The sequence below is a fragment of the Nesoenas mayeri genome, assembly GCF_963082525.1.
Source record: "Nesoenas mayeri genome assembly, chromosome: 1".
NCBI lineage: Eukaryota > Metazoa > Chordata > Aves > Columbiformes > Columbidae > Nesoenas > Nesoenas mayeri.
The window spans coordinates 40472297-40612638 of NC_137541.1; the positions used below are offsets into that span (position 1 = coordinate 40472297).

Below are 140342 nucleotides of genomic sequence, written 5' to 3' on the forward strand. Positions count from 1 at the left end.
GGAGGAGCCTGTTTTTTTTAATAAAAATCCCCTTTGCCTTTAAGGGGCGGAGCCAGGGCAGTTTGCGGAAGAGCCTGGCGAGAGACAGCCGCTGATTGGGCAAACGTGGTCTCGTGACGACGGCCGGGCGGGTCCACTCTGCTCGCCCCCCCCGCAGCACGCCAGCCCCCCGCGTTCCATTGTGTGCGCCAACGCCGCCGGGCCCCGCCCCCAGGCCTGGCCCCGCCCCCTTTTTTCTCTTGGCTCATTTCCGGCCGCCGCCGCCGCCGCTCGCTTCCCTCCGAGGACTCGGGAGAGTGAAGAAACAACAGCCGCCATTTTGTTTGTGTGTGAGCGACTGAGGGAGAGAGCGAGAGGCCGAGCCGGACGGGGCGAGCCAGGGGGAGGGCAGCGCAGAGAGACCCAGGGGCCCGGCCAGGGGACGGGGAGAGAAGCGAGGAGCCCAGGAGCAACCCCCCACCCCCCCACCCCGCGCCAGCCTGCCCGACCTCTCTCTCTCTTCTCTCTCTCCCCCTTTTTTCTCTTCTCTTTCTCCCCGACTTCTTTCTCTCCCCCGCTCCCCTCAGCCCCCGCTCCGCCACACACGCCCCAGGAGCAGCCGCAGCCGGGCCGGCGCTGAGCGCCAGGCAGGGGCAGTAGGGAGCCTGCGCTCGGGCCCCGCGCTGCCTGCGCTGTCCCGCCCCACCCCCCCGCCGGGGAGCGCCGGGACCCCCTCCCCCTCCCGGCCATTTAACCCACCGCGAGGCGAGTCCCCCGCCTTCCCCGCGGCGTAATTTTTTCTTCTATTTTGTTATTTTTAATTTTACCCTCCTTCTCCTCTCGGAGGGGTCGCTGAGCGGCCTCCTCCTCCTTCTCTCCCCCTCAACTACCAACCTCTTCGCTTCCTTCCCCACCCTCGCAGAGGCGAAGAGCGAGTCCCCGCCGCGCCCGAACAGCGCCCGAGGTTTTTCTCCCTCGCTTTCTGCGCCCAGCGTAGCGGAGCCGGGGAGCCCCCTCCCTGCCCGGCGCCAGCGCCCGCAACCATCCTCGGCCGCCCGGGAGAGGGGAAGGTAGGCAGAGAGGGGGGGAGGGGCCGGCTTCTTCCTCCTCCTCCTCCTCGCTCCTGCCCCTCTGCCTGCGCCGGAGGGGGGGGCAGCCTGCAACTGAGAGCGAGAGAAAGAGGAAGGGGAAAGAAGAAGGGGGTGGGGGGGCAGAGAGGGTGTTGAAACCCGCCCCCCACCTTCCCATCCCGCGATCCGTGCTGCCTCCATCAGGACAACAACCCCTCCTCCTTCCCTGCACAACAAGATGTGAAGCGGAGACTCCTGGGACTTATCCTCACCCTCCTCATCCTTACAGCTCCCCTTTCTGCAGCCATTAGCGACGGGCGAGGAAGAAGCGAGTGGAGCTGGGGACCCCGCGCACGCCTGGCCGCTCCCCCCGCCGCCTCCCCCCCAGCCCTGTCGCTGGCGGTGGGTGTTTTTTTGCAGGGTGGTGTTGGAGGGGGAAGGAGCCGCTGCTAGAGGACGGTGATCTTTTTTTCTTTTTTCCTCCTCCTCTCCCCTCCTTCGCCCGCCTCCTTGTGGCGATGAGGAGGAGGAGGACGGCGCCGAGGAGGAAGAGGCTGATGGCGGCAGTGAGGAGGCAGCAGGAGGAGGAGACCCCCCGAAGGATGAAGATGATGGTGGCAGTGGCGAGGAAGCACCAGCAGCACAACAGCCGGGATTAATTTTACTGAAAAAAAACCCAAAACAAAACAAAAAACAACCAAACAACACAAACCACCAGCTTTTTTTTTTTTTTTAATTTTTTTTTTTTTTTGGCGGGGGCTCTACCTGCTCTTCTCATCTTCGATCAGCCCTTTCGCTTGGGGGAAGAGACCGCTTCGCTCCCCCCACCTCAGCTCCTACCTTCTCTCCGCTGCTCCGCTGCCGCCCTCCCGGAGCCCGAGGGGCAGAAAAAGGGGAACTTGGCCCCCTCCTCCGCCGGATCCTCCTTGCTCGCTCTCGGCCTTATTGTTGTTCTTCAGCCGACTGGGGGCCCGAGAAGAAGGTGAAGATTTCGGGGTTCACCCCCCCACCGCCTCTCTGCTCTGAGTGATTGTCTAAAAAAGAATTAAAAATGGCCGAGAATGTGGTGGAGCCGGGCCCGCCTTCAGCCAAGCGGCCTAAACTCTCCTCACCGGCGCTCTCCGTGTCTGCCAGCGACGGCACAGGTCAGTCTCGGGGTCCGGGCCCTCCCCACCTCTCCGTGCTGTAATTATTGCCCCCTTTCTCCCCTCTTGTGCCTAAATCTCCTTCTCGCTGCTGTAACTCGTGCCTGCCTTCGTCCTTTCTGTCTGTTTCTCCCGTTTTCGCTCTGTTTGAACCTATTGGCGTTAATGGCATAGGGAGGGTGTTCGGGTGTTTTTGCCCTTCTGGTATTTTGGAAGTGATTGAAAGCAAAGCCTTTCAGTTTATATTGTGCTTTTGAGCAACTGCAGATAAGACTTAAAAATTTGGCATTTTCATGTCACAATAGGAGCTATTACTGAGCTCCTTGCTAAGCATATGCCTTTAACGCCAGTTGCAGAAATACGAAATAGTGCTGAAGATGATGCTTTTGTACACTTTATTGTTGAATTGCGTGTGTACATTTGTACACACAAATGTGTCTTGTGTCTTAATTATTTTGCATATACAAGGGTTTTTACAGCTCGTTTAGAAATGAGATTTCTCTATTTTCCCTTTTTCTTCTTACATGCAGTCTGCTTATTTGATTTATTTTTTACAATCCTTCTTACTCTTCCTTGCAGAAGGGTATCTAAAAACTGCTGTTCTGATTCAAATAGACCATCGACTTTAGGCAAAAACAGTTAAAACAAAAATCCAGATCCCAAGCTTGGAGCTTAAGGTTTATCAAGATTCTTCTTAGAAATGAAATGTTGTTTCACCTTATTTGCATTAAGAATCAATATGGAGTGCAGTTCATCTTGCGTCTCCCATTTCTTTGCTGCGAGACCAAAATGTCTGAAATTTCCCTGTAGACTTAAGGGCTGTGAAGATAAAGGGGCTTCTCTGCAGTCCTGCAGAAGTCTTTGGTGATGCTGTGAAGGCAGATGGGAGGCTGGAAATCTTAGGTGTCCGGATCCCTAGTAAATAGTCACTAGTTGTACTGGGAGGGGAGAGGGAATAACAAAGGGCTGTTTAGCTTTTCAGTGCTTCTTGCAAAGCAGATGAGTATTTGGTGTTATGTAGCTATGAGAGTGCTTGATTACCTGTCCCACAGGAGTTTCTTTGAACTCACTTTTCATCTTTTTAGCTTCTGCTTTGGGAAACATAGGGAAAAGAAACTTCTGTAGCACTATGAGATGCAGAGGAGGCCTCCTGCCAGTCTGGTGAGTGGTGACATTTCTGATGCCACCGGTGGTCTTGTTCAGTGTGGTTACAGCTGGCAAGGAGGAGTTGTTGGAGTTAAAAACAAAACAAAACAAACCTCGTTTGACAGTAAACATAAGGTTTTAGTAGGTGGTGTTTGGTCAATCAGTGGATGTGATTCTACTTGGAATCATCTTCACAATTTTGGTTTTTTGCTTTCTCTAGGTGAATGAACAGTTTTGAACAGTTCGTTTGTACCTTGTAGAGATATTAGATAGAGGCAATATTATGTTGTAACTGGAAGACATGACTGTTCCTAATATCAACAGGTCTTTATTAGAGAGTAGAAGAGGGTTGGAAAAGCTGCTCTTTAGCTACAGCTAGTTGTTGGGTTTATTTGCTGGACTTAGAAACCAGTACTCTATTCAGTAGTAACTGTTTTTATGTTGTCTTGATGGTGGTTATCTTGCTCTGTTTAGCGAGGTAAAATAAAAATGTATTTTGTGAGAGAAGTCCTAATACTTCAAAATATGGAAGTTAAAGGTATATTTTGATTCAGATGAACATGTATCTAAGTTAAGATGTTTGTGATCAAATAAGGTTCGGATCATTTGTGAATGCATTTCAGCTTAACAGGTGTAGATTTTAACAGAATAGTCTATTTTAATTGTTACTTTACTGAGCCATTTAATAAATGAACTTTTTAAAGTTATGGTGGAACACTAGGGATTGTTGGACAGTTTCAGGAGTACACAACGGAGATAATTTTTCTGAAAGTGATTGAGGTTGTCATCACTTGGTAACTATGCAGAGGTTACTAGTGGTGCGAACAGTTTATGCTGCATAAAAACTATTAAAGAATTCTTACTCCTCTGGGGTTTTTTTTGTTGACAACTTATGTGGATCTGGGACAGTTCAATTTTCTGTGTTTTTTGACATCATATCATTTCTATTACTTTATTTAAAGAAAATCAAACCTTTTAACTAATAAGCGTGTTTTCAGAGTTATATTTTTTCATTTGCTGTTTGAGAGACTGCAGCTTTTCTTGTCCCACTTTTGCTGTTGTGGGAAGCCGCTTTGAAGTTTACTTTTTTTTTTTTAACCTATCTGCTCCTTAAATTTGCTTTGGAATAGTGCAAGCAACTTTCATTAAGTAAATTCCACTTATAGAATCTGTTGTATTGCTCCCCACTCCTTAGTTAATTATAGAAAATAAATAACATGGTGCTTATGTACTTACTCAAGCACTCTTTTTAAAACTGTCAGATTCACAGCATCATTAGAGGGAAGGAAGAAAGTAAGAAATTCGCACCGTTGATGAAACTTTTTCCAGCACATGTGCATAGTGGATCTTTCAGTGTGTTTTGCTGTTAACTTTTGGACTCATTTCTTAATCTGAAATACTGCTTTAGCTTGTTAGATACCTAGAAACAATGAATGTCTCTAGTTAACTTATTCCCAAACTTGCAGAAGTGTTTTTATATTGAAGATGAAGTAGAATCTCTTAATTCACTCATGTTTTTGCTGTAGACCTGGATGATACTGATGTCCTGGGCTTGGAATATGCTAAACTCAAATGCTGGTGGTTTTCTTCTATAAAAGTAGTAGGTAAAGATTGTCCTAATACACTTGATTTATTGGCAGCAGTCAAATACAGCTGCATTTCTCACTGTTGTTGCAGTGCCGCATCTTCTTCTGTCTTAAATGGTTTGTGTGTTCCCTGCTCAGAATTTGCATTGCCATAGAACGTACTGTATTAGTGTAGTTTTGAGTTGCTTTATTAATGCCAATTGCTTCTTTCGGAGGAAAGAATAAAATAGACTTAAAAGGAGACTGAAATGTTTGTAGCACATTTTGTAATAAAGTTTATTTTGAAGTAATTTAGAAAGTCTTGGTATTGTCAGTGTTGTGTAGTATATTAGTAATGAATTTTTGAATGGTGGCATCTTAAATGTTGTGTAGTTGCAGAATAAGCTTCCGGAGCAGGAAGGACATTGTGGATTCTCTTAAACTGCCAGAGATTTTCTACAACTTTTTTTTTTTCTATTTAAATCTTAAATTTGTTGCAAAGAAGAATGGTAATTATAGATATGTCTTTGCCCAGATGTTAAGTTTTCTAAAGCTATTACAGCTCTATGGTGGGGTCACCTCTTGTTGGTACAGTATCCTTAGTGTGGGATGCAAGTTTGTGGCACTGGGTACTGGCACAGCTCTTCTGTCCCAGCGTGGTTACATTGATGTAAGTACATTACATTGATACATTGATTTGCCAGTGTAGCTCATTTTGCTTACCTTTCCTTATTGGTAGAAACACTGTTTTGATATGTTGCACCTAGACTGACAAGACTTCCTTAAACATTGTATTAGCAAAGTGGGGTACACCAGTCTATTTTTCCCCCAGTAACTCTAACAGAATAATTTTACTACAACCTGAAGAGTTATGTTCTTGAGTAAATTAGTGGAAGTCTTTCATAAAGATACATTTTAGCTGGATGCCTTAAACCAGTGATTTTTTAATGTATATTTTTTATTTGTGAACCCCTTGATTTTTTTTTTTCCTGCAGTAATGCAGGTGCACTGAAATTGCCATGTACAGATTTCCGTGTGGTATATTCAGGAAGGGAGAGTTTAATCATCTTTTACAGCCCCCCTTTAGAAAAAACATGTTTACTGCAAACTGGGAAAGTTTTTTGGGCTCCGAGTTCAGAACTGCTGTGTTTCATCAAGGAATAAAAATGGAGTATACCCTCTGCGGCAGCATGGCTGTACGGCATCATGTCTTTGGGTTGTTAGATCTGAAAACAGGATTTTTAAGTGCTTAGTGTTTCTGGCTTGCTGTAATATTGGAAGCCAGTTTTCTTCGATTAGTTGTCATGTGTCATATCAGAGATTGAGTTACGTATTTGTGGTATGTGTCTTAACATCCTTCAGTTTACTGTATCCAGAAGTCGAGTTTTTCTGAGTAATAGCATATCTTCAATCTCCCTTTCAGTACCCGTCTTTTTGTAAAGTCTATATGTCCCGTCCCCCTCCTTTTTTTTTTTTTCAGGAACTGCTTCTGACCTTTAAAACTTTACTCTCCCTTACATCAAAGGTGTAAGACTTTTAACGAAACTTCTCACCTGGACTACTGCAATTTTGACTGATACTCATCTTTTGTTTGTTCCAAATGTATCAGGATGTTTCTTTGCTCAAAATGAATCATATTATATTAATCTTATCTCGCTGTGTTTTCCAGAGGCATATGCAGGGTTTTCATTTGGTTTTGGACAGCTATGCTGTTTTCCCTACTGTTTGTTTGTACTACTTTTAAAATTAAACACTTTTCACAAATCTGCTTTCTGGCTAATGTTGAAGACAAAGTTATTAGCTGCATTTAACTTAGAACCATCACTTAAAATATTTTTATCCCTATTGAAAACCACATTTTTTCCCCCCAAGTATTAGTAATGAGAGATGCATTAAAACATGGTTAAATGGATGGCATATACTGTAAATTGAGTATTGCAGTGGTGAATGCTTGTGTGGCAAAAATGGGCATCTTTGCCTTGTAGCTGAATAGGTACTAGAATAACTGCATTAGGAGTAAATGTAAGTTAAGATTGTTTAAGTCTACAAGATTTCCTTTTTTAAAAGTAAACCAATCATTCATATGGTGCTTAGTAACTTTTAAAAAGTAGGTCTTGCAGACTTTTGAACCTCATAGATTTTCAAGCTGCTGTATCTCTGCTTTTTTCCTCTACCCTTTCACCAAGTGGATAGTGTGTGTATGTACTTTTTTCTGAGCAGTGTTATGAACCTTTTTTTTTAAAGGAAATATCCACCATAACACAAACCCCCATACATATTGTGATTGTAAAACTGAATCTTGAGCACTTAGGAATAAAAAACCTTTGAGACTTGAAAACGAGTTTACAGCTGCAACTTAAAAATACAGATTCAAAAATTTGATATTGCAGGGAGAAACTTTGTTGCTGAACTTGGGAATTTAAATCCTAGATTAAAAAACCCTACTAACCTATGTGTCTTGTCCCTCATGGTCCTAAAGCAGGGTTTGGATTTAGTCTAGAGAGTCCCTAGTTCAGGTTATTGGTCAGTTGTTTATTTGTAGAAAACCGAAGTATATCTGGGAATGGTGTAGTGGACTCTAAGGTTTAGTGTATATTTTTAGGGGATGTAGGTTTTATAAAGTACTACAGATAAAGGCTGAACTCCTACTGTAGGAAGTCTGGTTTCTTGTACTATTACAACTTAGAGAATATGACCTTATTAGATTTTAATTTTGTACGATTTATTGAGTATTTCTTGCAAAATCTCTGTAGACTGTTCTGTTATCTCCAGTGTGTCACCTCAGCGTCTTGTGTACCTGCTTTAGCAGGAGCAGCCTTTCAGTGCCTGTTCTAACCATGTGATGATACTAATTTAACCTTTCTCATCACCCGAACTAGTGCCCCTTCTGAGAGGGCTTGGAGAAAAGTCATTTAGATTTATTATTTGACAAATGGGATAATTTTGCTGTGTAGATTTCACTGACAGATAAACAACGCGCACCTGTCTCCAAGGATTTGGCTTTTCTGTCTTTAAGTAAAGTGTAGCAGCAGGCTGAAGTAAAATACATCTGTCTCTGTGTATGGATGTATGCACTGACAAAACATCTGCGGTTACATAGAACTTCAAGTAGAACTTGAACTAGGGCAATTCACAGAAATCCTTTCACTGAGCAGTACTGACGTATCTGAAAACATGACTTTGTTCTCTTCCTAAATAGCAACAAGTTTCTTTAAAACGGATTGGCATTTGAATGTAGTGAAAGTTATCTTAAAAACTTGACATGCTATATTCTTCTTCAAACATGCATTTCTTCCAACACTTCTTGAAGAAAATGAGAAAAAGGGGTGTTGAATTCTGATTATTTCAAAGCATAGTGGTTTGGTTGACAACATCGTTGTGTTTGTAGGAATAGCAAAGAGATGAAATAGTGGTCCAAACTAGGATTTGTACCAAAAAAGTGCAAGTCAGGTACAAGACCTTTCTATTATTGGTGGCTGTGAGAAGGGGCAGAGAAAGATTTTGCTTTTTTCTATTTGATGTGCGAAGCACCTCTACTGCACTTTTTGTTGCATCTCTGTAAGAGATGTAGGTAGAGTTTTGAATTGTATGTTTTTGCTTGCAGAATCACAATTTATTTTTTTATTTTTTTAATTTTTTTCTGATTTTGTAGAAGTGAATAGGTAATTTCTCTTACAACATACTCTTACTGTGTTAATGAACTAAAATAATCTAATTCTCAGGTTTTTTTAGAATAGTAATAAAAAAAAATTCTGGGAAAATGCTGGCATATGTCTTGCTCAGTACTAATTCTGCTGAAGCTCAACTGCCTTTTACGTATTCATAATTTCAAGAGCTATAGGCAATCAGGATCTGCTGAGTTCTGTTTTTTGTTTACTTTTATATATATTTTTGTGCATAAATTCAGCATTTTTTATTTTACTTGGGAATAATGTCGGCTGGACTCAAGTCAGTAATACTTGGAAAATGGACTTGACTTTTTGGTAATTGTATATACAGATTGCATCATTTCAAACTTGTTGTTAACTTGACAGTAAGGTGAACTTTACTTTTTTGTTGAAACTGACTTGCAATCACTTCTAAAATGAAACTGATTCAGAGTGTGCACATGAGTGCGCTTTTCCTAGCTGTGTGTACCCATTTTGTGCCGACCAGCATAGCAGACCAGCAAGGCATCTCTAACTTCCCAGCACTGTGTGCACAGTGATCCAGAATTTATCAGATTCCCGACTGAAATATCATTCTCACTGTTTAATGATACCACAGACCAACAGTAGTTAACCTAAGGTGGTCTTATGGAAATTTTGGTGGCATACATGGGGTACTCTTGGGAATAAGAATACCAATTTACAGACTTTTCGATAAAGATGAACGTAGCCCAATGAAGTTTATGCAAATAGCAACATGTTCACAAGGGAATTATTAAATGTGTGACTTGAGCATTTTGGAATTAAAACTTCTAAACTTTTTTATTTTATTTGAGTCACCAGTGACGCCGAAACTAGTATCTTTGCATTGTGTTAGTTGAAAGTGTGAATAGGCGGGTACACAAACAACAGTGTCTCTGAAACTCCCCCTTAAGTTAAAATATTAAATGTACTCTGTGTTGATTCTTGTACCTAGTCTTTTCCATATGATTACACCACTTCTGTTTCTCTATAACAGCTACAATTCCATATTCCATTTAATTTTCGCTATTATTTTCAGTGGTAAACACCTGCTATCATCTGTACCTCTAAACAGTGTTTTTTAAAGAACTTTGAATATAATTATGAAAATGAAAACAGTTTGTTATGAATACAATTTTCTTCTGAAGAAACAAAAAACAGAGATCAACCCAAGTCAACTAAAATTGGAATTTCTCTTTATCTTAGTTTGGGACAAGTAGGACTTAAACTTGCAGATTATTGAGACTTTGCAAAATTAAGAGCTGATGGTTTTGACACCAGTGTTTGAATAGGTGTTAGGATATCTTAAAATATTAAATGTGATGGGTCCTAAAATAGTCTTCGATAGAACACTTATGTTTATATTCGGTTGTTACAATTAATGATGAAACCATGTGCATTCTAGGTGGTGAATTTGAACCTTTTCGACCAACAAACCCTTGCTTGTTTTTAAAAATCGGTGCCTGAACTCAGTGCGCTACAATGATGTGCTAACATGTTTTGTGCCTCTGTGCTTGCTGTCTTCCAGGGGTTTTGAGTGTGTCCTTTTTAGACGTGTTTTCTGCTTGTATCATTTGCAGTCTGTCTTCAAATTACCAAGTTTCTTGATGTGGTGAGCAAATTCAGGTCTTTTCTGGATCAGCGGGGAAACAGCCAGTGCCTCTGCAGTTTCTTGCAGGGAATAGAATTAATATGAAATTCCAGTGCTGAAGACTTTGTTACCCAAATAGCACACTACAAAATAAGAATTCCCAGTTGCTGTTGTGTAAGTAATAGTGAAGACCTCTGCATCACACCTCCACTTTGGGAGTGGGTGATGCTTAGGGTTATACAGGGACTGCTGTCCTGGGGTTTTGGAAGCAGTAGTTGCAATGGTGAATCTTGACTTCAGTATTTTAAGCTGATGTTGAATTTTTGCCCCTTTGTCTTGCATCAAGTTACTAGATTAATTTAAATTAACTCTACATTTTAAGGTAGAAAAAAACGGTTTGGCAGAGTTTTTGCTACCATTGGGTAATTGTGGCTTCACAGAGGAGCTACATGAAAAGTCTTCTCCTGTAATGGGCTTTAATGGTAAGAAGACATCTGATCTCCAAAATGCTGTGTAGCAAAATTCTCTCACACCCACCTGGTAGGAATCTTAGAGTTTTTGCCTCTTTCTCAGACATGTTTTTTTCCCCTGATAAAATTGCCTAAACATGTCTAGCTTAATTTTCTGCCATTGCAGAGGCCTTGGGAACTGATGACTTTCTTTATTAGCACTTTGTTTCATGTCTGTGCTTCACCTTTGCTTTTGCATTTTCATGGATACCTGAAAATTGTCTTGTGAGAATGTGTCTCCTTGTGCTGCCTTTTTTATTTTTATGTTTTGAGTTCTGGCTTTTTTTTTTTTTTTTAGGGGATTTCAGGCAATACATTTTAGGGCCTGTGATGCTGGTGCTTGACTGCTTTAATGGCTGGTTTCTCTGGGATGTAGGTTGTATCTTCTAGGCACTTTCTCTGTTACATTCAGGCCCTGTTCAATTCCTGGGTAGCTTTCCTGTCACCATGCAGGGAAGATACTGACCTCAGCAGCTTTTTGTTATTCTTTATCTGAAAGCACAGCAAAGGTACCATGTTTTCTGTGAAGTCCAACATCATCTGTGGCTCCTGTCAACCCTGTCACATGCATGCTTTGTATTCAGTGTCCTGTATTAAGCCTTGTCCACTTGTTTCATTGTGAATCTAATGACTGTGATATAATTTGATCCACTGATGTATTTCTGGAGCCCAGAAACATTTGTGCAGAAAGGTGACTGTTCAGCAGCTTTCTAATTTGATATGTCTGTGTTCAGAACATAATATAAATAGGGTGCAGGGACAGGACCTGTAAAGCCTACTACCTCTGTAAGATCAGTAATGAGGTAACCACTGGAGTAAGTTGTTGTCTTACATGTCTGCCATGCAGAGTTCTTCAGGTGTCACTGTTCACATGACGCTGTTTCTTCAGATACACCAACTCTTCCTGGTGATTGAATGCTTGAATATATTGAGTCTGAGGGTACAGTACACGAGAGTAAAAGTGTTCTTGGTATTTTGTAGCATGTGGGCAAGTTCTTAGAAAACTAGTATTATTCACTGCTGTGTATTTACTAGAACCAGATAATCTCCATATTGATAGAAATGCTTGTGTTATTCTGAAAGGTGAATAGAGGTCTGTTGTCACAATCCAGAAATGAGAAAACAACTGAATCATGGCTATAGGTTAGAAAGCACGCAGAGGAAACTAGCATGTGCCACTTGAACCCACATGTGGCTTTCTTTGCAGAGTAGTTAGTGTGGGTATATTTTCCTTGCATTGTCAGAAATCTCTGCCTTGCATGCTTTGAGGGCTGTTACATCACCGGTGCTGCCAGGTGATCTCGCAGTAAAACAAGCTTGAAATAACTACGTAGTAATTTCTTTGAAAATTGGCTGCTCATAAGGCACCGATGTCTTACTGACTTAAGGATCTTGATTGCACACTTGGACTTCAAACTAGTACAGATTCAATTTTGGTGCCAGGTGGGTTTCCAACCCAGGCTCTCAGTTTCTGTGCATCTTGCAGATCAGACACTGTCAAAGGCAGACTTCTTGGAAGTCAGTTCTTTGTAGGGTCCAAAGCTAAGAAAATAATCCATAGGATGCAATACACGTTAGGATACTGATTTTTGAAGTCACTTTCTCACAGTTCAGGGTGCAGTTCATATTACTTAATCCAGTCTAACTGGACTGCCACTGAAAGAAACGGACCTGCTCCATCTACTGTCTTTTCTGACCCACTTTCTCACTACAGATCTAACGTAGTAAGGGCAAGTCAGGCCAGTTTCTTGACTCTATAAAAAAGACTTGCTTAAGTGTTCAGTAGTGGTGCATTTCCTCAATGGAATTATTATATGCCTCTGCATGTTGAGACTACCTCAGGTAAAGACTTTCTAATTACCTGCTTAGATGTTGTTTTGTAGAGCAACTTTCCTTCTCTTTGCTTTGAATCGTAGGTGGCAGTAGCAATCTACTCTGTATCTTCTTGTTACCTATGGGAAGCAATACACTAATAATACTGTGAATAACATAATGTGGAATCACTCTGTGCTACTCTATTGAGATCAGGATATAGCTCTGCCTCTTACTGCCTGCATGTTACTGGATGGTTTGGGGCTCTTAAGCTAGATGCTGTCTGTTCTGTTACATCCTGATTTTTCTGTGTCTGATTATAGTCTAAGATCTTGAGGGATTATGAATTGGGTAGACAAACCATTGCAGGACTAATCTGCCTCCTTCACCTTCCCACAAGCTTTTTTTAGTAAGAATTTTTGGTGGGTATCCTTAATGAAACAGGCTGCAAGGCTTGCAGTGGACTCTGTACTTCCCATACTACTGGGAAGTCAATCAGTTCTATGAATGTTTATCACCATTGTCTTAAACTATGCCTTCAGCTCTTGCTTGAGTGTATGTGCCATTATTTTCACGTGGCCTGAGCTGTCTGGACCAGCCTTGTCAGATTTTGGCCACAGGTTGAACTCTCTACAGTGCTCATTAGGATATGTATTACATGTAAAAGACTGTGAAATGGATTACAACTCTTGCCAGATACACACAAAGTCTCATTGATCTTTATGGTCTTTTGAGACTGTTCCTGTTTCAGTCCTGTGTCTGAAAACTTCTGCCCCCTGGCAGCTGACTAAAAATGTAATTTTCATAGTTGACCAAACAACTCTCAGTTTTTGTTTTTTTCTGATTTTGTTGTTTATCAACTGGCTGAAGAAGACTTCAAAGTTTTGGTTTTGGAAAAGACTTACAAGAAGACCAAACTTGCACCAGAATATTGCATTGTTGATATTTACTACTCATGATTTTTACTTGTAGCTGATAGTATTTTGTGATGAATCTTGTATTGTATATTCTCTAGGATTAAAAATCTGAACAAATTAGTTTTATATGGAAAGAACAATTTATGTTTTTTGATGTAAAGAACTAATCTGATTGGGATTATCTCACAAATATTTAGTTTTGCATTGGTGGTGTGTTTTTTTTAATGTAGCTGTTGATTTTTTGTGGTTTGAGATGTTAATGAAAATAATTAAAAACACTTTGAGTTTTTATGATATTTTTCTTCCTGTTCACGGGTCTCACAGAATGACCAGGCCAAGGAGCTCAGGTAGCTTGTACCTGAATACTCCAGTTGGATGTGAACGGGTAAGCCTTAAAGCTGGTATTATCTTCTCATTTATGAGGAGGTAGAATTTCAAAAAGAATGAGATCTTCAGAGAAGCAGATTAATATTTTCTTGTGAAGAAAGATGAACAAATCTTTGTCTCTCAAAAACAAGCATTGCTCTGCCCTCTTGCAGTGCTATACCTGAAATAATCTCAGTGGGTCTTTCTGAGAAAATGCTCTTTGATGGTGTGGAAAGAAAAAAAAAAAAATAGTTCTTCCTATTTAGACATTTACTGAACACTTGCCAGGTGGTTTTGTGAAAGGCTTGGTATACAATGGTCTGATCTCAAGAAAGGCAAAGTGGGGATTTTTGTTTTGGGACTCAACCTGTCTTGGGGACCCTGTCTGTTCAAGAGCACAAGCTTTTTCCCCAGGTACAATCACCAGACTGGCCTTTGAGCTTCATGGGCATCTTTGCCCATACAGCTGTTTCCTGGTGTGCAGGTGGGAGGTTGCTGTGTGTGCCATTATGGTTATGTTGTACTTACAGGGTTTGTGCTGGTTCCTGTTCTTTCCAGACACTTAACTTTCAATTTCAGAACTTTTTTTTTTTTTTTTTTTCTGGACAGCAGACTAACTTGTGAATTACTGATTGTATGTTTTACTCCTTTCTCACTCATGGGCTGTTTGTCAGGGTATTAGCCAGAGTGTTTTATGGATGTAGTGCTTCAACATTTGCCTGTTAAAATCATCCTAAGAGGCATCTTAAGGTGCTGTTGAAGCTGTTGTAAACTGTCATGTATTTTTTGGCTGCTTGCTCCATTTCCTTGATCTCCCCTCTAATTTGAGGATCTCTTCCACTCTAGCTCTTCCCATGATCATCCATATTTAATTCTTCAGCTAACCACTGAGCATTGTAAGTTGTTTTGGGGGAGTGTGTGTTTTGAGAAGTCTACTGACACAAAACTCTAAACTCATAATTTTAAATGAAGGAAAACTTGGACAAAGCTTTATTCTTCTGATTCTTCCTTTGCTTCTGAATCTTCAAAAGTGACAGTCATGCTGAAGAATACCAGTGATGCAAATGAAAGATTAGTCCTTAGTATGTGTAGCAAAGCATAACTTTTAGCATGAGACTTACGTTAATGAGGAATGGGCTAACCGATTTTAACAGTTTAAAATATAGGTCTTGAGTGGAAATTTTCTATCTGTCTCTGGTGCTTTGCAGTAATGAAGAATATATAAATGGAGTTATAAAATACCCTCTGTTGTGGTATGCCTGCATTCTTGCCAACCTCATACCATATTTTCAGAATTCTTAAGTCATGATCTTATCTGTGATAACAGTTGCAAAGTTGTAGAAACTCTGTTAGTACTGGAGTTTGTCAGTTTGGGTGAAAAATGTAGAGATATGTAATGCTGATGAGCTTTTGTGACTTAAGTGCTGTTTAGCAGTAGTCTTTTTCCATTTATGTTTAGACAAAGTCCACCTGCCAGCCTCTCTAGAATTCAGTGTAATTGACTTTTCCTTTTAAATGCAGTTGCTGAGATAATGAGTAGTATTTTAGGTAACTGTCTAGATCTAAGTTTTTGAAAATACAGTGCAATACCTCCTACAGAGCATCTACAAAATGACCTTTCTGGGAGAAGTGGTGCTGAAATGTTCTAATAATTAAAAAACCCTTTACTAGGTATTCTTGGGTTCCAAATATTAAGCTTTACAGCCTAGTTGTACATAGGTACATCACACAGGGCCTCAGCTTTTAGCCATGAACTTTCTAGGTTATTTTTGTGTTATCTACCATAGACTAAACACCCAGGTCAAGGTGTGTGCTGCTTTTGAAAACATAAGAACTTACTGTTTTCTTGAGCAAATGGTTTCTAGGTGGGTGCTGTGTAATATTCTTGTGTCTATATATCCCAAATAGTAATTTTTCTCCACTTAGCTACCTTGTGGATTACTTTGAATGGGCTCTTGAGATGTGAATTTGATTTTTTTCATCCTAGGGTTTTTTCACAGCTTTGTGGCCAGGAGGGTTACTTCGATTGTTTTCTGACAGTGTTGTGGGAAGATATTGGTTGTCCAGTGAAGTTCAATGGAATTTTGCAGTTTTGTACTGGGAATGACTGGATGTGGAAACTTGAAAAAAAAAAAAAATAAAAAAAATATCAAACAAATAAACCCCAAAACCCCAACTCTATTTTATAAATAATAAACTTTTTAAAAACTATATTACTTATATTAATTGTGTCTGTACCAAAAGTGACAGAGTTTGTTGAAAGTTAAAAATGAAGACAGTGCTTTCCCATCAGCCTTTTAATTCTTTGTAGTAATTGCTGTCTAATTCCATTGGCTAACTGTGGTGGGATTTTTTTAATGCAATTTTTTTTTTTTTCCTTCCTTGTCAATCTTAAATTGCAAGATTATAGTCTGAGATATGCGGTGATCTTTCAGCACAAACTGTTGTGGAAGAGTGAAGTAAAATGGTCTTCTCTAGTTTAGACTCTGTAAAGTTTAGAAATCATTTTTATCATGGCAAATTGGATAATTTTCAGTAACGACTGATATGGGAATTTTGCTGGAACACAAAGTGAAGTCTTGCTAGTTACTTGAAATTAAAAAATTAGCAACTAATGAACAAGATTTTTCTTCAAGATGCTACTGATTGCTCTGACCTCTCATAAAATTTTTGTTTTTCAGATTTTGGATCACTCTTTGATCTGGAACATGACTTGCCAGATGAACTGATCAGCTCCACAGAACTGGGACTCACCAATGGTGGTGACATTAATCAGCTGCAAACCAGCCTTGGCTTGGCACAAGATGCTGCCTCTAAACACAAGCAGCTGTCTGAACTTTTACGGGCTGGTAGCTCCCCAAATCTCAATATGGGAGTTGGTGGCCCTGGCCAGGGCATGGCAAATCAAACCCAACAAAATAGTCCTGGAATGGGAATGTTAAACAGCATGGTGAAAAGCCCCATGGCACAGGCCGGGTTGACTTCTCCCAGTATGGGAATGGGTGCAAGTGGACCAAACCAGGGTCCTTCAGCCCAATCTGCAGCAGGAATGATGCCAACAGTAAACAGCCCAGTTAATCAGCCTGGCATGGGCATGAACACGGGGATGAATGCTGGCATGAATCCTGGGATGTTGGCAGCAGGCAATGGACAGGGGATGATGCAGGGGCAAGTCATGAACGGTTCAATTGGAGCAGGCAGAGGACGACCTAATATGCCATACCCAAATCCAGGAATGGGTAGTGCTGGTAACTTGTTGGCTGAGACACTGCAACAAGGCTCTCCGCAGATGGGGGGACAAGCTGGACTGAGAGGGCCACAGCCTGGAGCCATGAACAAGGTAAGGCAAGCTCAACTTGACTTTATTACCTTCCTTCTTTTTGGCTTTGTTTTGTAAGATGTATTCCTCTGCAGTATGCATTCAATAGAATAGGATTTTTTTTTCTTTTAAGAATCCTGGATAATGTAGTACATAGTTTATATGCTGCTTAAATGGAATTTGTGGCAGTCATGGGAGGCAAAAACTGAGTCTTGCACAACAAGCGAGACGACTGCTGAATTAAAAATCCTATTGTAGATTGTATTTTATTCTGTTTTACGTTTGTCCACAAATGTATTTTTCCATCTAATGTGATGCAGGTATTGTGAGTATGATGGGAATCCATCAGGACCCTTCAGGTGTTGTGGTGCTTTTTTCCAGTGTGACACTTAATGAAAGTGTTTGTTGTCTGAGATCAGCTGAGTGTTCATGCTGTAGCAGATGCCAAGAGGCATATATAGAGGTTTGAATGGATTGATACACTGCATGTGCTATGTTACAAAATAGGTATTTGAGTTAATGGTGGAGAACGAATGCTTGCATAAACACCTGAAGACAAATGTTGGGTTCTTAAAAGACTGTTAATCCAACTCAGTTCTAGCTGTAAAATTTACAAAGGCTTTGTCTATAAGAGAGTAAACTAGAAAGCAGAAAAAACCCTCTTGTGCTGGAGGGTGAAATAGTAACTCATGACAACTTTTTTCAAATATCTAAAAAGATGAGAGAAGACCTAGCGGTTCAAGTGACAAAAGGAGATGTCTACATTTAATTTTTGCTTGTACAATTAGCTTTTTTTTTAGAGTAGGGAGCCACTTGAGTATTTCTTAAGTTTTTAGTGTTTGATCAACAGCCTAGAAAATAAATGTTTCAGTTCACTTTAGGTGTGTATTTTATGTTTTTTGGGTGATGAGGGGAAAGTTTTTTCCAAGGTGCTTTGTGATACTTGAATAGATCTATCTGGGAATGCCTAAATTCAATCCGCTTGGAGGGCTTGGAATGATAAGTAACATAGTCCATAAATGTATTTGAAACGTAAATGGACATTATGCTGTGTATTCATGGTTTTGCTGTGCTTTAATGTATTAAGTAAAATTTCTTTAGTGTCTTGTGAATGTTATTAATTATGAAGTTTTTTGATCTTAGCTATTTGCTTAAACACAGTGCTGCTAACAATAGTTCTGAGATATATACATATATATATGTGTGTATATATATATATGTCTAGTAATCAGTTAATTTTGCAGTCTGGTCATTTCAGATATTTTTGCCTGTTGAAGTTGTTGCAAACCTTCATTTCTACAGTAGAAAATTTGTATGCAGTTTACAGTGGAAAGAAATATGGAACTACTTTTAAAGTATTCTTGTATTGGAATTATATAATACCTCATTCATTATTCCTTGGCGAAAATAATAATAATAATAAATTGATCTTTAGAAAGCTGTAATCACAAGTCAAAAATAGATTTATTGGGTATTTGGGTAAAATGCAACTTCTTAATCCTTACTTACCAGAGCTGAAATAGGGTTATGCACTATAATAAACTCATTTATCTAGGAGAAGTAGGGAAAAGACAGAGAAACTTTTTGCTGATGTAGTCCAAAATTAAATTGTCTTCCTCACTTGCTTAAATTTTGAAAGATGCTGTACATCTAAAGAAAGAACATTTTATGCTTTTGGGAATATTCAGGCCAAATACATATTATTTTTTTTATTTTTTAGTTCATAGTCCCAGACTGGTTAAAAATACCCAGAGTTCTTTAATTGCTGATAAAAAGCCTTGAGACTTTTAGTGTAAGTATAGCGGGTATTGCCGTCATAGAGGACTTGAAACTGCCGGATGAGAAAGAACAGTCTGAAATGGAGGCTGAAATTCCAGAATGTCTTCAGTTGGTTTGGTTGTTGGCAGGGAGCCTGTGTTTCACTTCATGCAGTGGAGTTCGCAAAATCTGACAACAGTAATGCCTGACTGTTTTATCTCTCCACCCATCTGCTTTTGTTTTTCCCACCTACAAATCTTCAAAAGTAGATGAAAACAGAGGACACTAAGCAGTTGTTTTTAAAAGCTATCTTTTTAATTGGGAAATGTAATACTGTGTTGCTGTTAATGTGGGAGTTTGTGTAATAACTTCTGTAGGTTTCCTTTATCACTGCAAAAAAATGTGCCTTATCCAGGAGCTGTCCTTCAATAGGAGGAAAAACAGATCAAACACTTTGGTTGTGTTCGACTTGGTTGTGTTGGCTGGCCAGAGTCAGGCCCTTTAGGTGATGGGAGGGCTGTGTCTGGGAGTTCTCTCTCAGTAAAACAGAGGCATGTTGTCTGCAATGATTTGAATGGAGGAATAGCTTCAGTTTCCTATGATGTTAGTTAATTTATGGAGAGGATGTTATGTTCTTCTAATGGTAAAGATGAGCTCCAAGTGTCTCGTCAATTTGGAAACTAAAATTGGTTATGTTTCTGCTTTGGTTTGTTGTTGCATGGAGTTCCTGAAGTGTTTTCTTCTCCTTGCAAAACGTTGGCTTACGGAGTGGAGCACTTGCTTTAGACATTAGCCATGTACTTCTCAACTTTTTTTTTAGTTGTGCACGTTGCTTTTCAGGACTCAAAATCTCAGATGTAAATGATTTATTTGGGTTCACCTGATATTCATAAACTTATATTGTTAGAATCTGCCGTGTACATCCTGTGATCTAATGCTGTAGTTTTATGTATAGTATGTAGTTCTAAGTAAGCAGTCACTGACACACAAAGAAGCAGTTATGTCCGCACACCATCTCTTTGCCAGTTGCATGACAGGCTGTGTTGAGGAACTAAATAATGCTCGAAACTCATGTGGTCATTTAAAAAAACCTTTTAATTTGAATTGTTTTTCTAGTTCAATTTATACTCATCAGATGGAAAGCCAGTGCTGATATTAGGGAGGGGACATATTAAAGGAGTTGATACTGCCAGTTGGAGAAGGGTGTGGACCCTGCTTTGGTGACAGTACCAGCTTAAAAATGCTTGTGAAAGTCTAGCCTGAAAGGAACTGTTACAAGTTTGGAGGGGAAGGGAATTGTAACAAGTTTTGCTTTCTTGAATAGCTTTTTGTTTTCTATGTGCTTGGTTGTGTGCAAGTTAGGAGGATGACAGATGTGCCTATTATTCTTAAAATAGAGTTTTGGAAATTGTTTGTAATGCTTTGATTCTTTCAGTGTTTAAGCATTTTTGGGGCTTTTTGTTTCACTAGGTAGTTTTACAGCTTTGATTAATTTAAAAGTAAATGGATAGCAAAGCAAAGCTCTATAATAAGAACAAATTCATGTTTCATGGTTTGAGCCATTTTTCATTTGGAATTATATCCAGTTAAAATGTTCAGTTTGTTCCACTGGGATCTGTCAAGAGTGCCCAGTTATGGTCTTACTGTCCAGCCTATTATTAGGAGAGGAGGGTATTTTGTGGGTAAGTTGGTGTGTGCATTTCTGGGATAGTGGTGCTCATCACAAAGTGGTGAAGTTCACCTGGCCTTCAGGTCATTTAGATTTCATGTCTTACTGATTCAAGAAGTGTTTTGTTACTCAAGTAATAAAGTGGATGTGAAGGCAGTTCAGATTAGTAAGGACATTACTGCTACCTCTGCTATGTAAGTATTTATCTTGCATGTGAAATCACTTGAAACGTTTAGAGTTCCAATAGCAATTCTGTGTCGTTTGTGTTACTGTTTGAGTATATACAGGGTTCTCTAATAATAAATATACTTGGTTTTGTCAGTTTGACCTCCTTTAAGAAGAACCAATGGCAGTATTTTACAAAGACAAATGTAATTCTTCAAAAGTTTCTAATGTCCTTTAAGTAAAACAATAAGAAATTTCGTTCTGTTCAAAGTTGCAGAGAGATTGAAGATGATGTTACTTTCAAACTGTAAAATTAGATAAAGAAAACAAAAGCACCTTATGTTCCTTAGTGTTCACATATTCAGCGTTGCATTTTAAGTAGAAGGTCAGTGTTCTTGGGTGCCTTATTATTTTCATTAGCCGTTTGATTCAACGGTTAAATTTGTCCCCATTCCTTAGACTCTGTGACTAAGCATACCATACAGTGAAGTACCATTAAAATCCATTAAAAGTGTAGTTGTGTGTTCTGATCCTTTGCTGCTGCTTTTTTGGTGAATGAAGGTGAAAAAATGGATGATATCTTACTTTATCCCAGTGCAAGGAGGGAATGTTTGTTTATGAGAGAGAAATGGAACAGTAAAGGCTCACCTTTGAGTCAGAATTTCTTGCATAATTGGCAGTGAAATAATACTAGTGTCTTGCAATAGGTGTCTTAAAATATTACGCAGTCAAGTGCAAAGAATAGCAATCAATAACAGTCCTTGGCAAGGAATGGGAATGCAGCGGATACCACTGGCAAAATTGTGTTGTTAAGTTACGCTTGGGTTCAGTAATGCTCTACCAGTTGATGGAGTAGCATGAGAAAGTCATGTACAATAAATTATTGTTTTTAAAGAGCCAGCTGGAATTTACCAAAACTAACTCTCCGGTTTTAGGGAAGTTAATCACCTTCTACTTGTGAACATGTGCATATGGAAAGGTACTAGATACCCATCAGTATGGACTTAAACTAGTACATGCACTGCAGTTACCCTGATAGAAGTAGATAGTTCATATTGCAAACGTTGAATTATTTGGAAGAATGCTATTAAAACTTAATTCTCTTTCTTCTGCATGCTTACATTTATCTTTGCAAATCTTAAAACTGGTCATTGTTCAATACTATTGCTGACATCTACTTGTCTTTCAAATATTGGACTGTCAGTGAAGCAGGTTTTTGGTTGGGTTTTTTTGTTTGTTTTTGTTTTATTTTTTTACAGAGAAACAATATTTTTAATGTCTATGTACATAGTTGCAACAGCTATTCCTCCTTAATTTGCACTCTGTGGTATCAACAGTAAAACTAGAAGCAGAGTTAATTAATTTACCTTCTTCTGAACTGAAGATGCATGTGTTTCATGACATTAAATCAAAATTTCGGGGAATTTCCTCCACTTTCATAGTTGCTTTTCTCAGATGAGTGTGGAGTGTCTAAACAGCCCTGTCTGATGGTGCTGATGCTTGTGAACTGGGATGTTTCTTGGGCTCATGTCATCCATGCTGTTTACATGATGAGGTGCACATCTTCCTCCATTCTGGTGACAGCCCCTGCTGTTGGAGGCACGAAAGTAATTTTCCACTGTGTGTGTAAAAGGTAGAACCGTATGAGATTACCTTTTGCTATGAGCCATACATCATCTTTTGCTGTTTTCCTTGTTTCCTCCTCTTCTCCTTTATTGTGAGGTAGATTTTTGTCTGCTCTTCCTTGTGTGTAAGTCCTTGCATGTGTGATGAAAGTAAGTTGTGAGGCAAGGAGAGGAAGAAAAACAACAGATTACATGGATAAGAGAAATGGGAAGAGCAGCTGAAGGAGGTGGTGGCCAGGAAGGAGTGAGTAGTTGTTGCACTCGCTGACTTGCAGCTATGACTCGGCCATGCATGTTTTTGCATGGTATTGCAGATGAAGCCTTGTACTTGTCTCGTGCCATGGTACTTGCCACGCATTTCTTTGACTGGTTCTTCTGCACTCAAATGTTTTATTGACCCCTCACTCCCAATAGACCATTAATATGATGATGAGCTATATGTCAGTCTTTCTGGTTGTTTCCTACTGATAAAATTATACAGGATTATTTTTTATTGTTCTTCTATAGTCATTAGGTCATCAATTTCTTCCTGTTTGTTTTCTACTTTCATGTTTCTCAACATGTCACAGCAAATTACTTGAGCATGCTCCTAGTTGTTGTGCCAGGGTCATAAGGCCACCTTGTGCTAGGTGAAGGATCTCCTGAATTATCCTTTTCTTGAGTCAGTCCAGAATTGCCTGCAGGTTGTTGGTGTCAGGTTAGTTGAGCCTGTGATGGCAGGGCTGGGGGGCATTGCTGTGAGCTTCACCTGTGGATCTGGCAGGTGTCAGTCTCACCTGGGCCAGGTGATGGCTGCTGATTCATTCCAGGAGACCTTGTTTTTTAGCATGCTTCTTAGGTGTTTCTTGACTGTGGCTTTTGGAGCCCATTTGGCATACTTGCTCTTCAGCCTGGCCTCTTCTCTGGTCGTTGCTTTCCCTGCAGGCTGAGGCAGGGAACTGAGGATAACCCCTGTCAGGAGCAGCTGGGCTAAGATGGGCATGTTGTTATCTGCTGCCAGGTCCCTGGGTACTGTGGGTGAACAAAGTCCCCTTGGTGGGGTGGATGGTGGTTCTCAGCCCTAGAGAGAGTGGATCTTGCGTTTCTGTCATGGAGACAGCCTTGTTTGAGGGTGCTGGTTTTGCATCCTGAAGAGTGCCAGTGGCTCATGTTTGAAAAACATTGGAGATCTTTGTGCTGGGCCAACTTGATTAGTACATTTTAAAAAGCCATATGCTTCACATGAAGTTTGTGTCCAGATGTGGTTCAGATACAAAGGCTGACATGGTCAAACCTCACTCCTGAGTTCTATCAGAAAGCTTCTATTCTGGGTGACATAGTAAAGGTGCTTTTTTAACTCTAGGTTTGGGTTTTTCCCCCTGCAGTCAGGACAAAGTTGGCTTACCTGGCCACTGTTACTTTGAATCCTTTGGTATCAATGTGTGGAGTCCTTCGTTGTCTGAGTTGGGAATATTGATTTTCTCCCTGTGACACCAGGGTATGAAAATGTGCCTTCAGCTTACAATTCTGAATTGTTTGGTTAGGGTTTAGTTAACACTGATAGCATAAGTTGCAGAAGTTGTATGGGGGCAGTGTTAGTGATGGCCACTGTAGTCTGGGTATACTCTCAGGTGTCAGCTAAATTTGGGGGCTATGATTGTTAATGAACTTGAAAACTTTGTGTAGAAGTTTCTGGTTTGGGGGGATGTACCTGCTTTCAAAAGCCTTTCTGGAGCCAAAGGGATCAGGCTATCTTGCAGGAAAACATTTTGTTTTCTCAAGGAAATAATTCCCACTGTCAGTCCTTCACTGAGCCTTGAATATGTTGGTCAATTTGAAGCAGCAATGATGATGGAGGAGAGTCCTGAAAGTGTTTGCTGATCCCTTAAGTTTTTTCTTCTCCCTTTCCCTTCTGCCTAGCTTGCATATAGGATATTATTTAGTCTTCTGAGGTAGAGGCAGAAAGGGTTTGAGTCTTACCTGTTCTGTTTTTGGCAGCAGCTGCCTCATCAATCACCATGTGTATGTTCATCACAGTTGAGACACAGCAGGGGTGGTACCAAAGGAGACAGAGGAAAAAGGGTTTTTTTTTTAGCTCTGCCTGATCATTGCAGTTTGTTGGTCTCATATGTGTAGAGATTCTTTTCGTTGCTCTCTAATGAATTACTGCTGTGTGATTATGGTTATTGCTTGTGTGTGGAGGAGGGGAGCTGTCCTCAAGGGAACTCACTTGCACATATCAGATGTCTAAAGTAGCAGGTTCTTTAGTGAATTTTGTGTAGCTTGGGTTTGATCCTGCTTTATTTTGTAAATGCAAACTGAAGGCTATTATAAGGGAATGGCAGATGATACAACCTGAAAAAGGAGAGTGTTTGACTAATTGCAGGTAGTCTCTGGGCACATAGGTTACTTCTCTCTGCAGACTGGAGAAGCTTGGGAAGAGGCAGAAACGAGGTGTTTCTACTAGGGGAGGTTGCTTTGAGAAAAAAATGTAGGAATGATTGGAAACAGACCTGCCATAGGAGCTTGAATGCATTTTTTTTGGATGCAGAAAAATGCCCAGACTTGAACCAAAAAGCATCAAGGAGATTGTACATTGTCTAGTCAAATGCTAATGTGAGTTGAAACAGTACAGCTCTTTAAAGTATTTTTGTGCCTTTGTTCTGATTTATGGCTCCTTGAGGATCTTGCCTGTGTCATGGTGAGAACTTGGTAATCTGAAAGATCTCCAGTTTTCCTGGTCCACTATGGCTAGTTGTTGTCCTAGCAGGGCAGATTTCCCATGAAAAATATATGGGAATGCAAGGAATGGAAAAATAAAAAGAGGACAAACAACTTTATTGGCAAGATTGCTTCTAACTGTTCTTTAGGTTCTGGGGCATTCCAAGCCAACAAATGGTATTTTCTGGTATGCTAAAACTGTTGAATATACATATAGCTTCTATGAAAGACGAATCTGCTTCTGCTATGCATGAATGCTTCAACAGATTTGTTTTGCTTGCAGAGTTCCTTCATAGCTTCTCCTTTGACCTCTAGTACTGCTCACTGCAAACAAGTTACTATGCCTGTGTGTGGTGTTACCTATGCTTATGGTATATTCCTAAATTGAAAATGCTTGTGTACTGAAATTGCAGACATGCATTGTTATGGCTGCCTAGAGGGGAGCTGTGAGAGTGCTGACAGTTCGGTAGGTGGTTTTGGGGATAAACCCTGCTGATATGAATGAAGGTGATATTTGTCTCCATTTGGAGTCTGCACAGATGCACGGTGCAGAAAAACTCTTCCAGGCTTCTGAGTTCTATAGTCAGTGGCACAAATTTGTGATTGGGAAAGCTGAAATGAGAAATCTATTGAACAAAATGCTTTATAAATGAATAATCAGGCCAGTTCTGACCAGACTGACTTCAAAGGCTGGTAAGTTGGCTTCACTGTGTTTATAGGAACTGTCTGGTTGAGGAGTTAGTGTTGTGTGATGGGTAGATACATGTATGTAAAGGAGCAAGAAAAGAATGTGGATCATTATTGACATTGCAGCTGGTTTATGGCTGTAATCAAACCTGCTTCTCTGAAGTATTAATTTGCCTTTTACGTTGTGAACTTAAGATATCTTACTTGAACACCTTACTATTTTAATTCCTAGATGGGAATGATGAGCAATCCCAACCCTTATGGCCAGCCATATAGTCAGAACACCGGGCAGCAAATTGGAGCCAGTGGACTTGGGCCTCAGATGCAGAATAAAGCTGGACTGCAGAATAGCTTACCACAGTTTCCAATGGACAAGAAGCCAGTTCCTGGGGCAGGAATGCCTAACATGGTAAGTAAAATGAAAGGTATCTCCAGAAGATGTCATAGCAGACCAAAGTGGAGCAACATGCTCTGGTGTTGCCATGTTATAAGTTTTTGCAGCTGTCATACCCAGTGCGAGTGCATGCTCTGAATCCATACAAAATGTACTTGTTTCAATTCCTAAAAGGGCTGATATGGAAGAGAGGACTGCGTTGTGCTTTCTCTGTTCATAAGCTGCATTTCCAGTCTTCGTCCTTCAAACCCTGTTAGCGGAGAAAATTAAATTAAGCTCTTTAACCAAAGTGAGCTTTGCCACCTTTTGGTCACCTCTGCTCTCCTCTCCCATCCCTTTTCTTGTGGTTGCTGTATTTGGCCCCTTCTCCTCAGTGTAGCTTTGTCTTGAGTATTATATCCCTGCTTGTACTCACTGATGTTTTTGGGGGAAAGAAGTATCCCTTCTCAAACAGGAGTTACCTGTCATAGGGCTTAGAAGCCCCAGTGGGTTCATTCCTGTTCTGAATTACATGAGCACACACAACAGTCCTGATGCTAGAGGTTGTTGCTTGTAGTAGCCCTGATGCCCCTGATTTTTTTCCCCCACACTGTTACTGCAGCAGGACTGAAGGAAAGGGGAATTCAGAGTGGTGAGAAAAGTGGATGGCCCAAGCTTATAAATGACAGGTTATGACATTAGGTTTCCTAGCTTGAGCTTAACACTGGTGGCTGAATGTGTTTGCCTCAGTATTTTAGAAGCTTAAACTGGTTAGGTGTATGGCATGCAATATGTCTTGCCTTTTTTCCCTATACATATATTTTTTAATTTGGGAATCAACTTCACATTTCTGAATATAGCTTGTTTTTCTCACTGCTTCATATTCCATCTCTCCACTCTGTGGGAGAGTCAGTCTCTTGATCTTAGTAACTGTTGTTGAAACACCATTTTCAGATAAGTTTTGTACCTTTGAATTAAAAAGAGCCCAATCCTTTCAGTTATATTTAATGCTTTTTAAGTTGAGCATGAAACACTGGAAGTCTAGCAAACCAGTTGGTTGTATGAACCAAAACAGAAGCAGCCAAAACTTGGCTCTTCAGAACCGCAGCTCTCAAACTTGTGTTCAGTGCAGAGTATAAAACTTTTGAAGTTGAACTGCTACCCAGCTGAACCTGGGAATGAAAAATTGCTGCTCTCTCAGTTGTGATTTAGAATGATAGGCTACAAACAAGGCAGTGATGGTCATATTGGAACATACAAACTGTGAAGGGTCTGAGTAATTGGTGAAGTCTCCTTGTAAAATGAAAGGTTAGTACTAGCATTGAAGAGCTACTGAAGAAGTGGAATTTAGAAATGCAGGTAGCTGAGCTCTAAAAATCTGGAGATCTCCAGAAACATCCTCTAAAAGCCTCTGTGAAGAGTCTACTAGAAACTGGAAGCTGTTGAATGGAAGTGATACAAGCAACACAGAGTCCCTGAGCTTCTCTTTGCTGAGTACTCCTCAAGTGTCACCTGGGAAGAAATATGAAAAAGTCTGAAGAAATAAACAGAAGTACTAGATGTTGCCATACTTGAAATTATTTCTGTGGCATCTGTTGTCCTGAAGTTGTCCTTAATCTCTAGCAGAGACTAGGAGATGATTGTTTTGAATGTCTACATGTGAGTTTCCTGGTTGGAAAAAGATCCCCGGAGAATTCCCCTCATTCTCCTTTTCTAGGAAGAGTCAAACTGAGGCACCTTATACGGAAACAGCAGGAAAAATCTTCACTCTGAAAGGTGTTTTCTTCTGTTAATGCGAGTATTGTGGATGCAACTTTCTAGCCTCCAAAATGAGGAGGAGATTTGAGGTCTAAGTTTTTATTCTGGTTGGTCTAGCATGCAAATTAACCTGTGAGCATGTGCAAAGTTCTGCTGGTCTTTGATAAGGCAAGAGCTAGGACTGGGAGAGTGATATGGGGATGAATTGTGTCTGGCAAGCTAGTTATTGCCTGGACTGTTGCTAAGGAGTATATTTAATGAGTCATCCAGAACTACAGATAGGTGGGCTATTCCATAATCACAGAACGTAGTAGTTGTTTCTCGTTTGATTTTTCTGTTGTTGTTGTTTACTAGCTAAATGGATTGTTTTCAAAATCAGATTTATTCATGGGAATTTCCTTTCCACCTTCTGCAGGGCCAGCAACAGGCTCCCCAGGTTCAGCAAGCTGGGATGGGGCCAGCAGCTTCGCAGGGAATGGGGTCTGGAGCACCAACAGCCGATCCAGAGAAACGCAAACTCATTCAGCAGCAACTAGTTCTCCTCTTACATGCTCACAAGTGTCAGCGGCGAGAACAGGCCAATGGGGAGGTGCGACAATGCAACCTCCCTCATTGCCGAACCATGAAGAATGTCCTGAACCACATGACACATTGTCAGGCTGGCAAATCTTGCCAAGGTAAGTGGAGGAGTGGTTATATAGATGCGGTTAACACTTGCAGAACAAGAAGCGCTCCTAGAAAGAGATGGAGAACTAATGGGTGGCTTGGGAAGTAGAGTTTTTTTGTAACCCGTCTGTGCCCTTAAGAATGGAAATTAGAAATTTTCGAGCCTTTAAAGTTTAGGCAAGTTAGAGAGGACAAGGTGGCACAAAGAGATGAGTAAAGATCTTTTGCTGAACTTTGTTAGCTCACTGTGAGATCTTTAGGATGCTGCCTTCTGGTGAAGGTTGACACAAAGTAGGAATCTGCAAGTAGGAGCCTACCTGTCTCCCTTAAATGGAAGAGACAAATCTCAAGCAATAGGTAGCCAGGAATTCAGCTGCTACTGGCACTGGTGAACTCTTAGTCTATCCTAGTAGCCAAGCAAAATGTATGCTGCCTTTTTGGTAGTCCAGGCTTGTCTGGGTTTTAACAACTGCTGGCATCTCAATTGCTTGATAGTCTGCCTGATGTATGTGGTGTTATCCTTAGAGTCAGGGAGACAAAGGCTTGCATATCTTAACATAGAACTTTCAAGTAAGCTTTAGTTGAGCCCATAGTACTTGAAGAAATCTAGCTACATTTTCAGGGCTAGGTAGTGCTGAACTACTGCAAATAATACTTTACTGACCTGTGTTGATATAAGTGTGTGCCATGAGAGAAATAGTTTCTCCCTACCCAGTTTGTGTTGACTATGTGCAAATGCTGACGCTAGTTTGTAAAAGTTTTTCATTGCGCTCCCTTCTTCAGTGGCACATTGTGCGTCTTCCCGACAAATCATCTCGCACTGGAAGAACTGTACGAGACATGACTGTCCTGTATGTTTGCCTCTCAAAAATGCTGGGGACAAAAGAAATCAACAATGTAAGTCTTCTGGGGAAATGTGCATGTTGGATAAATCATGAAATGCATGTTGGGAGTTAAGCTTTCCTCTACCCAAGTGACGGTAGTGGTGCTCTTGAACCTGGGAACACGTAATATGATTTTCCCCTTGCTTTAGAGTCCCGGAATGTGTTTCTGTCTCTGATAGATAGTCCTTATGGAAGCTTTCTAACTTTACTGAATTTTCCTAGCAAGAGAGTGGTAAAGGGTTGAACGCTTTAGTGCTCTCAACCAAATGATTGGCTTTTCACTAGCACCTCTTCCAGCTGGCCAGGTTCTGGAGACAGAACACACACATAGAGGGTTGTGTCAGTTCAGCCCTGATAATATTTGGTTCTTTCTTCATCGTTTGTTTGCATCAGGTGTCTCTTCCCCCTTTTCTTTGTGTCCCCTTGGTCTTCTTGCCAAAATCTTTGGCAAGATACTTGTCATTGTGTTACCTCTCTGAGTTTTTTTTCCTCCTTTCTTGATGTTAGTTTGGGTTCTTCTCATGACTAATGTGAGCTATTTCTTGTTTTAATAATTTTTTTTTAAAGGCAGTACAATATCTTTTTAGAGCTGTATGTACCCTTCTATATTTGGCCTCTGTGACAAGGTGTGCCTCTGTTTTCAGTTTGAAGCAAACAGATGTGTCCTAAATACTTGGAATGGGATTTCCCCTCAGCAGCTTAAAGGGAAAACAACACCACATTGTTGGAGTGGCTGGTTGGGTCAAAACTTGTCTCCCTGTTTCATGACAGGTTTTCCAGACCTGGCATCTTCTCTGCACACTCTTAGAAAGAGATATTTTAGTTCCAAACAGCCAGTGCACTCTTATGTTCTTTCCCTGTTTTCATGGACCTCTTTGGCTACCCCCTGCTGGCCTTACTAACTTACTATGTCTCTTGCAGCGCTCCTGGGTGGAGCTGCAGTAGGACTTGCAAATACTGGCTCTGTGGGCGTGGGGCAGCAGACAACGCCCAGCATAAACACTACCAGTCAAATAGACCCCAGCTCCATCGAGAGAGCCTATGCAGCCCTTGGACTCACCTATCAAGGGAACCAGATGCAGACTCAGCCCCAGGCTCAAGTGAAGAATCAGCAACAGGGACAGTCACCCCAGGGTCTGCGCCCTATGAATCCTATGAGTAAGTTTATCTGTTTCTGTTAAAATACAAACTACAGGCAACTTTCCTGTGCTATATCTAATGCAGATTTTCTTAACCTACTAGCTTAATAGTGTTAGTTAATTTGCAAAAGCTGTATGGTATTGCAGTTATCCTGCCTGTATGCTCTGTGACAAGCATGTTTATGGGATGAGCCCTGGGAATGCAGAGGAATTCCATGGGGAAGGACTTGGGAGATTGTGGAGCAGAGTAGCAGTTGTTTGCAGGCTGCAGTTTGGTGGGCTGTTTCTGCACCAGAGGACATGCTATTCCTGAGATACTCAAGAAAGGGCTGTTGGATAGAATACACTTGTTAATGAGGTGACTGGTCCTCAAAGGTTGCATGTAACTTCTACACTGCTAAAAGTTTGCCTTCCACTGTGTAAAGCATTTTTTTAAAAAAGAGTGTGAGGGAGCGGTCCTGAGAACTTAGTCTTTAAACAATTAGATTAAGATAATATGGTTTTCTACTGTGTAGTAAGAGTGTATTGCAAATAGATTAATTTTCAGAAACTAGAAAATGTTATAGTGAGGGCCTTGAAAGGTCAAAAGGAATGTGTCACCATTTTACTGAAGCAAAATGGTTCTTTTTTATTTATAGACATGGGATTTAGGCTGTGCATTCTTACTGGGCACTTCTTGTAGTACTGATAAGAAAATCAAAGTGAAGAACTTAAGGTTAATGCAGAAAGGACAAGCATGGAAGGTGTAGATTTTGACTGTTGTTTCATTATTAGAAGCAAGTGGCCAAGGAGGGAATTACAACACACAAGATAGGAATTATCAGGTCATGGCCTACATTACAACACGGCTAGTTTAGGAGAAACAGCAGGATTTGGTGAGGACTGCGATGTGAAAAGATTTAGTCCTAAGTAGATCAAACAAATGGTCATTTTTGGCAGTTGAAAAGGGAGAGTTAAGGTAAAGGTTGACAGTTGTCTTCTACACCAGCTTGTTCTCAGATGACAAAGTGAATTTGGGAAGGAGAAGAAAGTGACTAAGGGAAGGGAGGCTGGAGGCAGCTTTATGAAAAGACTGCTAAGCACTTGGTTGTGATATTAGAGGTATGTATTAGGCTTGATATACTTAATTTCAGTGGATTTCTCTTGTGTGCAGTGTCTGATTTTTCTTGAAATACAGATTCTGTAGGATTCAGATGTCCTAAATACGTGTGAAGCTTGGTAATGGTTTTCATGCTACCCTCAACTTCACAAAGTGATCCATTTTGAAGCTTCAAACAGAAATGTACTGCATTTTTTTCACTATTTGAATCTTAACTGTAGTGTGTGAAGAAAGTACAGGTGATTTTTCTGGTGATTGAGATCTGCTGTGATTCAGAAAAGCAGATTTTGGTAGAAATTACTAGGGATTCTTCCTTCAAAGGGTTGTCAGATTTTCCTTTTTAGTATGAAATTGGAGTTAATTATAGAATCCTTAAATATGGAATGGGTGAGAGGGGAGTACCTCATCAGATGTAGGTGGTAGCTGATGTTTCAAGTTTTTCAAGCCTTTGTGAATATATATCCTGAGCCCCTGCATGACAAAAAGCTCCAAACACTTACAAAGAAAAAAACAAAACAAAACAGAAGTGGTTGGTAATGCTGAATCCTTAGTTAGGGAGTCACAGAAAAGTGCTCTGGTACATAATATTTGCAGTAAATTGAAAGTGCTTGTTCCTTAAGAAGTTTGAGAAGATATGGAGAGGAGTAATGTGGCATGATCCTTCACTTGGAGGTTACAAGTGTTAAGCCTCAGACTTCTAAGTTTGTAAAAGGAGGAGCTCCCTTTACAAAAATCAAAATACTTGAAAGTCCGGACCCTTGTTATTACTGAGCAATTACTGATTTTTGTACAGTAAATGGGCTGTTTACTTAAGAATACTTATTCCTCTGTTTTATAGGTGCAAATCCAATGGGAGTGAATGGAGGAGTAGGGGTTCAAACCCCTAATCTGCTGCCTGACTCAATGTTACATTCAACCATGAATTCTCAAAAGTAAGTTGACGTATTCTTTGCACCTCAGTGATTTTGTTTTGATCTCATGGCACTTCTTGCATAAACAGTGGGGTAAATGCCATTGATGGCTATCTCTCCCTTTGGATTTTGTAGCTTTTGTTGCAGTTTTCCAAATCCTTGGGTAGGACAGCATGTACTCTTTCACGGTATTGTTTTGGTGTCTGTGCAGCTGTTTCTGTAGAGTTTGTCCATTGATTAGGGAATGGCTGAACTAGCACTTTGTCCTAACATTATTCTAAAAGAGGCTATGACTGTAAGATGACTAAGCTTGGGCTAGACTTTTGCCCTCAATTCTTTCTCTGTTTTTGAAGCCCCATGATGAGTGAAAGCACCAATGTTGCCAGTTTGGGAGCCATGCCAACAGCTCAACCATCCAATACTGGAATTCGAAAGCAGTGGCATGAAGACATTACTCAGGATCTCCGAAACCACCTTGTTCATAAATTGTGAGTAGCTAATAGCAAAACAATCTCCTGTTAGGTGAGTCGCTGCTTCTGAAGTGTACATGTGGGGCAGGAGGAAGCCTGTCTTCCAAAACCAAGGGACCAGGGAGTGAGTGTTTTCAGGGTACATGAGGAAGCAGGAGCCTGACAGATGGAGCTGCATCTACTGTTTTGGGGCTCTTGTATTGACATGTCCCACTCTGTACTCAAGCCGTCTGCATGGAAGCACTGGGGCAGTAGCAGTGCCACAGTCTATCAGAAGATTTGCTTGCTGCTTTGTGTTCAGAGCACTGGGGTTAGTGCTGATGTCCCCTGCTCTGGGGACATCCTAATCACTTGCATGCTTTTTTTACCCCCTCCTGCAGAGTCCAAGCCATATTTCCTACTCCTGACCCTGCGGCACTGAAGGATCGGCGTATGGAGAATCTGGTGGCTTATGCTCGGAAAGTGGAAGGGGATATGTATGAATCGGCAAACAGCAGGGTGAGACGCCATCCTCTGTCATCCAGTCATGTATCTCTGCCTTGATCCTGTAGTGCTGGGGAGGGAGAGGGGTGCAAGCACAGACGAGGCTCCCAGGCTGAGGAAGCGCGTGTTCGGGGCTGCCGGATGGGGTCTGGGAACCGGCCAGCTGCCGGCTTCTGCCCGGGTGTGCCGGGAGTCAGGGTGGTGCCTGGCGGGCTGTGCTGTGCCTCAGACTCCTCGGAGTTCCCTAAAGGCAGCGTGAAGCTGTTCAGTGTGATTCTCCCAAAGCAGCTTTGGATGTGAGAAGAGGAATGTCTGCTGTTGGCCTAATGGTTGCCAGCAATGCCCTGAACATTATTTGTCCTCCTGTCTGCCTAGCATCTCCTGCCAAGGGAAAGCCACCCCCACCCAAGCCAAAATGTGTGTGTGAGTGGCTGTTTTACGAGGTTGGATCACTGGGACCTGTTGCCTTTACTTATCGTGTGTGTGTGTCATCTCCTTTCCTGACTTGTATTCCTCCCAACAGGCAGAGTACTATCACTTGCTAGCGGAGAAGATCTATAAGATTCAGAAGGAGCTGGAGGAGAAACGAAGAACCCGGCTGCAGAAGCAAAACATGATCCCAAATGCTCCGGGCATGCCACAGGCTCCCATGAATCAAGGGCCCAACATGGGACAGCCCCAGCCAGGGATGTCTGCAAGTAAGAACAGTTGGGTACTGACTGGGTGCAGGCGAATCTTGTAGTGTCATTTTGGTAGGCTGGTGACCATTTTGCACTTTTTGTTTCACAGGTACCCAGCTTGCTCAAAGTTAAACAGAACTTTCTCCTCTTTGTTTTGAAGTACTTGCAAAATCTTTGCTTTCCTTTTGTGTTAATTAATGCCCATAGATTAGATAAAAGCATTTAGTCTTCTGAATAAACAGAATATTGTGGATGGTTACACCTAGTTTGAGGGTGGAGGAAATGGAGATTTTTGCATCCTTTAAGTTGTAGAGCTTCAGTCTCATTAGATTCACCTCTAGAATGGATAGCTTCAGTTACTGTAAGAGAAATATATTTTTATAGTATTTGGTTGTGTGCTCTCTAAAATGATATCACTATTACTGTTGCTAAGCAGAGAGTATGATGATTGGAGTGCTTGAGTATTTATGCCTTTGAAAGTTTAGAAAGTGCTTGTTCTGTGCCATATTTGTTTTTTTGGACAAATGGCCTTTCCAGCATGCAGTGAAAACCACATTTCACTTTTTTTTTTTTACTATGCAGCTGTCTTCAACTTCACAATAGTTCTGTTACTTGAATTGACCTTCCTAATGCTAAACAGATGATGATGATTACTATTATTAATAATAATAATGATTCCCTGCTAAGTATGCTTTAGTATATTGGAATAAAATTGACTTTGAATTGGAGTTAATTATTAAAACTATCATGCTGCTCAAGAGTGTAACGTCTCTTACAACATTAGGAAGGGACAAGGTGCTGTAGGTTGTCTGGTATCTGGTATATTTTTATTTGGATAACAGATAAAAACAGGTAACACAAATTACTGTGGCTGAGATTTCTAGTTAGAAGGTGGGGAGAGGCATATGCTGACATTGTAATCTTGTATTTCCAGTTAAATCCTGTAAATAATTGAAATGCAGACTTTTAAATGTACATTTGTAAATAAAATCTGCTTTAAGATAAGGTTTTTTTCTATTTGTGATTCTGGACTGACAGCTCCAGAGACTGAAGTAGCCTTTCTTAAAACTGAGTGCAACAGTTCTGCAAACATGCTTTCTAGAGGGCTGCCCTTCCACCCACGTGACTCTCCCAATAGCTTCCTTTTCAGAATGAAAGGATTTTTCTCCTTGATTGTTTCAGTCATGCATGTTCTTAGACACTTTACAGTTAAGAATGGAGTTCTTAAGACACCTCATGGAAAGACATGTATAGCTATTAGTGGCACTGTAATAAGTTGTCTAAGAAGATGGGGTCAAAATTTGAATTAGTCAGCTAGGAGACAAAAAATGTTCCTGTGTTTTTTTCCTAATGCTGCAGAAAAGTCCAGTAGATCCAGGCATATGCTACAAGAATCTTTGTCTGCGTTCTTTTTTTTTTTCCTGCTTAAATTTGAATGCATCTTGGTAAATCCAGTTCTGGGTCTTTTTGTGTTTGAAGTCAGAACAGGATTTACTGAGATGCATTACCAAGATCAAGAAAGATTATTAAAGGTTGGTGCTGTGACTTTGTTTGCTGCAACTTCTGTAGGAAGTGATCTTTAGCAGTAGATGTGACACTTTTGGTTATTTATTGTGTATTCCAGTAGTTCTCAGACTTCAGAGTTATGATGAATACTCTGAACCATATAGTTTTCATAGTGTTTAAATGTAGAAGTGCAATAACAGTTTAGAGTGATCTGTAGAAGTTCTTGTGGTCTGGAATGTTTATAAGCAAATGAGTTTGTCTGTGTACTTTGATAACATGCTTCAAATTTGTCCACATCTTCTGAAAGGTGACCTCAGTCAGAGGATATTCCTGTCAATGGGACATGCTTGTATTTTCAAGGAAGTTTTTGTTTTTGCTTCGCATGTTGAGGACTCTTGAAGTGTTTAGAGTTACTGAGCTATGTCATTAATTCCTTGGTTTTTTACACATGGGTTTTAGTGTGTAATTCTCACTAAAATACTTGGTGGATAAAACCTGGTGATCTTCTAAATGTCATGACTTATTCCAATGTCTTTTTTCCAGATGGTCCTCTTCCTGACCCAACCCTGATACGTGCCAATGTGCCAAACCAGATGATGAACCGCATGCAGGCACAGCCAGGTAAATATTTGAAGAAAAATTGCTACTGTGATTTTGAAGGAATCTTGGAATTGGGCAGCTTATGCTGAAGTGTCATAGCCCTGGTTTCATCTGCAGTTTTCCCATTTGATTAAGAAAATAGCAATCTCTTTTGTATAATACTTAGATAACTATATATATAATGCATGTATAAAACTGTATTTCTCTCTCCAATAGCATTTCACGATCTTGTGAATTTGAGAGCTGCATGTTAGCTGCTTGCTTTATTAAATAAGGAACTTGATGGCTTTGCAACTTCTGATTGCGTGAACATAGGATGGTGGGGTCAGTCAAACATGGTAGGCCTAGCCAGCTTAGATGAGGACATGGTGGTGGTAGAGGGAAGATGGTGAGAGTTATTGCTCAAAAGAAAGAGGCAGAACCTTTGTTACATATTCAAGTATTGTAGCCAACACACAAAGGACTTAAGGAATTGAAGATACAGTTTGGGATTCAGCAAGTAAATTTCTAATATATAATTAGGATAATGCAAGTTTCTGTAGAAATTTGATCTTTAGCAGTGGATGTGACACTTCTGGTTACTGATCATGGATTCTAGTAGCTCTCAAACTTCAGAGCTTTGATAACAGTGAGAAGAAGTCTTTGGGAGGAGAAAAATCTAGTATATATCGTGAAGGGGTTGGTAGCTTGGACACTTCATTTTTAAAATTATTCCATGTAACTGGTTGATAAAGGGAAATATTTCCTATATAGCATTGCATACTTCAAAACCGGTTGCTAGAAAGTGAGATTAGGAAGAATCTGACAGTGTTTCTTCTGCAAATGTTGAATGGTGGCTGAAGGAGAATTTAGGTATTTGCTTATATGTGGTTTTTTGGCACAAACACACAGGAATGAATCAGTTTGGCCAGATGAACATGCAGCTGTCACCGATGGGACCCCGGCAAACCCCTCCTCTTCAGCACCCTGGACAGCTAAGCCAGGCTGGGGCCATGAACCAGGTCAGCTGTGCTTCGGCCAGTATCAAGCTGGCGGGTTTGCTTCTGTTGGCTGGGGTTTCCTTAGAATAAATCAAAAAATCAAGCATTATTTCTTCATTTTCTTCATCCTGTGGTTTCTCCTTTTGCATCTCTGCTGAAAGACTTGTCTGATCTAAGCTTTTAGATCTTGGTGGTAAAAATTGCCTAAAATTTAAGTTTAGGTGGCTTTTTGTGTTGTTGCATCCCTAAAACAAAAAAGAAAAATAAGTCTTAAGTCACAGTCCCCATCTGAAATCTGTATCCTTTTCCTTAGCTTACAAGGGAAATCATCATAATTTCTGTCTTTTGAGAGGAGCTATTACATAAGCAGGCTTTCCATATTGTATCCTGCAGATAAACAGCAAACATCAGTTTTTGCAACAAAATAAGTGTGTTCTATTGTAAAATCTTATGGAATCCTATACACATTGTGTGAAATGAGTTTCTTTTCCAACAGATGGGATTTCCTCCACGTATGCAGCAACCAGGAGTTGGCCAGCCTTCTGGTCAGAATCAGTTTCTACAACAGACCCAGTTCCCTGCTTCTTCCCCGGGAATGAACACAGCAAGCATGCCTATGACTCAGCCTGGCAATCAGACACCAGTTTCTCAAGTAGGTTTCTGATTTCTGGAAGTGACGTCAGTGGGCTCTGTCATATACTGTTTTCATTGTTCAGTCTGTAGTAATGGCAGACAGCTTGTTTTCTCAAGATGCTTTTGGAATTACAGTCAACTGAATTCCTTTATTGAGACTCTGCATTTTCCTGACGTAGCACTGGGAATGGTAAGGGTGGTACATTGTTGGCTTGTTCTCAGGCTTTAAGTGTGACAGGATTTTTTTAAAGTTTGTTTTTATGGAGCAAAGAAGAAATCATTACTCAGCATGCAGTGGTTAAGAATTTCTTGCTGAACAGCCAAGTATCAGAGCCTGAGAAATTAAGAGATGGTGGAATAAGTCAAAAAGGCATGTCTATCCAGGACCAATGTGTGTTGCTGGCTTTGGGGGATAGGAGGATTGTCACTACTGAAAATCTGAACTTACAGTCTAGCAGTTTCCTTTCTGTCCTTTCCCTCTCCCTTTTCAGCAAGAACCTTTCAGGCCAGGAAGAAGTAGGGAACGTCAGTTTGCTTCTCGTTGATGCTTCTTCCTAGTTTGCAGGCAAGATTATTGTGAAGTGACAGCTTTTTTCCTTGACCAATACATTTTTTTCTTTTGTAATCTTGTAATGGTACAGATAGAGTGGTACTTACTTCTGATGATAAATTCCATTTCTAGTCTTGGGGGTGGGGTCATGGGCACACTATGAGTGTATTTGAATGCAATTTCTCACTGTAGTGCTTTGTCCCATATTCTGAATGTACAAATCTGCAGTTTTAGAAGGAAATGTTTTGCCAGCTGGCAGTGTAGGTGTGCCATTCTTTGAATATATCAACAAGTAGAAGTTACTCTATTGAAACTTCTATCTCAAAGCTGAATAAATTAAAAACAAGCTTTATGTTCATGTGGAGCAAAATAAATCAAATAGATGATTTCTCCTCTTGAAATAGAGTTTTTAAAAACGAGACAGATAGTTTGTCACATTTTTAAAAGTATGCCAGTAACCGTGGGAAAGCAGCCGTTTGACAGTGAGTTCTGTCGCTTTTCTATTTCAAGTTATTGCAAATGTGTACTTGTTTTCCCACAGGCACAAATGACCAGTGCTTCCTGTCCTGTGAATTCTCCTGCTATGGCTCCAGGTTCTCAAGGGAGCCATATTCACTGCCCACCTCTTCCGCAGCCTCCCATGCACCGAAATTCTCCTTCTCCAGTACCTAGCCGAACCCCAACACCTCACCACACACCCCCAGGCTTGGGATCACAGCAACAGCAGGCAGCAGCTGCTGCTGCCCCCACACCTACTCCTCAGGCAATGCCACCTGGACCACAGTCGCAAACTATGCACCCCCCTCAAAGGCAGACTCCAACGCCTCCACAGGCACAGCTGCCTCCACAGGTCCAGCCTCCAGTGCCAGTTACCCCTTCTGCGGAACAGCAGCAGCAACCCTTGTCCCAGCAAAGCACGACTGCATCTGTTCCCACCCCAACAGCACCGCTGCAGCCTCAGCACCCCACAACACCTGTAAGGAAATGCTTTAATTGTGCCTTCCCTGCAAATGTTTTAAGTGTAAAGTTTAATTTTCGGTTGGTCTTTATTTCTGTGTGAGTCTCTGATGGAGGCAGCTTCTGGCATATTTCGTATGAAAATAGGTTTTACTGCATTTGGGAAGTAATCTTTTTACATCAAGACAAGTCTATAGATCATCTGGTGTTTCCAGAGAGGGAATATTTTTCAGTATTCTAGTGCATGTTTTGAAACTTACTGTGAAATATGGATGAGGTCTGTAGTTACATCTACATACGCGTAGTACTGTACGATAGGGAAACAATATGTAATTTTCTGTGTACTAGGCCTTCCAGTGCATGTTTTGTTGCGTGTTTTTCTATAATTGGAGTTGTGTAGCAGTATGTTCTTCATGTGAAGCAACTAGAAGGACTCGAATGCTTTTGAACTTAGTCGAAATGCAGTATAGGTAAAAGGTAGATTAGAGAAAGGAAAATAAATTAGTTAGAAGCCAGTTTGTAATGTGTGTTTTGTTCCCTCAGCTTTCACAGCCAGCTGTAAGCATTGACGGGCAGGTGTCCAACCCGCCGTCCACCAGCAGCACAGAGGTGAACTCCCAACAGACTGTTCCAGAGCAGCAGCAGCCACCCTTGCAGGAAGTGAAAATGGATATTAAAACAGATGAAGGAGAACCAGAACAAGCAGAGCTGCAAATGGAGGAAAAACCTGAGGTGAGATTATCAGTCAGTTGTTGGATAGAAGATCTAGTGCTGCTAGATACTGTCTCCATGCAAAACATTCCTTCCAGAGTTCAATGAGACCTGTAGGTGCTACCTGCTGCTGCTACTATTTTGGCTGTTATCTTTCTCTACTTCTTCCTAAAGGAGGGTGCCTGTTTTGTGGTGAAAATGTTGGTAAAAGCCAATGGCCACAGGAATAACTGTGATATGTGGTTGCAGTGTTGAGTCTTTTCGGTAAATGTCAATATTAGGGGACACTCAGGTCAGTCCTTTGGATGTTAATGGCAGCTGTTAAATGTTAGAACAGTGGATATGTATATGATGGGCTGCTTTACTGGGCTCTGACAGCTTGTCACTGAGGACAACTGAGAGTGTGGCTGCCAGCAGCATCATCCTGGAAGCCCCAGTGTAGGAGAGACTGTCAGACCTGCCTGAAGAGCTGTGTGTTGTCTTTCAACTCAGAACTGGTTAGCAGCTTGTTGGTACTACTGCAATGTTAAAAGATGTGTTCTAGCACATCTGCTCAAGTTGTAGGCAAGTTTTGACTACAAAGTAGATACCCTTAATCCTTGGGAAGAGTGGTGGGTGGGATGGCAGACATGTTTAAAGGGCAGAAATGTGGATGGGTGACTGCACAGGAGACTGACAGGCTCCAAACTACTTTTCAGGTGAAAGTAGAACCAGTCATGGAGGAATGTAAACCAGACCCAATGGAACAAGAAGAGAAGAAATCTGAAGTCAAGACTGAAATACCAGAGGGGGAAGAAAGACCTACTACTCCAGCTACTCAATCTTCTCCAGCAGCTGGGCAATCTAAGAAAAAAAGTAAGTAGGAACACTATTTTGACTGAAATTCACTGCATCTCCCTAGAGAAATCTTCTGAGAAAAGAAAAAACAAAACAAAACATGAGCTTTCTTCATTGGTACTCAGTAGGCTTATATGCATTGTTCTTTGTGGCTTTTCAACAAAAATTAATAGTAACACATGTGCTTGTAATTGGCTTTGGGCAAGTTCTTTAAGGCTTTAGTATTAGAGATTAAGCCTTAGTAAAATTGTTGCTACGATAGAGATCTGAAATACTCCTCAGTTACAGATTTTCTAGATGAGTTTTTTCTTGGGACTTCAGAGAGGGGCTGTATTTGGAATGTAAACCAGCTCTATTAAATTTATCAGTGTCTTCCTGTGATAAAAACAAGATTCTCCTTATTTTGGCCGTTTCCTTGTGTCCAGGTGATCATTTTGGTATCCTCCTCAAAACTGTGTGTTTCAAAGGATAAACAAGCTTTGTTAAGTAACTTAAACCCATTGTCTGTGGTCTTTTTCCACAGGCCACATTTTTCCAGTAGGTTTCTTTCTCACAGCTGTTTTTGCTATCTTTGTAATGTTGATTGTTTTTCAAAAGTTTTCAAGCCAGAAGAGTTGCGGCAGGCACTTATGCCAACACTGGAGGCACTTTACCGTCAGGATCCAGAGTCTCTTCCATTTCGACAGCCTGTGGATCCTCAACTACTAGGAATTCCTGTGAGTGTCTTTTTTGAAAGTTTGTTTGGTTCTGTGTTCCTTTTGAAAAATAAGCAGTTGTACTGTACATTGAAGGGATTACCAATAGATCCCTGGTGCTGTGTCTGCTTTTTATTGATGTTGTTTCACATTGTGATGCTTCTATTGCTGAATTCCATAGGTGCTTCTGATATACAAAACTTGGCTGAATATGTGGGAAACAGAGCAGATCAAGACCACTTAAATCTATCAATAGTTATTAATCTGTTAAAAGCAAGGAGAACACTATTCAACTTCTAGGTTTGTTTAGATCAAATTTCTGCTTGTTTTAGAATTGTCTTCAGAAGATATTACTATAATTCAAGCGTCTCTGTGTTAAACTCTCTGGATTGACCGCATGAGTTTACTATTTGCACACAAATATGTGTACATAGAAGTCCTACATAGGTGCTTTGGGCTACATTTTTTGCCTGAAAGGGGTTTTTTTTGTTTGGTTTAGGTGTGGATGTTTTTTCTTTAGGATAGATAGATACTGCAAAAATTACAAGCCTGCTGTACTGTAAGCAGGCATAAATGTTAATAAGAATGCTTAACAAGCTCTCAGTTGGCTGTCATATTCTGAGAACTTTTGTACAAGTCCTATAACTGATGGGGGATTGGAAAAAAGCATTCTTTAGGCAAGACATATCTTTTATTGTCTAAGAGTTATTTCTTTTAATAGGTTGTCTAGTCTACTAAAGACAGTCACTTTCTATGCATGCTCTTGTGCATATCCTCAGATCACAGGGGCTGCAAAAACATTGCTTTTTCTTTTTGTAATACTTGTTTTGCTAACTAAAGTTAGAGTGGGTTTATTTCATCAGGAGTGGAAGAGCAATAGAGTCTGAGAATCAGAATCGTACAATGGTTTGTGTTGGAAGGGACTTTAAGTATGTGCAGGGACACCTTCTACTAGACCAGGTTGCTCAAAGCCCCATCCAACTTGAACTCTTCCAGGGATGGGGCATCCACAGCTTCTCTGGGCAGCCTGTTCCAGTGCATCACCATCTGCATGGTGAAGAATTTCTTCCTTATATAACTCACCTATATCTACCCTCTTTCAGTTTAAAGTCATTACCCCATGTCCTATCACTACATGCCATTGTAAAAAGTCTCTCTCTACCTATCTTGTAGGTCCCTTTTAGGTACTGGAAGGCAGAAAGAAATAATGAAAAAGAAGCACTGGGGAGTGATGCTTGTAGGTCACAAGCAGTTCAACAGTTAAGCCAGGGAGGAAGCTGCTTTTCTTGATGTACTGCAGAAGAGTGTATATGCTGAGAATGCACATGGTGTCACGTCACAACGTAGTTCAGTAGTAGTGTTTTGATACGCTGTGTATTCTTGCAGGATTATTTTGACATAGTGAAGAACCCCATGGACCTTTCTACCATCAAGAGGAAGCTGGACACAGGACAGTATCAGGAACCATGGCAATATGTAGATGACATCTGGCTCATGTTCAATAATGCCTGGCTCTACAACCGCAAAACATCACGGGTATATAAGTACTGTTCCAAACTGGCAGAGGTGTTTGAGCAAGAAATTGACCCGGTTATGCAGAGCCTTGGTTATTGCTGTGGAAGAAAGGTAAGAAAATTATTATTTTTAGTCTGCTGCTTGCTTCCTGGTGTTGAAGGGGGAAAAGCACAGCAATTGCAGTTGTTAGCGGTTGTGGTGTTTCAAAAATTTGGGAAATGTATCAGGATTTAGCAATCTTGAGTAATCTGATTTTGAGGGCTTTATGGGTCTTCTGATTTTATCTAGTGTTTAATTTCTTTGTACGTAAGCCTTTGGGGGTAAAAGACCCATAACCGAAGGCTTATTTTGATTAGAGCAAACCCGTTTGCTATTGCTAATTAAATGGCTGTGGTTTTGTTGCTGCAGAAGTAGTGCTGTCTATTTTGCTGTAGTTTGAGACTGTATTTCCATTGTCTTGTTTTGATACGCTTTCCATCTTTGAAGAAGAGCTAAATTGAGAATAACAGCCCACTGAACATTTTTCGTGACACTAGCACTTCATACACTTGCCGTACTGTGAGATCGGTGCACAGAATAAAACAGAAGTGGTCGTTGTTTGGGTCAGACTTGCTTCTCGTGGAGAGCAAGTGAAAATGCATATGAGTACTAAGGCGACCCATTCCTCTTTGCAGCTGGAATTCTCACCGCAGACTTTGTGTTGCTATGGCAAACAGCTATGCACAATCCCTCGAGATGCCACTTACTACAGTTACCAGAACAGGTAAGGAAAATTCACTTGGTGTGGTTTTGTGCATGCTGCGATCGATCTGTTAAAGGCATGCGCGTATTTGCACATATACCCTCTTCATATGTGTACATCTTTGTGTTTTAAGGTATAAATATGCTGGAAGTGCCCTTGAGTAGTTTTACATTGTGTGTCAATGATTTCTTTTTGCACAAGTTCACTGCAGCCTTTGCTCTTCCTCTTTCATTTGCAGAAACATGTTTCACTAACTTTTTATCATGTGGTTAATTAAATCTTCAGTTATCTAGATGTCATGTATACAAGTCTTTGCTTCTTACCATGCAGCACTTTTTTAGTGCAGAACACTGACTAAACTATATGGCAAATATATTAGTGCCTGTAATATATATTATATGTATTATACTTGGCAAGTCTTTGTTTTTCTTTGTGATGTTAACACTGAAGAGCAAGCTTGCTTTTGTGGTGCAAATCTTCATTGGAAGATTTGTGTATTCAGATTTGAGTAGATTGATGCTTGCTCTTTCTCCCTAAGTTTCCTTAGGGGATTTGTCTTGAAGTAGCTGTCAGCAGCAGCTCTGTAAAGTGCTGTCACTTCTACAGCTCTTTTGATTTTTTTTTTTTTAAACTTTTTTTTTTTTTTTTACTTGGGGTTTATTAAAGGATTTAAGTTGATTTCATTTCTGAAAGGTTTCTTGCTTAGGCATCTCTTTGCCAGTTGGGAAAGTGAGGCAGGAAGAAGCAGGGAAATAGATGCTACAACACTCCTACATCTCCTGGCCTGTCCTCTGAATGCATCTGTTAGAGCAGAGGGCTGGTTACCTGCAAATTATGTCATCTCCCTCAATTTAGTTGCTGGACTCCATTCTTTCCAACACCTGAAAACAAACCAAAAAACCCCAGACCTCAAAACAAGGACACAGATGTGAACATACATGCAAAACTAACAAAACCACTCAGGCTTTTACCTGAAAGCTAAGATAATTTTGAAAGAATTATGGTTTTCTTAAGCACCTTCTCAGGTGAAAGAGCTACAGGAGTTATATCTTAACTTTATGCTTCATAAAGGTTTACAGCAGTGAATGGAGGTTTTAATGAGTGGAGAAGTAGAAAATAAGCTTTAGTATCCCACAATAATTATTGTACCTTTAGACTTGCATAGTGTAGAGCTTTTTGTATAGTAAGTCAGTATCTTCTACTCCTGTTTATCTCTAGGCAAGCACTAGATGGACCAAAAGACTATTATTCAAAAATCTGACCTGATTTACACGTTTTCATACATTAGAGGATGTTTGGTGCCTACATGTGACTTGTAAATTATGTTCTCTGCACACATGCATATATGTCTATAGACTGAAATGTACAATTCCAGAAGTACTATTCTCTGCAGTATCTCAGATGAAAACTGGGAAAAAGGGTTGAGAGATCTATTTTTTCAACTTAACAGCTGCTATAATTGTAGTTTTGACGTCTTGTGCTCTCAATTAACATGCCTTAGAAATAGAGAGGCCACAGTTTTACAACATATTGGAGGGCTCAGGTAGAGTCTTGAATTAATCACTATTGTATTCAAGTGCAAATGGAATGTTTCTCTGTAATACTTGCTGTATTGATATCTGCACTGGCCTACACTCAAACTGGGTGAGAATTTTATCAATTTAGAGTATTATGTGTGTTGTTAACGTCAGGTATTTAGTTAACGTACAGTTTGGTGGTTCTAAAATTATTGTAAGATTTTGAGGACAGATATTCATGTTCTTTAAGCTTCTGATGTTTAGCTTTCCCTTTCAACTGGGGGAGAATCCTGTGGCCTTTCAGCATGTATACATTTAAGATTGAGGACTGTCCCTCTTCCATTGATCTGCCAACAGAAGTGCTGTGTTGATGTACAAGTCAGAGTAGCAGTTCTTGCTTCCTTCTGCTCTTTCCCCTTTCTCATTTTAATTCTTTGCTGTATGTGGCATGGATTATTAAAATGAAGAGGGTATAGACATGCTAGAGTGGAATACTCTTGTTTAATTTGCTTTAATCATTTGCTGCTTGTGAACCTGTTTGAGAGATTTAATGCTAATCTGTGCTTTGCCTTGGCTTTCTGCTGTGTGTTGTCTTGTCTTGCTTCTGTGTTTTTGTTTTTGTCCTGCGATCCCTGTTTCTTTTTTCGTGTGTTATTTTTTATTTCTCCTTCATGCTTGTCATTGTCTGCACTTGGCTTTGATTGCGAAAAAAAAAAAATCAAACAAAAAAAAAACCCAAACCAACCAAACACAATGTTGGGGGCCCATAAATCTGCATCACTGAATATACTTGTCGCCGTTGATGACCTGCTCTCTGCTCCTATCCCTTCCTTGACCTGCTGTGATTGGTGGCTCCGTTGCTTGACTTGGGCTGTGTTGTGTGGACGGAGCAGTTCACCCAAATATGGCCTTCTTGCTGACAGGTATCATTTCTGTGAGAAGTGCTTCAACGAAATCCAAGGGGAGAGCGTTTCTCTGGGAGATGACCCATCACAGCCTCAAACGTGAGTTATTTGTGTTTGCATTCATAAGCTGTATCGTGGTCTGCAGTGCTTTCTCAGAGGGAAGGAGTCTGGTGTCAGGTAGCCCTTGCTGTATGCAGTCTAGTAGAAGGTAGACCAGATATTATTTGTGAGAGCCTGGACTTGTGCTGTAGATTTGTTTTTTTTCTTCAAAATCTGGACTGACTGCACTATAGCGGAAAATCAGCTCATAGTGCTTAAAATTGCTACTATACCAATGGAGGGGAAAGAGGAGAATCACTTTTTTCTGAAGAAAATGTGCAAGTATTCTACTGCAGAAAAATAACTGTGCCTGCAGGCAGGTAGGTGACAGACGTAGTTTGAAATGTGCCATTCTGTTTATAGACTGGCTATGCTATTAAACCTGTATTCAACTTCAGATTGTTTTTATCCAAATCAGAACCAGGCAACCTCCTTTTGCCATACAAATATCCTACTGTTGGAGTTGCCATCTGCTTATGAGAAATGCTGTATAGTTGTTAAGGAGATCACAGTAAAAGGCTGTGCATGGATTTATTTGCTTTCTCCATGCTGGTGGCAAACTGTTGGGACGGTCTTTCATTCTGCTGTGTACCTTCCTCACACCTCCAAAAAAAGTCCTGAAACAGAATTTTGGGAGAACAGGGAAGCCTTTGGGGGACAAATGAGTGCCAAGCTGTTACTCTTTGAGCTGTTGAAGGAAGCTCTTTGGGGGATGGCATTGCAGGAACACTGCACAGAGAAGCAAGTGGGGAACTTGGGAAAGTCTGAAGCCAGGGGGAGAGTTGTCAAAGGTACTTAGACAATGAGTTAACTTTCACTGGAAGCAGAAATTGTCTTTAGCAGTGTGTTACCACATCCTGATTGCACTGATGGATATATCTAGAACAGTAGTGAAAGAATGCCTTTGGGCTTGGGAAGATGTAAGAGTACCTCTGCCTTCCTGGAAGGAAGAAGGAAGAAATCATGTTTGTATGATGGTCAGTACAATGGGCCATGTCCCTGTGGATAGTGTGGATTACTACTGCAGTAGAAGCAAAGGCCCAGAGTTTTAATCAATATTGTCCAGTTCTGTTAGTATGAGATGTGGGATATGAAGTGTTTACATATGAGAAGTATCTATATAAATATAAATCTGTGTATAAATAAACTGCAAATATATTCAGGACTATGTATTTTTATTTAGCTGCTAAGTGTACAGTCTGTCTTGTACACCAAGTTGGAATGGTTTGCTGCAAACCTTTGAGTTGGGGTAGAAAGTATTATAGAGTGCTTTTGATTTTTATGCTAGATCCGGAAACACATATGCTGGATGAGTTTTACATTTTTTAATACTTTTTTTTTTTTCAAAACGATCAAAAGCTCCTTGAACACAAGCAATGATAAGAAGATACTTCCAGCTCCTGATGTCCTTTTTCAGAGCTGGTTTAAATGCTTGGTAGTGAAAATGAATGCTATAGGCTGCACATGAAAAGCAATTACTCTTCTGAATGTTCTCTCACCTGCTTACAGGTTTTCTCTTAGGAAATTATTTTACTGGGGCATAGAGATCCTGTTCCTTTCCTCTCTTGCTACAACCTGTAGGTAAAATGAACAAAGACAAAAAAAGATTAGGAACACATATGTCACGTCCTGCTTACAGTTCTACTCACCATATTGTAGTAATAGCCTGAGGTAACTGAGAGATTGAACTATCCTCATTTATCTGATAAGGAGCTTGAAGTATTCTGCAGGTGGCAATATTTAGAATAAACACTGAAATAAAAGGATAGGGAGGTTAATGCACCTCATGCAAGTTGGATTGAGTCTTTGTCATTGCTTCCCAGAGCCATGTACTTGATCTTCTCAGATTATACAGCACCCTCTTCAGGGTGAATTCTCAGAGATTTGGGTTCTTGTATGATTGTTCTGGACTATTTTGAACCAGGTTGGTGTAAATATACTTGGGACCTCACTGTCAAAAAGATGTGATTTCTAGCCTTAAAAATGCTATAGGTAATATAGTGTAGAGTAGTTGCTGGGCTGGGGTTACAGGGTTTGGAAGCTGAAATTCAACCTTTGAAGTTAATCTAGGAGGGAAGGTTAGGGGAATCTGAAATAAGACAGTCTTACCTTTTTTGGTAATCAAAGATAATGGGAATTTTCTGCCTTCAGAATATCAGAGAGGTATATCAAATAGTTCTTTCACTATGAAATACTGATCAGGCTGGTCCAAAACTTGAATGTCAGCAAGTTTTACCACTTATCTTGTAGTAAAACTGAATAAGGAAAGCAATGTGGTTCTCTACAAGCTATTGTCCCATGGAAAATGCTGTTTTCTGTGGATGGAGTCAAGGGTGGCATATACTTCAGTTGTCTGTCACTTTGGGAAATACAACTCTTTTCTTTGTAGTACCCAGTGAGTGTTTAAAAGATCTGCTTGCAAGTTTTGTCATGGCGTGTGGATATGTGTGGTATGGCATGAATGTATGTTGTCTTGTGTTAAAACTGAGTTTTATTGCCTGTTTCTCCATAGCACAATAAACAAAGAACAGTTTTCAAAAAGGAAGAATGATACACTGGACCCTGAACTGTAAGTAATGCTGCCACACTTCGAATGATCCCCATTTCATTATAATTATTTTGTAAAAGCCATAATTCATTCACCATCAGCTTTGTTTTTCAGTGTTTTCTGAATTTCACGTAGCTCTGTTAGCTGGCAGGGGCTGCTCTCTAAGCAGCATATCTGGCATTCTGTGCTGAGAACCCAAACCACCACAGCTGTACTTGAGAAATATGTAACACTCTATGCATGGGCTAAAATTGTTGCATTTAGTTGTCTTGAATGTGGATTTGACAGCAGGATAAGGGTAGATAACTCTGCTTTGAAACCCTGCTGTGGCAAATGCTCAGAACTGATTTGAATCATTTGGCAGTAGTTCTTTGGGTGCTGTTCACTCTTCTAGTTGTCCTATTTTACAGGCGACTGTAGTAGAAAACGTTGTTAAATTTGAATCAGCTGGTTCTTCTACACTTCTCTGGAAGCAGAACTGTAGACATTCAGTAAGGTTAAGATGATGGTGACTCAGTTCCTTTTGTAGATATTCCTGAGGGGTTTTTTTGAAGCCACTTTACGTGGTCCTGCAATATACACCTGTGCTGCTATCCTGCAAACATTGCCTTTGTTCTTAGATGAATAAGCAAAAAGGATATGTATTCCTCCCACACCAGCCTTCTAAAGCCATGAGGGGTCAGCCAGTTGTACAAGCGCTGTGGGAAGGAGAGAAGAGTACCTTGATTCATAACTTTTCTTTCCCTTTTTTATAGTGAAGATACAGCCTAACACTAGAATGCAGCATAACTCACAGTATGATACCATATGCCCCACATTAAATGACAGCTATTCATTCAAAGTCTGAGACTCCAACAGACACTTGCAAAAGGAGTGAGATTGTCCTGATACATGGAACAACTGTTTTTGTTATTTTGCCAAATTATATTCACCAACATCTGTGAAGCAGACCATAGCACTTACCTCAGTTGTCCCTAAATCTCTACTAGTCTTCTGAAAGTGGCTTTGTTGCTTCTGTTTTCTTCCTTCCCACCTTTCTGCAGTTATTCGCAGTGTACCCCAGGCTTCGAGCCAGCTATTTTTCTGGGTTCTTCACTTCTGACATCTGTGAATCCATTTTCCTCTCTTCATTATAGCAACACGCAGTGTACAGATTTTATCCTTAGAAGGGCTTCACTTGAAAAAACAAAGTGGTTGGCAGTGAGGAAACCAAATTGTAATAGTAATATGTCCCTGCATAGTCAACCTGACTTTAGCTGACATTCTTAATTCGTTCTGGAGGGTGTTTTCAGCATAGATGTGCCCTCTATGTTAAATAAGCTCAAAAGCCTAAATTCTAGAACTCCTCTGGTAGAATATTACAAAACATATGAGCAAGTAATGATACTATTAACCTTGCTTCCTTTCCCCTTTTTTTGCCTTCTACAGGTTTGTTGAATGTATAGAGTGTGGAAGAAAAATGCACCAGATCTGTGTTCTTCATAATGAGATAATTTGGCCTTCTGGGTGAGGAATTTCTACTTCTTAATTAGTATGTGATAGATTTAGTTAGTGCATAGATTTTGTTATATTTCCTTATATATTGGTAACATTTAAAACTGTCTAATGGAAGAAGTTGCATTCCCACCTGAAAATATTGCAGAATCTATAAGAGAACATCAAGTTTAGATGTAATATCATACTGTGTGTTTGAAGTTGTTCCTAATCTTGAATGTTTCTAACATTTTTTTTTGTGGAAGAGGACCCTTCAGCCTTATGTTTCAGCCTTTTATGTTTAAGGATACCAGTCTTTCATGAAAATGTTTTTAGTTCTGGTAACTATGTCATAGTGATCTATTTTTTGTATAAATTATATTGCTTTGTCATCATAAAAAAAAAAAACAAAAAAACCCAAAAAACAATAACTGAAGAATTTAACAGGTGGATTCAGTTTTTTACCTCAGTGATCAGATTAAATCTGAAAAACAATCTAGTCATCTTTAGATACTCCATAGTTTTTGATCACCATACTGGGGTTTCTTCTGATTGCTTTAAAAGCTTTTTTAAAAAGCTTATAAATTACATGTATATAAAGCTCTGTAAGAGCTTAAATGTTCCCTTTCTTGACAAGAAAGCCATGACTTTTACCATACTCTTGTCTCATCCATTGCTGCCGGCAAGGGTAGACATCCTGTAACTGAGGAAGAATCTGCCCATCATTTCATGCCACAGTGTACTTGGGCGTTTAGAACGCAATCAGCCTTTTGCTTTATGTGTTGCAGTATCTCATAGTGATCAGAGACAGCATTTTGAGACTATTGGTTCAAGAATGCTTTAAGCAAATACTGTTAGACCTGCCAGCAGAGACCCCGTTTCCTGGGCTTGCAGGTGGTGACATGGGTGACTGACAGGAGATGCACCCCCTGGAGCTCAGATCCTCCTCTGCAGCTCTGAAACAGTTGGGGCATTTCTGCTGGCACTGTTCTTTGTGCCATCTTTTATTTCAAATTTTGGTTAAAGGTATTTTCCGTACCAGATAAAGTCTGGTGAAATATTTTGCTTCTAATGGTAAGATGCTAAGGAACTTTATGGTCTGACTTGAGGTGGGTTTTCACTTTATCCTGTTTTTGCTTCAGCTTTGTCTGTGATGGCTGCCTAAAGAAAACAGGACGAACCAGGAAAGAGAACAAATTCTCTGCCAAAAGTAAGATTCTGATGCTTGCTCCAATGGATCTTAAATAGTTTAAGAATGGGGAAGAGGTGGCTTTTATGCTCGTTTTACATTTATTTCTGTTTTTTTTCAAAATGAAGGAGGATACTTGGGTCAGTTCTGAACATGAGTTGTGTGATGTTGAGAATGTTTGCCTTCACAGGTGTCGTCGTGGGTAATAGTCTGTTGTAGAGGGTTAACGTACTGTTTTAGAGCACCGCTAACACAAGATACTGCATTTGAGACAAAAGGATGTGTATTAATAGCATTGGGAAGTAGTTGCTGTGTGACTGCAGTCTAACTTAAATTTGTGATAACATGTTTCAGCCACCGTGACTATTGCTGCTTTTAAAAGCTTTGATGGAGGTAAAGATTGTGTCACCTGGTGCCAAAACACTCTTATAAACATTTCCTCTTGATCAAGGCAGCTGATTTGAAGGCAGTGTAGGAGGAAATTTGTGCAGTTGTTATCCATCTGTTCTATAGACAAAACAAGTCTTTCAGAAGCTTCTTTGGTTGGTGTACTTCATACAAATAGTGTTTACATTTCTGCTAAAAAAAAAAAAAAAAAATCCCCAGCCAACCAATAGGAACAAGACTCGGCAAACCATTCAATGTGTGGTTTCAGCATCTAAGTTTTTATCCAAAATCCCCAAAATCAAAACTCCCTAGATTCACCAAGAATACAAGAAGAATACAAGGGTTCTTTTACAGTTTTTATTGGGTTTTGTTTCTAGCAATCTTTATGTGTTGCATACTTTACTTAGAATAGTGTTGCTTTACTGAAAGGTGTCAAACTGGAAAAATGAAAAGCTGATTGGCAGATACGTAACTCTACCAGAAGTAATGGACAGCAATGAGACAGGCCCTGTTGCACCAGAAGGCTTAAATCCATTTAAGTTTTAGGTGTTTGTCCACTCATGTTATGCTTGTACTTCTTTTGCATGAAGATTGTTTGAAAATGAGAGACTTCTAAACTAACTACATTATTTGGAGATACAGTTGTATTCAGTTGTTCTGTTTTTTTTGAATGTATTCTTTTGTTTAAGTGGAGAGACTAACTGAGCTAGTGTGACTTTATAGACAGAAAATACTTCCAAATGCAACATCTGCTCCTGAAGATACGTCTGCAAGCAGTGTTTTGTAATCCAGTTTAAGTAATTTAATAGCTTCTATTCAGGAGAAGACTTAATTGTGATTGACTTTTAAGACAGAAATTGGGTTGAAATACTGATTCTTTCTTCATTTAAATAATGTATAAACCATAAATGTGCCTGCAGGTGAAAAGCAGCTCACCCTGTCTAGAAGTGTTAAAGATAAAGCTTTAATTTATGATAACATGCTGCATGCATTAAGAGTCAATTTTAATTTAACATCTGAATAGAGAAATCACATTTGAACAATTTGGTTTTGTAGATACGTATAGAGAGTGAGCTGTATTTTTCTTCTGCAGGGTTACCAGCTACAAGACTTGGTACCTTCTTGGAGAACAGAGTCAATGATTTCCTAAGACGACAGAATCACCCGGAGGCAGGAGAGGTTACAGTCAGGGTGGTACATGCATCTGACAAAACTGTTGAAGTAAAGCCAGGAATGAAAGCAAGGTATGTTCTTTCCATTTCTAATTTTGCTTTCTTGAATTTAAGCCTCAAAAACCTCATCAATGCCCATTTCTTGACAAACAGGTGTTACAGAAGCATCTTAACTTGTTGTGATGAGTGTTATCCTTTTCATGGTAAAAAGTGAATTACTTATGTGTGTTTAGTTGTCTGTAAGCATTTAACTTTAACAATGATGAGGGCTGCTGTAAGTGTAATTTTGTCTTTACCTGGTGACATATATTCTCTAGCATGTGAATATCTTTGTTATTCCCCTTTACCCTCTGTAATCTGCAGGTTTGTAGACAGCGGTGAGATGGCTGAGTCTTTCCCTTATCGAACAAAAGCGCTTTTTGCCTTTGAGGAGATTGATGGTGTAGACTTGTGCTTCTTTGGGATGCATGTACAGGAGTATGGCTCTGACTGTCCTCCGCCCAATCAAAGGTGAGGAGCTGCATTAAAGCTTGTTTTGATACTGTCGTGGTTGGGTGAACCTTCTGAAGTTCTGTTGTCAGTGTTGCATATGTGAGGACTCTTAGTACTGTCAGTTTCTAGAAACGAAGTAGCTTCCGTAGGGCAGGTGTGGGTTGGTCTGGCTTTTTACTGGGGATGCTGGCTGGCAGACGGTGATGCCCTAAGGATCAGTTGTCAGTATTCCACAGGAAGGGGTTGGATAGTTTTAGAGATAAGGCTGGGATATCAAAAGTTGAATTTCTAGAGGTAAATTAGGGTCAGAGGCTTTGAAGGCTGCTACTGTAATGTATAAAATAACATGAGTAAACTTGTAGAACTACTTTGAAATCTCTGCTTCTCACAATTTTTTTCTTTTTTAGGCGAGTGTATATATCTTACCTTGACAGTGTTCATTTCTTCCGCCCTAAATGTTTGAGGACTGCTGTCTATCATGAAATACTAATTGGATATCTAGAATATGTCAAGAAGCTAGGGTAAGTCTTTTTAAATGTCTTCTTCTGTGCAGTATTTGTGCTAGGTAGTACTTACGGCAAATGAAATTACTGCATCCTATTGTGCAGAATATAGTGCCTAAATATCAACTGGCGATAGAATAAATTTGTAACAATGTGCATAGTTGAGAAGGAGAAAAGATAAAAAGATTGCAGGCTTTTCAGGCCAGACTTATGCTTCGGATATATTAGGTTTCCAAACTTATGTAAAACTTCCGTAAGTCTAAGTAGAAAAAGTGAAGCTTTTTAGCTGCACGGTAAAATTTTGCTGACGTTGTTGATAGTGCTTTCCTTGTGTAATGCCACTGCTTTAATCAAGTCATTCCTTTTGGCTGGTAAGTTAGTTCTTAGCCATGTTTATGAGGAGAAAGGTGTGTTCTGTCTGTACTGATTAACACTGTAACAGCTGTGTAGGGCCACTAAGAAATTTCTAATAGAAAAAGTAGTTTAAATTGTGAAAAACTGGAAAGTTAGACTAGAAAAAGGAGAATATACTTGGGACAGCACAAAAGAGAATACAGAACAACTGAAGAAAGGTAGAAATTAAATGACCGTGATTACTTAAATAGAAAAGGCAGTAAGCATCTATTGTCAAAGGTATCTGGTGCAGCTTGGCAGAGAGTTAATAGTCCAAAAATTAAGCACTATGTTTAGAGTAGGTGCATGAGAAAAATTAGGGGACTCAAGAATGGAGGTGGGTGGTACTGTCTTCAGTACCTCAGTGAGATGATATATATTCTGTAGTACTTCAAAGGCATATGTTTGACTTCTCTCTGCTTTTTTTATTGTGTATTTTCTAGCCTGTGAGTCTGTAGAATTGGTGCAGAGGCCTCAAGCCTCAGTTGTACTTAATGCTGTTTTTTGTGTTAATGGCTGACATCAGGTTCTCATTTTGGGAAAACAATATTGGTCACGCAGTATCATCTCTCGCTTCTCAGGCAGAAGGAGTGACAACTGGCTGCAGTTCCCAGGGTTTGGGGAGGGTTCTGCAGAGCTGTTTCTCAACATGGCAAGGATGGTTATTTTTCTCTAACTTGAGATCTGATTATTCCTCCTACTGGAGTTCTTTTCAAAAACTAATAGAGAACTAAGGATGGAGAAGTGATATTGTGATATTATATTCTCTGCAACTGCTACTATTTGGATGTCATCTGTCTTCATAGTGCTTAGATTGTGCACCCAGTAGCATAGGTTGACAGTGACTTTATTCTCAGATATAATAGTGAAACTTTTTAAACTGATCCTCAGAGTTAAAAAAACAGGATTTACAGTAGGATAGTGAATTGTGTGTTTAAGTAAATCTGGTTTTAAAGTGTTGCTAGATAATGAATGACTGCACTATCTCAAGGAAGAACAATTCTGGCTTTTACTACTGAAACACCTACTCTCCATCTTTCTCTTTTAAGTTAATTGGGAGGTGGCATTTGCAGGTCTATATCAGGCTTTGATTTTTATCTAGACTGGAAAACATGCACAGTTTATATAAACTACTCTGCATATAGTACTAAATTTAAAAAAATAGTGAACGATGATAATGCTATTGCATGAATGAAGATGGAATGAACACTAGAATTCAAACCTTGGAGAGCTATAATTATTGTCCGTCTGCAACATCAGCCAACTTTGTGGTGGCTCCATCTTGTGGCAGAGAGAAGAGCAAGCTTGAGTATGAATCATCAGAATCCACATGTACTTTTTTTGTCTAATGGTGCTAGGTATACTACTGGACATATCTGGGCATGCCCACCTAGTGAAGGAGACGACTACATCTTCCATTGCCATCCTCCTGACCAAAAGATACCCAAACCCAAACGACTGCAAGAGTGGTACAAAAAGATGCTGGACAAATCTGTGTCAGAGCGCATCGTCCACGACTACAAGGTTGGTTAAGCATATATTTGTGTTGGAGTAAGGTGTATTCACCGGTCTGGTCTTGCTTTCTTCCTTGCCTTACGCATTGTGCCCGATTCTTGGAGTTTACTCCGTTAGTTTTAAGTGAAATGAATAATAAAAGTTTAGAGTGTTAATGTATCCTTTTCAAAGCATGTAGCTTCTGAATCATTCTACCAAGAGATTTGAAATGATTCCTTAGAACAAACTAAATTCTTGAGGAATACTGTAAAAGACAGCAAGTCACATTTCATTATACAAAGAAAATATGTGGAATCCCAAATCTTCTGGTGTCAAATTAGGCTGCTGACACAGTTAGAGGTATGTAGAATCTTAGGAATTATCAGGGCTTCAGCTAGTGTTGACAATATAGTGATGATATTGTCCCACTTGGTAAGTACGCATATTGAAGTCTAGCACATGGTAATGATTTATGTCTTCAGAGTGGGAATATTTGAAATTTTGATGAACTGTCTGTAGCTGATGTGTTAAATATGTGCTTAGAATATGCCCTTATAAAATGAATTGAAATACTAAGCTCTCCTTTGTTTGATCTGCTGGTGCCTTTTTTTATCACTCCCTGAAAAGGTTGACTTATGTGACTTGTAATAGTGGTAACCAAGTGTGTTGCTCTTTTTCAGGATATATTTAAGCAGGCAACAGAAGATCGTCTAACAAGTGCGAAAGAGCTACCTTACTTTGAAGGGGATTTCTGGCCAAATGTTCTAGAGGAGAGCATTAAGGAACTGGAGCAAGAGGAAGAAGAACGGAAGAGAGAAGAAAACACTAGTAATGAAAGCACGGATGTAAGAATGCTTCTGTTGTTTCACAACCTAATGTAAAATTTGTGATTATCTGTGGCTAATTTTAAAAAAGGAGAGGAAGCCTAGGCACTTCGGTTAACTGGCTTTTTCACTTTTCTACCTTCATTCTAATATACATTTGCATTTTATATTTTATAAATTAGAGCTGTTAAAATGCAACTATGCTGCATGTGTGTGAGCTGGGGTTGTTCATATCGCTATAAACCTAGTTACCAAAGTCAGTGAGGTTGAAACAGCTGGTCGTTAAATATTTTGCTGCTGAAGTCCAATTATTATCAGTGTTCATGCTGCAACCCCAGCCTGACTTGTAAGCTTTTTCCTTAAGCTTTCACTTTCAGACAGTGGCTCTCTTCTTTCTACCTTAGATGTTGTAGTACGTTAGCAGAACGTTCTGAGGAAGTAACAGAGTGCTGTGATTTAGTAGTTTACTCAGTATACATTTTTTAGTAGAAGGCTTCAAGATATTTAAGATCTGAAGCACAAAATACTACTGAGTTGTTGTGGGGCTACTTAAACTAGAGAAATTTGCTGGTATTGTGCAGTTTTTTTGAGACTGTGCAGCTACTGTGCTTTCGCATTCCACAAAGAACAAAAAAGGTATGCCTCTTAATTCAATGATAAATTTGAAAATGAACAGATGTGGAATTTATGCATCCGCCCATCCTTTGATCTTATGAGCTTCTATGGAAGAGGTGGTGAATCCATGATGAAGTTAGTAGTTCTGCTCGCACAGTGGTACTTGTTAGTTAACTCTGTTTAAACACTGCTGCTTCGTCACTTTATCAGATACTAGGTTTTTGTTGGGGTTAAGAATTAATCTTTGGATCAAAAAAGTTAGGTTTAACATTAAAACTAGAATTTGTGGTTCTCCTGTTCTGTTCTTAGCAATACCTCCTTTCAAAGATTTTGAATAAACTAAGTGCAAGTGTGATCTGGGAATTGGGCAATTTGATATCAAACTTGCATTAACTAACATCTTACTTACAGTATTATTTAAAGGTTTGGTTTACACTTGGCATAGCTGCAAGTTCTCATCTCTCTAATAAACCAGAAGCCAGTCATGAGGAATCATGTAGCTCTGTGTGTGAGGTCGGTCAGCACCGAGTTGTTCCTTCACAGCAGTGTAGCCCCAAAATCCAGCAGTGGGGGAAGCTTGCAACATATTACTATTTAACCTTTATTATTAAAAATACTTTTTACTGACGTCATGTTTCACTTCTTGAAAATGGGGCAATAACAAACTACTATCAAATCAAGTGATAGTCAGTCATGTTTGCTGGACATTTCCATCCTGACAAAGTTAAGCTTAGGAAATGTTAAGCTTAGGAAAAATGCTTATTTGGATAAGAATTCCTTTGATCTTCGACCGTCATATTCTGTAGTGGTTTGAGGGTCCCTCTGAGAAGCACAGAGAGAAATAAACTGTTCATTGCTAATTTATTTTGATTGAAATTAAGCTGCCCCATTTTGTTTGACTGTTGCAGGATATATGACAGGAGGAAGGTGCATACTAGCAATTGCACTGCTAATGCCTTTTGGACTCAGAACAACAGCTTCATATGTAGTCCATTAAAAAATAAAAATAAATCTGTCACATCTGTAACAAATTAAATCTAGATGGATTGAGTGTTTCTTACCTCTTGTTAGTGCAGTATCAGTTGTACTTTTCAGTTATTTGTAGTTCTGAAAGGCATTGAGAAGCCGTCTGCGGAACCCCTTTGTGATTATCCAAGAGGTTCTTCAGTGTTCAACTATAGCAGACAAACAAGCTTTGATGAGCATTTCCCTTGCACCTCCTGAGAACTTATGCTTTTAATATTCTTAAAACTATGTATTGCTAGTGTTGCTATCTTCTGGAGTGTTTCTAATGGAACTAAGTTAATGCTTCAAGGGGACCCTGGTAAGTGTCTTTGGAGTAAATTATTGTGAAGTGTGTTTTGTCCTGCAGTTATATAACATATGAAAGTAATAGAATGCTGATGTGGTGTGACTTAGATACCTGACATAAAATGCCTTTAAAATTAATAGGTGAGCAAGGGAGACAGCAAAAATGCCAAAAAGAAGAACAACAAGAAGACAAGTAAGAACAAGAGCAGCTTGAGTCGTGGAAATAAGAAAAAGCCTGGCATGCCCAATGTGTCCAATGACCTCTCCCAAAAGCTGTATGCCACTATGGAGAAGCACAAGGAGGTAAGAGTTGATAGAATGACAAATATGTATTTTATTTAAGTAGAGAGGTGTACAAAGCATTGATACTTCAAACAGAGTTGTGCCCTGTACGTTATACAGGTTTAGCTGGAGAATTGAGTGGCACACCAGACAAGTACCAGTAAGTCTGGGCACTCTTTGCTGTGAAGGCAGTGGGGATAAATACAACTGTGCTCAAACAGAAGTTCAGGAGTCTAGATTGTTACAACAGTTTTACTGTTCAGTCCAGTGCTCCTTATGTAATGCTTCTGAAGAAGGTGAATGTGCAGCGTACACAGAGGTTTGCAATTTCTCAGCCCTTACAAGCACACCACCCTGGCAGCATGCTATTCAAGTGTCATTTGATCCTGGAATTGTAGATTCTGTATGATGAAGTTTGACAACCAAAACATCCTGATAAGTTCTGGCATATTAAATATTTTTACTTTTCAGGTCTTCTTTGTCATCCGTCTCATTGCTGGCCCTGCAGCCAACTCCCTGCCCCCAATTGTTGAGCCTGACCCTCTCATTCCTTGTGACCTGATGGATGGGCGTGATGCTTTCCTAACCCTTGCTAGAGACAAGCACCTGGAGTTCTCCTCGCTACGAAGGGCTCAGTGGTCAACCATGTGCATGCTGGTGGAACTACATACTCAGAGCCAAGACCGCTTTGTTTACACCTGCAACGAGTGCAAGCATCATGTGGAGACCAGATGGCACTGCACTGTTTGTGAGGTATGCTTGGTCCCACTTGTGTCTCTAGTTGTGTCCCTGTATCTTTGTCCAGAGTGCTTTACCTGAACTAACTTCTCATTATTAACTGACGGAAAAAGATCTGTACAGGTCATCCTCTGGCAGTTCAGAACAAAAAGGAGAGGAAATGTTTTCTTTAGCAAATGATTCTACTTATGTGCTGCTTGGTGTGATTTTTGTCTTCTACTTTCAAGCTGTGGAGACCTGAAGTACAATTGTGTTTGCTGTAGTTCATTTAAGGTGCTGGTACCTGAGCAGTTGGGAACTGTAGCGATTGCTTGAGCTGTAATGGTAGGATCAGCTGATTTCCTGAAGAGCAATGCATCCTTTTTTATTCAAGGGTTGGAAGCGTTGCGCTGCAGTATTTCTGTATATAGGGCTCTCAGTTGGTTTACTGGCATAGAGGTTTTGCTATGCTACAAGTCAGATTCCTGTACTTGGTTGACTTTTCCACTACCCTGTTGTCTCTCTGTAGAATGCTGCAAACAGCATTTTTGTCTTCAGAAGTGTTTGTAATCCCAGTGTGTTTGAAGATCATGGCCAGCGGTCTGCATCAATGCTGAGCCCTCCAGAAGCTGAACTAACCTTGACTTGACTTGTAACTTAATTTTTTAGCTTGCTGGAAGTAAATGATTGTCTTGGATTCAGTTCTGAAAAGCTCTGCTTAAAATACAATGCTCCCATTTCCTCATATATACTAGAAAATAAATTCTAGATTTCCTATAGATTAATGAATCCTGGGGGTTGGATCAATTATGGAGTCCAAGCTCTTGTGCTGTTGCTTTCACAGAATGTAAATGCTGTTCTGTTCTCCTGCCCAGGACACTTTGCTGCTTTAACTCTCCTGAAAATGCAGCTTTCATTCTCTTTTTTTTTAATTGGTATCTCTCCTGCAACTCTTGCCCTCTTTTTGAAGCAGTAGCAGATGGGCAGCTATTTGTTCCTTGCCTTTTTCTTTTCCATTCCTATTAGGAAAGAAAGAGATTTTTCTGTCCCAGCTGAATCATGTGTGACTTGTTAGCTCAGAGCTAACTTGTTTTTCAAGCTATATATATTTGTGTAGATTTCAGACACCCTTGTGCCCACACACTTTCCCTGGCTATAATTTAGATTTATTCCTTCTCTAGTACCTCAATATGGCATGAAAGATTGAATTTTTCCGTAGAGCAAAAATTTGCTGGAACAGACCGGGAGTAACTTGCTGAGGTGACATGCCATCATTTATTTATCGTATGGAGTTTCAGGAACCCTGATAACTTTTCCTTCATTGTCTTTCCAGGATTACGACCTGTGCATCACCTGCTATAACACTAAAAACCATGACCACAAGATGGAAAAACTAGGCCTTGGTCTGGATGATGAGAGCAACAACCAGCAGACTGCAACCACCCAGAGCCCTGGTGATTCTCGGCGCCTGAGCATTCAGCGCTGCATCCAGTCCCTGGTGCATGCCTGCCAGTGTCGCAACGCCAACTGCTCACTGCCATCCTGTCAGAAGATGAAACGGGTTGTCCAGCACACCAAAGGCTGCAAACGCAAAACCAACGGAGGGTGCCCCATCTGCAAGCAACTCATTGCTCTCTGCTGCTACCATGCAAAGCACTGCCAGGAGAACAAGTGTCCCGTGCCCTTCTGCCTCAACATTAAACACAAGCTTCGTCAACAGCAGCTTCAGCACCGCCTGCAACAGGCACAGATGCTCCGAAGGAGGATGGCGAGTATGCAGCGGACCGGTGTGGTAGGCCAGCAGCAAGGATTACCCTCGCCCACGCCTGCCACCCCAACAACTCCGACAGGCCAGCAGCCCACAACACCGCAAACCCCCCAGCCCCAGCCTCCGCCCCAACCTGCCTCACAGCCTCAACCTGCGCCTCCCAACAGTATGGCCCCCTACACCATGCCAAGGACTCAGCCCCCCAGCGCTGTGTCCCAGGGCAAGGCAGGTGGCCAGGTGACTCCTCCAACTCCACCCCAGCCACCTCAGCCACCAGTTCAGGGTCCTCCTCCAGCGGCAGTGGAAATGGCCATGCAGATCCAGCGGGCGGCAGAGACCCAGCGTCAGATGGCACAGGTTCAGATCTTCCAAAGGCCGATTCAGCACCAGATGCCCCAGATGCCGCCGATGGGAATGAACCCTCCACAGATGGGCAGAGGTCCCGGTGGTCATATAGATCAAGGAATGGGGCCGGCAGGGATCCAGCAGCAGCCACCGTGGGTGCAGGGGGGCCTCCCCCAAGCTCAGCTGCAGCCAGGAATGCAGAGGCCATCCATGATGTCAGTAGCCCAGCCGGGTCAGCCGATGAATATGGCACCTCAGCCAGGGATGGGTCAGGTACCTGGCGCTGCGCAGCCCAAACAACCACCTCTGCCCCAGGCGGCCTTACAAAACCTGCTGCGGACTCTCAGGTCTCCCAGCTCACCCATGCAGCAGCAGCAGGTGCTTAACATCCTTCACTCCAACCCTCAGTTGCTGGCCGCTTTCATCAAGCAGCGGGCTGCCAAGTACGCGGGGTCCCAGAACCCCCAGGGGATGGCGGGTCAGCCCGGCATCCCCCAGGGTCAGCCGGGCCTCCAGCCGCAGCAGGCCATGCAAGGGCAGCAAGGAGGGGTGCACCCCAACCCAGCCATGCAGAACATGAACCCCATGCAAGCAGGGGTGCAGAGGCCCAGCATGCCCCAGCAGCAGCCGCAGCAGCAGCCGCAGCAGGCCATGGCCGGGATGAATCCTCAGGCGCAGCAGATGAATATGAATCACTCGGGGATGGCTCCCCAGTTCCGAGACCTCCTGATGAGACGGCACCAGATGATTGAGCAGCAGCGCCACCAGCAGCAACAGCAGCAGCAGGGAGCGGGACCAGCACTGGGACCGGGGATGGCCAACCACAACCAGTTTCAGCAGCCCCAGGGTGTCGGGTATCCCCAACAGCAGCAGCAGCAACAGCAGCAGCGAATGCAGCATCACATGCAGCAGATGCAGCAAGGAAACATGGGACAGATAAGCCAGCTCCCACAGGCCATGAGTGCAGAGACAGGAGCCAGTTTGCAGCAGGCTTTCCAGCAGAGGCTACTTCAGCAGCAGATGGGGTCCCCAGCTCAGCCCAATCCTATGAGCCCCCAACAGCACATGCTCCCCAATCAGGCCCAGTCCCCACACCTCCAGGGCCAGCAGCTCCCTTCATCGCTCACCAATCAAGTGCGTTCTCCGCAGCCCGTCCCCTCACCGCGGCCCCAGTCCCAGCCCCCTCATTCCAGCCCGTCCCCTCGGATGCAACCTCAGCCTTCTCCGCACCACGTCTCCCCGCAGACCAGCTCCCCACATCCAGGACTGGTAGCTGCCCAGGCGAACCCCATGGATCAGGGGCACTTTGCCAGCCCGGAGCAGAGTGCAATGCTTTCCCAGCTTGCCAGCAACCCTGGCATGGCAGGCCTCCATGGTACAAGCGCCACGGAACTGGGGCTCAGCTCTGAGAACTCAGACTTGAATTCAAACCTTTCACAGAGTACACTAGACATACACTAGAAACATTGTAGCATTTTGGGAGCAAAAAATAAAATTTAAAAAAAAAAAAGAAAAGAAAAAAACTTATTTTCTCAAGACTTTTTGTACTGAAGACGATTTTTTTTGAATCTTTCTTAGCTAAAACAACATTTTTCCCTGGAACACATCTGAACTCTGCAGCAGTAGTTTGTGGTTTTAAAAACAAACCGACAACAAACCTGAGGGACAGTAGAGTACAAAGAATATATTTTTGTTATGGCTGGAATCATAACCAGTCCTTTTTCTTGTTTTGTTTTGTTTTTTCCTCGTGTGCGTTGGGGAGGTTGGGGGAAGACAGTGGTCTTTTGGCTGTTAACCAAAGGATGCTCTCCTCATGCCTCCAATAGGTTTTATTTTTTTTTTTAAATTAATGAAAATATGTAATATTGATAGTTATTATTTACTGAGGCAGATGGTAAACATTTTCCCTATTCTGGTTTTTCTTCATGTCACTGCAAAAAAAACAAACAACAAAACCCAACACAACACAGGAGAACCTTTTCCTAAAACTGGAGGACAAAAGGGGTTAATGTTGCTTTAAAAATACATTACATATATAAATATATATATATAAAAATAAATACCAATCTTTTCCTCTTTGGTTGGAAATATGTCCATTCTTTGAAAAAAATGTAAAAATATTAAATAACTCAGTCCCCTCCTGAAGTCTACTTTTGTCCTCCAAGATTTTCTATACAAGAGTCTGAGCTTAAAAGAAACTTCAAGTATTAATTTGTACATGTAGAGAGAAGACAACATTTTTGCAAATACACAGGGGCAGCTGCCAAATGGATGTAGTATATATATTGTGGTTTCTGTTTTCTTGAAAGAATTTTTTTCGTTATTTTTACATCTAACAAAGGAAAAAAAAATAAAAAGAGGGTAAGAAACAATTCCAGCGGGATGATTTTAACCTGAGAAAGTCCCTGGGGTTTCTTCTTTATGCTTGCTTTCTCTCTCCCATGCCCCTTTCCCACCCTCTTCCACTTTCTGTAAAACTTGAAAATAGAAAGCAAAAAACCCTCAAATGTTGTAAATCATGCAATTAAAGTTGATTACTTATAAATATGAACTTTCGATCACTGTATAGACTGTTAAAAATTGATTTCTTATTACCTATTGTTAAATAAACTGTGTGAGACAGACAGCCTGTTTTTAATGTTTCCCTTCTCTCCCACGTCTTGCTTGTTCTTAAAATGGTGGGGGTAGCAGAAGATACGCTATTTAGATGTCGGAGAGCTATTTAATGTATATGACTGTTTTAAAATGCAGATCTCTAATAAGGGACGTGGAGTAATAATTAGTCTTCTAAATGGACGCTTTTGGTACAACTTTGCATTCGCGTTTGTTCCCAGCATGTGTCTTACCAAAGAAACGAGGTCTGACCTCAACAGTTGTGCCAGTCGGCTCTGCCCACCCTGTTCACACAGCCCGGGAGCAGCTGATCTCCAAAGGACCTGTTTTTGCATTTTGAAATGAGAGCTATTGTTTGGATATGTGATATTAAAAGATCCTATTTCGCTTGGAATATATTGTACACCTTTTGGCGCTGAAGCGTGAGCACGAGGTAAGCTTGCGGGGGTGTCCCACAGACCCTGCACTGAGATGACGCGTGGGTGCCCTGTCACCCTTGTGTAGAATCTGGTGATCTGCCAGATGTAGGGCACGTGGGGTCGGTTACTGTATATTATATATATATATTTGGGAGATTTCCTGAACATAAATGCTTCAGCTGTGAAGCATATGTAGTAAACGCAGGTGTATTCTGCCCATCACCACGTGCATGTGGAGCTGATCCCGTCGTGTAAGAGAGTGTTGTGCGCTGGCTCGGCAGCGTATATAGAGCTGGTCCATTGGGGGCTTCCCAAAATACAGCCTGTTCTGTGAATGTATATACAGTGCTGACTGCCTAGGGATGAACTCAGTACTAGGGTATTACACAGCTGGAAGACCCAGATGTGGCCAGGGATGTGACCAGAGTACAACATCTGCATAACACCAGCTGTGGTGTGACATCAGCATATCCACAAATCTTGGCCAAAAACCCATGTGAGCGACCTGCCCTCAGGAAACAGCTGGCAGAAGATGATGGAGGGGGGAGCCTGGATGGATGGCGGCCTCAGCCAAGTACCAAACAACACTCGTGGCGCATTGCAATGTGAACCCATGTTAGAAAACGGGAGAGTAAAGTGCTTCATATTTTGATAGAAACACAAGTAGGACAATTAATCTTGTATTTTAAAAGGATGTTTGGCAGTAAGCCCTCAACAAGATGGTGGGAAGTTCCTGGGAGATTTAAGGAAAGCAACTTCATGCTTTGGTGTTCTCCTGTGGATAGTCCCCATATCCATCACCCCTGCGTGGTGCAGGCCAGCTCTGCACCAAGCTCACGCTTACCTTGTTTGCTTTAGGAGGGACTGCTGCTGACCTGCACTAGAGGAGAGCAGAAAACAAAACCACCATGTACTGGGTGCCAGGGCAGCAGCCTCGGGTGGTTTAGATTTGCGTTTTCTGTGCCAGTCATGGTAAGATTTCCTCTTCCTTCCCCCAGCCAAGCAAAGCCTACTTTTACTTTCAGCCTTGTGGGACTTCTCAGGATGGAGTATACATAAAATAGAGTATAAATAAAATTCCTTCTGACCGCACGCTGGTTAATGAAGTGTAAAGTGTGCCCGGCTTTCTGACCTGCATGCTTTCTGTGCATCCCAGCTTAGCAAACAGCTTTTATTTGTGCCTTTATGGTTAGCACACAAAATGTGTTTTGAATTTGTCCGGGCCCGCATGGGAGCATCTGACCCACGCTGAAGCGGGGAAGCCTCGAGACCTTGCAGAGCAGCTTTGATTCAAATAACATAGCAACTTGCTTAAAAGATGCCAGGAGGCATTTTATGTGACAGCACAGCTGCTCTGTCCCTCTTTGTAGATGCTGTCCCTGAGGCAGGTTCAAACACTTCATTGAGGTGGTGTGGGTGATCAATGGTCTTGAATTTGCATGGGGTCATTTTTCCCCTACATCCCTCTCCTGTTTTTCCTGATTCTGCTGGAGAACCAGAACCCACCAGCTGGGGAAATACTGTGGCTGACTGTGAGAGTGGTAGAGCTTCAGGATGGCAACAAAATTAGGATGCCATCTGTATCACTGCCCTGTGCTCTTGCCAATTAATTACTTGCATCCGAGTCATGGTAGGTTGTTTCCCTTCCCACCTATTTGTTAGACTCTTGGACCAGCAAAAAGAACTTGCACCTGAAGTTTTAGCAATCCAATCAAAGATTTATTGTCCAGTTACAATGATGCTAATGCTTATAGTCAAATAATATGCAGTTCAGTGATGTAAACTTCCTAATGTCTACCCCTTCCAATGCACCTTTGAGTCCTAGGGTCAATGACTGAAGTTGCAGGTAGAGAGGTCTTACAATGGGTTTGTCACAGGGAGGAGTATATTTATGGTTTTTCTCTCAGTCTTGGGCTCATGTTTGTAAAAAATATACTTTGCTCTTTCATGGTTCATCATTCCATATTATGTACAAGTTTACTGTTTATGGAGTGTTTTACTTATGTTGCACGCTTGTTTTTTGTTACCCCTAGAACTGTTTTTACCCAGCTCCCGGTTACTCTGATGACTTGGCCACTGGTGAATTGCTTGTAGCCCTGGACCTGCAGTATTGGACTGTATGTGTCTACACTGCTGCTTTTTTTTTTCTAATTCTATCATCATAGATACCCTGTTCCACACAGAGCCACTTGTGTTTACAGAAGCACAGAATGGCTGAGGTGGATGGACACCTCTGGACATCCTTTATTCCACCTCTTTGCTCAAAGTAGGATCACCTAAAGCAGGCTGCATGGGGCCAAGTCCAGATGAATGTCTCCAGTGTGGAGGTGCCACAGCCTTTCTGTGTTCTCCCCCAACCAGGACACGTGTGCTCCCCCACATATAGATAAGATCTCCCTGAGCTGAACAGTCCCAGCTCCCTCAGCCTCTCCTCCTAGGACAGATGCTTCACTCTCCTTATCATCTTCCTGGCCCTTTGCTAAACTCACTCCACAGTGTCCAAATCTATCTTGTACTTGGGAGCCCAAACCTGGACACAGCACTCCAGGTGTGCCTCACCAGTGCTGAGGGAAGGATCGCTTTCCTCCACCTGCTGGCAATATTCCTCCAAATGCAGCTGAGGATGCTGCTGGCTGCCTTTGCCCCAAGGGCACATTGTTGGCATATTGTTCAGCTTGTCCACCAGGACGCCCAGACCCTTTACTACCAAGCTGCCTTCCAGCACTTGCTGGTGCGTGGGGTTGTTCCTCCCAGGTGCAAAACTTTATGTTTCCCTTTGTTGGACTCCATGAAGTTCATGACTGCCCATTCTTTTGAACGGTTGGAGTCCCTCTGGATGGCAGCACAACCCTTTGGTGTATCAGCCACTCCTCCCACTTTTATACCATCTGTGAACTTCCTGAGGATGTACTCTGCCCCATCATTCAGGTCACTAATGAAAACTATGTGAAACAGCATTGTCCCCAGTACCAGCTGCTGGAGTACGTCACTAGTGACTTGCCTCTGCTGGACTTTGTGCCAGTGATCCCAACCTTTCAATCCACGTTGCTATGTTTATCTAACCCATACTGCCTCAGTTCATGAAGAAGTTGTCAGAGATGGTGTCAAAAACCTTAAGTAAATTAAAGATAACATTCACTGCTCTCCTCATTCACCAAGTCAGTCATCTAATTTCATAAGGGTGTCAGGTTGCTCAAGCATGATTTCCCCTTCATAAATCCACAGTGACTAATGACTACTCCCATTCACCTTCCAGTTCTTAGTGTGTTTGGAAATGGTTTCTGGGAAGATTTGCTCTGTCACCTTCCAAAGGATTAAGGTGAGGATGACTGGCCTCCAGTTCCCCAGTTTCTCCTCCTTTGAGACAGGGGTCTCTTTCTTCCACTCCTCCGGAACTTCCCCCAACCACCATGACCTTTCAAAGATAATAGAGAGTGGCCTTGCAGTGACATCAGCCAGCTACCTCAGCACTTGGGTGTGCAACCATACAGCCCCATGGACTGGAGCATGTCTAGTTTGTTTAAATGTTCTCTAATCTAATTGTACTTCACTGAGACCATCTCTCTTGCTCCAGACATTCCCACTGGTTTCAGGGAGCTGGGATTGCTGATAGCAGGGAACCTCAGGGAGGCTGAATTCCTGGAGCTGCTAATTCAGGGATGCTGATTTCCCAGAAGAGTTATGAGAGCTTTCTGCAGGATGCTGTCCTCCCAGCACATCCTTGTTTTCATGCGTACATGTGGACTGGGCCCCCATCTGCCATGTGTCAAGATGTCTCCTGTCCACATTACACTGCAACCTTTGCTTGCCAAGCTAGTCCATCACTTCCTGACTTGATTGTCAGTTCTCCTGTCCCTCACCTGTTGTCTCTAGTTTAAAGCTCTTCTCCACAGGCTGGGCAGCCTTTGTCTGTTTAGCAAAGGTATTTTTGTTCCCTTGGTCAGGTGGATCCCATCACTCCATAAAAGTCCTTGATCCCTGAAGAGGGTCCAATGGCCATAAAAGTTGAATCCCTATTGACACTAGCTGCATAACCAGTTCTTGACCTCTGGGCTACATCTGTTTTCCCTCAAGTACTTTTCCCTCACCAGCAGAAGATCACTTAGCCCCCATACTTATGGCCATTGCCTCCAGAGCCACAAAGTCACATTTTGTATGCCCTGGGTCTCCCCTGGCATTATTGTTGATGCCCACATGGAAAAGCAGCGGTGGAGGGGTAACAGTGTGAGGACTGGACAAGCCTTGGCAGCCTCTCCATAACATCCCAGACCTGAGATCCCAGCACATCTCCTTAGGCAGATGGGGACCTCCGTCCCCTGCAGCAGGGAGTCTCTCACCACCAGCAGCCCCCACTTCTGCATGGTGCTGCTCCCAGGCTCGGGCAGTTCAGACGTCTCACTGGACACAGCTCCCACCCTCACATCTGCTGTGAAGGCACTGAACTGATTCTGTTGTGGTCCTATGTGCAGGTGGAGCAGGAGACATCCCCCTGGTGCCACAGGTCGCAGGCTTCCAGCATTTATCATCACAGTCACTGATTCCCAATCCAATGAGAGCAGACTCTGCCTTCAATAGAGATGTGGGCTTCTGGCTCTTGAAACTGCAGGTTCTCCAAGAAGATCATATTCTGCCCCAGCGCCAACCAGAGCAAGAAGCCTCACATACCGCCTGCAGCGCAAGACTTGCAAAGCCATGTCCTCCCACAGGAGAGCTCAGCCTGGGTGGAGGCTCTGACATTACAGGGGGAGCTGTTCCAGTGGCTATGGGAGGCCATGGCTGATCGTGGCGATCCTGGCCCCTCCATCCACCCCACTGCGCAAACCCCTGTGCCTGTTGGCTGCTCTCTGGGAGCCGTGCTCTAGGCCCAGCAGTTACACAGGCATCTCCCTAGTACCTGCTATCTGTTAGTTACAATAATACATAGGCAAAAACTAAACCGATGTTGGTAACAGTCATTTGGTCATTAGGCAGTTATTGAAACAATGAAACAACAGCACAGGTCCTGGCAGGCCAAGACAAGTCCAGACAAAACCTGACAGGGCCCAAGTGACTCACATAATGCAGAGCCTGTAGGCTCCTATAAGCTGTGGCAGCTCCACAACAAGGCTGAGGTACATGATGTGACAGTGACAGCCATTCCGGCTTCTGCTTCCTTTTCCTGTGCTTTTTCCAGTGTTTGATACACACTTAGTTCCTCTGCAAAAAAACTCCACCTCCTGTTTCCAGGGTGGTCTTTTTGTGGCCTTGATTGTGCTGCTCCCGGTTCCAACCAGACTCAAGGAGAGTCTGGAGCAGGTCCTGTATTGAAAGAGAGCAATGGTCAGAAGCATCTGCTCCTGGTGACTGCTTCTGCCTCAGTCTGTGAAGAGGCTTCCTACACATTTTAAAATCAGCTTTTCTTTGAAGAACAGCCATACATTGCCCTGGCTGAGGAATGCTTGTGTTTACAAAGCCTCTTAGTGGCTGCCTTGCTACCACACAACCCTTAGGTAACTGTCAGTTTGCACAAGATGCCGTTTCCTCCCTCAGCTTGTCAAAACAGACCATGTGCTATAGATCCTGGCCTGAGACAGAGCCTAGCCCAGGCCCTGAGAGTGTCACAGCACAACAGGCTCCCTCTGCAGTGGTTTCGGCATCATCTTCGCCTCCATCACAGCTGAAAAAACACCGAGCTGCGCTGTCAGCCTTGCAGGCAAGTTGTATGCATAGGCATTTGCCTGCCCGATTTCAGCCCAGCACTTTGTTTAGAAAAATGGGGATTTGATGATTTGCTTGAGTTGCACTCCCTTAGAAAAGGGTCCCGGTTGTAACTCCCCAGCAGGGATCCTGCATGCGGTGGATGCTGGAAGGGGAAACCTGTTCTGTAACCGGTGCTGTGGGTAGCTGATGGGCAATCAGCCACGGCTCCGGTCTGCGTTTTAGGGAGGGTGGAGAAATGACTGTTGACACCAACTCCCTTAGCCATCTTTGAAGCCCTTCACAGCTGCTGGTGAAGCTGGCACGGCTCAGACTGTTGTTTTCCCCAGGTGTGCTGGGTGGTGGCAGGCTTTGGCATATCTTGGCAACACAGAGCTCTGTGGGATGCAACCACAAGCTCTGACAGTGGGTGTTTTGCTTCTCCCCATGTCCCCACAGTCCCCAAGGCAATAGCAGGAATTGGAAGGCAGTGACAGTGGCATTACAAGAAGAATACTCTTTGCCAACCCTGCTCCTCTGGCTGAAAGGGCATTGTTTCTGCTGCCCAGAGAAGTGAGAAGTCCTTAGCTTATGTCTGTTTCCTTCTTCACTTTTGCTTTCTGCTGTCTTTATTGCCCCACACCATTGCTGTAGCTTCTCTAAAATGCGGAAAGAATGTAGGTATGGCTGCGTACCCTGTGGAGGAAGAATCAGAGTAGCATGGGACTCTGGAGCTGGTGAAGCAACGGCTCAGATGTAGGGGCATCCCTGGGCTGATATAGAAAGGATCTGCAAGGTCTAGAAGGCAGGACAATGTCTCCCTGGTGAGCAGAGGTTTGGGTGCCATACAACAGAAATCTCACCAGGCCTGTGGACTGAAAGCCAGGGCAGCCCAGGGCCTGAGGTGTGACCTGGGTCTAATGGGACCCGTGCTGCCAGGGCTTGTAACCACATTCAGTGGCTGGGTTAGAGCCACCAGAAGTTAGAACCTCAAAATCATGAGTTTAAAAACAAAGACCTCAGGTGCTCTTCTGTTTGGTTGCTGTTTCCTGAGCTTGTATTGAAGGATTTCAAGCCTTTTTTCTGTCACCTGAGCCTTACTCCCTTGCGTCACCACAACCAGTGAAAAAGGGCCCTTAACTGTGACTTGGGAAAGCATATGTAAAGGGTTTTCACCTTTATAAACTGCATATTACGTGCCAGGTCATATAGGTGTTGTAACATCTCGTCTTCTGCTATTAGCTGGACTTCCTCCGGGCTGCCCATCCTGGCAGGGAAGGGGACCTGGCAGGACATGGTGGTGTCACATCTTCCCAGGCTTGCAGAGGAATCACGCAGGCAGCACAGCCCAGCACTCAAAACCCGGATTTCTTGGGGGAATGGGATGGGGTAAAGTACAATACTTAAAACTGAGGATTATATCCCAGTTAGCTCTTCCCTCCCCTTTTCAGGACAGCCTTGGAACTGGGCATAGTTGTGTTGTGTTGTTTTGTTTTGTTTTTTAATCTGGACACAATTTTTTCGTTTAGTTTTTTAGTATTATTTGTATGTAGAGCTATGTTGACATATACTGGCAAACCTAGCATGGTGAAAAAATAGCAAGAAAGGACAGACTAACTTAGTACCTGTGCCCTTAACGGGGATGCTTGTTGAGTCTGGGGTTAGCTTATTTGTTCAGCACACCAACTCTTCAATCTGTCTATTGCACAGTGTGGTTTAATGACAAGTTGCTGTAAATACATAAGAACATCAGTGCAACATTAAGTATGATCTGACAGGGGTTTTCTGTAAATTCCATGCTGGGAAACTCCCTGCCTTGAAGGTTTGTTTTGGTTTGTTTTGGGTTTTTTTGTTTTGTTTTATTTAGATGTTTTCCCGGTGGGGGTTGTGGAGCTGATACTTCACTGGGTAAACTGCAGCAGTGTAGAGGTGGCCATGATCCCTGAGGTAGTCGGCCTGGAGTCAGGGGGCTCCCTGCCCCCGGGAGGCAGCCAGAAGATGTGGCACGGAGAAGTCACTCAGGATCTCCGAAACCACCTTGTTCATAAATTGTGAGTAGCTAATAGCAAAACAGTCTCCTGTTGGGTGAGCTGCTGCCTCTGCCATCTCTGTGTGGGGCAGGAGGAAGCTCAGCTTCCAAAACGAGGGGGTCGGAGGCTGAGTTTTGTCAGGGTACAAAAGAAGGGAAAGCAGAAGCCCAAAAGATGTGTTCTTGCTTTCCTGATCAGTAACAGAGATGCATCTGCCATTTTGGGGCTGCTAAATTGCCATGTCCCACTCTGTACTCAAGCCGTCTGCATGGAAGCACTGGGGCAGTAGCAGTGCCACAGTCTATCAGAAGATTTGCTTGCTGCTTTGTGTTCAGAAACTGGGGTTAGTGCTGATGTCCCCTGCTCTGGGGACATCCTAATCACTTGCATGCTTTTTTTACCCCCTCCTGCAGAGTCCAAGCCATATTTCCTACTCCTGACCCTGCGGCACTGAAGGATCGGCGTATGGAGAATCTGGTGGCTTATGCTCGGAAAGTGGAAGGGGATATGTATGAATCGGCAAACAGCAGGGTGAGACGCCATCCTCTGTCATCCAGTCGTGTATCTCTGCCTTGATCCTGTAGTGCTGGGGAGGGAGAGGGGTGCAAGCACAGACGAGGCTCCCAGGCTGAGGAAGCGCGTGTTCGGGGCTGCCGGATGGGGTCTGGGAACCGGCCAGCTGCCGGCTTCTGCCCGGGTGTGCCGGGAGTCAGGGTGGTGCCTGGCGGGCTGTGCTGTGCCTCAGACTCCTCGGAGTTCCCTAAAGGCAGCGTGAAGCTGTTCAGTGTGATTCTCCCAAAGCAGCTTTGGATGTGAGAAGAGGAATGTCTGCTGTTGGCCTAATGGTTGCCAGCAATGCCCTGAACATTATTTGTCCTCCTGTCTGCCTAGCATCTCCTGCCAAGGGAAAGCCACCCCCACCCAAGCCAAAATGTGTGTGTGAGAGGCTGTTTTACGAGGCTGGATCACTGGGACCTGTTGCCTTTACTTATCGTGTGTGTGTGTCATCTCCTTTCCTGACTTGTATTCCTCCCAACAGGCAGAGTACTATCACTTGCTAGCGGAGAAGATCTATAAGATTCAGAAGGAGCTGGAGGAGAAACGAAGAACCCGGCTGCAGAAGCAAAACATGATCCCAAATGCTCCGGGCATGCCACAGGCTCCCATGAATCAAGGGCCCAACATGGGACAGCCCCAGCCAGGGATGTCTGCAAGTAAGAACAGTTGGGTACTGTCATGGTCAGGCTGGTGACCATTTCCCTCTTTTTATTTCACAGTTACCTTTGTAAAATTAGTCTGCCAAAAGTTAAACAGAACACCTTTTTATTTGTTCTATTTGCTTGATGCTTATCTGAGCTGTTCTGCCTTACTTTCCTTTTTCAGAGACAGTATCGTGAATATGACCAAAGGTTACAAGCCTATAAACATTTTTTCTTCAAAATGGCTGCCTTCCCCATGCTGATGACAGAAATGAAAGCCTTGCAGTGCTTTTTTGTTTTCTTACAGTGTCAGCATAGGAGGTGAGAGGAAAAGCATTACTAAAGCCATGTGCCACTTCCCACTGCACTCAAGAATTTGGAAGCTGGCCCTGTAACCAGAATGGCTGCTGGTTGGTGCTGGAAGTCAGTCTAGACTCAGGGACTGCCAGGATTCTCATGAGCTCTTTGAAATGACAGTAGACAGATGTTCTGGAGGAGCAGTGGATGAATTGATGAAGCTTGGGCACCTGGAGCATGAGTTCCCCACCCCAGAGGTGAGGGGACAGTCCCAGTGGACAAAGAGCCAGTATGTGCCAATGCTCCCGAAGGAAGTTGTGGTGATGAGGGACTGAGCCGGTGCTGAAGTACAAAAAGCTTCTCCAGCTGCACAATTTGGAGCCGAGTGCCTGTGTCCGGCTCTGAGAAACCAGCCTGGCCTCTGTCCTGCAGGAATAATCCCTCTTACTGCATGCTGGACTCCTTTCCTGGAGTCCTACTACTCTACTACTACTACCAACTACTCCTACTCCCTGGACTCCTGGGCTTTCACCTGACAGCAGCCTTTTTGTAATGATCTTTCTAAACATTTTATTTCAGATAGCAGCCAATCAGAGACCAGGCTCAGAGCAGCAGTAGGGAAGGAGGTAGGAAAAGTGAAGCCTAATCTCAGTTTTGGCTTTTGGTTTCTTGAGGTTGTCAGTGCTGTTACATCCCTGAAGAAAGGAGCTGGCGTTACAAAGATATTACGATTAGTGTTACATCACAAAGTTTTTATTATTAAAGAGAATATAAGTATTCATTAATCAATTTGAATTTGGTTCAAATTAAAATGAAATTATTTAAATACTGTTATTTACTGAAAAGTTTTATTTAAAACCGCAATGTCAAGTGAACAGCCATGGGATGAGGACTGCCCTTAGGCCTGCTCCATGTCAACACAGAACTCATTTGTGCTTAAGCTTTCAAGAAGCCTTGAGCCAGCCTGACTGTGACCTCAGGGAGCGGTGCTGCTTGTTCCGCTCTGGGAAAGAAGCAGGGGATGTGCACCAGCAATAGCTCGTAATGCGTTACGCGAAAGATTACTGCGGTAGAAAGATTTAATGAATGTCTAGTTTCATATCCGTGTCTTTTCTGGAAACTGCTCTGTTGTCTGTCATGCAGTGCGCTGTCTAGCAGTATTTGCAAGAGAATAACAGCCTTTATAATTTATTTCATTTTCAACTACATTATTTAAGTACTTTAAAACTTTAAAAGCAGTTTTCTGTTTCTTATTTCTTAACAGTGCTGAAGGATTGTTTGGAAAACCTGAAGCTGGAGGACCCCTGACGCTACAGAAATCTGCTGATCCCTGGCATGCAGTAGGCTTTGCAAGCTCCCCACCACTGTCCCTCTGTAATGAGGCTGTGACCCGAATCACCATCCAGGATTCTCAGCGTGGTTCACACGGATAGCGACACTCCTTTGCCTTTGGAGCAACGGGCTGTAGCCCCGTGTTAGTGCCTTTGGGTTGTCTGGAAAAGAAATACATGTAGGTCTGTAACACGGGGCAGCCTTTGGAATGGACCTGCTCCCCGCTGCCTCACTTCCCCCTGTGACTGGGGCTGCACTATTGCACGGGAGAGGAGCTGCTTCACACATCAGTTGTTTAGCCGCTCACTACACAGTCTGTACTGTGCAGGAATGTTCAGTACAGGCTTTTTTATTTTTTTTTTTCCTTTTTACAGTGTCAACACAATGAGGGTGGTAACAAAATAAAAGGAGTAGAATGGGAAATAGAACTAACTCCAGGGGGCTTACAATTTGAGTAAAAGAGAATCAGTGCCAGAGACATAGAGTCATTTTGGTTGGAAGAGACCCTTAAGGTCATTGAGTCCAACTGTTAACCCGACTCTGGCACTAAGCCATGTCCCTAAGAACGTCAACTATGCATCTTTTAAACACCTCCAGGGATGGTGACTCCACTACTTCCCTGGGCAGCCTGTTCCAGTGCCTGACAACCCTTTTGGTGAAGAAATTTTTCCTAATATCCAATCTAAACCTCCCCTGGCACAACTTGAGGCCATTTCCTTTTGTCCTATCACTTGCTACTTGGGAGAAGAGACCAACACCCTCCATGCTACAACCTCCTTTCAGGTAGTTGTAGAGACACTTGCTGTTCGGCTGCTCTTGACAGCAAGCCGGAGTGCACGATGTTGCTACTGTAAGGAACGTTTGAAGAAGGAATGTTGTTTTTACCAAACTGGGGACCTGGTGCCTGACCCCGGTGGGGGCGGAAGGACTGAGAGACATCAGACTATGAATCCTTAATGTAAAACAAAGTCTCTTCTAACTAATCCTGGAATGCAAATGGATTGCTGTATTTAAAAAGCTGAGCTAGGGAGAATGGTAACCAAAGAGCCAGGAATCCATATTTTAAATAAATCAATAAGGGGAGTGGGTTCTTAGAACTAGACGAATGAGATAGGTAAACTGAGGCAGGTGTTGGGTAGTCTGTAACCCCTGCAGGACCAACCAATGGGGAACAGGGGAGGGCATTTTCACCCGGGATTAGGGTGATGTAAGCAGGCGCTTTTTGCCCTATTTTGTGTGCCTACCTTTAGGTAGAATACCCGATCTTGCAAAATTGTTATTAAAATATGCTTTGCTGAGAGATCATATCTGGGCCTACTATATTTGCAAGGTAATAGTTTCCTACACTACTGGTACCACTAAGACCACGCTACTTGTCACAGGGGAAAAAAAGCCAAAACAGAGAGAAACATTTGTACAATGAAAAAGCTGTGCTATAAATGCGTCCGAATTTTAAAACCCGTTGCATAGCAGAGCAAGCACTTCAAGGCCTCTTTTGCATAGGTAACACTTTCTTTGCCAAATAAACTATGTGTTTATGCGTGAAACCTCTGAGGCTGATGATCTGAGGACACGGGGAGCAGCAGCATCGGCTCGTGTGGATTACTTACCATTATGGGGGTTGTTGGGGTTTTTCTCCCTTTTGTTTTGTTGTTTAGAGAAGCTTCCTCCACTGGGCGAGCTAACTCAGAACTACGAAAGCGGAAGGGGCGGGCACGCCGTGCCCGGGGAGGCGGGAGCGGGGCCCGGGCTCTCCCGCCCCTGGGCGGTGCGGTCCTGAGGCGCCATGGCCGCTCCCGCCGCCGTGGCGGGAAAAGAACTACACCTCCCGTCGTGCCCCACGGGGAGTGCGGCGAGAACAAACTCTTCTCTGATTGGCTGTCTTTCCCGGCTCCCGCCAATCAGATGCGCCGCTGAGGGGTGGGCCGCCCTCCCCGCGTGTGAGGCGGGCTACCGGCGTCGCGGGAGCCATGGAGCAGGACGGGGGGGAGGTGAGCGGCGGCGAGCCGGAGCCGGGCCAGGGGGAGCCCGTCCGCCCCTACAGCTGCGGAGCTGCCCGCGGGGTGCTGGGGAAGGCCTTGGGGCGCCGGCATGAGCTGCCTGGTGCCTTGAGGGAGGAGGGCACGAGGCCCGGGCTGCGCGAGCGGGGTAACGGCTGCGGTGTGGGACCGCGGTGCCGGCTGCCTGCAGCGGGGGGGCGGGAGCGCCGGGCCACCTCCTCCTGCCCGTCGCGTTGTTGCGCTTGCCGGCGTGGCCGCCCGCCCCGCCTCCGCTCTGCCGGTGGCGGGGCTGGCGCTGGGGGGGGTGATGGGTCTGACCCAGGCGGGATGGGCCTCTGCGTCCCCCTCAGGGTGTTGCACGTGGTGCTGTCCTCGCTCCTCAGCCCTGGGAACTTGTAACATGTCCGCGAGTTTCGTTCGCGTTTGGTGGACGAGATACACCCTTCCTGTGAGCTAAAGGAAGATGCAGCCCCAGATAGGAGCGAGGAGATGAATGTACTTTTTTTCTTGGGGTGTTCAGGCTTTTCAGATGTCAGGAATGCTGTCTGAGGGTGCAGTGCTGCAGGAAAGCAGCACTGTATTCAGGGAACAACTTGGGTACCTTGAGTCTGTTTTGTGGGGAGGCAGCAGTGAGTGAAGTGTGATCTTTCTGTTCATGTGTCTATGATAATATCCAGGAGCCAGGAATTTGGGGGAATTTAGTACTGGGAGGTGATGGACATGCTGCTAATCTGTTGTCACTGCCCACTTGGATGAATAATTGTGTCCTGGTACCTTGTGTGGCTGTCCCAGTCTGTGTTTTCCATCACTCCCTATGCTGATGCTGACATCTTGCTGCTCCTTCATGAGTTGCTAACACCTTTTTCCAGCTTCTTTTGCACTTATTTGGGGCCCGGTTCAATATTCTGCTAGTCTGAGAAACAGTCACTAGATTTCTGTGCTCTTTCTTCAATCACTGCCTCTCTGCTATAACAGGAAGTAGAAAGAGCTGGTGAAGATGCTTAGTTGTGGAGACAGCTGGTTGTAGGTAAAAGCTCTTAACAAATGTTCTGTTATCCTGGTGATGCAGCTTCTGAACTGAGGTCAGCTATGGACTATGCAGTTTCCAAAGAACATGAACTTTCTCCAGGGTTGAGCTTGTCCTGCTGACATCCAGGCTGTATTGGTCTTGTGAGCTGTGGTGGCCAGAATGTGCAACTTTGTGCTCTGTGCTGGAAGTTTACAGTGACTTTAATGTTGATGGTGTCTGCACTGCTGTGCTGGGAGACTGCTGGGAGACACAGGGCCTGGAAGGATGCAGTCTCCTCTGTCTTCCTTGGCATGGCAGCATAATTCCCTGTATTCTTTCCATGTTTCTCAAAGTCTTTTATGTGTAGCTGCAGCTCTGTGGCTGTTTGTTTCCTCTTGGGAAACAGAATGCAACCTATGAAATACCTGTAAAGGGACCTGTTGCAGGGGTAAGAGCTTCCCTGCTAGAGATTCAGACTCCTGCCTTTGGGTTTGTTATGTGGACTCATTGCTCACCCCAAGGCCTCTCCCCAGTCCAAGAGGTGACCCCCCAGTAACACAAGGCAGGTTTATTGTGGGGTGTGGTGTAAAATGGCTGTTTTAAAGCATACTGTCTCTCTTTTTTTTTCAGTTGGTGTCTACCCTCTGCCAGAAAACTTCATCTTCGGAGCGAATGGAGGGGGAAGGTGATGACGATGAGGAGGATGATGACTTGGACATCTTTGGGGGTTATGACAGCTTCCGGGGCTACAACAGCAGCATGGGCAGCGACAGCAGCTCCTGTCTGGATGAGTCTAGTGACGATGAGGTGGCAGACCGGGAAGCTGGAGAGCTTCCGACCTCTCCTGTGCACCAGCTGTCCACAGGCCGGCTCACAGAGGACAGTGGCTCTGAGCCAGGTACTGCGCTGGCTTTTGTACCTAAAACATGTATATGATGGAAAGAGCAAGAGCTGGGGGAGCCAAAGGGTATATGACTGCACCTATATGTGCTTTAGGAGCAGCACTGGATTGAGACTGCATTTTCTGGGCTACATGGGGGAGCTGCTACATGTAATGAGGGTTACCAGAGCTCAGCTCTGTCCTTTTGATGCATCAGTCTTGCCAACTACTCATGTTTTTGTGCCTTCCTTCTCTCAGCTGTGTGCGAGATGTGTGGGATTGTAGGCACCAGGGAGGCTTTCTTCTCCAAGACCAAACGTTTCTGCAGCGTCTCCTGCTCCAGAAGCTACTCTTCAAACTCCAAGAAGGCCAGCATCCTGGCCAGACTGCAGGTGAGTCAAAACTCTTCCTTCTCCCCTGGGGATGGAGCAGGATATGCCTGTGTGCAGGGCTGGGTCGTTGCTCTCTAGTTAAAGATCAGACTGCCCTTACCAATGGCTTGTTCTTGTTGCCCGAAGTCCCCAGAGAATGTATGCCAGCTGAAAGCTGGTGCTCCCTAGAAGTTGAGGGAGGACACTTTGGTATGTTACCCACTGTTTCTTCTTGTTCCTGTGAGCATTAGTAAAAATTGCAGTAGCCTGAAAACCACTCCAAGGAAGAAATGCATGCCCTGCTGGCCAGTTGCAGGGACTGGCTTCTCCTGTGCCACTAATGTTCCTTACATTCCTTCTTTTGTAGGGGAAGCCACCAACAAAGAAAGCTAAAGTTCTTCACAAGGCAGCTTGGTCGGCCAAGATCGGGGCCTTCCTCCATTCGCAGGGCACGGGACAGCTGGCAGATGGGACACTGACAGGCCAGGACGGTGAGTGTGGGTGAGGTGTGAAGAGGAGCAGCTGCTGGAGCCACAGAAATTAGGACATCTGGAGGGCTGTAAGCTCTATAGTCTCTTTCTTTCACTATGGCATGCTGCTGTGTCCTGAAATGATGTGTGTGGTTCGCTCCGACACAGGCTGGCAGGACACAGGGCACATCTGCTAACAGAGCTCTGGTTGGTGCAACATCTGCTGTTGCATCCTCATGCAACTCGACCTGGAGCGTAAGATCTGTAGTCACAGTCCCACGAGGTGCTGACTTCTGCTGGCAAAGCTGACTTAAAGGTGTCCTGCTGCTCCCAGCCGTTCACTGCTCCACAGCCTGTGGTAGACTGTGTTAAACCCAAGTCACAGATAAATTTGAGGAATAACCACTTGCTGCAGTGGAAGAAGAAGCAATCTGCTGTGTTGGGATGAAAGTGAGCCCCGCGGGGTGGAAGCAGGGACTGATTCCTGAGCAGACCGCTGCTTGAGCAGAGCTGTAGCCTTGGATCAGAAGTGACTGTGGGATTAATATCCCAGCGCTTCACTCTGATTTTCCCAGCACCCTCTGGGCAAGCAAGCACTGCTGATGTGACCCTGCAGTGTTGCTGCTGAGAGGCAAAGCTGCTCAGTGGTTTAGCACTGACAGGTTGCATTCTGTATTCTTGGAGTGCTGGAGACCTGGGCTGGAGTTGACCCTCTTTCTTTTCCCCTCCTGCCCCCCCATCTCCCAAAAGCAAGTGACAGCAAGAATTGATTAATAATATAGTGTGCCTCTTGTGGGGCCTTGTCCCTTTGTACTCATGGGATCTATTTCCCCACCAAGGCAAATGCACTGGAACAGAGAGTCCCTGAGTGCTAGGTCAGAGGGCTCTGTCCCAGTGCAGGCCACAGTATGGCTGCAAGCCCTGTAATCCAGAGGTAACTGGGCACTCTGTGCCTTTTCTATAATCTCACCTGATTTTCTGCTCTCATGTCTGCTTATAGCACTCGTCCTGGGCTTTGACTGGGGAAAGTACCTGCAGGAGCATGGCTTCAAGGCAGCTCCTGTCAGCTGCTTCAAACACGTGAGTTCTTCTTTGCTGTGTCTTGCAGCGCTCATAGGATGTGCCATCTGCATGGGGCTCCCCTGTACTCCTGTGGCAAGTGGTGGGGAGAGATGTGGGGAGCTGGTTTCTGAAACCCAGCTGATGCAAGGGAAGAAGTTTGGGCTTTTCACAGCTAAGAGTGGGAGTCTGACAGAGGTACCAGGAGTTTTGGGGAAGGAAGCAGAGGGGGACTTGGTAGAAGGTGGTGATGGCCCAGTACTGGCTGAGGACAGACTTAGTTCTGACTGGGGCGTAGCAGAAAAGCTCATGGTTGCTTTTGCAGTTTCTATGGGTGAGCACAGCCCAGGGTGATGTGCAGGGAAGAACTCTGCTGATGTAGGCCTGACAGTAACTGCCCCTCTAATGTGTCTGGTTCCTGTCACACCAATTTGCAGTCCTTTTGGGCCAAGCAGCCAAGACAGATCTATGGAAGAATGACAGTTCTTAGGTATTATAGCATGCCCAGGCTCTTTGTGTATTAAGTCTCACTTGATAAGTTCCTTTTGAGTTGTGATTTCTGATAATACTAAAAAAATGTCTTTTTCTTGAGGATCAGTCAGGAAGACACAGCAGTTTGATGGGTTAGGGATTTTGACACCATAGAGGAATGGCAGCAGATATTTTATAATAATGGGACAGCTGACACTGCAATAGTGAAGCGTTGCTATACCATGTTCTACCTTTTGGTATCCTCTGAACACACCAGTGAGATATTTGGGACAGTTCAGTGGTATTTCAAGCTGTTGGCAGATATAGGAACGGTAAGGTGTGCAAACATGGGTCTAAGATGAAAGTTCTAGCTCTGAAAGCTAGAACAAGGGCCCAGGCCCTGCTCTGACTGTCAACGTCCCTTTCATGACCTGGCTGCCTCAATCCTTCAGGTGCCGCTCTTTGATCAGTGGGACGATGTCGTGAAAGGTATGAAAGTGGAAGTGCTGAACAGTGATGCCGTGCTCCCCAGCCGCGTGTACTGGATTGCATCCGTCATCCAGACTGTAGGTATGTCTCCAATGTAATTCCCGACAGCTGGGAATGACTAACTTCTGAGGGAAGCTTTGGAGAGCTGAGTGTAGCTGGTCAACCAAAACATCAGCTCTTAGGAGCTCTGCAATTGCTGAGATATTTTGGAACAGGAAATACCATGGTACAGGGGTGGGAGGAAACCAGTGTTTGGTTCCTCTTCTGGTTGCTGGGCTCTTTGCAAGGGCAGTTCTGGCTCCAGGATGGTTGGAGAAGCTCTGATAACCTATGCAGAGCTCTGAAGACCATGCTGTAGGGGATAAGCCTGTGGTGCCCAACAGGAAAAGGAGAAATTCTTGGCCTCTAATGCCTTTATCTGGTTGTTTGCTCTGTCCTGGCAGGGTACAGGGCTCTTCTGCGATACGAGGGCTTTGAGAATGACGCCAGCCATGACTTCTGGTGCAATTTGGGCACAGTGGATATTCACCCTATTGGCTGGTGTGCCATCAACAGCAAAATCCTGGTACCACCACAAAGTGAGTGTGGGGCAAGAGGGGTCAGCACGAGTCTGGGCATGGAGGAGCCTTGGTTTATACTTAGTGCAGTGGGCAGGTGCTCTCGCTGTCCATGGGACCCCAGCTCCATTTGTGCTCTGAGTTACAAAGAACAGTTGGTTCTTTGGGAAGCTGGAGACTACTTGGACTGCTCCCTTTGCATCTCCCTGTGGTTAATCCTGGGGGTGCTGGATGCAGAGGTGCTGTCAGACCTATGGACAGAAGCTAGTGCAGGTGACTATTCCTCCTCCTGACCCACATGGTGGCTAGGCTTAACCCTTGGGGAACTTCTTGGTCCTATATCCTGGACAGTGTCTCTGAGAAGTGCACTGGATCCAGTCCCTGCTCAGCTAGCAGTTAAGAGGGGGAGGCCAGTTTAGCAGAATTTTGACAAGCTGAGGTCTGGTTGATATCGCTTGCTTGTTTTAACTCTAATACCACTTCCACAGCTAGCTCAGTGGAGCTGGATGTCTGCTTGGCCAAGCCTGTTCTTAATGGTGATCCCATGCAGCCAGTTTTGGGGGTGAGCTTGCAGAGCAGGGTCTGCCTGAGAGCAGGTATAGGATCTGAATGTGGAGAAGGCTTTTAAATGCAGATAGACTCTTGGATAGGAAGAAAGGTGTGATGTGATGCTGTAATTCCTTCAGTCATAAAGATGTGCTTTTTCCCTGTGTGTATGCAGCGATCCATGCCAAGTACACTGACTGGAGAAGTTACCTCATGAAAAAACTGGTGGGAGCCAGGACCATCCCAGTGGATTTCCACATCAAGGTAAATGTAGGAGGATGTCATTTTATGTGTGGAAATGAAGCTGAAGCCAAGAGATGTGTGTGCAGTGTGTCTCTTCTGGTTCTGAACTGTGCAACTCCTGTGTGCCTCCTTGAAATCTGAGCATGACAGGGGCAGTGAGACCCCTATCATGATGCTGTAGGAATGGCATGGCCCCTGTGCCTTGTCAGCACAACCATCTCTCCTTTGGGTTATAGATGGGCTGTAAAAGCCATTGTCATATCAAGCTCTGCTGGAAAATACTGGGGATAAGTTTGCTTCTTTGCTGAAGGGAAAGGCCAGTGCAGCTCCAACCTGGCTTTTCCCTGCCCTGTTTCAGTGCTGGGGAATGGCTCTGAGAGTCTAAAACCTTTGTCTTTTCTGTTGGTAGCACAGCAGCCCGTGGGGAGCAAGAGGGGTGCAGGCTCCCTCGAAGCGCATGGAAACAGCTGTGCCATGGCCTTGGCAGCTTTATAGCTCTTGTGGTGGTTTCATGTAGCCTGCACTGAGGTTAGACGTTGTCAAGAAGAGGCTCTTCTGTGTCTGGCAGCTTTGGAAACCGTAGATAAGGAAGATGGTCTCAGAGGCAGCAGGCAGGAAGGCAGATAGTTGATGGGTTTTCCTGCGTGCAAGGCAGTTAATGATGCTTAGCTGGAGACTTTGACATAGTTGGTGCTTCCCTTGTTGCTTCTCAGAAAGCTGAGAGGATGTTTGCAGCTGCTTGTTCCTGGGCCACAGGTAGCTGAGCGCTCATGCCATGGAAGGGAAGGGGTAGAGGGAGACAAATGTTGTCAGTATCTTTCTCCCCCCTATGCCTCTCCTCAGAGAAGGGCAATGAAGCTGGTGAGGGGTCTGGAGAACAAGTCTGATGAGGAGTGGCTGAGGGAACTGGGTCTGTTCAGCCTGGAGAAAAGGAGGCTGAGGGGAGACCTTATTGCTGTCTACAACTACCTGAAAGGAGGTTGTAGGATGGAGGGTGTTGGTCTCTTCTCCGCAGTAGCAAGTGACAGGATGAGAGGAAATGGCCTCAAGTTGTGCCAGGGGAGGTTTAGATTGGATATTAGGAAAAATTTCTTCACAGAAAGGGTTGTCAGGCACTGGAACAGGCTGCCCAGGGAAGTGGTGGAGTCACCATCCCTGGAGGTGTTTAATAGACATGTAGATGAGGTTCTTAGGGACCTTGTTGAGTGTCAGGGTTAGGTTAACAGTTGGACTTGGTGATCTTGAGGGCCTCTTCCAACCAAAATGATTCTATGATTCCCACCTAATGAACAGGAGGTGCAAGGGGAAGATCTTCCCTTAAAAGTTCTTCTGGATTCAGGTTTGGATGTCTGAGTCTGTTTTGAGCTGTGTCTCTGAGTTGCTGCACAGCATCGTGGGATCTGCAGTGCCAAAGTGTCAGGTGTTCTTTAAATAGTTCTGTGTGTTTGTGGATGTGTAGGGGCAGGCTGTATCAGCAAACTGAGGTCTCAAATGAGTTAGAAGGCAACCGGTGCCTCATTTTTGTGTGCCTGTGCCTTTGGGTGAGTCTGCAGAGTAACTCTAGCGTTGGAGGTGGAGCTGACAAATCATCTGACCTCTGGTCAGAGTCAAAAAGTGAAAATAAGGTCCTGGACTCTTTTAGAGTCAACTGAAAATCCCTTGAGAAGCTATGCCTCCAACTGCTTCAAGCCTTGAAACCTTTATGGTCTCTTTCATGACTGAAAAAGACATGCAATTCCTCACCCAGTTCGTGCTGAACACAAGTGACATCTGTTTCTTGTGCTCAGAATGTTACCACAAGGTGCTGGCTGAGCATGGCTGCTGGGCCAGGGTCAGGGTAGCTGTTATAAGGCCACATGACAGGGGGTATTTAGGGTGCATGTGCCCAACTGTGCTGTCATATGTGGAGCTGGCAGCTCGCTGTCCCCTCTATGAACCTGTTCTTGTGCATCTCTTCCCAGAGGTGTCTCCCAGTCAGCTTTGGGCAGCACAGGGCACTGGCTGGAATGTCTGTAGGGAAAGCTGTTCTCTGAAGTGTTTGAGGAAGGAAAACACCAAGTACAACTGATCTCACTTCTGTTGGTTGTTGCCAGATGGCGGAGAGCATGAAGTACCCATTCCGGCAGGGCATGCGGGTGGAGGTGGTGGATAAGAACCATGTGTCCCGGACACGCATGGCAGTGGTGGACACGGTGATTGGGGGCAGACTGAGACTTCTCTATGAAGATGGAGACAGCGATGATGACTTCTGGTGCCACATGTGGAGTCCTCTCATCCATCCTGTGGGCTGGTCACGGAGAGTGGGCCACAGCATGAAGAAGACAGGTAGGGATCAGGCCACCACAGGCATCTTCTGATTTGCTATGAACTGCCTGGACTCTGCTGTCGACACCAGTCCTGACATGCTGGGAGCCAGGCAGTTGCCTCAGGACCTGACAGGTAAGGTCTATGCAGCTGATTTTCTCCCTGGATAGATAAAAGCCCAGTGATCTGCTGCCACAGGGCAGGACAGGGAGACTGTAGGGTTTCTTACCTGAAGCAGGGTGTCTGTCCCCACAGCATGAGAATGCAGAGTCTGCAATATCACCAGTGTTTATAGGCTTTTTGAAGAAATTCATATTGGCTTCTGTAAGATTGGATGCAGTCGCTGTGGTTTTTCGGGACTTCACAAGGGAGTAATTCTTTATCAGCTTAGATGGGCAGAAATAAACAAGACTTGAGCCCTGCTCATCCATTTGGTTGTTTCTCCCTTCCTTGCTGCCTCTCCCTGGTGATTACAACTGCATGTCGAGGTGTCATCACTGGTGCTCAGGAAGATCATCCATCTGCTTTTGAGCAAGCCCTGCATCACAGCCCATGTTATGGGAAGGTGTAGAGGGACTGACCTATTATTTTTATTACTCTTCTCATGGTCTCTGATCTAGGTATTTTATAGCAGCTGATGTGTCATCAGGGAATTCATAATCATTGTGTTTTCTTACTGCAATTGCTGCAGGTTTCTTACTTCACTTTGTTTCTTTCATTCCTCACAGAAGAAAAACGCAGTGACATGGCAAACCATCCCACGTTCCGGAAGATTTACTGTGACGCTATCCCCTATTTGTTTAAGAAGGTAGGACAAGTCTGCCGTTCTGTGTTAGCCACAGCAAAGGAAACAATGGTACCACTTCCTTTCATGGGTCTACATGCTGCGGTGTGGGTTTTTGAGCGACAGCTCATTTGTTTCACAGCTATAGGGCAGTAAGGTGTTTGGGGTGTCAAGGCTGTGGTTGGGCAGGGGTGAATCAAAACAGAGAGATGGAAGAACTAAAAGACGATAGATTGAGGGACTCAACTGGGGGGCGAGCAGTTGCCTGGGGCTTTGAGTTGGAGAGGGAAGATGATTGCATGGGAGAGACCAGTTCCAACAAGGATCTGGATCATACTGGTAAGGATTGAGATGAGAAGGAGGCTTGCTTTGCTGTGGAGCAGTGGCTGAGTGCTCTCTGAGCAACCACAGCCTTGGCAGGAGGCTGCTGACAGAAACACAGCATTGGTTTGGCTGCCTGTTTGTATTCTTGTAATATTTCTTCTTCCTCTCCCAGCTTGGTTGACCCAAGTAAAGAAGCTCTAATCCTGTTTGCGTTTGGCATGCTGGGTGTTGGGGTGGGACTGTCCCATACCCCTGCCAGCACGTGGTATACCAGAGTCTCCTGTAGGTACGAGCTGTCTATGCTGAAGGTGGATGGTTTGAGGAAGGCATGAAGCTGGAGGCCATTGACCCCCTGAATCTGGGCAACATTTGTGTGGCCACTGTTTGCCAGGTAAGGTCGATGGGCAGAAGGGGTCTGCTGTATTTACCTGAGGTAACCCAGCTTCTCCTCGGATCTTTGCAAATAGTTAAGACCAGGTAGGGTTTTGCATGAGGGAGAGGGCTGTTGAGAAAGGTAGGCAGCTGATGTGTGGAGGGAATTGGGGCATTACCTCAGAGGTCTGAGAGCTGATGAGACCAGCAGTTGTCCAGGTGTGCCTAAATGGACAGCATGAAGACACACATGCTTGGTCTGCAACCTAACTGGCCAGTGTGTGTGACAGGTAGCCACCCTTCCTTCTCCTGTGGGCATGCAGTAGGGAAGATTTGTTCTCCAGCTCTTGGAGTGTATAAAGAGAGGACTCTGTAGTGCTACCTGGAGGAGGTAAAGGAGAGGAGAAGAGTTGTGGGGTGATCTCTGTGTGGGAATGGGGGTGTATCTATACAGGGAGCATTCACTGCTGTAGGAAGCTGAGGATGGATATGTCTCCTGCCATCTCCTGATGAGGTGCTACTGTAAATTGCTTGGCCAGGTTTCCTCAGTGAGGTGCCTTTCTTGTCCCAAAGCAAGCAGCTGTTTGCCCTTGTAGATCCCAAGCAGAGGACATTGATACTCAGGCTCTGGCAGGAGCATGCTAGGAAAGTCCTTTATGTCTGGGAACATGTTCCCTTCAGCCGTTGCTTTGAATTGTGAACAGGTTGGGGTAGATGTGCCCGTTACTTTTGGTAGGTGCCAATTACTAGTGAGTGACAGAATGCAACAAGTCTTGTTGCTATAGGAAGTGGCAAGTCTGAAGGTGGCATCCTTCCCTTCTGCCCAGTTACAAATTCACGATGTGGCTGGTGTAGAGGGACTCTGGGCTGTCCATAGAGTCTGTTTCTGAGGGAGGACAAAGCTCCTGACCTTTTATGGCTGAGTCCTTTTCACAAGGCTATTAGCATTGGTCCCAGTCCTGCAGAAATAGCTGGTTTGGGGATTAGCTTGTGCTGACTAAGGTATCAGGAGAAGCTACTGCGTGCCCTGGAGCATGTAACAATGCATTTTACTATCTAGTGGCAATTGTAATCCAACTGTGGGGACACTTGGGGGGAATCCTTTGAGAGGAGAGGCTTTAGAGCAAGCAAAGCTCTACACTTATGCCCTTCACTCCCATCTCAGGTCCTCTTGGATGGGTATCTCATGATCAGCATTGATGGAGCCACCTCTGCTGATGGCTCTGACTGGTTCTGCTATCATGCCTCCTCGCATGCCATCTTTCCTGTCAACTTCTGTCAGAAGAACAGCATTGAGCTGACTCCTCCAAAAGGTAAGATTTGGGCTCTGCCCTGTGATACAAACCTGCATGCAGAATCTGCTGGGTGGTACTTTTCTGAGAGGTGTCACGTTCAGATGAATCGAAACCACAGTCTGCCTGTTTTTCAGGGAGTTAGGGCTGGTTCAGAGAGCTGGTCCATTTGAGCCCTGCCCATATACCAAGCCTTGGTACTTTATGGAAGGAAGTAACATTTCCAGCAGATATCAATGGCATGGTGGTTAGCCCCTGGCAGATCAGTGGGAGAGGTGTACAATCCCCGAACTGAACAGAATCAATCAAAGGTTTAAAGGACAAGGAGAGTGGGAAGGGTTAAGTAGAGCCATCGCCTCATGACTCAGTACTTAAAAGTGGCAAGAGTCACCCTTATTCTCCTTGTATGAATAAATCTGAGACCAATATTTCTGCAAATTCCTGAGAGGCAATCACCCCAGGAGTGTTTTTACTGCCTCGTGTGGCCATACCCAGAAAAGCCTGCTCTGAATTTCTACGTTGCAGCACTGTTGTGTAGTCCCATTCTGTTTTCCTTTGATTTTCCTGCTGGTGAGAGAAAGATTGGTCTCAGTGGTGTGTTTTGAACATCCTTCTTCCTGCTGGCTGCTTCTCCTCACCTTTCTCAGTGGTCTGGATATGCAGCTGACATGGGTGTTCAGGGTTGCAGCTTGTACTTCTCTGTGTTTGCTCTCTGGAGAGGGGTGCTGGGCTGCCATGGAATCTGTGTGCTAGAGTGATGTCCAGGATGAGGCTGTACATGCTGGTTCATGAAACTGCTTTGCAACCAGTTGCAATGTGTCATTCCTGCCTGTTCTGCCTTTTCCCCCAGCTGGTCTATCCAATGTCTGCCTTCTTCCCTCTTACCATTTCTTCCTGCTGCAGGGCAAGATGCAAAGACGTTCAACTGGGAAAGTTACCTGGAGAAGACTAAATCAAGACCTGTTCCAGCACGGCTCTTCAACACAGTGAGTGCTGCCAGGACAAAGAGATGTGTAGGGATTTGTGCAGTCAACAAGGAGGAGCACAGGAGCTTTGGCTGTCACAGAATGGTTGAGATGAAAGTGACCTCTGAAGGTCATCTTGTCCGATCCCCCTGTTGAAGCAGGGTTACCTGTAACAGGTTGCCCTGGACTATGTCCAGATGGCTTCTGAATATCTCCAGGCATGGAGATTCTACAACCTCTTTGGGCAACCTGTGCCAGTGCTCAGTTGCCCTTGCAGTAAAAAATGTTTCTTGATGTTTAGAAGGAACCTCCCATGTTTCAGTTTGTGCCCATTGCCTCTGGTCCTGTCACTGAGCCCAGAAATGGACACAGTACCCCAGGAGTGGTCTCACCAGTGCTGAGTAGAGGGGAAGGATCATCTCCCTTGATCTGCTGTGGACATTCCTCCTCATGCAGCCTACATTACCACTAGCCTTCTTTGTCCCAAGGGCACATTGCTGGCTCATGTTCAATTTGGTGTCCACCAGGACCTTTTCTGCCAAGCTGCTTTTCAGCCACTTGGCCCACAGCCTGTGCTGGTGCCTGGGATTTTTCCTCCCCACGTGCAGGACTTTACATTTCCTTTTGCTAAACTGCATGAGGTTCCTGTGATACCATTTCTACAGCTTGTCAAGGTTCCTCTGGATGGCAATACAACTTTCTAGTATATCAGCCTCTCCTCCCAGTTTTGTATCACCAGCAAACTTGCTGAGGTTGACATGACACTCCATTATGTCATTCTGATAAATAATGAAGACATTGAACAGGATTGGATCCCATATTTATCCCTGTGGGAACACCACTAATTACTGACCTCCAACTAGACTTCACACCACTAATCCTTCTCTGGGCCCACTCACTCAGCCAGTTTTCAGTCCACCTCACTGTCTCCTTATCGAGCCTATAGCTTCTCCATGAGGATCTTACAGGAGACAGTGTCAAAAGCCTTCCTGAAATCAGGATAGACAATATCCAGTGTCTCTACTGCTCTTTGCTGCCAGTCAGCACTTCTAAGGAGAGCCTAAGGTACAGGAATATGTGTTCTCCAAGCAAAGGCCCTGTTTGGCTGGCCGGGACAAGCAGCGTCATGTCTTTGTGTATGCAGTGAGATCTTGGTCTCTCTGAGTGTGACGTGATTCTCTAGTGTTTCCAGGAGCTCCAGGCTCCTGGTGGGTTCTGCAATGCTTGTTGCCTGTGGACATATGGCTGTCATGTGGGTGGAGGGAGCTTGCTTTGCATCGGCAAAACTGCAGCACCTGGCCCTGTGCTGGTCTTTCTGATTTCCCAGGGCTACCTCAGGTTAATTGGTTTGATTGGGTGTCCCTTAACTACTGTTCCACCTATGTGAGGTCTTGTTTCTAAAGGCTGGGTTGAGATTTGCTAAGGTCACAGCTGGCCTTGGATCTGTTCGTGTGTGTCCCTTTTTGTCATGTGACTGGCTGGTTCTTTCTCTGCTTCCTTTAAGCTGGAGCAAGCCCGTAGCTGTTCTAGGGTGCTGGTGGCCAGGTCTGGGTTTGAACTGGATGCAATGACCTTGGGTTTTCTTATTCTCATTTTTTTTCTGCACACAGGACTGCCCAAACCATGGCTTCAAGGCAGGCATGAAGGTGGAAGCAGTGGACCTGATGGAGCCCCGTCTCATCTGCGTGGCCACAGTGAAGCGTGTAGTTCACCGTCTCCTTAGCATCCATTTTGATGGCTGGGACAACGAGTATGACCAGTGGGTGGACTGCGAGTCTCCAGACATTTATCCTGTGGGGTGGTGCGAGCTGACAGGCTACCAGCTTCAACCACCTGTTGTTCCAGGTGAGTGGAGATTTGGCTGTGGTTTCTGACGCTAGAGGCGAAGGTTTCCTTCCTCCTGCTCTGTGAGTGCCTCATCCTTTTTTGGGGCCTTGTAGGGAGGAGAAAACTGCCTCCTTGATTTGTGCTGGCTACCAGAAGTCTTTCTCTGCTGCTACACATTCTAGCAGCTGGCAGAGGGAGGAGTCTGTGGTGGGGAGAAAACTGCCTGAGATTTGAGGTTGGCTCTGTTTTCCCTCTGTTCCCCCACCTGCATACCAACAGAGAACTGCTCCTGTTGAAGTCAGGTAGAGTTCCAGGTAGTCCTGTCCCTGCACAGCTCCCTTTTATTAAGTGAATCTACAACCTCAGCCAAGTAGCAGGGGGAACTCAGCCCCTACTCCCTTTTCTCATCAATTTTCTAACTCTGTCTCTAAAAGGTAAGAGCATCCTTCTGAAGAGTTTCCTTCCCTTGTCACAGGGAGGCCACTGCCTCACCTTTGCAGATGCTTTCCTTCTTGTTCCAAGCTATAAATCTTGTTGGGGTTTTTTTGGTTGGTTTTTTTTTTGTTGGTTGGTTGGTTGGTTTTGTTTTTTTTACTGCCCCTGCCAAATCTCTCCTGGGCCTCCCTCCCCTGTGCTGCCCCAGCCTGCCACCCTGGGCCCTCGCCTGGAAGCACAGACAGCAACTGCGCTAGAGCCTTGCTTTTCCCCCAGCTGGTTGTTTTGGGAAGAGGGCTTTGGCTCGGGGGGACGGGTGTATCTTGTTTCTCGCTTATGTCACTTCATCCCAGTTACCTACTGGTTGTGGGACTTGGCTTTCGTTTCCCTCTCGTCTCCATGACAGAGCCCACAGCTCCAGTGAAGGCCAAGGAGGTGCCCAAGAGGAAGAAGAAACCCTATGGAAAGAAGAGTGAGTGATGTTTGATTAGTGCCCTCCCGCTCGCTCGCAGGCTGGGCCCAGTTAGAGGAACACTGTCCACGTCCTGTCAGAGCAGGAGAGAAAGGCCTTGTCTTGCTGTGGATACCCTCAGCCAGCTGTGGGTTTGTCAACACAGCTTCATCCTTCTTCACTGCCCTGTTACCTAAAAAAGCAGAGAGCTATGTGTGTGGGAAGAATCTGTTTTGCCGTCTCTTTTCTGTTGGCCAAGGTATAGCTGGTGCTTGCTTCCAGGCGTGAGGTTGTGCTGCTTTCCCTACTGTGTCTGTGGTTGGAGGGAGATTTTTTTGTTGCAGCTGGAGGGTAGCTGGAGAGCAACCCTGCCTGCTTTGTGCTGGGGGAAAGAAGGCTTAAAGACGGCTGAAGAAGCCAATAGCGGGGCTGGACCATGTTATTGTTTCATTTTGTCCTTGTTGTCATCAGTGTTGCAGTAGCTGTGGCGAATCATGTATAAACAGGCAAGAAATTCCTTCTTAGGGGGGAGGGTGTAGAGGAAAGGGCATCTGAAGAGTTATAAAGACATTCAACCTAAATATAAATGTCAGCTAAAATGCAAACATTAATGCTACAGTGTCGGTACCTTGCAGCCAACATGCCCATTGCCTAGGACTAGACCCAGACAGGTAAGCAAAGCTGGATCCAGACTGATTCCAACAGGACCTGCTCCTCAGAAGTTAAGCACACGCTGAAGCGGCTTACCTTTTATGAAGGAGAACACAGAGGAGCATATTTGGAGAGGATGATTATATAGAGTTTTTCTCCAGTAGGCCATTTCTGTTGAGTAACCAGTTGGCAGCTAATGACTGAGTAGGTTGCTGGTCAGTTGTGCTGGTGCCTGGCCTGTGGTTTCTCAGTGGAGCAGGGTTGCTGGTTTTCCAGGGGAAAAGAAAAACACTTTTCCCCCATGCTTTGTTTTCTTTTTGTTAAGGAAAAAAGTTACCTGCCAAAACCCGCAGCGTCAAGCAGACTGTCAAGAAACCTGCCACCCTGAAGACAAAACGAGAATTGAAAGCTGCCAGCAAGATTTTGCCAGAGCCAGCACCTGATGAGAGTAAGGGAGTGAGTCACTCCACCTAGCAGCCACATGCAACTTTCCCATATGCCTTGTGTGCCACCAGCCCTCCTGAGGCCTGTGCTGCCTCTTGGCTCTTATGTCATGAGTGCCCCAGGCAGAGAAAGGCAATGCTGTGACAGATGTCCATCTCTGCTCCTCCAGAGACAGTGGAATAAACCCTTTGCCTGCTTTCCCATGGAAGGTTTACCTCCTGGGAAGGTTTGGTGGCACCAGTACAACTGGATATCTTGATACTGCTGATGCCTGCTGGGGGCATGGCTGCCTTGCTGAGCAGTCTGGTTGTGCAAGGTCAGGGACAAGAGTCAAGATGGACATGTCAAAAGTGTGCTGTCACTTCCCAGTCACCATAAGGGCTGACGCAGCATGACACAGCCTGTCATGCTAAGCACCAGGAGATGTGGTGATCGGAAGAGCATCTGGGAACTGGGTCACCTGCCAGCCTTAGTGGGTGTTGGGAAGATGGTGTATGAGGCGCTTTGCGCACCTCATGAAGGTCCACATTGTTCGTAGAGGTTTTGTTTCCCATGTGTGGATGCAGGCAGGTAGAGAATGGACCAAACTGGCTTTTCCTCCCTCAGCCCCAGGAGAAGTTGTTCTTGGGAGCAAGCAGCCGAATGCTGCCGGGGTTTGGTCCCATCCTGGTTGCTGCTGTGACCATGGATGGATTTGTGCTAGCAAAACAGGGCTGCCTGTGGTGAGGGACCCTCAAGAAGTGGGCTGGAAACCTGGGACATTTTGAGTATCTGCATGAACAGAGCTGGCTCTGGGGCATTGCAGGTAGAGTGAGGCAGCATGGATTGATTTTACTTATGTTTTCCCTCTCTTTTTCTATCTCTTGCTAGTCATTGCCGTGCAGGTGAAAGAAGAAACCATTGACCCCGCAGTAGAAGAGTATGAAGCCACAGAGCTTCCCATTCCCGTCAGCAGCATAAAGCAGGAGGTCACAGACTGATCCTGGAGTGTCCCCCAGCTGCCCACAGCAGCCTGCGCTTCACCTTGTGGCTCTTTGGGTAAAGTCCTGGCAAAGGGAAGCAGAAGACTAAAAGAGCCTTCCCTTTTTGAGGCAGACCACCCTACAACATCATAATTCTGCTTTCCTGGCGTGCAAGAAAATTTCTTGCAGGCTTGTGATTTTAAGCCGTGGGAAACACACTCCAGAAAGGCTGCTGGTGCACTGAGGAGCAGGACCAGGGTGGCTGCTGGGGTTGTGTGTGCCTGGCTTTGAAAGCACCTTTCTGAGCAGGAACTCCCAAGTAGGGAAAAGAGGCTGCCAGAGTACAAAGGGGCAGTGTGGGTTCTCAGCTGTGGCTGGAGGTGGTGAGCTGCAGTCGAAGATGATGTGTGCAGGTCACATGTGTCAGAAAATCAGCTGCCCTCATAGGATATAGGTGCTGTGCTCCCTCATCTAGGCCCGGAAACCCCTGAGAAAGTCAGGGCAGGAAGAATGGAAAGACATTTTTAAAAAAAAAAGGGACAATGATACCTCTTGAGAGAGCAAGAGACCTTTTTTGAGTGTCACTTCTTGCTTTTGAACCCAGAACTGCAGAGGATGTGGTGCGCAGTTTGATTTTCTTTTTTTTTTTTTAAATTTTTAGCAGTCCTACTGTAAATTTGATCTATGATCTGTACCCTAAAGCCCTCTGAATTAAACTTGAGAAAGAGACCAAAGGCTTGTGCATTGTTTTCCAAAATACCAGGGTTGGCCAAGATGGGGAAGAGAAGAGGACTGTGTTAGGTATAAGGAAACAGTGTTTTGGGGTGGTTTTAGGTGTTTTTTTGGGCCCTCCGTTAGGGTTTTTCTGAGCACTTGCTGTTTACCTGCCAGATCTGCATGAGGGCTGAACATCGTGAGTGTAATAGACAGCATAAGGAAGGGAATGCCATTTCCAGTTTTAGGGCAAAACTATAACATCCCTCTCTTTCCCCAGAGTGGCCGTCAAAGTTCAGGACAGAAATCAGGGAGGTCAGTATGGTGACAGCGACGAAAAACAGTTTTAAATCTCCTGTAGCAAGTTCCTGTGGACTTTCTGCGTGTGAGAGCATGTCCTGCCTGTCAGTGCCACAGTGGGGTACAGCAAGTGCTCTGTCAGGTCCTACAGGGACATGGTGGCTGCTCAGGGCTCTGCCCTGGCCATGCTCCCCTCGAGCTTCCAGGCGAGAGCCCGTGATGCCAAAATAGTTCCCGCTTTGCACAGTGGCTCATGACCAAAACCAAAAAATTTGCAAGCTAACTGTCTAGAAAACACAGGGTAGAGACAGGGAGTAATTACCAGTCTTCCTCTTTTCCCTTCTAAAGAGGCAAATGGAGTCTTTAATGGGAAGGGGACAAAAAAGGCGGTGGGGGAAGCAATGAAACACAAGCAGAAAAGGAACGGAGGGTCTGTATCAAACCAGGCAGGAGAGCTGTGCCCATCCTGGACTGAGCCCTGCACTGGCTCTGGGCTCCTGGGAAAATGGGGATGGGGTGAGTGGGGTGGGGGTGTGGGATTTCTATCAAAGGGCTTGTAGGACCACCTGTCTTTCCAGGAGAACTTCCAGAAAACTTTGGCTTGCTTCCTCCTTGGTTTTGCACTAACATTTCCGTACCCCACACAGTTGTTTAATGGCTGGAAGTGTTTGCCTTGTAAAGCCTTCCCAATTTGAACCAGCTTCTGACTTGAAAATGGGGCTGGGGTTCCCAGCTTGGGCTGCCATGGGGAATACATTGGGCACATCGCTTATGATGGGATCACTTACAGAGTAAGTGATCCCATTCCACCAGTCAAATTTTGCAGGAAATAGAAACGTTTCAATCTGCTTATGTTTTAATTCTGAGGAGCTGCTGGGGATTCAGGCAGTGTTTTTGCTGAGAGTAATTTTAAGTTTTCTGCTCTGAGATTCAAGGCAGTGCAGGATCTTGCATTGGTGCTGTTTGCAGTCCCGCTCTTTAATCATTCTGGAAGCTGTGGAAGCGCAGCATTCTTGAAAACAAAAACAAACTTGTGGATTCCAGCTTTTCTGCAGGGCTGGAGGGAGCCTTGAGAAGAAAAAGCAAGGATTTGGCTTTGTTGGTCAAGTCACCAAAGCCTGCTGCAAACACTACGAAAGCTTTTTGCACCAGTTCTTTCCAGGGTAGCGTACCTCTGTGTCCTGCAAAAACACACCCTGTCTTGGGCAATTCAGCATCACTTTGGTGTCACCAGGCTCTCTTCTTTGCACTTTGTGCAATATCCCTGTTACCGCAGTGGGGACAAGTAGAAAAATCACTCTCCCCAGACTGTGGGTACGACCCTGTTGTGTCCTGGACACACTTCCTAAGCTCTGCTCCTCTTGAAGCCCCTGGCTGGTGATTTTCCTGGTCTCTTTTTCTTGCTGGGCTTGCCTGCAGCCTTGGTCTTGTCAGGCCTGGCTCCCCCAGCCTCACCTCGGCCCCAGCCAGGGCAGGTGAGGAAAGTGGTGGAAAGCTTCACCTTCAGCCCCTGGGCTTCTGCAGGAGACCCACAGGTGGCCCCTACATGGAGGTTGAGTGTGTTGATCCACCTGGAAACGTGGCAGAAGATCAGGGAAAGGAATGGGATGGGGCAAAGGCAGAGGTGAAACTCTGCCCACGTGTGGGTGCGGGTCCCTTCAAAGCCAGGCCAGGTTGCTCAGGGTCTCACCTGGGTGACCTTTGAATATCTGAGTACCCGCCCACCCCAGCTTGTGGTTGCTTTCCCTACACCAGGAAAGCCCAGGCTGCTTCCACCCTCGCACAGAGGCGCATGTTCTGTCTCACCACCATGGGAGAAGACCCAAAAAGGCCAGCGTGCCATGGGCCTGTGCCTTTGGTGTGGCAAGGGTCCAGCTGTCCCCACGGTTGTCCCCCAGGGCTGTTCCCCCCTTGCAGCACTCACCTCCACAGGGGAAGGAGCTGGCAGTCACAGTGGAAAGGCACATCCCTCAGGTTGAGGATCTCCAACCCTGTGAAGTTGCTCATGTCAGGGATGTTGCTCATTTTGTTGCTCTCCAGGTAAAGGCTTCTGATCTTGGGACCGAGGCCAGCGAAGGCACCAGGGGAAATCTGCAACGAAGTGAGGGTGAGTCAGGGGGTCCTGATGGAGGCCTAGGAGCAAATCTCGGCCCCTGCACTGCTAATCAGGCTGAGGGGGCCAAGAGAACCTGTCCTGAACCTGGTGACCCCATGAAAGAGCTGTTTTAAATGCCAGCACATGTGCTTTGGGACCATTAGTGAACCGATTTTGGGACTCACTGGGCCCTGCTCAGTCTTCCTGGAAAGAAGGTGGCATGCAGGATGTATTAGAGCAAACCCTGGGCGCTGCTAAGGTGCATGGTCCTTGTGAGAGTGGTGCTAACACAGCTTTCTTCAGAGGCTGGAAGAATTCAGGGTACAGTGGTGAAGAGTCCCACGGGACAGATTTTACGAACAGCAGGAGAAATAAATCCAGGGCTGGGAGGGGAGGTGGTTTGGGGAACGGTCTGCACCCCACTGTAGTGGCGTGTCTTTAAGCACGAGAGGGAGCAAGTGTGTCCCAGGGGAACAGGTTGGAGCAAGACAACGCTCTGGCCAAACCTGAGGAAGCATCTTCTGGCCAGGCTACAGAGCCTCTCCTAAAGCCTTGGGAGTTGGGGACATCTGTTTGGATGCCTCTATAGGGGCCACCAGCCCTGGGTGGTGGAACAAGACAGGACCTGTGGCTGTGCCCTGCGGTGCCCCTGCCCCTTGGGGTCCCCAGCCACACGCACCCACTCCAGGCCCATGTTGTCCAGGTAGAGGTGCTGCAGGCTGGAGGCCACGGGCAGGAAGGCACCATCCCCCAGGCGCTTGATGGGGTTGCAGGACAGCTTCAACTCGCTCAGTGCGGGCAAGCCCTGCAGTGCAGCTGTGGGCACCTCTGCCAGGCGGTTTCCCTCCAGGTGCAGCTTCTCCAGCATCTTGGCGGGAGCCAGGGCAGTGGGGGCGATGTGCTGGATGGCATTCCCGGCGAGGTAGAGCCAGCGCAGCCCCCCTGCCCTGGCCAAGTCGCCGTCCACCAGCTCCCCGATGGCGTTGTGCTGCAGGTGGAGGGAGATGAGGTTGGGCAGGAGCTGGAAGGTGTGCGAGGGCAGGTGGGTGAAGGCGTTGCGGTCTAGGTCAAGGTACGCCAGCTGTGGGGCGCCCTTGAAGGCAGCGGCTGCCAAGGTGGAGAGGTGGTTGTCGGTGAGGTAGAGGTAGACCAGGCTCTCCAGCCCCTGCAGTGCCCCAGGCTGCAGTGTCCTGATGCTGCAGCTCTGCAGGTGGAGGGACACCAGCTCCTTCAGGCCGGGGAAGGCGCCTGGTGGAACTGTCCCAAAGGCATTTTGGCGCAGGTCAAGGAGGCGGGTGTCCCGGGGGAAGCCCTGAGGAATCTCCCTCAGGTCCTTGTTCTCACAGGACCCGTGATGGAAATCGGGGGAGCAGGAGCACCCCAGGGGGCAGTGCCCGCTGCTGGCCACCCTCGACTGCTCTGACGGCGTGGTGGGGCTGGGGGGTGGCTGGGGGCGGCCACATCTCATCTCGGGGGGCCTGAGGGAGTCAAGGGGGCGTCCACGGAGGGCGAGGGGAGCGGCACAGGCCCCCTCCACCTGCACCCGCACACTTGCCAGCCAGCGGTGGAAGGGGCGCAGGAGGCAGGAGCAGAGCAGGGGGTTCCCGACCAGGCTGACCCTCTCCAGCCTCCTGGCCCCGGCCAGGGGCGGCAGCCCTTGCAGCTGGTTTCCATGGAGGTCCAGCGTGCGCAGCTGGGGGCTGTGGGTGAAGGCATTGGGTGCCACATCCTGGAGGGCGGCATGGTCCAGGAAGAGGTGCTTCAGTGAGGCCATGGCCAGGGCCTCCTCGGCCATGTAGGTGATGGGGTTGTGGCCCAGGTCCAGCCAAGTTGCCCCATCCAGCCTGGCCAGGGCCTCGCTGGGCAGCGCCTGCAGCTCATTGTGGTCCAGACTCAGCCTGCGCAGGGCGGGCAGGGCGGCGAAGGCCTCGCTGCCCAGCACGTGGAGGGCGTTGTGGGACAGCCGGAGCCACCTGAGGACCTGCAGACCCTGGAAGACCATGTCTGGGAGGTAGACCAAGGCGTTCGCCCTCAGGTCGAGGACAGTGAGGGATCCCAGGTGGCCAAAAGCACCCGGCTGGATCTCCTCTATGCGGTTCCCTTTCAGGATGAGCTGCTGGAGGGAGGACAGCCCATCCAAGGACTCCTGGTAGAGGAAGGCTATGCCGTTGGAAGCCAGGTTGAGGTAGACCAGCCTCCCCAGTCCCCGAAAAGCCCCTTCCTCCAGCTGTTCCACCTTGCAGTGCTGCAGATCCAAGTGTGTTAGGTATGGGGTGGCGAGAAAGGCTCCCACCGGGATGACCATGAAGCTGTTGCCCCGAAGGTCCAGGTTTTTGGTGAGCTGTTGGTCACAAAAATGAAACATCGAGTTACCCAAGGGCTGCCATCCCCACCTCCTTCCCCCATCCCCTGGCTGTCCCCTTGCTCACCTGTGGGATGGCTTCGGGGATGGCTGTCAGGTTCCTGTGGAGGCAGAGGACTTGAGCGCGGAGGTTGTCACAGACGCAGGGTGTGGGACAGCGGGCGGCCACCCTCCCCAGTGCCAGCGCGAGCAGGAGGAGCCCCCAGGGCAGCCCCATGGCCGAGGCACCTGCAGCCGGGGAGAGGCTGCAGTGAGGCCTGGGGGGGAATGGCAAAGGGGTCAGGCCCCCTCCATCCCCAAACAGCAGCGCCTACTGCCACCGGGTGCCAGGAGGGGCACTGCTGTGACCTGGTGGGGCAGGTCTCATCGTTCCTTGAGCTCACACCATGACTTTTCAGGTTATAAATGAGGAACAGAGCAGAAGGAGAAGATAAGAACTGAGAGTGAAAAGTGAAGGTCGCAGATAGCAAGGCTCCACTTGGAAAGAGCTTTTTCCCTGGTTATCTAAACTCCCTGAAGGAGGTTTGGGACAAACTGCAAGGAGCTCAGCAGGAGCACAGGGTCACTCGTGGGCAGTGGGCTTGGAGCAGACACCTCCGTCTTTTTCTTCTTATATCACTAGCATAAAATGGTCTTGATCTATACAGAATATTAATATTCCTCCTGCAATCAAGGGTTGGTTTTTTTTGTAAGGCAATCAGGCATAACCATGCAGGGGATGTGATCACACCAGCTTTATGAGCTGCCACCTTTGTTTTAATTGCAAATGTCCCATTTCTGCCACCCCAGCCACTTTCCACCTCCCAGGTGAGCGTCTCCCACCTGCCCCACCCCCCCGATTCCAAGCTATTCACAGCAGTTTTTGAAATAGCTCTCCACTGTTTAGCTGCAGGAAGGATGGGTTGATTTTGGCCGGGCAGGAGCGAATCCCTGGGGTGGAGGTGCTGGGGAAGGGCCAGGGCTGGGGTGAGCACAGAGAGGGACAGCAGTGTCGTAGATGTGTCCAATACACCCCCACTGAGCTCCGGGGAGCAGCAGTGGAGTCTGCAAGGCTCAAACCTGTGGAGTTACCACAATGCCCATCCCCTTGCCCACCATGGCTAATCATCCCCCACAGTCCCATGTCCCCACTCTGCCCTTCTGCCACCACCACCAGCCCTGCCTTGGCCCCCCCGCCCAGCACTGCAGTCACACCCCTCCCGTGCAGTCTAGCAGCGAGTGCCACCAATGCAATGTCCCCAGCTCAGACTCCATCCTGAGCCGGGCGTCAACACGACAGCCCTCCTCCCACACACATGGGCAGTCGTGCACCCAGGGGCTGGGGGTACCTGGACCTCAAGAGACAGCGAAGAAAGAGGGGAAAGCGTGTCCCCTCCGCCGTCCAGCGGCTGCTGAGCTCCTGTGCCGGTGTTTGCTCTCCTGGCAGAAGCTGAATGGGCCCCGTTGTGTTGCTTTCCCAGCAGCGCTGACCGGACGCCAGAAGCGCGGCGGGAGGAAGAGAAGGAGGAAGGCGGGGAGGAAGGGTAGAGCACCCCTGGAGAGAGGGCAGTGACCCAGACATCGCCTGCCCCTTGCCTCGCAGAGGCTCGGGAGCACTGGTGCTGGGGAGCCAAATCCGGGCGTGCTGCAGCACCAGCCTGGGTGGGATTTGCTCTCAGTGTTTCCCAGGCTCTGCCATCTCTTTCCTGGTTGTGTAAGTCACAGGAGCTACAGAGGTGCAGGGCAGAGAGGTGACATCCAGACAAAAGTGCAACTGCGGTGGTAAGCCTGAGCAAAAGGAAGGAGGCAGCTGGCAAGCTGGGCTGCAGGGCCCTGCCACATTTGCAGCCCCAAGTTCTCCAAATTTTGCTTCTCTGCTTGTTTCAGAAAGGCCAGGGACAGCAGTGCCTGTATGAAACATCATTTCCTTGCAGAAGGCCATGGAGGCCTTCATTTTGTTCCCTGACTCCATCATTTCACTCTCCCAGGGAACATGAACAGCTCTGCAGCCCAACAAAAATCTGGAAGATTCAATACTGAAGTTTCTCTTTCAGGCCCTTCCCCTGTTCAGCAGTCCCAGCTGCCAGAACCAGTACATCCCATCCTGCTGCCACCTGTGGGTGATGGCCCAGGGTCTGTGACCCTCCCCACTGCCTCATGGCCCAAATCTCCTTGGCCCAGAGTCCCCTCCATCCCTGTGGGCTCTCGGGGGTGCTCAGGTGACACAGGGTGACTGCCCAACTACACTGATGTGACTAGCAGGTCTGGGGCACCAGCTTTCGTGCTTATCTCTGCTCTGCTGTGTGGGGAGGACCACTGGGGATATATGTCTCAAGGGGACAAAACTGCCCCAGGCTGGTCACCCTGCAGAGCTCACCACCTGCACCAAATCACCAAGACCCATTTTTGGGTGGTGGCTTGATTCAGGGAGGGCTAGGTGAAGGGAGCTATGTCTGCTTTGTGTTACAGCCACGCTCTGGTGGTCTTCACCTGCCCCTGCTGCATGCCACCAGCACAGCCAGGCCCACGTGCTCCCCCAACCTGCTCCTGCTTTCTGCAGCAGCATTGCATGTGCTGCCCCAACTCCAGCCTGTCCCCACCACCCACTGCCACCCCCATGCCACCACTGAGCTGACCTGGCAGCCGCACCTCCTACCCGTGCTGGGGGCCAGAGCACTGCCCTCCAACTAAAGGGCAGCAAGGTGGAACAGCTCCAGCTGGGAGCTTTCAGGGCCCAGGGGAACCTCGACCACCTCCACTGGAACCACAACCTCCTCTGCTCCATCCTGGCCACCCTTGAGCTGCAACCCCACACACCAGCTGATGTGAAACCAGCCACCGCAGCCACCATCACCACACCATTGTCCTACTTGCCCTGCTCCCCCCTGCTCGGGCTCACCACCACCTCCCCAGCCAGGAGCCCCCACCCGTTCAGCCAACCCTGTGGGCACCAACACCTCCCTGGAAGGGGCTTGGGCTCTACTAAAGGACTATGGGGACGGGTAAAATGCGGTACCAGGTACCCAGGGCCTCATGTGCCATTGCCCCAGCCTCCTCCCAGGCTTTGAGTTTGGTCATTTGCCCAGCAACAATCTCTCCAGCTTTAGCTTCTACTGGGGCTGCAGGGAGGCAGCCAGCCTTTGCTCTCTGATGGGACATGAAGGAATCACACCTGAACTTCCACATGGTGGCATCTAACCCACATCCGCCAGGCCAGGGATTTTCACTTTCCATTAAAGAAAATGTTTCTCCTTTGCCTGCAAGGGGCACAATCCTGTCACTGCCACTCAGGGTTTCACTGCTCAGAGCTGCACCCAACGCTGCTCCACGCAGACCGAGTTCTGCACCACCACTGCCTCCCTGGACTAGTGAAAGTCAAATTAAAAATACTTCTGACAACGGTGGTGCTTTTGGGGCAAGATGGTTGCACAAGAGAGGCTGAAGCAGCACTGGAATGACCCCACGTTCCTCCAGGGCACAGTTGCTGCCTCTGGAAGCAACTTCTACTGGAAATCATGGTTAGCAATTCCCACCCTCTTTTTTTTTTTTTAACCCCCTTATCCTGAGGCATAAGCCACTTTTAAGAGACTTCTGAGTCTGTGTCCTACCTAGAAGCAAATCTGTCTTCTCCAGAGACCCTCACATAACCCTTTTTCCTACAGATATCTAATCTTGACACTGAATAGCAAGACAATCCTGCAGGACAAGCCTTGCAGACTCCACTGCTGCAGGGATCAGCATCTCACACTTGTTCTGCTACTATGGCTTGGCTACTCAGAGCTTCCCCCATGGGATCTAACCATGACCCGGCACACAGGTCTTGTGCAGGCATCATCCCTCTGACCTCCACGGGCTCCACCAGCCAGCCTCGCACACATGACACGCTCCACCAGATCTGTTGCAGATGGCCTCCTGCAGAGGGTAACCCTTGGCTTGGTCTCTGCATCTCTCTTCTCCCTCATCTTCCTTTTTTCTATGACTCTTCTCTAGGGCAGAGGGGTGTGAAGAGCAGCAAGAGGCCAGGGAGCTCCAAGGAAAGCTATGCTGGTTCAAGGCTTACAGAAGACACAGGTTCTTTTATGTCTCAACTTTGTCCTCAAGCTTGTGGCAAAAACAAATCTGTTAAGTTTTGCAACAGAAAGGTGAAGGAACAGGATGGTGTGAAGGAGGCAGGGCATGGTCTGCAGTGATCGAAGCTCCTTCTATAGGCACAGGGACCTTCAGTTGCTTTTTACCAGTTTGGGCACACAGGAATTCCAGCTTTAGTCACAGAATCTGAGAGAAAATGCACTTGTCTTAGGGCAACCTTTTCTAAATGAGGGGACATGGCTGTTACATGAGGGCCAGCACCTCCCCTGCCAGAGCAACAAGAGCCACACAAAACTTCTCAGTTTCACCAGTGGTTGCCTTGAACGTGCCAAGAACCTGGAGAAATTTAAACAGAGAGTGCGTGCAAGTAGGTCTCGCACATACTGCACACTTTATTTCAATCCAGTACCCCAAGCCCCTTTTTTCTGCCCACATTGTGAGTTACCACCACCTTCTCCTGCATTTTGGCCAAGCACATGCACCCTGCTGCCAGCGGCAGTACATGTTGCCTCTCATGATGAGAGGACAGCTCACTTCATTTCTTTGACTTCTTCCAAGCACTGGCCCTATTTGTAGCACATGTCAATTGTAAAGTGGGGTAAAGGAGGATGAACAGTCTCCTCCCGTTGAAAAGAGAGGGAAGGAACTACTTGCTACCTAAAGAGATGTGTTGATTCTCAGAGGCTTAAAAGATGAGGGAGTAGGACAGCAGCCAGGAGTGGTAGAGGTAGGTGCCACAAATGCGTAGGAACATGGACAATCCTCCATACAGAAATTTAGAGGCATCTGCTGTTAATCCTTCAGCACCAGAAAAAAAGCACAGCCCTACCCAAGAATGATCAGCAGAGCCCTAATTCTTCATGCTCTTACATGTGGTGAGCTTTGAAACATGTGAACAGTGCACAAAGTCCCAATGTTTTGTCAAAGGGAGAAGAAAGGGAACATATATTCCACAGGGATTTCATGGATTGTATTAATTTCCAAACCAAGCCTATTTAATTAGGAAGAGGGACAGGGAAAGGGCAGGAAGAGGGAACACAGGTGATGGCAAAAAAAAATGTACAGTAAAGATATGCTTGCTCCCTTAAGCAATAGCCACCAGGGTCAGCAACACTACACGAATATTCCAAGCCACAGCAGCAGGGGAGTAGTATATTTAAATAGGAAGCAGCCACACACTGCCTTTGACACATGGGCTTGAAAGAAAAAAGAAAGAGGAACACGCCTTGTCCCTCTGACCTGACAACAGCACAAGGGGGTGAAGCACTGTGCTGGCCTGGAGAAGCAGTGGCAGCAGCAAAGCCTCCCCTTGCACAATGCTGAACGGTACCAGGCAGGAGTCACAGTCCAATAAAACAAAATAAAATGCACAACAGGTTTGATCCTGACGAGAGAGCTTTCAGGCCTTGTATTAGTCTTGGCACACCCTTGCCAATGCGACTGAAGTGGAGGACTCTTCTTTTTAATTCATGCAGAGCTCAGAGCAGCGCTGACTCATTCTAGCGTAAGCACCTGCCCTGCAGACCAGGGAGTCATTCCATGAGGAACAGGGAAAAAAAAGTCAGCAGGATTTGTCCAGGTTTATGAAAGCAGAAGGAAGGACAGATATCCTATAGGGAAACACACATACAAAAAAAAAAAGGACAACATGTCTGTATGGGTTCTGGGATCCTCTCCCACCACGCAGCTCTGAGTTCTCTGCTGACGACAGTCCTATGAGGAGGGAAGGGCACAGCAGCGCATCTCTTGTCTCTTACAGCTGGTGGAGGGTTTGTAAGAGCATGTGGCGAGCAAATGAACAGGAGTCAAGAGCACGGTTTGGTCTGTGGAAAGAGAAGAGATGATAGAATTAAGACACTAAATTTAAGAACTGCAAATAATGTTAATCCAATGTTTTCCACTGTTCTGAGAATAAAAATAATTATTATAACTTTACCTCTCTCCCATCCCACCACAGCAAAATAACCTTTAATAATTAATAGCAGTGATGTCTACTCAATTTGGGAAAAAAGGGTGAGCTGAAATAAAGATTAGAATACTTAGGTAGGAGCAAGAAGTTTATCTCTGGATTTACAGCACATGGGCAATAGCTGCAGAGGTGGTTTGGTACCATGTCTGCTATGGTTTAACAGAAGCACGTCCTGAAGAAAAGTCAACCCCTGTTATTCCCCCAAAAGCCATTCTTGGCACCACATTGAATGGACAGGACACAATTCCAACTTGCAGTTTATCTTCAAATCGGCTGGGTGAGGTACTTCAGTCATCATTTTTGGAAGACCCAGCCCTGTTTGCAGTGAGCAGGCTGATTCTGTCTAGGCAGCTCCCCATTTTTGGAAGCAGAGAGCCTGAACTGCTGATGTGGATCACAGCCAAGCTCCCTCAGCCTTCACACCTAACACCAAGCTTTCTCTAACACTAAAAGCCTCTTTACTTGCTGTGGAGTTAAAACTGCCCGCCACTCTGTGCTACAGGCTGTTGAAAGAGGCCAGTGATGTGATCCAAGCCAACAGCAAAGAGTAGAAAGAAAACAACCAACCAACCCTTACAAAAAAACCCCACCACTACCCTCAGCAAATCACAAGCACACAGGCACACATCCACATACTTTCAGTGTTTCCACCTAAAGAATTATGGAAAAGCACATGTGGATTTACAGCACCCTCTTGTGTCCAAAAAAGAGAAAATAAGGACTGACATTTGCAGAGTAAGATGGATGCTGCTTGCAGTCCATATCCATAATCTTATTATTATTTTTGAATTAATGACACGGCCTACAACATCACAAATTGTCACAAAAGAAATGAGGAGAATGACTACTCCAGAAGTAAGCTCCTTGCAGCAGAAGACAGCAGAGCTCTATCCTAGGCGGCTACAAGAACTTTACAGCTCTGAAAGTCCAAAGGAGCTAACTGCATTCCTAAAGGAAAAGTCTAAAAATATCACAAAAGTGCATACCAGTTTGCTGCAAATTAAGGACTTCTGGGTTTCACAGAGTGGAGTCCAAATGAGCTCTGCAGATTACTAGGTTAACCAGGTAAAGGTTTGATTTAAGGTTAGGAGGTGATTTTGTTCTGACTGAATTGCAAGGAAAGACAAGGGCTGTAGGTTAACCATGAAGCTGCTTTAACTGGACTTCGTGGTTCTTGAGTACTGCGTTCACCTCTGGGACTCCCAGCATACAGACATGGACTTGTTGGTGCAAATCCAGAGGAGGGCACGAAGATGATCAGAGGGCTGGAACAGCTCTCCTATGAGGACGGGCTAAGAGAGCTGAGCTTGTTTAGCCCCTGGAAGAAAAGGCTCTAGGGACACCTTGTAGCAGCCTTCCAGTACCTAAAGGGGACCTACAAGAAAGCTCGAGGGCGACTTTTCACAAAGGCATGTGGTGATAAGACAAGGGGTAATGGCTTTAAACTGAAAGAGGGGAGATTTAGATGAGTTATAAGGAAGAAATTCTTCAGTATGAGGGTGGTGAGGCTGCCCAGAGAAGTTGTGGATGCCCCATCCCTGGAAGCGTTCAAGGCCAGATGGGATGGGGTTTTGATCAACCTGGTCTAGTGCAAGATGTCCCTGCTCACAGCACGGGGGTTGGAACTAAATTATATTTAAGGTCCCTTCCAACCCCAACCATTGTATAATTCTGTGATTCTTGAACTGCTCTTATTCTCTTCAGGCAACTGTAAAGGGTTTAACAGCTGTTCTCCTTGTTCCCTTCAGGAAAGTAATTTAAGAAATTTAAGAAATACATATATTTAGAAAACACAAATGTATATTGCTTGTGTATAGTGTTAACTACATCATACTGCACAGGACATAAGTTTCCCTATGATAACATCTTGCAACAGAGAAAGAAGCTTCAGCTCCAAGAATGTCATGGCACCAGGGATACTGCAGGCTTGGCATTAGCAGCCTTACATAGCAAAGGCAGGGAGATCTGCCTTCCACTGTGGGATTCTTGGCTCTCACTCTCCTCTGAACGACCTCTCCCTTTCAAAAAGAGACCTGCCCCTTCTTATCCTCTTCTACTTGTAGTGAAATGCTGGCTACGGATTCAATGGATTTTTTTTTTGTTGATGAATGCATTAAGACCATAATTTAACTCTCATTTTGCCACATACAGCATCATCTACAGATGAAAAACTTCTGTTGGTGTTTTGCAGGCCTGGAACCCGGCCGAGGCCTACATACACACACACAGGGAGAGGGGGACAAGTGTCTTTTGTGAGCTAGTTTGTTTAGAAAGACATGTCACATTGCGTTATGAGGCTACTCCAGGTACTGGAATCTGACATAAGCAATTAGAAGGGTCAAATGCATTGAACCGAAGTCTCCTTTTCCACATTCCCAGCTTTGAGTGATTTAAATCCTCTGTTTGGAGGGCTGGGGCTTATAGACACTAAGTGGTACTTGTTTTGATCAAGCTGACTCTCTGCATAATTAGTGCCTGATGAAGAAGTAAGCCATCATTTCCTCCACCCTTTTAATTTAGGGCTGGTAGCAGCTCCTTATGCTGTACATATCTACCTGATCAACAATCAAGATGACAAGCAGTGTGGTACAGAGCAGAAATCCAGTGATCTGTCTGCACAACTTCACATGGCAAGTCCTGATACTTCTTGCTGTTCTGTTGGTACAGCATATGGTCACTGACTTGTAACTGCCTAATTCTAAGCCTGATCAAGCCAAAGACAAGACACAGCAGACAAACAGTTCTCCACCACAAGGTCCTCTGGGTTAGCATTTACACACTTGTAAACAAGGTATCCATATAGTTTAATTTTCCAAAACTGACCTTAGCGTGGCTGCTTGCTTGACACACACCACCACTGTGCATCAGCTTTGACAGCTTCAGCCATGCCAACGCTTTGAAAAATTCTTCTCACCTGTCACAACTGGTCTGCTTCCAATCCCAGCAGAGCTAAGAAAAGACTGACCACCAATAGTTGACTGCATCACCATTACCCGTGTTTTGTACCAGCCACAAGTATCTGATGTCTCTGCCTTTCATCAGCAAGAGATCCTGAGCGTCTGCATGTCCCTCACACCATGAAAATCAGGAAGGCTTAAGCCTCATTCTGGACCCCGTTAAAAAGCTGCTCGAACCCTACAGGGCATGTGGTCCATGCTGAGTGAAACAGCCACTGAGCTCCAAATGGATTTCAGACCTCTGCTGGTTTTGCCTAAAGTGACAGTTTTGTACTGTTTTTCGTCTTGACTGTGGAAGAGTAGTATTTAATCCTCCTTCTCTCAAGGGAAGGTCTATTTGAAATGTTTTTTCTAAGTCTCATCAGTGCTGATTTAATCCAGAAGAGATACAGCTTCCACAACTATTGCATTCACAGAATCACAGAATGTTAGAGATTGGAAGGGACCTCAAAAGATCATCTAGACCAATCCCCCTGCAGGAACAGAAACACCTAGATGAGGTTATACAGGAATTCACTATGCTTTGAGACAGTAGAGAAACTAAAGGTGGTGGGAACAGGGTTGACTCTATACCTATATTAGAAGTAACAACATTAAATGGAAACAGGCAGTAGCAGCAGCTTCTTCACCACTTATGCTCCAAATTTAGTTTTCAAAAAATGTCACTGGCCTTCTTGCTGTCACAGTAGGAACAGTTTCATTGAGAAGAGATTCAGTCTCTGTGCTTTGCACTGTTTCTGGTCTGCTGGTGTTCAGTGTTACACAGCATTAACAACCCAGGTAAAGCTCTGCTGACCCTCATACTCAGATAATTTGAAGGGTGCAGTTAGATCCAGTGTACTCATAAGAAAACATGTCAGTGCTTGAGTGAACTAAGTTCAAAACACCTCTTCTGTGACTGGCATTAAGAATCTCTGCTTCAGAGTCAGTTAGTTGCAAAGCCAGCTTTCCACCATTTATTCTTCAGGATCAACATTTTATTTTAAACCTTGCATACTGGAGTAAGCAAGATAAGAGTAGAGGCCCATTAAACTATTAATCCTTAATTTCAGAAGAGATATTTACTGGGCTTTAACAGAACAGCTTGCATGTAGCTATTAACCCTCAAACAGCTTCACCAGTTCCTGTGCAAAAGACTGCACGGCAAGTACAATACTCACTTTGTGACAAAAGCTGAGAGAACTGGAGCCAGGGATTTCGGGAAATAATCCTGCTGGACCATATGGTTCAAGGTCATAAGAATACCATAGAGGCTTGGGACAGCTTTGATTTTCTCTTCACTCTGAGAAAAGGACAAGAAGATGAAGTCAGACATCAATCACAATTTTATCTAATCCTCTACAGTTCACAGAGGCAATGAATTCTCTTGAATGAAGTGCTCCCAAACACTGTAAGAGAGAAAGCTCCTCACTAGATTAAGTGCAGTGTTCCCCAAGACAAAGGCAGCCAATTCCATACACTCCCAGCACCAGGATCTCTAATGAAGTAGCATCAAGGACATTCTAGTACTTATCAATTGTCAGCAGTACTAATAGGGAAAGGGAAGTAATGAACTTGCAAGTGAAACAGCCAAATCTTCTCATAGGCCTTGTGTCAAAGTGTTTTCCTAAGAAATTCCACTAGAATTCAATTGATAAAGAATTCAGTTGCCTTAATTACATATTTTTTTTTCCTGTATTATTCTGTAACTCATTTTTATACCATCTCCAGTTCTTCAGCAGGCTTACTGCGGAACTTCATCCAGTATTCCCAGAACTGGTCTCATCATTATGTACAAGATAAAGCTAAGTCATCTCCCTGTTTACATGATGCGTAAGTTATTCTTGCTCCTACCATGATGCTAACCTACATGTTCCAACTCTTATATTGTTTTTATTCACTTCTCCACTGCCACTTCAACTAAAGCCCTTCATTTTGTAGACAGGATCTAGACCTGTGTTCCAAAGTGTATGACCTTGGATTTCATAGTGCTAAGAATACCTGTTGCTCATGTGCTTCCAGCTACAGGAGAAAATGATGAAAGCTGCTCCCTCTCTACATATGCCTGATTCATCAACAGTCCTCTAGATCACAGATGACAATCAGCTGGCTGATTCTCAGGGGCATTATTGCCAATGCCACTTCCTGCCCTGAAACAGTTCTACTGGAGCACAAGTCTGTGCTTTGCCACTCATGCATATTTGCTATTTTCTGTACAGGTGAGAGGTAGGTAGAAATCCCTGAAACAGGCATTCTGCAGAATGAGCCACCTCTGGTTCTCTTGACCTGTCTGAGAAGTAGGAAGCTCAGCATTAGTCCAATGAACACAGGGAAAGACTTAATCGAGATTGTATCCAAGCATGTCAACAGCTGTCTGTACCCCAAGCTGGGTATCACCAGAAGGAAATCCATAAAAATAATTAAGAGCAGGCTGCTATAACATAGATTATGGCTATTCTGTGGTTTAGAATTGTCTTGGTCCAAGTTTCCATTCTCAGCTTCTAGGTCTTGAGGCACTGGGAAACATTAACCCTTGTAGCACAAGTAGGCAAAGGTGCTTCTTGAATTTGCAGAAAGAACCTCTCTCCAGTCATGTCACTGAAAGTAAAGCTACAGGTATTCTAAAGCAAGTCACAGGTTTCCTACTCAACCTCCATCTTTTCTTGCAAGGAAGTTCACGCCCTGTAACTACATATTTAACACTAGCATTTGGTGAAGATACTCCAAAGTATGAAGTTGAATACTACTGATCTGGCATGAGTAGTTGGATATGTTTTCGAGCCATGCTGCTAAGAGTTGCCCTAAAGGACCACATTAACTAATAATATTGTAGGTTAGACTCCTGGACACAGCTTTTTATAGACACCATAGTGCAGTAGCAGCACTATTTCCTTCCCTGACCCTCCCCACCTTTAGGGCATGACTGAGAATACAGTGCACATTAAGCAGAAGAGGTACAAAGAGCTGACACCTCCACCATCCTAGTGCAACCTTGCAATTTACAATTTCTGCTGGACCTGCAGACTTCCATTGTCCCTGGGCATCAGGCATGCACAGGCACCCAGCTGCTTCCATGGCAACATAATTACCCAAAACCCAGCCAGTCTGGTCTTCAACAGCCTAAACAGACCATAACTTAACTCTTTCCTGCTTCCTCACCTTAAGTAGTCCCATGTGGATCAAGAGGCTTGTGACAAATGCATCTGAATTAAATGTGGCAGAAGTGAAGGCTTTTCTCATCAAGGCATCTAAAAAGAAATAAATGCATCATATTAAGCAATAAAGAAAGGGACTCTGTTACAGATTTTAAGATCAAGATTGACCATACAGGACCCCAGGGATTATTGGCTGTTAAAGGAGTTTGGGGAGGTGCTAAGATTGCAGTTGTCTCTGCAGGGACCAAGTATAATCTCTGAAACACTGCGAAAGATAAAACCCAGTCCTTAAGTACAAGGCCTGATACAAAGGGGAAAAAAAAAAAAAAACACAAACCAAACCAAACAACAAGAAAACCTCAACAAAACCCACAAAAAAATCCCAACACAACAAAAAAACAAACCCCACAACAACAGAACAAAACCCCTTCCAAATTCCTACACTGCCGAGCTTCAGATGCAATTTCACTCAGTATTGTGCACTACAAAATGCCCTACTCAATACATGCTGTGTGCATACATGCATATATATATATATATATACATATATGATCAGATGAATTAGATCAGCAAGAGTTAGAGCCTTGAAATTTTAAAGGCCAGCAAGAACTCACCTTTCATTTGAAACAAAAAGAATAAGAACACAATGAGAAAACTTGTTCAACTGTTTTCTGGGCTTCCATAGGGCCAGTATTCCACTGCAAGGTATAGACAGATAAGTGCTTTAGCCTCTCATGTCTACAAGGTCAGCAAGGCACCAGTTTTGACCTCTGACTGTTCTGGTTTCCTGGAACAGCCACTAGAGTGGCTGTAGAACAGTGTCAGACATTAACAAGGGACCTCATCATCAGGAGTGAAAGTAATTGCCATGTTCTACCTTGCCCTAAGAGGCAGGAGTAGTAAGGAACAGTTTTTGAGATAAATACATATGCAAGCACACTTCAGACAACAGGAATTGTTGCAGGAATCCTGTGCTCCATTTTTCATTGAGATAACTTGTAATAGGCACGAGCAAAGGCCAGCACCAGCTCAATGAGATGTCAACTGACTATTTTTGGCTGATTGGACCCATAACAAACTGGAGAGAACTATTACCTTCCTGTTTTACAGACAACAGCTAACACAATTTCACCATGTCTATGTATCGCAAACTAAGAAATTCTAAGCTAGGGAAACGCACATTTGTTTGCAGTAAATCACTCTAAGTAGTCTTAAAAATAATCGATCCTGTTCTTTCGCACAATATTGCTCATATATGGAAGAACTGTACGGCTGAAGGATTTGAAAAAGATCAAAGTCAGTGGTCAGATGTCTAAGAGTGCTTGGGAATTCCTGTTTCTGAGTGAGAACACGAAGGGATACTATTAGTCCACACAAAAATCAGACATAATACAAATCACTGCTCCACAAGATACAGTGAGAACAGTCCCTTGACTGTACATTAGCCTCCATGTCTTGTCCCGTGTTGCAAATCTCTGCTTCCTGAAGAAATTAAAGATGTTGATAGGTTGATAGGAAGGAACATTAAGAGGTCTCTTTTTATACTCTCTTAATACTACACTGGAGAGGCAACTTCCTGCAAAATACTTTTTAAATAAACAACCTTGAAGAAATAACTGATCTTGGAGCACAGAACTACTGGCTACTGACAGCCCAGCATGAAGGAGATGCAGGTAAGGGCAGCACAGGTCCACCAAGACTGCAACTACAAGAGACGTTCATTATCAAGCTTTGGAAGCACAAGATATGCTCAGTTCAGAATTAATCTCTACTTTCACTCTGCTCAACAGCACAGCTTGGTACTTTGTTATCTAGGTTTTCCTGCTGCCAGGGATGAAACAGTTCAGTGGCCTGGCCCACACGGGCCTTCCCTGCATCACAGTGGGGTCCCTAACACTGAAACAGGTCACACCATGAAGTGAAAAAAGGCCCAGTCACCTGTTGTTTCCTGCACTGCTGTTTTCACTGGAGCTTCATCTTTGAAGACCGAGGATATCCTTAGGAGAGCTGTAACTACTTTCTCTACATCAGATGTATCTGTCTGAAAGAGAAAGGAAAAAAAAAACAAGGGCCTTTAAGTTCACTGTGCATCAGCTTCAGAAGATTGGTCTCTGCTAGGGCAGTGACAAGAATTACAGCCTCCTGCTGACTGACATCGGTTCTGTCTTATATCACAAGGCACAAGCAACACTCTAAGTTCCAGTGGCAGTATTAAGCATTAACTGAATCTTCTGCTTCCACAAGGTTCCTCAGGATCACTGATGAGAAGATGCAAGTCTAGGTCTCAAGAGAGCAAGTTATCACCTCTGGGGATTAAACGATTCTGAGAGAGAATCAAGCAGAGAATAGCACTGGCTCACCTACCTGCTGAGCTATCAGCACAGAGCACTTTGGTCCTAGCCGCAGCAGCTTCTCCGGGGATGGGAAAGCAAGGAACGTGGCAACATCCACTGGAGGAGATGGCACTGGAGTTGAATCCTGAAACAGGCAAAATCCATCACAAGTTTACTCTTGGAAGTAAATAAATTGGTTCAGCAGCAAATGTACATAGGACAGGTCAGGACAGAGGTGCACCGAGTCAGGATTTGTTCTATTTGCAAGCTATTGAGGCTGGAATGAGCTCAGAGTTGAAATAGCCAGAACATGCTAGCACAACTGCATGACGCTGCATATACAAGGTTCCCATCATTTTCTGGAGATGGGAAGACTTCTTCTGCCTGTGTTTGTTAAAATCGCCCCTCAGCCTCTCCCTCCATGTATGCGTTCACATGCACATTTCAACAATACATGTTTCCAAGTCATCAATTTTCTTTGTTTCCTGCATGTTTTGTCCCTGACTGTTACTACAGTGCCAGCCCACCCAGGAATGTGAACTCCTGCCAGCGCTCCAAGTTCAGACTCACTCCAGATCTCATTTCCTCCTTCACTCTCCTCGAGTTGAAGAAACAGGAATGCACTGGAACCAAGCTCACCTGAGATTCAATTATCTTCTTAGGAGTCAGTGACTCCTCTTCTCCCTGTTCTCTCTCCTTCAGTTGTTGCTGGTCCTCATCCTCCTCTTCATCTTCATCCTCCTCTTCTTCATCATCATCCTCCTCCTCCCCTTCATCATCACTAAGGTTTGAGAGTTACATTAATTACACAACTCCCGTACATTTGAATTCAAACATTTTTTCAAGAACAAAAAAGCAGTCTCCCTTCAAGTCATACTGCAAGAAGTACATCTCCAGCTACAACAGGTTAAGAGGACACTCAGGCTTCAGTCACCCAGTTGACAATGGCAAGCAAAGAGTGAGGAACACAATAAATGACTAACACTAATAAATCCATCCATAAAAGCAAGACACATGGCTCATCCTGCTTATTGAATCCCATAATGGTGCCCCACACTCAGACCAACACCCATCTGTGACATTACAGTTCTTATTTTAAAACAGGCAAATGCAAGTCTTCATGAAAATTGCCAGAAGATTTCTGATTTGAACTCTAGTACCCTGCCTACCTCAAAGATCCCAGCACAGCTGCCATATTGAAGCCTTCAAGGATCTCCTGGAGTTGCTCACATCCCTCTTCTCCCAGACAGTTACCTAAGTTGATGGGGGAAAGAGAACAGACTTAACGGAAGCACACGAGTTTGTTCTTGAGGATTTTGCTATAGATTCTTGTATATCTCTTCTGAAATTGAACAGTTATCAGTCATTTATAGACAACACCTCAGAGGCAACAATGCAGACTTGTTATCAGAATTAAACAGTTGCTAAACAAATTTCAGTGGTATTACACAATGGCTGGAGACAAAACCCCCTAATTTTTCAGAGTGTCTTCAAGAGACCTTTCTTCTACTTCTATAAACAGCTCTTGTTCTCAGCAATTCTAAAACAAAGACACACAGCACAGTACCACTGAAATGCAGTGACCTAGGATATGAACAGAAAAAGCCAACACTGGTCAAAGTTCTCCCACTCTTCTGCAGAGATGCACACAGAGGTTTTTGTTTGCAAGTATGAAATATCTGAGATCACAATGAACAATTTTAAAAGTTTTACTGAAAACAGGTATGGGTATCAGTTTAATCTTTCCATCTTACAAGATATACTGAAACTGCTTAACTTTAACAATTAACTGAGTTCATGGCTTCAGAAAACTTTCAGATCTATCTGCTTCCTGTCCCGAGGTTATCCAAGTTCAGCTTCTCTCATAGTACCATTTTTTTAAACACTGACAATTGCAAGACTAGAATATGCAATACTGTCAACATTCTTCCTGCGGATTTCTTGTTGGGATCAGACTAGACATACTTTGATCTAGCAAACTTACATACCATTGAGATCCAACTTCTCCAACTCTGCCTTATCTTCAATAGCTTCAGCAATTGTCAGAGCAGCATCTCGTTTGATCTCACAGAAAGACAAATTCAGTTCCTAAGAAGCAGAAGAACATTTGTTTGCAGAATTCCTATTAACATCTATCACCCCCATAAGCTTTACGTGCTCACAAGTGTTCTGGAAAGACTCTCATCTGAACAGACTCTTAGCAGAAAAAAAACATTGACACACATTCCTACCTCATATACCTAAAAGGGGCATTTTGAAACATATTGTTAAGAGCAGCACTACTGAAGGTAACCACTTTGCTAAAATAGCCACAGAGACCAGACCATTCTGACTGTTCACCTAAAAGGCAGCAGACATTTTAATCCTTATCAACCAGCTGACTTCACTTATTCAAGGGCCACAAGAGCATTCCAGAATTCACACACCAGTGTTACAGAAGAAGGGTAGCTACTGTATTAAACAGACGGCACACATTTGCTTTTGAACCCTAAGGTTGCAAGTTAAGGCCTTCAAAAGACAAAATATAAGTGATATTAACACTTCTGAAAAACACAGCCAGCAGAGAAACAGTGTGGACAAACTAGGAAGAGTAAGTTACTCAACAGCCAGACACCATCCCCCACCATTCCATGCTGTGCTCAATCAATCCTTTCCTGAGAAGAGGTTTAATATTAACAGCAAAAGGGAAGCAGTCCTTGAACAGAAAGAATCAGCTAGGATTGCTTCATGTTACCCTCCCTTAACCACTTCTGCTCTAGAAAAAAAGAATTTAACTTCTGGCTGTTCATCCCAATACCCTCATTAGAATTCTTACTTAAGTTTTCCTGAGAGATTCAGAAGAACCAGCAGAAGCCTGAGCAAGGGATCTCATACCACAAAGTACTTTTTTTCTGTACCAGGTTCATATACATACATAAAAGCACTCAGATTAATTTTTGTTCTTGTAAGATTGCAAGATTAGGAATTAATGTTCAGCATCTGTCTTGGTGCAGCTGTGACCCATGGCAGGTGTTTTGAGAGATCCTAGTTTACTTACATTACTGACTGGACTTAAGCCTGTCTAGAATGTTGTCAAATGCAAGTCCTGTGCAAACACTAATGTAGGATGCTGTGGTATTGCCAAAAAACTAAAAATACTTGGACCTTTGATACATGCCCTAACAAAGAAAAAGCATGAACTGTATGAACTCTGAAATGCTGAAGAAATTACAAGCTGTTCAGAAAGAGGAACGTCTCAGTCCCTGCTCAAGACCCTCTGAGCGGTTCTAAAAGCAGATACTTTCATTATCAGATTTATTGACTAGCACTTGCTGAGTTGAACCAACAGCTTCAAATACATCAAGCAGAGTCGTGGATCACTGATACACTGTGGCGATGCCACTGATGTACAATGCATCTTATTGCTTTCAAGTTGTGAGCACAGACTCTGCAATGAAGTTAAACCCACTTTAAAATAATCAGTAGTAGTAAGAGAATGGACAGAGAAACAGGAAAGGGGAAACTAGGCATTTTCACAAGATTTAAAGCTGAACAGCAAGAAGACTGTACCTTCAATTTATGAAGCCCTTCTTTAACAGCATCAGCAATAGCAACAGCGCCCTTTGAACGCACCAGGCAGTCTCCAAAGTTGATCACTTCAACCTGCCGAAGCGCCTTCAGAGTCTGCAAGACAGCACAAATTTAAAAGTACAGAGATGAAAGTAAATGAACATCCTATCACTCCTGGAAGGTCATCTTTCCCACTGCAGCGTGGCACGTGGCTCTAACCCAGAGGTGCTAGTGCTAACTATATTTGAAGAGACTGGAAGGCAGAAAGCAAACCCAAAGCAACTGCTTAGAACAACTCACCTCTGCCATGGCCACAGCTCCTTTCTCTGTGAAGGTGTTGTCATTCAAGTTTATAACCTTAAGCAGTGGGTTGATAGCAAAGGCTTGGGCCAGTGCCGTGATGCCAGGATGGTTAATTCCGTTCTGTGGCATATGGACCTCTTCTAGAGTCCCAATGATCTGGGAAAGGATGCAGATAAAAAGCTGTTAGGAGACATTCTTCAACTCAAGAATATAGTGCTTTCTTAAAAAAAAAAAACAAACATTTTCATTCAACTCAAAACTCCTTTAGTTCTTCTACATAGAATTATTTAAGAGCAATTATGTCGCAAATCTAAGTGAAACTGCAGGGTCATGGAAAATGCCAGATTAACACAAGGCCCTGATTCTAAGAGTCACAAGTAGCATCCTCCTATCGTGCCTGCCCTAGATACCTTAAAACAAGAGCTCTTCACCTGTGGTTCAACAACAATGAAACAGATCAAGCAACATCACTGAATATGGTATTTTTCTAATTAAGATCTACACTTCTCCCTGACTGCAGGAGCAAATGTGTAAGAAAATGAGTATGAGCACTGTTTATGGACTAAGCAGTATGTCACAAAATACTAATTAATCCCATTTTGGTAGCGCCATTCAGTCTGGATTCCTCATGAATTGCTTTTTTGTGTGCCTCTCAAGTATTTAAGAAGTCTTATTTTTGCCCTGATTACTGGTTAGTCAAAATCACATTCAGACAGCTCTTTACAAAAAGAACAACCTATAACTTGCAATATAATTGTAAATATACCTGAAAAAAATCTATTATAATTCAGAAGTCACTTTCAGCAGCAATGGAGGAAAGAACAGGGCATTAGATGGTCCCAACCGCAATGAATTTTCTTCCTCCAACAAATGTGCAAGTTGGCCAGTGAGAGCTAGAGAAAGCTAGGCAGCATTTAGAGCCCTCACAGGATGATCCTAGTGAAAATACTAGGTTGCTTTTACCAGATGACTGAACAAAGCTGGTTCACCTACCCCAGTGCCAGATAACATCCATGCACACAGAGGATTATTACATTACTCAGGAGATGCCTATTACTCCCTCAGGTAAATCTTTACACAGCCACTAGTTAAGCGCTTGTAAATTTAGGTCACAGAAACATTCAGTCATAAATTCTAATTGCACTTGTTGAAGCCTCCAGCTTCAGCAGTAAACAACATTGAGACTTCAGCAAACCAACAACCAGCCACTGCCTCCAAGCCCAGATAAGCTCTGTGTGCATTATCTTTAACATTAGCACTTAGGCACGCCTTGCTCCATTTGCTGCCAAGAAGCTCTGGTTTGGTACTTACCCCAAAGGCTTCAGCCAGGGCAGTGGCACCATCATTCTCCAGACGGTTTCTGCCAGCCACAAATATTTTCAAGGCAAGAGGCTTGCCCTGAGCACTTGATTTCCTGTGACACTCTTTCAGAGCAGCTGCCAATATCTAGAGATAAAAGAAGCAGTTTATACTACCCCAGCATCTCATTCTCAAGGAATCCAGATGTGGTTTGTATATCCAGCTCTCAATAAATACTTCAGTGACCACCGAAATGTACCTGTTTCTATAGCAGGGTATACAATAAATCTGTCTGTAACTATAGCACTTGCACGTTACAGCCTTAGGCAAGAAGTCACGATTTTGCAACACTAGAACACATTGACAACATTAAGAACATTTGATTCTTTAACAGACAAACATATAGGGTCTTAGTAATAACAAGTTAGTCCCATTTTTTCCCTTCATCCAACAGGCATCCCTCCAGTGCTATGCTTGGCAACACTGTTCTCTCAAATGCAAGACTACTAGCTCTCTTGACATGGAATCTAATGTTTAGGATAGAACTGTTTTCCTATCCTAGAGAAACAGATGAGCTTTTCATACTTCAGAAATTCACCCATGAAAACATGTAGAGTGAAGGTATCTTGAGATTAGAGAAATGGGCCAAACAAGAATCTCATTACGTTTAAAGGAAAATGCAAAGTCCTGTGCACAGGGAGGAATACGCCCATATACCAGCGCAAGCTGAGGGTCAGCTGGGGGCAAAATAGATTGGCAGACAAGAACCTGGGAATCCTGGAGGTCGAGAAGCTGGCTATGAGCTAGCGATATGCACTTGCAGGAAAGTCTGCTAGGCTGTCTTGGGAAAAGCATTGTCAAGGGAAGTGACCCTTCTCTCAGACCTGTGAAATGCATCTGAGTACTGTGTCCAGTTCCAGGCTCCTACATGGACATACTGGGATGAGTCCAGCAAAGGATGATTAAGGAATTGGAGAATTTTATGTACTGAGAAAGTACTGAGAGCTGGAGAAGAGAAGGCTCTAGGGGAAATCTTACCCATGTGTAAGAACTGCCAGAACAGGAGAGGGGGAAGAAGGTGGTGTCAAGAAGGCAGAGGCAGACACAAATGCACATAAACCAATGCAGAGAAAGTTCCACTAAAACACAAAAAAACCTTTTTATTGTGAAGGTTGTTAAAGACTATCCAGAAAGCCTGTGAAATCTCCATCCTTTGAGATATTCAAAACCTGACTAAACACAGCTGTGAACAACCAGGTCTGGTTGCCTTGAGCAGAGGAGTTGTACTATATGACCACCCAAGATCCCTTCCAACCTCAGCCACTCTGTGATTATGTGCAGGGCAGTCTCAAGCCACGTCCTGGCTCTGACATCATTCTCAAGAAGTAGACAACCCTTACCTTGCCACCACCAATGCCCATGCCACAGTTATTGAGCTTGAGTTCCTGGAGGGTGTAGCATGCAGGGCTCTTCAGCAGTGCCTCAAAGCCACGCACACCGTCTGGCCCAAAGGCATTGTCACTCAGGTCCAGCTCCATCAGCTGGGCTCCAGCAGTGATGAGTGCATCACCCAAAGAGATCTGTAAGAAAACAGATGGCAGTGGGTGGGAGGGAGTGGATTGACTTCTAGTGACAGCATCACTGCAGTGGCTGGGTATGACAGTGATGCTGCAAAAAATTTCCACTTTCAAGACATTCAGAAAAGCTGCACAGAAAAATAAAACTTTACAGCTAAAGTCAGAGAACAAGTGCAAATTAAGCTAAAGATAACCACAAAGCCACTACCAAGAAGTTATTCCATCTCTTTAGGTCAAATACACATTTTTCAAAGCAAGTTTCCCCTTCCACACTGCTAAAATAGATATTATTTTCATTCTGTTGAATTTATCATGTTCTTGCTCAACAGGACTCAAGGAGGCAGGGACCTCTGTAATGGAGGTCCTGGAATAGATGGCCATATGCTCCTATTTAGAAAGCTTAGTTCCCATTCTGTCTATCAGATCACGAGGATGTTTTCCCCAGTGATGAGTTTCTTCACTACTATGGACTTGCATTTGGCCTTTTATCAACTTTTCTCTACCTCATACAGAAGGAGCGAAAAAGAATCACTCACATATTCTGAGACACTTAAGCATTAATGGCATAGAGAAAGATCAGGTCTGTGCTAAAAAACATACTCCCACAAAAAGCATTACAGGTGAGAAAACAAGTTATATTAGTCAGAAGTCTCAGATCTAGTTTTTACTTACCAAAGCAGGAGGGATCTCAGACCTCAGTCTCCCTGTGAACATGTCACTCCAATGACACCTCTAAAATAAGAAATATACAGATAGAAACCATTAAGAATATTTAGAACAACAAAGTTGTACAGAAGTTTACACACACAAGCTGCATTACATCACTGGGGACAGCTTAATACTGTCTGCCTTCCCTTGGGCTTGTCATTTGATTGTACTAAAGAGCTAGGAGAACTAATGCTGCAATCACTTCACTTGCAAGGACATAAAGCCACTGAAATGCACAGGGTAAATAACACTAAAAGAACCCTTGCTTGCATTCAAGCTGGAATTCATTTCTGCTGAGAAAATTACAGGATAAAGCAGCATGAAACTGAAAGGTACATTAGGAATGCAGATTTTACTAAAGTATGGAGCTCAACAACCTGAACTTGCTTGAAAAGTCACACTTAGGTGATTAACGTGAATCTATATTTCATACTCATCTCCTGCAACAGACAGTGCCTCTAGCAGCACAGCATCCTCCTAACATTAGGCTACAACAGTAGTAGGGAAACAGCCTGGACATTGGAAAATACCCTGGTACACATTCCCTTCATGATTTCTTCCCTATCCAGGCATACTCTGACATTTCATTCTTCAGAAGATCTCATCCTTCTCCTTCTGGAGATGGTATGACCCATTTTCCATTAGAACTTAAGTTTTGTTGCCACAGTTCTTCATTTACAGATGCTGCCTCTGCAGACAGGCTCTTCCTTGCAGAGCTTCCCAGCTTAAAGACTGGAAGCCTCCTGAACAGGAAAAGTTAGGAATGCAGAAAGTGTTCCCATTATCCTAAAGTCCCCAGGTTCTGCCATTTTCATATGGTTGTTCTTTCCCACCAAGCTAACTCAAAGCACACTTCCGCAGGAGGACCATAGGTAGGCTTTCAGTATTTCTACATTACTTTTTCCACTTCACCTCCACCCACTTGAGCATCTCACCTTGAGCTCTGATTTCTTCTCCAAAGCTTTGGCAATGACTTTTGCTGCCTCCACACCCACTGTGTTGCCTTCCAGGCGCAATGCTTCCAGGCCATCAAATTCCTCAATTTGCTTGATCACTTCTTCAGCTGCAAAAAGCAGATAGTCTAGTTGGCCTTTTAACTGTCATCTCGGGTACCACAATAACACTCTGATGCAGCAACACTTGCTCAACTCTACCCTTAGCGAAAACAGCTCAATTACCTTATTTGAAAGAATCCTGAAACAGCAGTGAGAACAGAGCTAAAGTGTCAGGTCACTAGAGAGAACGTTCTCCATTCCTTACCCTGCCTTCTCAGAATTTATTTCTAGTTCTATTTTCCAATAGCCATCCCCCTGTTTGCAAAAGTAGGTTTCCTTACTTCCTAAATGAGAATCCTTTGCCATTCCTCACATGGTTTAGGAGATAGAGTGTATGTGCAAAAGGTGCAAGGACTAAGCTAAAAGTTGATGGGAATTGTGCCATATCAACAGGAAGAATTTCCCACTGACTGGCAAAAGCAGGTGCCTGTTTAGGAAACATGCCAGGTGGAACAGTTTAGAGAAATCTTACACAAGACATGGGAGCAGGCTGCAGACTCTCTCCTGTCAATGGGCACTTGTTATCATTCCCAAGCTCCAAAGCCTTTTATTATAGTTCAGTGGCTTTGCACTACTAAAATGACATATAAAAAAGTATCAGCTTTGGAATCAGTAAAATAGTTACATACTATAGCAAACAACCTCTCATGCTGTTCCTTGGTGTGGCACAAATGTTGCTCTAAATACATACATGTTCTCCAGATATTTACATTAGCAGCCACCACAAGACATTTTTATTTGGAAAACACACATACACCAGCAAGAGAGATATTCCAGAAAAAAATAACAAGAGTCTAACAAATTGGTCAGAATTTGGGAAGAAACTAGACTATTGCAGCAGACTAACATACCAGCCCATTCATCTGTGCAAGTCTTTGAAGCACCTGCTTGTTCCAAGAGCTGCTATCCACTTGCTTACTGTTTCTAAAAGGAGTGCTGACTTCTAATGCACAGAGAGTGTCAAAAGCACTTGGAGAGAACACTAAGAAAACAAGAATTACACACCAGGGAGCCAAACCCCAATTCTGCCAGCTGTAGCACTGCCAGGGCATCAGGTCAAGGCAGGGTACAGGGGAAAGAAATGTCTCTTGTCAAAAGCAGCTGTAGCTGAATGATCCTCACATCATAGCTAACATTATGACAACTTGTCCATGCAGGATTAGCAGCAGGTATACTAACAAGACTTTAGAATTTCAAGGAGACACTTGCGAAACAGAAGGGTATTTTTTCTTACCATCTTCAGCCGTATTGAGCTTAAGGCTCTGGCCTTTGAAGCTCAACTGTCCTCCGCCCACTTTGGTTTTGGCAAGTGACTCTGCAAGCTTCGTGATGTCTTCTGATGCCATTTTTCTGCTTGTCCAAGTGTTAAGCCCTGTTGATTAAAATAAATTGTCAACATAAAAAAGCAAGCTATAATACAAACTGTATGAATAATCATATTTATTTGATCCTAATGTGTTTTTGTTCCTAAAATCTCAAATTGTCTAATTGAGATTTCAGTGTCATTAGCATTTTCCCCATGGCTCACTTATGACAGCCTGGCCAGGTTAACATTCCAAAACCCACCAGTCAGTGTTGATTCTTTCAATGCTGACAAGACTTGGGTTTTGATGGAGTTGTTACACTTCATAAATAACCAGTACCTAAACCGTGGATTAAGGCCACCTTAAAATGCTACTCTCTGCACAACACTTTTATAGATAAAATGTAACAGTTCTCTCTCCCCAAGCCCCATCCTTTAATTATACATGCTGCACATTTCCCCTGTTCTATGAAGGAAGCTAGAATGAACACAACTGTTTTTCCTTTTCAGTGATATCCCCACTAGTGCCATTGTCAGCATAGTTCTAGAACCACCGCGTTGCTGAAAACATTATGTGTGTTGCACACAAAACTCTCTCAGATTTGTGAGAGTCTCTTTACTTTCGGATGTCCCACACAGATTCATCACACACATTAAACAGGATGATCTTACACTGACAAAGCGTTAGTGAACATTTTGTCTTGAGGCACAAAACTGAATCTAGCCTTGCCTAATAGCATCTGCATTCCATTATTTAATGAATGTCAGTCACTGTGTGAAGTGACCGGCCTCTATTCATTCAGCAGGATAAACGGAGCATGTTTCTTATCCCAGCACCTCCGCTGGGATAAAAGACTACACAACTAGTGCTTAGAAGCAACCTACTTATAAAACAGACTTCTGGTGTCAGAAGGGCTGAAGGTTCATTCCTACAACAGAAAACTGGTTCCCATCTATTCTTATCCGACTCAGAAGTGGCCCCACACTCTTGCAGATCTTCGAGTTCAATAGCACTGGTTTTAAAACACCCTTTAAACAAAAGTTGTTCATGCATCCTTTCTTCCTGCTACCTAGCTGTGAAGTATTTGCCCCCAGCTTCCCCAGAGTACAGCTTCTCTTCTGCTTTCATTAACTTTAGTATTGCTTTTGGATGGGATGTGTGGGGGGTGGATCTCTAAGGTTGATCAACATCACTTTTCCCAGATGACTGTCCTCTCAAGTAGGTGCTGCCAGTAGAAAGATGCTCATGTAACTTACTCCACTCCTACCAAGCCACACAGGCATGAAACTGATGGACATTCCCAGCCTCTGCCAATCCAACACCAAGAAGGAAGGAAGAAAGGACAACCTCCAACCCACGAAGGCTTTACCAGACAGAAACAAAAGTGAGGGACCAAAGAAGTCAGTCTGTTCACCTAGTTCAATTATTAACCTTACTTTTAAATACCTCATCACCCTACTGTTTAAAAAAAATTAGTTCTGTTCTGCTATAACACCCTTCTATACTCTGGAGGTGTGCTCCCTCCTTTTGCTTCTCTTTGCCTTAAATCACCTTTCACTTTCTTCACCCTACAGACAGACTGCTTCCTAATTTCAACACGCAAATTCATCATCACATCCTGAAGCATGTTTTATTCCTAACATGTCAGCCACACCCAGTTGTCAACCTACCTGAGAACTGCCAGCTCTTCTGCAGGAAAAGCTTAAAAAAGAAAAATGTGAAGAGTTAGTACACTTGGCAAATAAACATAAGATCTGGAAATGTCTGAAGAGACGTTTCCCCATTATTTAAAGACTGTACGAAGCTGTACGCTTCCTGATGGTCAAAAAGTTCGTTCAGGCGAATGCTTTATTCATAGTAGTCTGCCCACACCAGCAGCCAGCACACCGGCCCCCCTCAGGAGCAGCCTGCTCTGCCCTCCCGGCACAGAGGGCCGGGCTCCCGGGAGCGCCGGGCGACAGCCAGTCCCTCCCAGTGCACCTCGCCCCGCGGACCGGCTGGGTGTTCCGCTCTTCCCCCGAGGAAGCCGCCGAGCGCCGTCAGCGTCGCCACCCGCCCTCCGCAGCGGCCCCGTCACCCGCCCCCCCGGCCCGGTCCCACGTAACGGGCCCCGGGAGCCGGCGCCGTTGCCCCTTCCCGCCCCGGGCGCACGCGGAGAGCGGGGTCTCCCGCGGCCACGCACGCGTGACCCGCACGCACGAGGGGGTCACCCGCGCCTCAGCGCGAGAGAGGCGTGCGTGGGAGCGCCGCGAGGCGTCCCCTCCTTGCCCGCCCGCGCGAGGGGCCGGGGCGGCGGCAGGGGCTGCGGCGGGATCTGCGGGATCGCCGCTCCTCACGCACACCCGCCGCCCCTCACCTCTCCGCCGCGGGGGATCCGGCGCCGCCGGGTGCCGGTGGAGGCGATCGAGTGGCGCCGGCCCGAGCCCTCACGCCGCCGCCGGAGACGATGGGGGAGGGGCGGGCGGGGGAGGCGGAGGATTTGAAAGCCGGCAGTTTTGCTCTCCGCCCCGGGATTGGCTGCGCGGCGTGACGTCACAGGGGCGGCCCCCCGCCGCCCCGCGCCGGGTGCTGACGGCCAGCGTGCCGCAGGCGGTCACGTGTGCGGGGCTGCGGGGCCCTCGCGGCTGCCGCGGGGCACGCCGGGAGTTGTAGTCCTGCGGGGAGAGAACCCGGCGTGCCCCGCGCGGACGCGGCCTGGGCTGGGGCCTTAGGCCTGGGACGGGCCCGTCCCACCCGCGTCCCGACATCGGCCCGTGTCCCTCCCCTCCGCCACCTCTGCTCCTGTCTCTCCTGTCTCTCCAGCCCTGCCGCTGGTCTCAGGGGCTGTGTGGATCGGCGCTGTGCACCTGAGGCCCTTCCACAACAGGCCTTCTCAGAATATGTCACCGGAGGAGCTCCGCGTTGCTCTGCGGGCCTCCCGTGTACCCACAGATAGGACATGAGTCACCTTTCTGTGTGACCTGTCGTTTAGATAATGTCTCTGCAGATGTCACCTTTGTACGGCAAATGTTTCTGCTACAGAAAGTGTTTCATCCAGGAGTGCGCAGTCATTTCTACTTCAGAGGGCAAAAAGCATCAGTTTACCTGACAGCTTCTTGTATACATTGTATGTGACATTTTCTTGAGTACAGAAATAGAAGTACATCTGATGGGACAAGGTGAGCTGTGTGTAAACCTGCTTGCAACTGCAGTGTGTTTGCACAGGTCATCTTAACCCAACCCTTCTCTCCGAGTTGCAACCTACAGGCACTGACAGGTGCCATTTCAGCTGGCAGCCACAGATACCTGGTGAGATCAGTGTTTTAGTGGGTAATGGCTGGATTTATTCTGCTATTTGATCCCAAAACATTGTAAGAGGCATTTTTCATTCTCTCACAATTCTCCCAAGTGTTGTTATAAGTAACAGTATGAAATGCTTATATGGACCCAAGAAAATAATGTCAATAATTGGCAATGCTGAGTGACCTGGGAGACTGCATGGAGGTTGAAGGGCATGGTAGGCCTTCTTCCTTCTGGGGGAATGCAAAAAGCAATTATGTTTCTTTATGGAGCATGACTGCTGAAAGAAAAAAAAAGCCATAACTGGTACAGCAACCAGATAGAAAAACTGAGCGAAATTTAGCTATCATAAATAATAAGAGGAGTTTCTCTTGCAACTGAAGGAAATTATGAAGCTGAGGCACTGCCTAGACAACAGTTGTATGTGAGAAGCATAAAGCTGCCAAAAAACATAGAGCAGATGAGGAAATAAATGAGTGTGATCTCGAGGAGCTTGAACTTGGAAAATATAAGGAAGAAATTCGACACTTTTTATTAGTTCCTCACAATCTTTAGCAACAAACAGGATCATATCAAATACATCTGATTGCCTTCTCTGTTTTTCTCCCAAACATTGGCTAATTACCTGGGCCACAGGGGTGAGAATAGTCTTCAATTGTGGATGTGGCTATAGGGGAATGAAAGTACACTGCACCATTGTAGCATAGATGCATAGATTCATTCTTCCTAAAAGAATAGCTTTATAAATCAAAGTAATTTTTACGACACTGTAACTAGTTTGTAGCAGGGATTGGCAGCATTTTGACTCTGCTGACTAGCTGCACACAAGACCTAGGCAACCATGCTTGCAAACTGTGAAAACTTCATGTTAACCACTAAGGAAAAACATTGTTTCATGAGACGAGTGGTACCTGCTGGATCATGACCTTGCCCAACACCTCTTGGTCTTCAGGCAAAGGAGTTTGGCTGGAGAGAAGTATCATGTGATGTTCAGTGGGGAAATTCAGTCTTGAAAATAAATGTTATTGAATTAAAAAATAGTGCTTATTCCAGCATAACTCTTGATTGTGTGTAGATTTTGGGTTTGCTCCTCTTTCTCTTGATCTTCTCCTAAGCCCTCTTCTTCTTCTTGTCCAGATGTGATCTTGTGCTTTTCAGAAGCACAGCAGGGTTGGAGGTGTCATAGAATCATAGAATCATTCTGGTTGGAAGAGACCCTCAAGATCATGAAGTCCAACCACAACTTAACTGTGGCACTACTGACTCCACTACTTCCTTGGACAGCTTGTTCCAGTGCTTCACAACCCTTTCCATGACAAAATGTTTCCTAATATCCACTCTGAACCTTCCCTGGTGCAACTTGAGGCCATTTCCTCTTGTCTTGGGCTCTGTGACTCATTTGATGCCTAACGGCTCCATGATGCTGCCCTCTCAACATGCTCCGGCATGTCAGGTGGCCCCATGTTCACTTTTCCCCACCAGGCCTTTTTTTCTGCCCAAAGCCACCCCTTGACACGGACTGTTATTTAATGCACATTTGGCCCAGCAGCTTCTACAGCAGAGGCCCAGCTTGGTTAGACTCTACTCACTGTCATGGTGGCGTTGCCTAAAAATAAGAGGTAACAAATCTGCTGAAGAGATAATAAAAATAAACATTGTCCTATCCATGAATGACAACAATATTTGGATGATAACAAATATCTTTAAAAAAGTACATTGTGATTAAATATTGTGAAGTGCGTAAAACACTGCTCTCCAGTGTCATATGGTACATTATACAATTCCCAGCCTATATTTCATAAATTATCAGTTTATTTTGTTGACAGAGCTGCCAGAAGCCAATCTTACTCAAGATAGTAAAGTCTTTCCTTTTCTACTCAATGTGTTTTAAATATTAAACAAGTTTAGGACACTTCAGGTGATACCGTCTACCTACCTCTGAATCTTGTCAGAGTTCCTTGGCTGCAAAGCACTAAGTGACACTGTTTTGGGTCACTGTAAATAGAGAAGTGAAACACCGAGGAGCAAATATGTCACTGATCACATTGGAAAAGAGATGATAATTTAAACCAGTGTCAGTCTGGAAATTATGACCTGATGGTAGACAGAATCCCTTAGGGAGAGGAAAACCTGTCCTACCAGGGATGCTGGATGGGGAGCTGAGCATAAAATTAATTTCAGAGGGTTATTTGAAATTAATGGTACTGCAGCTGGGCAGGAGTGGATGAACCCTCTGTCCAAGGTGGTCTGTGTTCTTCCGTCTTCATCACCATTTCCCAGGACAGAATAACGTGTGTCACTGAGCCTCTGCTTTCCACCCATAGCTCCGCTCCTAGGGCTCCATCTGCATGGGCTGCTGCGGAGATTCAGTCCACTTTCTGGAAATATTGAGGGATTTGGGATGAAAACAAGGCAAAAATCTGGCTCAAAAAAGTGCCCAAATTCATACATTAAAAAAAATATATGGATAGATAGATAGATAGATAGATATGGATAGATATATATGTATGCGTATGTGAATATAAAATATATAATGCATGTATATTGTACAATATCCCAATAGTATATAAAACAAGAACCACAATAATGCACAGACACTATGTATTCCTTTCCACCCAAAGATTTATGCTTTCAGAAGGTCTTATTTACAGGGAAGCCCCCCCCAGCAGTGCAGGGTGGAATAAGTAAGGTCTGTCTGGAGCAGATAATCACTCTGCCATAGGCAATGGCTCTGGCGCCCTTCCAGCAAACATTTATGGGTGGGCAAAAGGGTCACTGCTTCAACATATGTGATAATCCCATCGCGGGGCCGGGGGGCGGGGGGGGTGTCTCGTAATTCGGTTCACTGCTGCGCTTCACATACATGCAATCACTCTGCAGAGGCAGCTCTCCTTTCTTTTGGGGTGTATTTTACATATCGGCAAAGAGAGCCAGGAAGAAGAAAAACGTTGCATTAAAATCAGAACGGACCCTCGACCGCTTAAGTGCTTTCGTTTTTGTTTGGGTTTTTTTTTTTAGATTTTATTTTTATATATTTTTTAAGCCTAATTCACCTTAAAGAATCTCAAAAGCAACCACAAGGGAAAGGCTCTGTGAATTTTTGTAATGGAAAGCGGTAGCCTCTAGGGCCCAGAGGATATGCAGGGAGGCATTTTCTCTTGCTGGTGCAGCTGAGAGGGAGCGAGCAGCGAGACCTGGAAATGAAAGTAAAGAGATCAGGAGGCACATGGAGGGAGCTGCAGGGGCAGCCGATCCAGAAGCAGAATGCTGCCTTCTGTAATTAAATAGCACTTACTTATTATTATTACTACTTCTAGTAATAATACATTAATAATATCTCTAGTAATACAATACCATTTATCAACGAAAGTTTATACATAGTGTGGGGGGGAAAACCCAAGGAGAGGTGAGTCCTTTATTATTATTTTGGGGGGATTATTTTTGTCTTAAACCAATTCTGTATGTGTGTGTGTGTTTGTGTACGTAGAAAGGGGTGGACTTGAGAAACCAGAAAATCTGGATGTTGCTTCATTAGAAAGTAAAGGTTTCAGATAGTAACTGCATGGATGAAACGTTGTGTAATGGCAAATTTAAAAAAAAAAAAAAGTGAAAAATAATATGGGTGAGATTTTGAAGCTAACCCCCTCTTCCGCCAAAAATGTGGGGTTTGCAAAAAATAATTGTCAGAGATCCTAATCCCACCCCCTGGAAAAAATGTGGTAGTAGTCTAAAAGTGGATAGCTAGGGGAAAAGCCTCTGGGTTTATATGAAAAAAACTTAGTAATAATTAGGTTTGTGCGTGTTTGTGGTTTGTAGGTTTGAGAGCTGTGTTCAGGTCAGTATTTAGGTTGCAGTTTCCCCCTCTTGTTTGGTATAAACCCCGTGAAGCAGCAGAGAAACCCTTGTGGAGCAGCTTTTCAGATGCACCTTCCATAGGGGCTTGTAAAGTTTTTCAAATAAGAAGGTTGTGGGATTTTTTTTTTTCAAATTCTTTGTATGCTGTAGACAGTTTCCGGGTGACAGGGAAGGTTAGCCTTTTCCTTTTTTTTTCCTTTTCTTTATTTGTTCTTGTTGTTTTCTTTTTAAAAAAATCTTAAAGCCGCCCTGCAGCCTGCTGGATATGTGTGATTTTTATTTAGGTGGATTGGGGGTGGGGAAGGAGGAAGAGTATGTTTTGGTTTGTTTTCTTTTTTTTTCCCGGGGAAGCCTGGATCTCTCTTGCCGCGGGAGACCCCTCCCAGCAGGGCCGGGGTGCCGGCGCCCGGCCGAGCCGGGTGTGTGCAGGAGGCGCCGCCGGCCCCTCTCCGCCCTGGCCGGCCGAGGTGGCGCTTTTGTCCGCGGCGGCCGCTACGCAAGGCCGGGGATCGGCGGCCTAGTGATGGGGGTGGGGTAAAGGCGAGCAGGGGCGAGCAGGGGCTCCCGCTCCAGCTGTATGGGAACTAGCTCCAGGATTTAATTTTTGGCTGGGCATGAAACCAAGAGTAAGTTGCCGATGGATAGGCAGCGTCACTTCACCACCCCCTCCTTGCTCCTCGGCTGCACTGCGGTGCCCCTGGGGCAGGGGCCGGCATACAGGGAAGGGTGGCCAGTAGTACATGGGGTGTTGTGTGTGGGACACAGGGCTGGAGGGAGCGGAAGATGGGGTGATGGTGGCTGGGGTGGTCTCTTGAGGCTTTGCCCACCACCTCCATCCCCCTCCCAGGGAAACTCATGGTCACTGCTTTTATTTTCAGCTGGGGTTGAGGTTGTTGTTGCTGCTTTGCTATGCATTCGCTTGTGGTTATCGCTGGGTGAAGCTGGTGGCACCCCGACAGCAGCCACTGCGATGGTGCCACAGGGCAGGAGTGGGACTAGTGCGATGCTGGGGCATGGGAGAGTGGCCATGGAGGTACCTTGGGGTGGCTGGTGCATGGAGGGACAGGGTTGTCAAACCCAGTGGGCACAGCATGGTGGTGAGGACTCTGCGAGCTATCGCCTGTGACAATCGTTCAAACCCAGGGAGGGGGGCATGGCAGAGAGCGGCCACGGGAGCGAGTGGGAACCTGTGTTTGTAGTGGGCTGTGTGACCTGTTCTCTGCTTGATATGAGTCTGGTTCTGCTGCACCACTGAGGTGGCCAAACTGCAGCCAGTGAAAGATTCCATGTTGCAGACAAGCTCACCCTGGAGCCTTTTGCCTGGAGGAGAGCGCACACAGCCTGAGGCTGAGCTCCTGTCTCAGCTCTACAACTTGCCATTTGTGTCTTGGTGCACTTATTTCTGCTGAAATGTTACAGTCAAATCTGGAAGTCAGTCAAATGTTAACTCATTGCCATCCCAGAAATATAGTATGAAGAACTTTGCCCAAATGCAGCTCTGGCAGGGTTGTGAATAACACCCAGGTTCTTGATAAGGTAAATTCAAGTCTTCCCATTCATCTTGTAGTGTCTCATAGAACATATCTACTCAGTTTGTGATTGACTCACCCTGTTTACTGGCTTGTGCTTCCTTTTGAAGGCAAGAAAACCATCTTGCCTGTCTGCAGCATTTTATTTCTGTCTGGCAAATAGTTTGTAACTCATTGACAAACTATGAATAAAGTCCTCTTTAGATGCTGGACCAGAAAGGATAAACATCCCTGGACTGAAAGGATAAAAGATTTGTAGTGGGGATATAAATACTCTGGATTCAAATCCCGCTGCTGATTTGAGCAGATGAGTCTGGACAGAGAGATTTGTTGGGGGGGGACACAGGATGGGACGACAAGAAAGGACACTTGGGCACACTGCTTCATTAGTGGTTTCCACTGTGTTTCTGAAAATATTTAAAAGACTGAGAAAACAAAACATAAACAGGCTTGGTGCTTAAAACTAATAATGCATCAGCCGTGGAATGGTGTGCAGCAGAACTGAAGTGTTGCACGTATGGGCGGCTCACTGGGTGTTGGGTTTGCCGACATAATGAGTGTGCAGCTTGGTCTGAGGGTCAAATTAGACATGGTGAAGAGGCTGGAACTGTGAGAGGAGACAGAAGCGACTGAGTTTGCCAAGGAGGTGGCAGGGAAGGAGGTATGAGGAAGAAATGGAGGAGTCCAAGTGGTGGCCTCCAGCAGTGGTGAGGCAGGGGAGAGGTCTGCCATGTGTGGAGGAGGCTGCTGGTGTGGAGTCAGATCAAAAGGAAAAAGTGATTCCTGACAAACCTGAAGGACATTGGTAGGGCAGCAGCATGTGATGTGTGTTTTGAGGGTGTTGCCGCAAGGAGATGAGTCTTACGTGCAAAGTCATGACGTAAGCCTGAAGGTGTGATGGAGTTTTAGCAGGAGAAGCTGGTCGACCACTTGCAAGGAGAGAAGAATGTGCGGCAGTATCAGGGAGCAAGAGTCTGGAGGGGAGATCAGCCTGCAGTTTATGTCTAAAGAAGGCTATGGAGGGTCTTGAGTTGGAGAATGTTCACTGTGGAAGATGAGGGTAGGACTACAGAGAATAAATAATGTGCAGGGCACAGCAGAGCTTTTTAATGATGGTTTTGTAGCAAGGATCAAAACTGTAGCTCAGTATCGTGGGACTTGGAGAGATGCACTAGGGTGGTCAGCCATCCACATGAAGTAAGGATGGAGATACACACAGTGGATCTGGTGGCAATGGATGGTGAGGAGAGGAAAAAAACAGAAGGGGAGCTCCAGGATGCAAAAAGTTGGGTAACTCTAGGAAGGAGACGTTCTGGAGCCTTCCCCCGCAGTCCTGTGGCTCCACTCCAGCTTTTGGTCAGTAATGTTTGAATGCCCTTCTCTGTGGGCAATCAACAGTAACCAGTTCTCATTGTAACATATGCCACATCTTGCTGCGTAGGATGCTGCACAGTGGGGTCAGGGGAACCGTGAGAGCAGGTGCTGATCTCTTTTTCACTCCTTGCAGTAGTGTTCTGAAAGCTGAGCTCAGAAGCAGAGGTTGAAGTAAGCTGTGTGTATCCAAAGCTTTTCAAGGTGATGATCTGTTTTGTGGATATACACAATGATGAAGGTGCACCACAGCATTTTTGGAGTGCAGCTGTTGACTTTGTGACGACCAGCCAGCATTCCAACTGTTCTCCCCACAGTTATGAATAATCTCCCATTTCATCAGATCTGTGTGCTGCTACTTCACTTTCCCGAGTTTTGTTCTCTCCAGAATGGCTCATGTCATGGGCTGCTCCTCCAGGGAGGACAAGCTTGGAGCTGAGAGGGATAACAGCCACCAGCAGTGTCCTCGCTAACTGGGGTACAGTCCCACTATATCTGAACAGTGCAGGCAGAAGATGCTGACAGTAGGGGTCCATTAACAGTCACAGACAAGATGAGGTGGTGAATTGAGTCCAGGGTCCACCCAGCAAGTCCAGCAGTAGGAGATGGTGGCAGAGACAGGAGTGGAGACAAGCTGCCTACAGTGTAGGTCCAGGGTTTGTCCAGGAGATAGGATTGAGGACAGGTACACCTACAGTATAGCTCAGTGGTGCGGTATGCCTGGACCTGAGCTTAAATGGACCTCCTAGACCATGGGCAGAGGTTATGTGGGTGGGGGTCTGAGATGAGGCTGTTTGGGGCATTTAAAGCCTGTTAGTGCACTCAGGGCCCAGACAGTTTGAAATTCCTCCTTCCTCCCTGTCCTTTCACCCATCAGCCTTTGTGAGGGTCCTCTGGACCTTTTAACTCCTGCCCGCTAGTATATCTCTTGTCATTTCTCGTGGTGGATCTTTCCCTTCTCTTGTCTCTGATGGCCCTTGCAGTTCTTCCGTACGCACCTCTGGGGTTGCTCCATCCTCTTTTGTGGCTTTTTCTGTGTGGAAACAGTTCCTACCACTTCTCTTCACCTTGTCTGTTCTCTCTTCTTCTGTCTTTGTTGAATTTCATTCAAGGAGAAATATCAAATGAATTGCCTCTGTCTCTTTTGCTACCCCTTGAGCTGGTCTGCCTATAGCGTTAGTGATCATCTTAACCTCACAGTCTCCTTGCTGAATTTCCGTCTTTCTTCCTGATTGCTCATTATCCAGGCTATTTATAAATCATTCCAGGCCTTCCTTCTGTTGGTGTTGTACTGAAGTCTACCTGCTTTTCACCGCCACTTCTGTTCAAAGCCTTTATAGAGATGCTGATCATCACTCACGTTGTCTGTTGGCTTTCACTTTCTTGCTGTGCTGCCCATCCCATTCCAAATACAGCTGCTTAAAATCTTCTGCCTGCTGCTCAGACCAGATTGCTCTCAAATTTAATGTATGATACTTACAAACTGCAGAGTGTCACTTTAAAGCTCTTGCTTCCTTCTGCTACCACTTCTTTCTGGTCTTTCTCTTGCTTCTGCCTTTCCCCCTTCCCCCACCTCTCCTTTGTAAAGGGCAGGTATCAATTCTTCTGCATTTTGCATGATGCAGAGCACAATCAATAAGGGCTTGCTGAATTGTCAGGATTGATTTTCACATACCTTAAAGGTCCCTTCACCCTGTTCCAGACTGAATGTGCCATAGATACTGTAAGATACCTTAGAATCACAGCATGTTAGGGATTGGAAGGCACCTTGAAAGATCATCTAGTCCAATCCCCCTGCCGGAGCAGGAACACCTAGATGAGGTTACACAGGAATGTGTCCAGGTGGGTTTTGAATGTCTCCAGAGAAGGAGACTCCACAACCCCCCTGGGCAGCCTGTTCCAGTGCTCTGTCACCCTCACTGAGAAGAAGTTTCTTCTCAAATTTAAGTGGAACCTCTTGTGTTCCAGTTTGAACCCAGAATGATGGGGAAGGTAAAAGGGAGCTCGGTGACGATGCTTTCCAAGCTGACGTAGTGTAGAGTTAGATAAATTACTTCTGATTTTCTCGTAATCTCTTCAGAGGCCATCCCAGGCACAGTGTCTTCAGCTCCATCTGATCTCAGTGTTTCTGTGCTTGCTGCCTATGTCCCCAAGTTACCATTCGTCAAATGCTGAGCATTGTTTGTGATCACAACTAGTTGATGGCAAGGCTGGGAAATGGCAGACCTGTGCACCTTGGGGAGAGGTCAGGAAGGAGCCATTCCAAGATTTGCTTCCAAACTGCAGGGGATGATGCTTATGTACCTAGTGGTGTGATTCCAGCCCATTTTAGTTAAGAAAAAGAACATTACTCCAAAATTACTCCATCATAGTATTTTTTTCAAATGCCTGTGCTTGCCGAGACCCTGACTGGATTGGGTCAAACCCAGACAAGTTACTGTGCCCACTTGTGTCCCCTAAGTGGGGATAACTCTCTCTTGAGTCTTCTCAGGTACTGCCTACCCCAGTGTAAAACACTGCAGGGTGGAGCCCTGTTCCCTCTCCAAAGGAGCATTCCCAAGTCTCTGCTGCCCTTGCCTGCTGATTTTCAGCACTAAATTCCCATTGCATTGATTCATTCCTGTCCTTTTATGTGGACCACAACAAGCAATTCCATCTCCTTCCTTCACATATCTCTCTGATGTGCCTCCATGCATCTTATGGAGATTACTTGCCTTTGCATGCTGTGCAGTAAACTAGTTTAAATCTGTCCCATATAAATAGTGGTCAGAATTCTTTATTACAGGAGGGTCCCAGCACAAATACCTGAAATGACTGTTAGTGCAGGGGAAATGTTGATTTTTACTTCTGTTTTTTTCCCCTTTCCTAGAAGGCAGTCATGGTAACAGTTGGTTCCCATTGCTTTATTTACTGGCAGCTGAAGTAGAGAGCTCAAATTGAAGTAATTCCTCTTTGCTCATGTATCCTGGCAGTGCCGTGTGAGAAAAAGCAGATGCTTGGTAGTGAGCTGCTTGCTGTCCTGTGTCTGTTGGGTGGATAAATTACGGACTTCGGTGTTCAGGGCATCTGGTCTGGAATTTTGTTAGTAGTAAATTCAGGCACATGCAAAATACTATGCTGCTTAATGGCCAGCAAAACCTACAATGACTCATTTTGTGGTGTTTTGTCTTTTTTAAATTATTTTTGTATTTCTTCCTCTACAGTAACTATAATGGAGAGACAGAAGAGAAAACAAGAAATAGAGAAAGGACTTCAGTTCATTCAGTAAGTGGACAACCTCATTGTTTCCTGTGGCTTTGGAGGTGGTTGTCTTCGTATGGAGGATTGCGGGAGCTGAGTTCATCCTGTTCACCACTTCAGGGCTGCTGCGTGAGAGAGATATTGGTCCTGAGGGTTTTCACTGTGATTCTTCAGGGTGGTTCTTGTCCTGTCAGCTCTCTAAATTTGAAATTCTGTTAGTTTAATTTCCTTGGGTTTTGCCCTCCACTGCAGTTCCAGGCTGATCTTTATAGTCAGCACAATGCTAATAGTACTTGGACCTTCTGCTTCATCTTCAGTATGAGTATCTCCGAGTGCTCCCTCAACAAGGTTATTCCACCTTTCTTAGGAAGGGAGATAGTGTTTCTGTTTTGTAGGTAAGCAGGGTGAATGACTTGCCAGGTACCCCATAGGGTGCTTATAGGAGAAACAGATGACCCAGGCTCTTTTACAGTTGCCAACCGATAGGTACCTCAGGTCACTCTTCTGTGAATATCGTGTGGCCTTACAGAGCTTGAAGTGGTTGCTTATGTGGTGGTTACAAGTCCAAGGACTTTCTTATAAAATACATTGTTGTTTTTTCCCTCCAGTGTTTGAGTTAGCAAAAGCCTCAGATTCAGGTCTAGGTTCCATTGTAAGGACATAGCAAGTTCATTATCAGATTGGTCTGGGGTTTTTTTAAGGTCTGCTTTGAGTCCTGCAGTTATTATGGCTGAAATCTGTGCATCTGCAATAGGAAAAAAAAGCGCCAAATCTTCCATGTTACATATTCATATCCTGTGGCATGACAATTATATTTTCACCATTGTCTGAGACTAAATGAGGCTGATAACCCAACTTCAGAGAGGCAATTGTAAGGTTTGTTTTGTTAATATGTGTAAAAATCCACAAGATTTCTTGAAATAATTTAGAAATATGGGGGTGTTATTCATGCTTCCGGAGCGTACCTTGAATTCTGAACCAGGGGCAATACCATTTATTGGCTCAATTTAATGTGAAAGAGGTAGTCCTATTTTATAAGGATTTCGAATGTTTCTTACAGAGCCATGGCATTTCCTGTACTTGATTTTAAGGAGTAGATGATGATTAGATTAGGTGAAATCTAAAAAAAGTTTATTCTGACACCAATAAGATCATGTATACCATGTTGTATTTCAAAGGTGAGGATGGCCATGAAAGGTGCTTGGGGTTTCTCTAAATCCTATCGTTTCTCCTTGAAGAAAAAAGTCAAATATATGTGGACCAAGCCTGGATGACTTGTATGGTCCAGTTTGAAGAAAGAAACCTTTCTGCTAAATCTGGGTGCTGTTGTGGGGTGGGTGTTACCCACACAAGCACTGCTGGTTTTGTGGCACAGCCTGGCAGCCTTGGCCGAGACAGCTGGAGTTAAATGGCCTCCCAAACCTGCATTGTTTTCTCCCTTCCTTTTGTGGCGTAGGCCTGAAGGCATGTGGAGAGGAAAGTTGTGTTTATCATTGTATACCTTGGGTCACACAGAGGATTTGAAGAGGTCTTGGAGTGCCAGTCTGGTGCTTCTTGTTAGAACCAGATGCACATAAAGTACACTGGTATTCTCCATGACAATCACAGAATCACAGAATGTTAGGGATTGGAAGGAACCTCGAAAGATCATCTAGTCCAATCCCCCCACCGGAGTAGGAACACTTAGATGAGGTTACACAGGAATGTGTCCAGGTGGGGTTTGAATGCCTCCAGAGTAGGTGACTCCACAACCTCCCTGGGCAGCCCCACCTGGACACATACCTCTTAATGCTGGTGTTCTGCCTTTGCAGCACAACAGGACACTTACTGGCTTTCTAGATTTTCAGATAATGACTCTGACCTGTGCCACTGTAACATGATGTGGCAGATGCACTCGGCCCCCCTCATGGAAGATAGATAAACTCTCAATGAAAGACTGGGAAAAAGGTAGAAAGAATAGCTTTAACTAAACTTTGGTGGAGATGCTAACATAATGCTAATGGGGAAATTATGATGATATCATCCATGATGATACAGACTTGTAATACAGAATGTAATTTGCTAGTTTGATAGTATGCTATCCCCTACTGAATCAATTTTGGAAGGTACTTCAAGCAGCTAAAGGAGAAAGGAAATCCTTTGAGGAATCATAGAATGCTAGGGATTGGAAGGGACCTGGAAAGATCATCCAGTCCAATCCCCCTGCCGGAGCAGGAACACCTAGATGAGGCTACACAGGAACATGTCCAGGTGGATTTTGAATGTCCCCAGAGAAGGAGACTCCACAACCCCCTGGGCAGCCTGTTCCAGTGCTCTGTTACCCTCACTGAGAAGTTTCTTCTCAGGTTTAAGTGGAACCTCTTATGTTCCAGCTTAAACCCATTACCCCTTTTCCTACCATTGCTTGTCACCGAGAAGAGCCTGGCTCCATCCTCGTGACACTCACCCTTTGTATATTTGTCAACATTAATAAGGTCACCCCTTAGTCTCCTCCAAACTAAAGAGACCCAGCTCCCTCAGCCTTTCTTCATAAGGGAGATGCTCCACTCCCTTAATCATCTTTGTTGCCCTATGCTGGACTCTCTCCAGCAGTTCCCTGTCCTTCTTGAACTGAGGGGCCCAGAACTGAACACAATATTCCAGGTGTGGTCTCACCAGGGCAGAGTAGAGGGGGAGGAGAACCTCTCTCGACCTACTAACCACCCCCCTTCTAACACACCCCAGGATGCCATTGGCCTTCCTGGCCACAAGGGCACAGTGCTGGCTCATGGTCACCCTGCTGTCCACCAGGACCCCCAGCTCCCTTTCTCTTACACTGCTCTCTAACAGGTCATTCCCCAACTTATACTGAGCAAAATGCTCCCTAGTTGTGTTCTCTTCACCCCAGCTGCCTTTGAAGTGATAAAATGTTCTGTAATTCACTGAGATCGTCAACATAAAACCAGAAGGTTGGTT

General features: G+C 44.6%; 6 protein-coding genes across 15 annotated transcripts in view; 4 read left to right on the forward strand and 2 right to left on the reverse strand.

The window, feature by feature from the left end:
• The first annotated feature begins 290 nt into the window (after positions 1-290).
• EP300 (EP300 lysine acetyltransferase) lies at positions 291-64538 on the forward strand. Of its 3 annotated transcripts, XM_080355845.1 has the most exons (33): positions 291-1049; positions 1339-1451; positions 1573-2194; positions 16450-17108; positions 25924-26100; positions 28238-28499; positions 29272-29385; positions 30294-30530; positions 32449-32542; positions 32875-33009; positions 33372-33489; positions 33998-34172; positions 36204-36281; positions 37152-37261; positions 37737-37892; positions 38965-39399; positions 39924-40112; positions 40790-40946; positions 41526-41644; positions 43010-43249; positions 43813-43901; positions 46321-46401; positions 48914-48970; positions 50378-50455; positions 51565-51632; positions 53092-53242; positions 53534-53680; positions 54070-54183; positions 55917-56082; positions 56733-56897; positions 58944-59105; positions 59556-59837; positions 61135-64538. In XM_080355845.1, exons 3-33 carry the CDS (start codon positions 2101-2103, stop codon positions 63373-63375), a joined length of 7350 nt encoding a protein of 2449 aa, XP_080211971.1. In that variant the 5' UTR covers positions 291-1049; positions 1339-1451; positions 1573-2100; the 3' UTR covers positions 63376-64538. The 3 variants fall into 3 exon arrangements, with proteins under 3 accessions (XP_080211971.1, XP_080211970.1, XP_080211969.1); XM_080355844.1 differs by having other exon boundaries at positions 1339-2194; XM_080355843.1 differs by having other exon boundaries at positions 1027-1049; positions 1254-2194.
• Positions 64539-73089: 8551 nt separating this feature from the next.
• On the forward strand, positions 73090-75533 carry LOC308053061 (histone acetyltransferase p300-like). 2 transcript variants are annotated; one of them, XM_080363800.1, is made up of 3 exons: positions 73090-73183; positions 73692-73866; positions 75413-75533. In XM_080363800.1, exons 1-3 carry the CDS (start codon positions 73118-73120, stop codon positions 75454-75456), a joined length of 285 nt encoding a protein of 94 aa, XP_080219926.1. In that variant the 5' UTR covers positions 73090-73117; the 3' UTR covers positions 75457-75533. The 2 variants fall into 2 exon arrangements, with proteins under 2 accessions (XP_080219926.1, XP_080219925.1); XM_080363799.1 differs by having other exon boundaries at positions 73692-73875; positions 75413-75482.
• A 1896-nt stretch (positions 75534-77429) lies between these two features.
• Positions 77430-95264, forward strand: L3MBTL2 (L3MBTL histone methyl-lysine binding protein 2). 2 transcript variants are annotated; one of them, XM_080348955.1, is made up of 17 exons: positions 77430-77471; positions 79120-79387; positions 79628-79761; positions 80108-80231; positions 81211-81290; positions 82193-82310; positions 82673-82807; positions 83508-83596; positions 85669-85900; positions 86608-86687; positions 87274-87378; positions 88525-88672; positions 89555-89637; positions 91227-91461; positions 92285-92350; positions 93306-93428; positions 94295-95264. In XM_080348955.1, the coding sequence occupies exons 1-17, from the start codon at positions 77451-77453 to the stop codon at positions 94402-94404; spliced, it is 2151 nt and encodes a 716-aa protein (XP_080205081.1). In that variant the 5' UTR covers positions 77430-77450; the 3' UTR covers positions 94405-95264. The 2 variants fall into 2 exon arrangements, with proteins under 2 accessions (XP_080205081.1, XP_080205080.1); XM_080348954.1 differs by lacking the exon at positions 92285-92350 and having other exon boundaries at positions 77457-77471.
• Positions 95265-96745: 1481 nt separating this feature from the next.
• CHADL (chondroadherin like) lies at positions 96746-100074 on the reverse strand (the record flags this gene model as incomplete). Its single annotated transcript, XM_080363304.1, has 4 exons — positions 96746-96971; positions 97325-97491; positions 98175-99836; positions 99925-100074. The coding sequence occupies 4 exons, from the start codon at positions 100072-100074 to the stop codon at positions 96746-96748; spliced, it is 2205 nt and encodes a 734-aa protein (XP_080219430.1).
• Positions 100075-104110: 4036 nt separating this feature from the next.
• On the reverse strand, positions 104111-126548 carry RANGAP1 (Ran GTPase activating protein 1). Its single transcript, XM_080363716.1, has 17 exons — positions 126470-126548; positions 125784-125814; positions 124044-124181; positions 122690-122817; positions 121719-121778; positions 120870-121049; positions 119482-119616; positions 118168-118326; positions 117868-117981; positions 116307-116406; positions 115488-115572; positions 114958-115099; positions 114350-114463; positions 113924-114026; positions 111990-112078; positions 110012-110133; positions 104111-105748 (listed from the first exon to the last, which is right to left on the reverse strand). Exons 3-17 carry the CDS (start codon positions 124153-124155, stop codon positions 105679-105681), a joined length of 1713 nt encoding a protein of 570 aa, XP_080219842.1. The 5' UTR covers positions 124156-124181; positions 125784-125814; positions 126470-126548; the 3' UTR covers positions 104111-105678.
• Positions 126549-130161: 3613 nt separating this feature from the next.
• ZC3H7B (zinc finger CCCH-type containing 7B) overlaps positions 130162-140342 on the forward strand; it is a 49244-nt gene continuing 39063 nt past the window's right edge. For all 6 annotated transcript variants that reach the window (XM_080345759.1, XM_080345760.1, XM_080345763.1 and 3 more), the window contains exons 1-2: positions 130162-130798; positions 137351-137411. In XM_080345759.1, the coding sequence (XP_080201885.1) occupies positions 137359-137411 (53 nt within the window). In that variant the 5' untranslated portion in view covers positions 130162-130798; positions 137351-137358. The remainder of the gene's footprint in view (positions 130799-137350; positions 137412-140342) is intronic.

Excerpts from the sequence above, each read along its gene's own strand:
- LOC308053061 (XM_080363799.1), top strand. The coding sequence starts at position 73,118 with ATGGAGAATCTGGTGGCTTATGCTCGGAAAGTGGAAGGGGATATGTAT. Across the intron at positions 73,184-73,691 it reads ATGAATCGGCAAACAGCAGG|GCAGAGTACTATCACTTGCT; the intron begins GTGAGACGCCAT and ends TCCTCCCAACAG. Across the intron at positions 73,876-75,412 it reads GATGTCTGCAAGTAAGAACA|TGCTGAAGGATTGTTTGGAA; the intron begins GTTGGGTACTGT and ends ATTTCTTAACAG.
- L3MBTL2 (XM_080348955.1), top strand. The coding sequence starts at position 77,451 with ATGGAGCAGGACGGGGGGGAG. Across the intron at positions 81,291-82,192 it reads CTGTCAGCTGCTTCAAACAC|GTGCCGCTCTTTGATCAGTG; the intron begins GTGAGTTCTTCT and ends TCAATCCTTCAG. Across the intron at positions 85,901-86,607 it reads CCACAGCATGAAGAAGACAG|AAGAAAAACGCAGTGACATG; the intron begins GTAGGGATCAGG and ends CATTCCTCACAG.
- RANGAP1 (XM_080363716.1), bottom strand. The coding sequence starts at position 124,155 with ATGGCATCAGAAGACATCACGAAGCTTGCAGAGTCACTTGCCAAAACC. Across the intron at positions 122,818-124,043 it reads GCTCAATACGGCTGAAGATG|CTGAAGAAGTGATCAAGCAA; the intron begins GTAAGAAAAAAT and ends TGCTTTTTGCAG. Across the intron at positions 112,079-113,923 it reads AGCAGTGCAGGAAACAACAG|ATGCCTTGATGAGAAAAGCC; the intron begins GTGACTGGGCCT and ends ATTTCTTTTTAG.
- EP300 (XM_080355844.1), top strand. The coding sequence starts at position 2,101 with ATGGCCGAGAATGTGGTGGAGCCGGGCCCGCCTTCAGCCAAGCGGCCT. Across the intron at positions 33,010-33,371 it reads AACCACCTTGTTCATAAATT|AGTCCAAGCCATATTTCCTA; the intron begins GTGAGTAGCTAA and ends CCCCTCCTGCAG. Across the intron at positions 50,456-51,564 it reads GAGATAATTTGGCCTTCTGG|CTTTGTCTGTGATGGCTGCC; the intron begins GTGAGGAATTTC and ends TTTTTGCTTCAG.